General features: G+C 44.0%; 1 protein-coding gene across 5 annotated transcripts; it reads left to right on the top strand.

Moving 5' to 3' along the window:
• The first annotated feature begins 16,642 nt into the window (after positions 1–16,642).
• On the top strand, positions 16,643–97,797 carry LOC134347830 (chloride intracellular channel protein 4). 5 transcript variants are annotated; one of them, XM_063050294.1, is made up of 7 exons: positions 24,169–24,633; positions 62,974–63,037; positions 65,983–66,092; positions 81,763–81,888; positions 84,399–84,505; positions 92,018–92,199; positions 96,002–97,796. In XM_063050294.1, the coding sequence occupies exons 2-7, from the start codon at positions 62,975–62,977 to the stop codon at positions 96,161–96,163; spliced, it is 750 nt and encodes a 249-aa protein (XP_062906364.1). In that variant the 5' UTR covers positions 24,169–24,633; position 62,974; the 3' UTR covers positions 96,164–97,796. The 5 variants fall into 5 exon arrangements, with proteins under 5 accessions (XP_062906362.1, XP_062906364.1, XP_062906365.1 ...); XM_063050292.1 differs by lacking the exons at positions 24,169–24,633; positions 62,974–63,037 and adding an exon at positions 16,643–17,157 and having other exon boundaries at positions 96,002–97,794; XM_063050295.1 differs by lacking the exon at positions 62,974–63,037 and having other exon boundaries at positions 24,170–24,633; positions 96,002–97,795.
• Positions 97,798–138,316: the final 40,519 nt, after the last annotated feature.

The raw sequence follows: 138,316 nt of genomic DNA, 5'->3' as shown, positions 1-138,316 counted from the left end.
CCTGGGTGCTGGAGGACCTTAATACTGCCTTTCTGAGACACCCCTCCCTGAAGATGCCCTGGGTACTTGTAGGCTAATAGCCAAGATAGAGCCGACTACATTTACAGCCCTCCACAGCTTCTTTCGGTCCTGTGCAGAAGCCCTCCCCCTCCTCCATACCAGACAGTGATGCAGCCTGTCAGAATGCTCTCCACGGTACATCTATAGAAGTTTCTGAATATATTTGTTGACATACTAAATCTCTTCAAACTCCTAATGAAGTATTCGCTGTCTTTCCTTCGTTATGACTACATCGATATGTAGGACCTCAAAGATCTTGACACTTGGGAACGAAGTTGCTCACTCTCTCCACTTCCGATCCCTGGAAGAGGATTGGTATGTGTTCCTTTGTCTTACCCTTCCTTAAGTCCACAATAAGCTCTTTCATTTTACTGATGCTGAGTGCCAGATTGTTGCTGTGACAGCACTCCACTAGTTGGCATATCTCTCTCCTGTATGCCCTCTTGTCACCATCTGAGATTCTACCAACAATGGTTGTATCATCTGCAAATTTGTATATGATATTTGAGCTCTGCCTAGTCACACAGTCATGGGTATAGAGAGAGTAGAGCAGTGGGCTAAGCACACACCCCTGAGGTGCGCCAGTGCTGATCGTCGGCGAGGAGGAGATGTTATCACTGATCAGTACAGATTGTGGTCTTCCGGTTAGGTGATAGTACAGTTCTTAGTTTGTTAGACTAGTACTTGAGATTTGAAGACAAAAATGCAGGGAGCTCTCAGCAGGCTGGGCAACCTTCCGGGAAAGAGAAATAGACTTAAGTTTTAGGCCAAAAACCCTTTATTAGAAGTAATAGTAATTCAAAATATTGACATTAATACCTGCAGGTATCAGAACAAATCCCAACCAAGTGGAATTTAAATCATTCAATAAAATAAATTACTTAACTTCAATTTAAGAAGCAATCATCTTAAAAAATTAACATTTTAAAAATCCATCCGGTTTACTCATGTCATTTAAGGAAGGAAGTTTGCCAATGTTATTCATTATGGCATGTATCAGTCCATAAGAATGTGGCTCAGCAACTGGCCCAGTGGGAACTGAAATGCACTCTCGACTAGGAGAAAAGAGTTTCAATTGTTCCTTACTGTGGAACAACACTATAAAAGAAGAAACCTCCAGTAAACAAAAATAGAGCTGCAGTAGCCTTGCACATCACTCTGTTCAAGTGTGGGGCACATTAAGACTGGCCTTGCTGGTGTTTACTTCTGCTGGTGACAGAAAACATTTGCAACTTAAAATCAACAATATTTATTCATCTGAGCAAAACAAAATCCAAAATTCTGTAATCTGAGCTAAAAAAAATTGAAAATGATGTTGGAACTGAGCGGGTCAGTTGACATCTGTAGAAGGAAATAGGCAGTCGACAGTTCAGGTCAAAGCCCTCTGATTCTTTTCCATTATGTTGAGGCACATTTTATTTCCAGAATTAAAAATGAACAACATATGTTCTGTTATTAATATCTTATAAGCAGTATATAACTTCACTCACCTTAACTTTGAACTGATTTCACAACCAACACACTCACTTTTAAGGAACTCTACAATTCATGTTCCCAGTATGTATTTACGTATTTATTGCATAATTTGTCTTCTTTTGCATTGGTTGTTTGTCATTCTTCGTTTATGCATAGTTTTACACAAATTCTATTGTATTTCTTTGTTTTTCTGTGAATGCCAGCTAGTAGATGAATCTCAAGGTTGCATATGGTGTCCTGTACATGTGGCCCTCCATTGGTTGAGATTGACTATGGATGTTGTGTCCCAGCTACGTTGTTGGTGCAGCACTGTCTGCGGCTGATGAGGTCAAGGTGAAAGTGGCAGTCTCTGTTGCAAAGGTCACATCAATTAAGTGGTCTCAACTCTGCTGAACTGTAGCATTCCTTTCTATGGGCCCGTTTGTCTTCTACCGCTACCAGGAATTCTTCCTCACCTGACTGAGGGTCTCAAACCAGTACGCAAGCCAGGGCAGTACAACATGGAGAGCAAGCTGCTGCCCGTGCAGCAGATTCCCCCTCTCCACGCAGCTGATGAATCCAAAGGGATGACATACACACATTATATGTTAATAAATTTACAAACGTTTGTAGTTTGAGTATTATTTTCGTGGTGGTACTCTTTTTTTTATTTCAAAATATACTTTATTCAAAAATAAAATTATACACAATAAACCGTTCAGTAACTTTCCATCCTTTATATACGTTTCCATCATAGTCTGTACATATCCATACTTATGGCCACCCATGTGACCCTCCAGTTGTTCACCTTACCACATCATTGTTGAGGGGTATACTCCCCGCCACCTGACCCCTCCCTCTCCCGCGGGTGAAGAAACCTATACAGCGGTCCTTCCCCACCGGGCCCTTGCGGTGGCTGCACCGAGTTTCAGTGCGTCCCTCAGCACGTATTCCTGCAGCCGAGAATGTGCCAGTCGGCAGCATTCTCCCACAGACATCTCCATGTGCTGGTAGATCATCAAGTTTCGGGCCGACCAAAGAGCGTCTTTCACCGAGTTGATGATCTGCCAGCAGCACCGGATGTTGGTCTCCGTGTGCGTCCCCGGGAACAGCCCATAGATCAGAAAGTCCTCTGTTACGCAGCTGCTGGGGATGAAACGTGACACCAGCCCGTCCATCCTCCTCTGCGAACTGACAGTGTGCAGAGAGGTGGGTCACAGACTCCTCCTCACTGCAGTCCTCCCGTGGGTAGTGGGCTGTGGAGACGACGTTCCGGGCGTACAGGAGGGATCTGACTGGGAGGGCCCCTCTCACCGCCAGCCAGGCAAGGTCCTGGTACCTGTTGGTGGTACTCTTGCACCTAAGCTTGAAGGATCAGAGTGCTGAGTACAAGTACCTCAGCTGGTACTTTGATGCACTGCTAAAGTGCCACCTTTCATATGGAGTGTAAAAATGAGGCCCTTTACCCACCCAGTGGGTGGTTAAAAATACTTTCAACCAGTTCACAGGTGATTTGCTCCCTGATGCCCTGATTAATAAATCAGATTATCTTTCCATTATCACGTTGCAGTTTGAAAATGCTTTACGTGTGTAAATTGGCTGCTACCTTTACTTTACACCAATGTTGTAATTTGAACAAAGTCACTGGAGAGACACTGAGATAGTGGATACAGAAGTGTTTTATTCAACAATATGAGACACTCTTGGAAGATGAAGCCTGTTCTACACGACAGTTTACACGATAAAGATCAAACGTAACAGCATGGCAATTCTAGAGTTACAATGTATCCACAATGCTTCCTTTGAATTGCATATAATTTTCACAACCTTCCTCTCCACACCCACACTCCAGAGAGCCAAAATGAATATTAATGAGCATGGTCTGGTTTTCAATTTTTAATTGGTGTCCACAGTTCCAGGAAAACTATTGTTCTGGGCTGCATATTAAATTTAATCTACAATCTACATTCCTGTCTGAAGAATGGCTGCTGTTGAATTTAGTTATTTGTTATATACCCTAACTTCAGAATATGCCCCAACAACATCAGTAGCATTATTCACTATCAAAAAATGCTCTGGAAATTGCATTTAGAGACGTGAGTCCTTTTTTTTTACTAGAAATTGTTATGCATGCATGTAGCACAAATGATAGCAGAATAAGATTAAACTTCTTTACTGTGTTATGTTAGCCAAGGCAAATGTGGGCAACTTACCTGTTGCGTCTTTGCAACTACATATCAATTCAATAAAAGCATGCTAGTGGGAGATGGCTTTAACTGGTGTTTTCACGGGAGGGAGGGAGGGAGGGAGAGAGGGAGAGAGGGAGGGAGGGAGAGAGGGAGAGAGGGAGTGAGGGAGAGAGGGAGAGAGGGAGAGAGGGAGAGAGGGAGAGAGGGAGAGAGGGAGAGAGGGAGAGAGGGAGAGAGGGAGAGAGGGAGAGAGGGAGAGAGGGAGGTCTCAATGCTCAGGCGTAGACAACAGATCATACGTAGAGCTCGGGGCAGTCATTGCTCTAAAAGCAATAGATCCATGCATTATATTACCCACTGTGGGAGTGATGAACTGCACCCGCCAAGACGAGAGCATGCGCACTCGAAAGCCTGTAGAGAAGAGAAAAGGAGGCCAAGTCAATTCAACGCATGATCTATCGACTACATGCATCCAATGTGGTGCGGAAATCAACAATAACACTAGCACAGTTTATATATCTATTTCCCTCCATAGATGCTGCCTGACTCAGAGAGTTTTTCTAGCTCCTTTGTGTGTTGTACCATTTCTGTCGTACCTTTATTGCAGTAAACCCCTTAAAGCTCTTCCTAGGAGGATTTTAAAAAACTTTTTAAGGAGACTTTAGGGCTGATGACTGCGTACTTGGTCAAGCAAATAGGTTTTTAGGAGCGCTATAAAGAAGGATTGCCAAAGAGGTTTCAGGAGGGAATTCTGAATTTTAGGCCTGACAACAAAAGATATTGCTGCCAAATCAACATTTCAAAGAATTACATTCGTTAAGAGAAGTTTAGATGTGGCATTAACATTAATTTAGCAGGTGTTGTGCAATTTATGGAAAGATACTTTACATAGAGTCCATGACTCAATGGTTATTACTACTTTAAAGTAATTTCAGGAAGGTCTATCAGCAAAGTACACAATAATTTAGTAGAGTTCAGGCTAGAATATTTTATAAGTACTGTTGTTAAGTCATATCACAAATAATTGTGTAGCAGTTAGCGTTAACACTATTATAGCGGCAGTGACCAGGGATTAATTCTTGTCACTGTCTATGAGGAGGTCGTGCATTCTCCCCATGACCGCATGGGTTTCCTCCCGGTGAAAATTACGACTGAGAAGGTGCTCAGGAAGCTTAATGGTCTGAGGGTGGATAAATCTCCTGGACCTGATGGAATGCACCCTAGGGTTCTGAAGGAAGTAGCTGGAGAGATTGTGGAGGCATTAACAATGATCTTTCACGAATTGATAAATTTTGGCATTGTACTGGATGACCAGAAAATTGCAAATGTTACTCCGCTATTTAAGAAGGGTGGGAGGCATCAGAAAGGAAACTATAGGTCTGTCAGCCTGACATCAGTGGTTGGGAAGTTCTTCGAATCAATTGTTAGGGATGAGATTACGAACCACCTGGAGGCACATGACAAGATAGGCCAAAGCCAGCATGGTTTCCTGAAAGGAAAATCCTGCCTGAATAACCTACTACAATTTTTTGAGGAAATTACAAACAGGGTAGACAAAGGAGATGCAGTAGATGTGGTGTACTTGGATTTTCAGAAGGCCTTTGACAAGGTGCCGCACATGAGGCTTCTTAGCAAGATAAGAGCCCATGGAATTACAGGGAAGTTACTAGCATGGGTGGAGCATTGGCTGATCGGCAGAAAACAGAGAGTGGGAATAAGGGACCCTATTCTGGCTGGTTGCCGGTTACCAATCGAGTTCCATAGGGGTCGGTGTTGGGACTGCAGCTTTTTACGATGTATGTCAATGATTTGGACTGTGGGATTAATGGATTTTTGGCTAAATTTGCTGATGATACAAAGAGAGGTGGAGGAGCAGGTAGTGTTGAGGAAACAGAGAACCTGCAGGGAGACTTAGATAGTTTAGGGGAATGGGCAAAGAAGTGGCAAATGAAATACAATGTTGGAAAGTGTATGGTCATGCACTTTGGTGGAAGAAATTAATGGGCAGACTATTATTTAGATGGAAAGAGAACTCAAAATGCAGAAATGCAAAGGGACTTGGGAGTCCTTGTGCAGGATGCCCTAAAGGTTAACTTCCAGGTTGAGTTGGTGGCGAAGAATGCGAAAGCAATGTTGGCATTCATTTCTAGAAGTACAGAATATAAGAGCAAGGATGTGATGTTAAAGCTCTGTAAGGCACTTGTGAGACCATACTTGGAGTATTGTGTGCAGCTTTGGGCTCCTTATTTTAGAAAAGATATACTGACATTGGAGAGGGTTCAGAGAAGATTCACGAGAATGACTCCAGGAATGAAAGGGTTACCGTATGAGGAACGTCTGGCAGCTCTTGAGCTGTATTCCCTGGAGTTCAGGGAATGAGGGGGGACTTCATAGAAACATTCTGAATGTTAAAAGGCCTGAACACATTCGATATGGCAAAGTTATTTCCCATGGTCAGGGAGTCTAGGACATGAGGGCAAGATTTCAGGTTTGAAGGACATCCATTTGGAACAGAGATGCGGAGAAATTACTTTAGTTAGAGGGTGGTAAATCCGTGGAATTTGTTTTCACAAGCGGCTGTGGAGGCCAAGTCATTGGGTGCATTTAAGGCAGAAATAGATAGGTTCTTGATTAGCCAGGGCTTCAAAGGTTATGGGGAGAAGGCAGGGGAGTGGGGATGACTGGAAAAATTGGATCAGCCCATGTTTGAATGTCAGAGCAGACTCAATGGACTGAATGGTCTGCTTCTGCTCCTATATCTTATGGGTACTCTGGTTGTTTCCCAGCTTCCAAAGACATATGGGTTAGTAGGTAAATTGGACACATGGATGTAATTGGGCAGCATGGGCTTGGGCCAGAAGGGCCTATTACTGTGTTGTATCTCTAAATAAATAAATAAGATATTTAACTCCTTTACCAGTGACACTACTTCTTTAGGAGATAGAGAGGACTCGACATGTCACTAAAGACTTGCAAGTTTTATAGACCTCTGGTGCACAGCATTCTGACTGGAAACATCTAAAAATAATTGCAGATATATCTGCCTTGCCTGTAAAACCACCAGGCTTGGCATAATCTGCATTTGAAACAGGTTAGATAAACGTGTGACAATTTCTGCTCTAAGCTCTCGAAAAGAGTACTCATTTGAAATTTAAGGTGATAAACAAAGTTTATTTTGAAATTTGTAGGTCTTAGTGGTTTTCGCCTAACTGAGCATTGACAAGTCAAATTATTCCAAAAATACCTTCCGAATTGCAAGGTGAAGAATTGATGAGAGCCGAGGGGATTGGGTGTGTGTATGTTGGGGAGAGGTGTGGTGAAGGGTAAGGGGAAGACTATTAAAGCTCATCGGAATTTTGCTTCTGAAATTGGGACAAAATTTTAGATACTTTATAATAATAGACTGTTTTGGAATATTTTGATAAGCTGAAGACATGAATGGTCCAGACCCTGTGGTAGTGATTAAACGGTACCGTACTGTCTACATTTGCATTGAAGGTAGTAATTGAGGATATTAAGGGCAGAAATATGCATGTTACACCACAAGCCAGAATTATTGTTCTTGGCAATTGCAGATGCATAATGAAGCTGACCGTAGATATGTAAATGTATCCATGAGTAACACTCAAGTACCTGGGTATAAGCCATCAAAGTAAATCAATTTGGCAGCAAGCAACGTTAGCCGTGGATATCACCTCAGCTGTTATTAACACTTTTGTTTCCAAATTTCTATCAATTTCATTTGATTTTGGATTTTTTTTATTGTTATCAGGACTCACACCACCAGGTTCAGGAACAGTTACTAGCCCTCAACTATCAGGCTCTTGAATAAAAGGGGATACAGTACCTACCCTCATCATTGAAATGTGCCTACAACCAATGATCTCACTTTAAGGACTCCTTATCTCATTATCTCATGTTCTTGTTGTTTATTGCTATTTATTTATAGTTGCATTTGCAGAATTTGTTGTTTTCTGCACACTGGTTGATCTTTCATTGATCCTGTTGTAGTTACTATTCTATAGATTTGCTGAGTATGCCCACTGGAAAATTAATCTCTAGGTCGTATATGGCGACATAAATGTACTTCAATAATAAAATTTACTTTAAACTTTAAAACTGAACCTTGATCTTTCTATACTAATCCACTTCAAAGAAATCAGCTTTATCTGCAACATGTACATTGAAACATACAATGAAATGCACTGTTTGCATCAAACCAAATCAGTGAGGTTGCCATACGTCTTTTGTCAACATAGCATTTTCATAATTCACTAATCCTAACCCTAACCACTCATCCGCAAAAAAAAACAAATTTCATGACATATGTGAGTGATTAAAGGCATCCGCTAGACTTGCGAGACCATGATCTGCACCTGGAAAGTCTTCACTCTCCAGGGTGCAGGCCTGGGCAAGGTTGTATGGAAGACCAGCAGTTGCCCATGCTGCAAGTCTCCCCTCTCCACGACACCAATGTTGTCCAAGGGAAGGGCATTAGGACCCATACAGCTTGGCACCAGTGTCATCACAGAGCAATGTGTGATTAAGTGCCTTGCTCAAGCACACAACACGTTGCCTTGGTTGCCTCGGCTGGGGCTCGAACTCACGACCGTCAGGTGGCTAGTCCAATGCCTTAACCAAATGGCCACGTGCCCACACATGTGGGTGATGATAAACCTGATTCCGATGTGGGTTTCTATTGTGGACTGAGAGTAGGTAGGGGACAGGGTGAGGGGAAAGGGGTAGGGAGGTGGGAGGAAGCACGAAACACCAGAGAAGCATTCTGTAATAATCAATAAACCAATTGTTTGGAATCAGATAACCTTGCCTGGTGTCCCATTGTTGGGTGTGTCTGCACCTGTGTCACCCCTTGGAATTCCTTCTGTGCCATCTGTCTCACACCCCTCCCACAGCTCTCCACCCTCGCCATTCCCAAAATCCTTTGCTCCCACCAGACTTACAAACTCACTCTCCGCTCCACATTGACAAATACAGTACTGTGCATAATCTTAGGCACCCTCGCTACATATATATATGTGCCTAAGACCTTCTCACAGTACAGTACAAACTATACAGGCAGTAGTGGGAAATGAACCCCTATTGGTATTCACTGACACTGTAAAGTAATAGTGTTAAACACTGTGCTACCTGCTGCCCCCATGTTTATCATCCTAGTTCTAGAAAGTTAACCAATCATTGCTGTCATTATGATTGTTATTATTCATAACTTTGACATAAGCTTTTTTTTGGTGCTGTGTATTCTCTCACAGCAGATCAGAACCTTTAAGCCTCTCTGTAATATATGGAGAGTTCACATAATTCTTTAACTCCCATGATGCCCAACAGACATCAACAGACCAAGAATTAGATAATTTGGCAAAGAAATACTTTATTCAAGGAATTGATCCGCAGATCAATACAAATTAATCAAATGAAATGTACCAAGAAGTTCACCAAAGTGTGTGATGAAATGCAGTTGAAGGAAATTTGTAAAGGTGATGTCTGGAGATTTTCTCCTAAGGCCAGGTTGACCACAGACCTAAGGATGGGGATCAGGAAGTTGATCACAGACCTAAAAATGGGGTTCACAGGTTGATCACAGACCTAAGGATGGTGTTTAGGAGGTTGATCACAAACCTAAAATGGGGCTCAGGAAGTTGATCACAGATCTAAGGAGGGTGCTTAGGAGATTGACCACAGGTCTAAGGATGGAGTTCAGGAGGTTGATCACAGACCTAAAACGGTGTTCAGAAAGTTGATCATAGATAAGGATGGTGCTTTGAACATTGATCACAGACCCAAGGATGAAGTTCAAGAGTTGACCACAGGCTTACGGATGGAGTTCAGGAGGTTAACCACAGGCCTAAGGTTGGAGCGCAGAGCTTAACCACTGACCTAAGGGTGGGTGGGATTCAGAATTTGAACACTGACCTAAGGACAGGGTTCAAAAGTTGACCACAGACCTAAGAATAGGGTTCCAGAGATTGAGCACAAACCTAAGGACATGATTCAGGTGTTTTCCATTAGGTGGATACTGTCATCTATTGCTCTCGTCTTTTACTGACAGGCACCATGACATTTGCTCAGCTCCCGGCCTTTGGCACCATCTCCATCTGTAAGGAGGCTGACTCCAGGGCCTCCATAATTTTTGTCCTCACTTTTCTTCAAATGTTTTCCTTTTCCATCTTAAGTGCTTTCAACCTTTCATTTCCTGGGTCTAAAATTTTCAGTGTACTGAAATGATCACTGGCTGATCACGTGATCAAAGGAGGCATGACAATGACCAGATCAATGGGGCAACGTGTTGCGACAAATTTCAAAACCACCAGAGACCTGCTTTGTAATCCTGATGTTTAACGTTGGTTCCGGATGCTCGAGGAGGAGAGAGGGCAGGAGCCATGGGCTGAGGACCTGGGCGAGTGGAGACGGGCCCAGAATGTGGTGTGGTGCACAAAATGCTGGAGGAACTCAGCAGTTCAGGCAGCATCTGTGGAGTGAAACAGACAGTCAACGTTTCAGGTCAGGGTCTATCACCTGGACTGTCTTATTCATGGCAAGGTTGGGAAATGGGGGCCTGAAGATGTAGGCGGGGAGAGAGAAACGGGGCCAGAAGCTATCGATGTATGGAGGAGAGGATAGATTTTGGGAGGTGGAGGGAAAACCATTGGCTGAAGCAGTGAAGGGAGAGTCAATAGCCAGGATCTCAGATGGAAATAAACTGGCAGGCTTGGAAAGGAAGCCAGAAGCCACACAGGGCAGGATGGCAGTGAGAACAAGTATTCAGGGAGGGCATGTGTCTGTGGGAGTGAACTGTGGTCAAAGAGCAAGAGAGGAGCAGAAATTATAGAGGGACAGTAAGAGAGGATCTCACAGAACTCCTTCAAAGTGGACAAACTTTGGAGAGACTTCTCCAGTGGATTAGGCGAACCACTGCAGGTGTTGGAGTCTGGCCAGGTAGAACCTGCGAGGATTATTACAACCAAGGAGGTGGCAGGGCTTAGAAGAGAGCCTATGGAGAACAAAGACTCCACTGTTCTGAGTCTTGTTGGCAGTGTGTTAAGAAGGAGAATGAGGGGAGATCCTATAGAGATATACAAAATTATAAGGGGTATTCATACGGGCTTCCCCCCTCAGGTTGGGTGAGACTAGAACTAGGGTCATAGGTTAAGAGTTAAAGGTTAAACATTTAAGGGGAACCTAAGGGGGAAATCTTCTTCACACAGAGGGCAGTGCAAGTGTGGAACGAGCTGCCAGCAGAAGTTGGAGGAGTAGGTTCAGTTGCAACATTTAAAAGACGTTTTGGATAGGTACAAGAACGGGTGGGGTTTGGATCTGGTCCAGGTGTGGGTCGATGGGAGTAGACAGAAAAATAGGTTGGCACAGACTAGGTGGGACAAGAGGACTGCTTCTGTGCTGTAGTACTCCATGACTCTTAAGGCAGAAGTGAAAGTGAGGATTGGGGCCTGGTTGGGACGCATCTGGTGTTTGTCTTAAACAGGTGTGGTGGGGATCAGAGAGAGACTGAAGGGTCTAGGCCTTATGGGTTTGAATGCAAGTCTGAATGTGGGAAGTGGGCAAAGGATCAAAGATTTATGTACCTTATAGTGGTCCTGACACAGCAGCATATTGTAATAGCTCTGTTGTCCTGCAAGATCCCAATGACAGGTGTCTCCTGGCACGAGGGTTCCCAAACTTTTATATGCCGTGGACCGACATCATTTAGCAAGGGGTCCATGAACCACAAGTTGGGAACCCCTGTCCTAGGACAACTTGGACGATAGAGAAATAGAGGGCTATGTATGAGGGAAAGGTTAGATTGATTTTGGCATAGGTTACAAGGTTAGCACAGCAACGTGGACCAAAGGGCCTGTACTGTACTACAATGTTCTACGTTCTATTAATGAAGGCATCAGTTAGTCTTGCGAGACCATGGATCTGCGCCTGGAAAGTCTTCACTCTCCAGGGCGCAGGCCTGGGCAAGGGTGTATGGAAGACCAGCAGTTGCCCATGCTGCAGGTCTCCCCTCTCCACGATACCAATGTTGTCCAAGGGAAGGGCATTAGGACCCATACAGCTTGGCACCAGTGTCGTCGCAGAGCAATGTGTGATTAAGTGCCTTGCTCAAGCACACAACACGTTCCCTCAGCTGGGGCTCAAACCCACGACCTTCAGGTTGCTAGTCCAATGCCTTAATCACTTGGCCATGTGTTCTATTAACTTGCATGGTAAATGAAACCATCTGACACACAACTGACACGTTACCCACCTCCAACTGGGACTACCTGTCCAAAGTTCCAGAATGAAGCAACCCCACTTGTCATGTTTCACCACAGGGAAATTGATTTACAGTTGTGTAATTTTGATAAATCCCAGCTTGATGCAATTAAATTTCCCAAGTACTTATCATAACTTATTTTTGTCCTTCTCAGCTTATCATTGACAGTTTTTATTTCCTTGAAGCAGATAGCAGCAAAGCACTAATTTCATTCCCAATTTCATGGACTTTTCTTGTTCCCTTATTGACCCCATCCTTCCTTTGGAAACTGCCTATTTTCATATTTATGTTACTAATTATACTGTATAACTATATATTTATAGTTATATAAACATGCTGACATGCTGCGTTCCTCCAGTATTTTGTGTATGTTGTTATTTATAAATAAGTTTCATTTCTATTTCCACTCTTTTTCACTGAATTAATCTGTTCACTTTGTTCCCTATTTCTCGGTATGACTCGCCTTTGTGCTTCATCTGTCAGCTCGGTTTTTAACTTAGTTAAAAACTCTTTCACAAGTGGGATCTGAGGGGGAATCGTCTTCCTTGAGAGGATAGTGGGAGTGTGGAGCGAGCTGCCAGTGGAAGTGTTGGATGAGGGTTCAACTGTGACATTTAAGAGAAGTTTGGATAGGTACATGGATGGGAGGGGTAAGGAGGGCGGTGATCCAGGTGCAGGTATATGGGACTAGGCGGAAAATGAGGCCAGCATGGACTAGATGGGATGAAGGGCCTGCTTTTGTGCTGTATGACTCGAAGCCTCCATTACTCTCACTTCATTTTCCTTGCTACGTTTACCAGTACCAGCAGTAACTTGAGCTTTGGAAACACAGGAGATTCTGCAGAGGCTGGTAATCTACAGCAGCACACACAAAACGATGGAGGAACTCAGCTCGTCAGGCAGCAACTCTGGAAATGAATAAACGGTCGACAGTTCAGGCCGAGACTCTTCCTTAGGACTAGAAAGGAAGGAGGAAGAAGCCAAAAGGCCTCTCTAGCTTTGGAAGCCTTTTCGTCTGCCACCCCTCACCCCATGGGAGAGTTGGGGGGGGGGTGGTGGGAAGTATTTCCCAGTTTCATTCCAAATGAAGTACATTTGCGCAGTCCCCTGATGAAAAAGGATATCGTATCTGTTAAATAGGGGCCGTGGACAATTCTGATGTGATGAAGATGGACGTGAAAGCACAGAGGAACATCTGGAAAAATTTCTGAAACGCTCGTTCGCTGCTGTCGTTACTGCGCGGTCGGGAACCTTTCGGAGGGTAGGCCTCAAAATTCCCGGCTTTGCCTGCTGTTGGCGACCAAGAAGGAGGTCGAATCGTTCGGGTAGCGATGGTGCTCAGTACTCGGTGTCGGAGAGCTGATCAGAGCTTGAAGTTTTCGGATGACTCGGAGTTGGACCGTGGTCGGGTATGGCAGGGAGAGTTTTTCTTCCTTCTCTCCGTCTGCGTGAAATGTGGGACATTTGAATGACTTTGAACTTTTACTGTGCTCATGGACTTCTTCATCAAGTTATGGTACTGTTGCACTGTTGTAACTATATGTTATAATTATGCGGTTTTGTTAGTTTTTATCAGTCTTGGTCTGTCTTGTGTTTTGTGATATCACACTGGAGGAAATATTATATCATTTCTTAATACATGCATTACTAAATGACAATAAAAGAGGACTGCGTGTCTTCATAATCTAATTATGTATGGCACCACACATCTCCAGTATTTTGAAATAACAGTATCCTGAAACAATGGACTCACCACTAGAAGTATCCTGACAGAGTTGTATAGGATTATAAGAGGCATAGATAGAGTGGACAGCCAGCACGTTATCCATGGGCAGCTGTGGCTAATACCAGATGACATCCTTTTGAGGTGAGTGGATGAAAGTTTAGTGGAGATAAACGAGGTAGGTTTTTACACAGAGTGGTAGTGTCTGGAATGCACTGCTGGGAATGGTGATAGAGGCAAATACTTTAGGGAGACTTTAGTGATCCTTCGGTCAGTACATGGGTGAAATAAAAATGGAGGTTTACGGGCTATATAAGATGAAAGGATTTGATTGACTGTGAAGTGGGTAAAAAGGTCAGCACAATACTGTGGGCTGAAGTGCCTGTACTGTACGGCACTGTTGTATGTTCTATGAAGTGGCTGTACTGTACTGCACTGTCCTATCTTCTACATTTGCCCACAGTGTATTGCTTCAGGGAGACTCGTATTACCCTTAAGGATGTCGTCCACCCTGGCCTTTCCCTTTCCTCTCTTCTACCTTCTGGGAAAAGATGCAGGTGAGGGGTGGCGGACGTAAAGTCTTTCAAAGCTAGAGAAGCCTTCTGGCTTTTTCCTCCTTCTTTTCCCGACCTGTTGAAGAGTCTCAGCCCAAGCTGTCTGTGAATGACTGTTGGCACTGTGTTTTGCACCTTGGCTCCAGAGTAACGTTGTTTCGCTTGGCTGTATTCATGGCATTCATGCATGGCTGAATGACAAACTTGAACTTCTGGTGTGTATGACAATAAGCTAACTTAATCTCATCCAACATCATTTCGTAGTAAATTCACCCACCAGTCTATCAGAGGGAAGAGTACTACATGATTAGAAAGAGCCATGAGCACATTTCCAGGCAAGTTTTAAGATGCAAGAACTATATAGAGACAATGAAGAACTAATGAAGACACAACTACGTGTAATGTAAAAGACAAAAAGGACCAGAAATGCTTCAAGTTTATGCCAAACTTACTTACTGAAGTTGCCTTCAGCCTAATGAAGAAGCAATGATCATTTTAGGATTTTGGAAATATTGTTCTAAATTTTTGGCTGGTGGGGTAGAGAAACATTTCTACCAAAGGAGGTGTCAGGCGCCCCTTCCCGCTGCTAGCCTGCAGGTCATCCTTGGGCAGGGTGTAGCACCTGCTTAGCCCCCGATCAGAGTCATGTGAAGCCATGGGAGCTGGTGGTGGATGGTCATATGAGCAGCTGATGCATTTCACAAGTCCTGGTTATGCAACCACCAACACCAGGCAGACAGTCTCTAAAAAGTATTGATAATGGCTAGGTTATCCGTCTTGTAAAGTCACTGCCCAGAAGATAGGCAATTGCAAACCATTCTGTAGAAAAATTTGTACACATCATACATTATGATGATATCCTAAACTTCACTATATATTTTAACAGGCAAACTGTAAAGTTTATGAACATTAAGATGAAGTGCAAACTTTGAAGAGAGCGCAGAGAAGGGTCACCAGGATGTTGCCTGGATTAGAGGGCTTTAGTTATGGGGAGAGATTTAATAGGCTGTACTTGTCTTCCTTGGACTGAAGGAGGCTAAGGGCTGGCCTGATAGAGGCATAGTCAGAATCTTTATCCCATGGTAGTGGGGCATCAACAATAAGTGGACATCGATTCGAAGATGAGAGGAAGGAGTTTTAAAGGGGGTCTGAGGGGCAAGTTTTGTTTTAACACAAAGAGTGGTTGATCATTGAAACGTGCTGCCAGAGGAAGTGGTGGAATCAGACACAGTTACTACATTCAACAGACACATAGACAGGCACTTAAATAGGTAAGGCATAGAAGAATACAGACCCAATGTGAGCAAATAGGATTAATGTAGATGGGAAAAAAGATTGTTCAAAGTTCAATGTTCATTAGGACTTTGAGGAGATTTGGTATGTCACCAAAGGCACTCGCAAATTTCTACAGTACTGTGGAGAGCATTTTAACTGGCTGCATCACCATCTGGCATGAGAGGTGGAGGGTGGGGGGGGGGCTACTGTACAGGATCGAAAGGATCAAATTAAGCTGCAAAAAGCTGCAAGCTCACTCAGCTCCATCATGGGCACCAGCCTCCCCAGCATCCAGGACGTCTTCAAGGGGCGGTGCCTCAAAAAGGTGGCAGCCATCATTAAGGACCCTCGTCACCCAGGTCATGCCCTCTTCCCATTGCTACCATCAGAAAGGAGGTACGGGAGCCTGAAGACACACAACTCAACGATGCAGGGACAGCTTCTTCCCCTCTGCCATCCGATTTCTGTGTGGACGTTGAACCCATGAACACTACCTCACCACTTACTTTTCTCTCTTGTCAGTGATATTAAACCTTGAGATTCGTATTCTTGCAGGCACTCACAAAACAAGTAAGGTAGGTGGGTGGGGGATATCATTCCCTTCTGGTTTATGTTCTGTCAAGCCAATCAGCATGCTTAGTTTAAACAAGATAAGGATCTAAAGGCTTTGAAACTAATGGACGTGTATGACCTTTTGTGGTCCATATATTCCGTGCAAACAAATATGAAAGACAACATCTTCAGCTGATATAGGGGCAGCATACTGCAGCACACTGACCCCCATGCACAGTCTGCAAAATTATTATCCCTTTGAATGGGCATTCGATTTTTCACAAGTCCAAAACCGCACCAAGGTGTTGATATATATTTGATTTCATGTAGAGTGATTTATTGGCTTAAAACTGCAGAACTGCACACTGAACCAAATTCAACAATTTCAGATAACCTACCTTTCTTGCTTAGGTCAAAACCGGCCATTCCTGATGCAGGTTAACTCACCTTTTCCCTCTTCGCAGATGCTGCCCGATCTGCCGACTATTTGCCTCAAACACACCTTCCAAACGTCCAAGCGTCAGACACGCCGGAAATCGATGATCTTAGGAACCCAATCGCATTTTCTGGGAGACAATGCAGGAGGAACTCAGCGGGTCAGGCAGCATCTATGGAGAGGAATAAACTAACGGCGCATCTGGTGGGAAAACACCTCAGATTGGGGGCCCAATTAAATGTTCATGACGTTGACAGCTCAGTGTTCTAATTCCCACTGCTTAGTCTTGCACGCCTATTTTTTTTAATATATAATTCTTCTCTTGCTACTTACCTTAATCCCCTTCCCAGGTATTAAACCCACAGGAGAGGATTTGGGACGCATGCGTGAGTGTCTTTCACGGCTGCTAAGCCCCTCTTCCCCTGCTGTGGTCCGGGGAGCAGTGTTCATACTCTGCGCCGTTTGGGCGAATGGCGGGGAACGGGGGAGAGAGGGAACACAGCCAAGCCTTGCGGGAGGGAAAGGTTAGCCTGCGAACGGCAGACGGAGAAGACCAGGCTCTTCAGGAAGGCACTGCGGTCAAGTTATCCCGAAACCCTTCAGAAGAATCGGAGTATCAAGTCTCTTTGTTTGTTAAGGTACATTTGCAGCTTCCATTCCGCGTCGAGAACTAATTAATTTTAAATCTTAAACCTTCAATTTTGCACAAAAATTCTATTATGTTTAGGAAGCTTTGCAAAGGTTTAAAAGGCACTGGGGAATTACCCTACAGATGTATTTGAATCCACTTTAATTTGAAGTATTTGCATTCTGAACGGAGCATATTCAACCCTGAGTGTTTGTGTATTACATCGAAAACCTAGTCCCCGCGTGTTGGTGTGGTAGGTTATGCATTATTGCATATATCAGTTTGCAAAAGCATCGTTTCGATTCTTCTGTTTGCTGCACCGGTTTGTTGGCACACACCGCCAGCCCCCAATCATTTTTTCGTGACCTTGTTGTAAATTGCAAAGTCGTCTGATTGAAAGACAGCCCGAACACCTACAAGCCCCTCCCCATCGCGAAGGCGGCCCTACAGTATCAATTGGGACAAATTAAAAGGTCACTCGACGACTGGAACAATTTTGTCAATGAAATGGTTTCCTGTAGCGTCTACAAGTCGCAGAAGAAAGAGAAAGTTAACTCTCAACTTCTGTAACTTCTGTTAAACTTGGTAGCATTGTTATAAGTCTATAGCATGGTTTCCTAATCTGACAAAATGGATTCTTGACTTCACAATCTACTTTGTTATGGAATTGCACCTGACTATCTGCAGTGAACTTTATCTGGAAATGTAACACTCTATTCTGCATTTTCTTATTGTCCTTTCCAACCTGGACACACTCTTTTAGTGAAATGACCTGTTTTGATGGCAGTCAAGATAAGTTTTCACTCTGCTGTGGTATATGTGACAACAATCAATTAGGTACGAGTTCAAAGTTAATTGTCATTTAACCATCACTTGAGTGGTGGTGTGTCCGTTATATCCAAAGATGACAGGAAACCTGTGCAGGAGAGTTTTTAATGTAGAAGAGCCATTGAACTGGGGCAGTTCCATTCTCTTGACCGCAGAAGTCCGGGTCCAGAGATACAAATAAGCATCACAAACTGGGGTTGTCCTTGGTTGCAGTAGATGACCATGAAGTCTTCTGTGCTTTGTCAACCCCTTCGCTTTCCACAAAGCATTGTAGTACCGTCTTCCTGGCCATTTGGATCTCTCTGTAGAGCTCATCCACCCAGTCCACCGTAGCTGACTTTGCGTGCTGGGACAGGCATGTCCCTAGCTCACTGGGGCCTGAGGCCGCCAGCTATCCTCACCTGATTTAGCCTGCTGGTCGAAGTTATGTACCAGGGTGTGGCTGCTGTCACAGACAAACAGCTACTTGGAGCCACAGGTGAGAGCTGAGTGTCTGGTGGGGACCAAAGGTGAGTGAGCTGCCCCAGAGTGGACATGATGAGCACCTTCACCAGAACACCCTCATACACGCCATCCACAAGAGTACAGACAAAAGATCACTTTCCTCTGGGGCCAAGGTGCAAAGCACAGTATCAACAGTCCACACAGTACATATAGCACATATAATTATGATAGCAGAAAAATATACAGTTCCAAAAAATATGGGCCAAGTCTGGCCTGTGGATTGATTGTTGGTGTATTGATATTGTCCTGGAGCCATGATTCTGCAAGAACAAGCCTGCAGCAGTTCCTCATCTTGCAATCCAGCCTGTCTTCCACTGAGCGAACACTGGAGGGCAGCACTGATGGGAGGGGCCAGCCCCCAACGTGGTGTGGAATCCAGCAGCACACAGCCAGCTCCGGTGTCTACTTCCTTGCTGGCTGCAACAGACAACTCTGAGGCATGAGGGCCTGGTCTGCACCACAACCAAGGCCACGCAGCTCCCCCACCGTCGGTCTTTCCATTGGACCAGTGAGTCAGACTTGCTGTATTCTACATTACCAACGTCCAACAGGGCCTTGCAGTCGCAACAAAAATGGCCAAGACAATCACTTGTAGTGTCCGTTGGACTGCACACCGCCTCTGAGGCCTTCTGCCTTGGATGAAGCAGATCGCAATACGGTGCGCAATAAGAACATCTCCACAGCTACCAAGCTACCTACTAGTGGGGTAGATGTGCAGTACTTGATGTTATTGATAACTAGCAGCATCTTGTGAATGTGGACAAAGTATAAAGTACAAACAATTACACCATTGGTTGGATCCACCATCTTATCGGAAATCAATTTATCCTTTTACCAAATTAGAAGTTGGGATTGAGACCTTTCTTTAAGAAAAAAAGCAATTCTATAATTTTCATTTTGTGCAGCAATCTCCTGATAATCTGCTATTGCACAGTATATAAATCCTATAGTTTGGCATCTGACTCACCAGTAGTAATTGTTGCATTCCTTTTCCACTCACTGGGGCTCTGATCCCTGCCAGTTTACTTTCTTAGAAGCTTGCATTGATTTGGCGTGTCACAAAAGTATAGAAAAACTTCTATTGATGCACAGTAGAAAGTATCCTAAGTGGTTGAATCACCGCCTGGTAAGGAAACACAAACGCTCAGGAACAGAAAAATCTACAGAATGTGGTGGATACAGCCCAGTCCATCGCAGGCAAAGCTCACTACACCATTGAATACATTTACATGGAACCCAGTGGCAAGAAAGCAGCAAAGACCCTCACCATTTGGGCCTTGCCCTCTACTGACTACTGCCATTGGCTGGAGGTATAGAAGCCTTGGGTTCCACATCACCAGGTTCAGGAACAGTTATTATCCTACAACCATTAGGCTTCTGAAATGATGTGGATAACTTTATTCACCACTGCTCTGACCTGCTTCTATGACCTACGGACTCACTTTCAAAGACTATTTACAACTCATGTTCCCAGTTTTAGCGTAAACCCATCCTCCCTACTACACCATAGGCTACCAACAGCAACTTGTCAGCCCTCTGTCCTGGGCCAATCTTTCAAGCTGGTCCCTGGTGTAGCCCATCAAGGATCCTCCCTCTCCCAGCAATAAAGTCTCTAGAGCTCCTGTTGGTTTTTCCGTAGCTCTGGGTTTGTAACGGGATGGGGTTGCAAACCTCATGCCCAACCCTCTTCCCTTCGCAGCCGGGATTGGGACCGTCCCTGTTCTCAGTATTACTATATTATTTGCACAGTTTGCTTTCTTTTAAACATTTTTTTGTCAGTCCTTGACAGTTTATGTTAAGTTTTTGTAAATGGTGTTCCTTATTTTTTTACCTGTAAATGTTTTTCAAGGAAATGAATTTCAAGGTAAGACATACATACTTCGAGAATAGATTCACTTTGACTTTGACAGTTGCTTGATGATTGGAAAATTTATCTTTATACTGTGTAATATCTTGCGTGTGTATGGAGTGTTGTGATACTAATAGAAACAGCATCCAATTGTGGTAGAGCACTGCAAGCACAGAAACAGGCCCTTCAGCCCATCTACTCTGAAAAACTGTCATTCTGCCTAGTCCTAGCAACTTGCCCTTAGACCATGGCCCAACAAACCCCTCCCATCCATGTTCTTATCCCAACTTGCCTTAAATGTTGCCATCGAATCCACATCCACTATTTCTGCTGGCAAGTCGTTTCTCACTTGTACTACTCTCTGAGCGAAGAAGTTCTCATTAAATATTTCTCCTTTTACCCTAACCTTTGACCTTTAGTTTTAGTTTCACCCAACCTCAGTAGAGAAAGCATACTTACCATATTTATACCCTTCCTAATTTTGTATACCTCTTTCAAATCTCCCCTCGTTCTCCTACACACCGGACAATAACCTACTCAATCTTTTCCTATAATTCATGTACTATTTCAATCTTATTTGCAGCTTTCCTGTATTTAGGTGACCAGAACTGCACACAATACTCCAAATTAGATTTCACCAACATCTTGCACGACTTGAACGTAACAATGATTTATGAAGGCCAATGTGCCAATTGCACTCATACCAGCCTGTGTACCTGTGACACCACTTCCAAGGAATTATTGATCTGTATTCCCAGATCCCTTTGTTCTACCGTACTCCTCAGTGCATACCATGTTCACTGCCTTATCCGGGTTTGGCAAATCTGGTGTGTTCTGCACACCAAGGACCTGGGTATGAAAAATTACCAGAGATTTGCAGGCAGTACTATTCTGCAGGTTTGCATGGAAAGTTTTAAGACCATAAGACATAGGAGCAGAGTTAGGCCATTTGGCCCTTTGCGTCTGCCCTGCCATTTCATCATGGCTGATCCAATTTTCCTCTCAGCCCCAATTTCCTGCGATCTCCCCATATCCCTTCATGCCCTGACCAATCAAGAATCTATCAATCTCTGCCTTAAATATACATAAAGACTTGGCCTGCACAGCTGCCTGTGCCAAAGAATTTCACAGATTCACCACTCTTTGGCTAAAGAAATTCCTCCTCATCTCTGATCCAAAAGAACACCCCTCTATTCTGAAGCTGTGTCCTCTGGCCTCAGACTCTCCCACCATAGGAAACATCCTCTCCACCTCCACTCTATCAAGGCTGTTCACCATTCAATATGTTTCAATGAGGTCACCCCTCTTCTTCAGAATACAGGCCGAAAACTGCTCACAGTAATCCAAGTGAGGCCTCCCAGTGCTCTATAAAGTCTCAACATTACATCCTTGCTTTTATATTCTAGCCCTCTTGAAATGAATGCTAACATTGCATTTGCCTTTCTCACCACAGACTCAACCTGCAAATTAACCTTTGGAGAATCCTGCACAAAGATCCCCAAGCTCCTTTGCACCTCAGTTTTTGGTATTTTCTCTCCATTTAGAAAATAGTCAACCCTTTCATTTCTTCTATCAAAGTGCATGACCATACACTTCCCAGCACTGTATTCCACCTGCTATTTCTTTTCCCATCCTCCCCATCTGTCGAGTCCTTCTGTAGCCTCTCTACTTCCTCAAAGCTACCTGCCCCTCCATCTATTTTTATATCGTCTGCAAACTTTGCAACAAACTTTGCGTCAATTCCATCATCCAAATCATTGACATAGAAGGCAAAAAGAATTAGTCCCAAGAGAGACCCCTGTGGAACACTACTGGCCACTGGCAGCCAGCCAGAAAAGGCTCCATTTATTCCTACTCTTTCCTTCCTGCCAATCGGCCACTGGTTAATCCATGCTAGAATCTTTCCTGTAATACGATGGGCTCATAGCTTCTTAAGCAGCCTCATGTGTGGCACCTTGTCAAAGGCCTTCTGAAAATCCAAATGCACAATATCGGCCAATCCTCCTTTGAATATCCTGCTTATTATTTTTTCAAAGAATTCTGGCAGATTCGTCAGGCAAGATTTTCCCTTGAGGGAACCATGCTGTCTGTGGCCTATTTTATCATGTGCCTCCAAGTACTCTTGAGTCCTCATCCTTAATAATCAACTCCAATATCTTCCCAACCACTAACTGGCCTATAGTTTATTTTCTTCTGCCTCTCTCCCTTCTTGAAGATTGGAGTGACATTAGCAACTTTCCAGTCTTCTGGAACCATTGCCAAGTCTTGTCATTCTTGAAAGATCATAACCAATGTCTCCGCGATCTCTTCAGCCACCACTTTCAGAACTCTGGAGTGTACCCCATCTGGTCCAGGTAACCTGCCTACCTTCAGACCTTTCAGGTTCCCAAGAATCTTCTGCCTAGTTATGGTAACTTCACACACTTCATGCCCCCGACACCTGGAACTTACACCATACTGCTTGTGTTTTCCACAGTGAACACTGATGCAAAATACTTATTCAGTTTGTCTGCCATTTTGTTGTCCCCCATTAATTCTTAGTGTTGGAGCATAAAGCCAGGTTAATCCTTATAATATCTGTGAATGACTTTTTCATCATCTATTATTGTAAAAGTTTTGTTTTATTTCGTAACCTGATGTCAACCTTCCAGTAGCATAGCCTCAGATGTTAGTGCATGGGAAGCAGGCCAGAGACAAATGAAACTGCAAGGATTCGTGCTGGCTTATTATTATTGTTACGTGTCCAGGATACAGTGAAAAGCTTGTCTTGCTTTTTGTTCATACAGGTCAGGTCATTGCACAGGGCATTGACGTAGAACAAGGTAAAACAATCACAGAACGCAGATTAAAGTGTAACAGTTAGCTGTGAAAGTGCAGTGTAAGTAAGCAATAAGGTAAAAGATCATCAGGAGATAGATTGTGAGGGCAAGAGTCCACCTTCTAATATTTGGGAACTCTTTAGTAGTCTTATAACAGCAGGGTAGAAGCTGTCTTTGTGCTTTCAGGCTTTTGAAGAAATTGAAAAATTGAAACTAGATTTTTAAAGTTTTGTAGTCATGTGTTTATTTATGGCGTTCCCCTTTTAAGATCTGCTGGTGTTTATAAAAGCCCGCTTACCATCTGCTCCTTGGTGTTAACTTAATCTGGATTGCGATGGGCATCGCGCTGCAGTCCCTTCCTGGTGACTTATAAAGAGAGACTAGAGATGACCTTTGTTAGACATATTTACATGGAAAAATCGAGACATAAATGCGCATTTTGCTATTTGTTAATTAAAATCGGTCAGGATTGTGCTCCGGACTGTCCACAAATGTCACCACACTTCCAGCACCAATATAACATGCCGACAACTTGCTAACCATAACCCATACATTTTTGGATTGTGGGAGAAAACAGGAGCACGCGGAAGAAACCCATGTGGTCAAGGGGAGAATGTACAAATCTTACAGACAGTGGTAGAATTGAATCGCACACGATGATTGTTAGCAAATGCGCTAACTGCTACTCTCCTGTGCCGTACCTGATACACTTGTTCTGTGATTTCGTTTTAAATTTTATTTTTCCAGAATGAGAAGATGTAACCAGTGGAGTGTCTCAAAAACTATTTCTTGGCTTTCAATTATTTACACTGTATATTAATACCCGGAGGAAGAGGCAGAGTATAAATTATCCAAGTTTGCTGATGATCGGTGAAAAGTTAAACAGTGATGAGGACATTTGGACTCTTATAGATATAGATAGCTTAAGTGAGTGGGTAAAGGTTAGTCAATGGTATTGATTTATTGTTGTAAAGTGCACCCAGATAAGAGTAAAAAGCTGTCTTGCCTACTGCTCACACTGAGCAACACAGGGCATTGCAATATGTCAGTCCATGGCCTTGTCCACTGTTGAGATGAGGCCACACTTAGGTTGGAGTAACAACACCTTATATTCCTTCTGGGTAGCCTCCACCCTCATCACATGAACATCGATTTCTCGAACTTCTGGTAATATCCCCCACCATTCCCTCCTTCACCTGTCCTCTTCCCCTTTTCCTTCTCTCACCTCATCTCTGTGCCTGCCCATTGCCTCCCTCTGGCACACCTGCCCCCTTTTCTTTCTTCCATAGCCTTCTATCCCCAGCTCTCAGACTTCCCCGTCTCTAACCCTGTATCTATTTCACCAATCAACTTCCCAGCTGTTTACTCCGTTTCCTCCCCCCCCCAAGGTTTCACCTATCGCCATATTTCCCTCTAAGCTGTGCGTGTGTGCACATGCACACATTTTCCAACCAGTGCACAAAGGAAATTAATGTGCGCACAAAAGGTTAGTTACCTAAAATAATGTAGTAGTTAATAATTATACTTATTGAAAATAATCTTTTAGCTAACTGTTTCTGTTAACTAGTTAGTCAGTTTTTCAAATACCACAATGTACGTCACTAATTTACGTCACCTCACCTATCCTGTTCCGGATTGTACAGCTGCATTACGGCAGCAGCCATGCTTGGCGGACAGGGTTCGTATCGTAAAGTTTACAAAGATCTGTTTCAAATCCTGTAGATGGCTTACTAAACTTTTATTGGAAAAAATATTGATTCACTATGTCGAATTTAAAAGAAGTGAAGGGCGTGAAGCGCAAAAGAGCTGAAAATTTGTTTAAAGTTGAATGGCTTAACAAAATAGTAGAAACTGTTATACTGAAAGCTCATGAGGTCATGAATGTTCAGCTACGAGAAATATTTATGTATGATTCGGAAACTGGAGTTATCTGTTTGTATTGTCGTGATGAGAAAGTTGCTGGAGAACTTGTTAGTGGAAAGAAGTGGGATGATATTTGGAAACTTGACTTTTTGAAGCGTCATTTGGCAAGTAAATCGCATTTGGATGGTGTACAAAAGCTCAGGCAACAGAACCCGTCATTACCCGTTACAGGAGTGCTACGCATGTTGCGGTTGAGTGCAGATGAGTGAGAGCGAAAACGATCAAACCCAGAGGAGATCAAAGTTGAGGTGCAAGAATGGTCAACTTTTGATTTCTCCGCAATTGCAGATTGTGACTTCACATTTGGCGATGAACAAGCCTTATGTCTAAAATATCATAATTTTCGAGCTGAAAATATTGTAATAGTTAGGCAATTTAATGATTTCAAATTTCCCGTGCAAGAAAAAAATTAAATCCAAACTGATTTCAAACTTTGCTCAAATGGTGGCATTTGTACTTCAAAATGAACGGTTTTGCGACCTTGCACAGCTGATGGACATTGGGGGAACCTTTCTTGCATCTAGTGCGGACTGTGAGTGAGGTTTTAGCCTAATGAATCAACTCAAAAACAAGCTGAGAAACCGTTCAGGTGAATGTCATTTGGATATGTTAATGAGAATCAAAAGCTATCAATGGGATGGAAGTTCTATTAGTTGAGATAGAGTTTACAAAGAATGGGTAAATGCCAAAAACAGGAGAGAGAGAAAATAACTGAGTGACTTAAATATGATAAAAATTAAATGTCTCCAACCTGATGGCATGAACATTGACTTCTCTAACTTCCGTTAATGCCCCTCCTCCCCTTCGTACCCTATCCCTTATTTACTTATTATTATTATGATTTTTTTCTTTCCTTTTTTTTTCCTCTTTTTTTCTTCCTCTGTCTCTGTCCCTCTCACTATAACTCCTTGCCCATCTTCTGGGCTTCCCACCCCTTTCTTTCTCCCCGGGCCTCCTGTCCCATGATCCCCTCATATCCCTTTTGCCAATCACCTGTCCAGCTCTTAGCTCCATCCCTCCCCCTCCTGTCTTCTCCTATCATTTCAGATCTCCCCCTCACCCTCCCACTTTAAAATCTCTTACTATCTCTTCTTTCAGTTAGTCCTGTTGAAGGCTCTTGGCCCGAAATGTCGACTGTAGCTCTTCCTATAGATGCTGCCTGGCTTGCTGTGTTCACCAGCATTTTTTGTGTGTGTGACTTAAATATGTATGTTATTTTGTTGTTATTCTGTGCAGTTTTATGTCAAATATTTTGTAAACCTACATAAACTGTCCCATGTGTGCATTCAGTGTGCACGTACTTTTGTCACAGGGAAAAAATTTGCACAACATAAGATTTTTGTGCACACTGACTACTAAAAATTAGAGGGAACATTGCCTATTGCCTTGTGTTTCTCTCTCCCCAACCCCCATATCTTAAATCTACTCTCATCTTTCTTTTCCTCCAGTCCTGCTGAAGGGTCTCGGCCTGATACGTCGACAGCACATTTTTTCAGTAGATGCTACTTGGCCTGCTGAGTTCCTCCAGCATCTTGGGGGTGTTGCTTGGAATTGTCCAGGATGTTTGTTGAGGCTCCTCTTGGAGTACAGTGCACAGTTTTAGTTCTTGTTTGTAAGCTAATTCCCTTATTTAAGAAAGGATATATCAGCACAGGAGGTACTCTGGAAGAGGTTTGTTACATACGCGCAGAGCAAGATAACGGAGCAGTAGGATTAAACATTTTTACCGAGTTCTGCTAGCCACTGTACACGCTGGGCAATTTACACTGTGGGAGCTATGAACCAGGCCCACCGAGACAGGAACATGTGCACTCGAAATCCTACGTGGAACGGGAGAGCCATCAGTGCGAGGGAGGCCCAGTTGCTTCTCCACGCAATCAATTGGCTGCACGTGCACTTAGCATCTTCTCGCAACTAATCTGATACAGTTCCAGATTCACTTTGCTAAACCCTGAGATTGAAGTGTCCCATCATGATTTACTTAAAATGAAATGTAGACCTGTGCTCTTTGGAGTTTGAAAGAATGAAGGATGATCTGAGAAGACCCTAAGGGTATAACAAGGTGGTTGTTTAGATGTTTCTATTTGAAGTGGACACGTGGCCAAGTGGTTAAGGCATTGGACTAGCGACCTGAAGGTCGTGAGTTCAAGCCCCAGTCGAGGCAACATGTTATGTCCTTGAGCGAGGCACTTAATCACACATTGCTGTGTGATGACACTGGTGCCAAGCTGTATGGGTCCTAATGCCCTGCCCTTGGACAACATTGGTGTCGTGGACAGGGGAGACTTGCAGCATGGGCAACTGCCGGTCTTCCATACAACCTTGCCCAGGCCTGTGCCCTGAGACTTTCCAGGCGCAGATCCATGGTCTCACAAGACTAATGGATGCCTTTATTTTTTATTTTCTATTTGAAGATAGTCTTGAATTTGGAGACATGATTACCAGAGCAGCACGTTACCGTAGCGGTTAGCACAATCACCGTTTGTGTTTATATTCCACCACTGTCTGTAAGGAGTTTGTACATTCTTCCCATGACCTCTGGGTGCTCTGGTTTCGTCCTACATTCCAAGGACCTATGGTTAGGCATAGTGAGTTCCGGGCATGCTATGTTGGCTGTCCAATTCTTGGACTGTGTTGGTCGTTGATGCAAAATGATGCATTTCATCATTGGTTTCAATATATGTAGCTAATCTTTATAAGCAACACACACAAAGTACTGGAGGAACTCAGCAGGCTGGGCAATATGTATGGAAAAGAGGACAGTTGACATCTTGGACTGGAGAAAAATGGTGAGGAGTCAAGAGTAAGGTGGGGGAGGGGAGGAAGGAACAAGGTGATAGATGAATCTGGGAGGGGGGAAGTAAAAAGCTGGGATGCTGAATGGTGAAAGAGATACAGGGCTGGAGAAGGGGGGAATCTAATAGGAGAGGATGGAAGGCCATGGAAGAAAGAAAATGGGAAAGGAGAACCAGAGGGTGGTGATGGGCAGGCAATGAGATAAGATAGGAGAGGGAAAAGGGGATGGGGAGTAGAGAAGGCGGGGGGTCATTACTGGAAGTTCAAGAAATCGATGTTCATGCCATCAGGTTGAAGGCTACCTGGGCAGAATATAAGGTATTGCGCCTCCAGTCTGAGTGTGGCCTCATTTTGGCAGTAGAGGAGGCCATGGACTGACATATGGGAATGGGAAGTGGAATTAAAATGGGTGGCTACTTCGAGATCTTGTTTTATCTTTAAAGAGAAGTAATTGAAGTGTACAGGGAATTTCTTCTTGGTGAATCTATGGAATTCTCTAAGCCAGGGTATTGTAAAGATTAATGGGGGTAATATGGATGTGGGAAATGCAATTCGGAAGTTTGTAGATGACAGAACTGGTGGTGGTGGTATTGTAGAGGAAGGCAGTCTTCGGCTACAGAGTTAAATTTATGAGTTGGTACGAGGGGCAGAGCAGTGGCAGGTGGTGATACATTTGTGGGAGAACAGAGAAGGCTAAAACATACCCAGTGAATGACCGTAATTCAGGAAGCACTGAGGAACAGAGTTCCTGAAGACAGCAGCACTTTTAGATAACAAAGCAATTAAGACATTTGGGGTACTTGCCGCCTGTAGCAAGGTTCAAAGTAAATTTATTATCAAAATATGTATGTCACTGGGTGGAGATATCACTCTACCACAGGGATGCAAGGTGCTCCTTCCCTCCACTAGCCTGCAGGTCACCCTTCGACAAAGTGTAGCACCTTACTTAGCCCCCTCACCCCGATCAGGGTCATGTCAAGCCATGGAAGCAGCTGGTGGATGGTTGTATGAGCAGCTGGTGCATATCACAAGTCCTGGCTATGTGACCACTGACACCAGGCAGACAATCTCTGAGGAGTGTTCATAATACCTGTGTTGCAAAGACACTGTCCAGAAGACAATGGCAAACCATTGCTGTAGAAAAAATTGCCAAGAACAATCATGGTCATGGAGACCACAATCGCCCACGTCAATATGACACGACACATGATGATGATATGTCACCAAATACTACCCTGAGGTTATTTTTCTTGCAGGCATTCAAAGCCATAGGATATAAAGATGGGGAGGCAATGGTAGAACCTCATAGAATATTAGACCACAGTTAGAATGCATCTTCTGGTCACTACACTTTAAGAAGGATGTGATGGTCTGGATAAAGGTACTAGGATGTTATCTGGGATGAAGCATTTCACCCAGCGGGAGAGGCTGGGTTTGTCTTCCTTGTAGAGGAGGAAGCTGGGGTGGGGCGGAGACTGACTGAGGTTTGCAGAATTTTGAGGGACGTAGGTGGTTCAAGATGGTGAGAAAAGTTTTTCTTTAGTGGAGCTGTGTCTGCTGCCTTGGTAGGAGAGCTGTGGATATAGGAGGTGTTCTCAAAACAGCCTAGGTGAGTGACTGCGGTACCTTTTATGCAACACACATCAAAGTTGCTGGTGAACGCAGCAGGCCAGGCAGCATCTCTAGGAAGAGGTACAGTCGGCGTTTTGGGCCGAGACCCTTCGTCAGGACTAACTGAAGGAAGAGTGAGTAAGGGATTTGAAAGTGGGAGGGGGAGGGGGAGATCCAGAATGATAGGAGAAGACAGGAGGGGGAGGGATGGAGCCAAGAGCTGGACAGGTGATTGGCAAAAGGGATATGAGAGGATCATGGGACAGGAGGCCCAGGGAGAAGGAAAAGGGGGAGGGGGGAAAATCCCAGAGGATGGGCAAGGGGTATAGTGAGAGGGACAGAGGGAGAAAAAGGAGAGAGAGAGAAAGAATGTGTGTATATAAATAAATAACAGATGGGGTATGAGGGGGAGCTGGGGCATTAGTGGAAGTTATATTCCGTCTGGGTAGCCTCCAACCTGATGGCTTGAACATTGACTTCTCCCCATCCGTTATTTATTTATATACACACATCCTTTCTCTCTCTCTCTCCCTTTTCTCCCTCTGTCCCTCTGACTATACCCCTTGTCCATCCTCTGGGTTTTTCCTCCCCTTCTCCTTCTCCCTGGGCCTCCTGTCCCATGATCCTCTCATATCCCTTTTGCCAATCACCTGTCCAGCTCTTGGCTCCATCCCTCCCCCTCCTGTCTTCTCCTATCATTTTGGATCTCCCCCTTCCCCCTCCCACTTTCAAATCTCTTACTCACTCTTCCTTCAGTTAGTCCTGATGAAGGGTCTCGGCCTGAAACGTCGAATGTACCTCTTCCTAGAGATGCTGCCTGGCCTGCTGCGTTCACCAGCAACTTTGATGTGTGTTGCTTGAATTTCCAGTGTCTGCAGATTTCCTCGTGTGTGCGGTACCTTTTATCCTCTGTTTTTGCAGCTAATCGGTCTGTTCCTTTGCCTGAGTCAAGGGGCACTGGCAAATGATTAGTGAGGTGGCACGCTGCCCATGTCATCATGACCACTTTTCCATTGTGTACCCACTAATGAAACACAGGCAAGTGCTTCCTGGTAAATACAATAGATTAGCTTATCGACTTTATGTCAAAGAAACCGGCTGTTTGCAAATGATTAATAGGTGCCAACACATACAGGATGAAGTCATGGCACCTGATTTGCCCTGTATTATGAATATTGTTGTCAGCCGTTCACAAAGTGGGAGATAAATTAAGCAACTATTTTGTATCTGCTTCAGGAATAAGACAGAAAACTTTCTCTAAGTAGCGGAAAACAGAAGTCAAAATTGAGTTTGTTGTCATATGTCTACAGTAACAATACACTCACTGGCCACTTCGTTAGGTACAGGAGTGGGACCTGGTGTGATATGCTGCTGCTGTAGGCCACCCAATTCCAGGTTCTAAGCAACACGCACAAATGCTGGAGGAACTCAGCAGGTCAGGCAGCATCTATGGAAATGAATAAACAATCGATGTTTCAGGCCGAGACCCTTCTTCAGAACTGGAAAAGAAGGGGATAGACACCAGAATAAATAGGTGGGGGAGGGGGCAGATGTTAGCAAAATGTGAAAGGTGCTGCCAGGTGGGCAGGAAAGATAAAGGACTAGGGAGGAAGGACTCTGATAGGAGAGGAGAGTCGACCATAGGAGAAAGGGAAGGAGGAGGAGACCTAGGGAGAGGTGATGGGCAGGTGAGAAGAGGTAAGAGGTGAGAATGGGGAAGAGGAGAGGGGGAAGGCATGTTTTTTTTTACTAGAAGGAGAAATTGATACTAATGTTATCACGTTGCAATAGAAGGTGTTGCTCCTCCACCCTGAGGGTGGCTCCATCTTGGCACACGAGGAGGCCATGGACCAGTATCTCGGAATGGGAATTGGAATTAAGATGCTTGGCCACCGGGAAGTTCCGCTTTTCTCGGATGGAGTGGAGGTGCTAGATGAAGCAGTCTCCCAATTTATGCCGGGCCTCACCAATGTAGAGGAAGCTGTGTTGGGAGCACCCAAACACAATAGATGACCCCAGCAGATTCACAGATGAGTATTGCCTCACTTGGAAGGACCGTTTGGGGCCCCTGAATGAAGATGGAGGAGGTGAATTGGCAGGTGTAGAACTTGGGCTGCTTGCAGGGATGAGTGCCAAGGGGGGAGATTAATGGGGAGGGACAAATGGCCAAGGGAATTGCAGAGGGAGGGAGTGCTGTGGAAAGCAGAAAGGAGGGAGGTAAAAATATGTTGAGAGGTAGGATCCCTTTGGAGATGGCGGAAGTTGTGCAGGATGATGTATTGGATGCAGAGGCTGATGGAGTGGTAGGCAAGAACAGGAGGAACTCTATCCCTGTTAAGGTGGTAGGAAGATGACATGAGGGCAGATGTTCAGGAAATGGAGTAGATGCAGTGCCAATAGTAGTGGGAGGGAAACCCCATTTTTTAAAAGAAGGGAGACATCCATATATAACCATATAACAATTACAGCACGGAAACAGGCCATCTTGGCCTTTCTAGTCCGTGCCGAACTCTTACTCTCATCTAGTCCCACCGACCTGCACTAAGCCCGTAACCCTCCTTTCCTGTCCATATAGCTGTCCAATTTAACTTTAAAGGACAACATCGAACCTACCTCAACCACTCCCTGATGTCCCGGAAAAGAAAGCAATGTCCTGGGAGCATATGTGGTGGAGGCAAAGGAACTGAGAAAAGGGAGTAGTATTTTTGTAGGAGATTAAGTTAGGAAAAGGTGTAGTCAAGCTAACCGTGGCAATCGGTAGGTTTATAAAAGAAGCTGGTTGACAGTTTGACTCCAGAGGTGGTGAAAGAGAGGGGGGAAGTGTCAGAAATGGACTAAGTGAATTTATAAGCAGGGTGGAAGTTAGAGGCAACGCTGATGAAATTGAAGAGATTAGCATGGGTATACGATGTAACATTAACGCAGTCGTCAGTGTAGCGGAGGCAGAGTTGGAGAACATTACTGGGAAAGACTTGGACCATGGACTGTTCTACATAGCCAACAAAGTGGCAGGCATAACTGCGGTCCGTATGGGTGTACGTTGCTACCCTTTGAATCTGGAGAAAGTGGGAGGAGCTGAAGGAAAAATTGTTGAGGGTGGGGACCAGTTCTGCCAGACAGAGAGAGTGGTGGTAGAAGAGAAGTGGTCAGTTCTGATATTGAGAAAGAAGTAGAGAGCTTAGAAGTGTATAGGGACTGAACATCCATGGTGAAAATGAGATGGTTAGGACTAGGGAACTGAATGTTACTGAGGAGATTGAGAGCGCGAGAAAGGTCACGGATGGGAAGGGATTGAACCAAGGGGGATAGGATGGAGTCGAGGTATGAGAACATGAGTTCTGTGGGGCAGGAGCAGGCAGCAACAATAGGCTTACCCAGATAGTCAGGTTTTTGGATCTTGGGGAGGAGGCAGAAGTGAGCAGTGCGGGGTAAGGGAACTATGAGCTTGGTGGCAGTGGATGGGTGTTTACCAGAGTTGATGAGGTCAGTGATGGTGTTGGGGGCAGTTTTCTGATGGTCCTGAGTGGGGTCCTCCTCAAGAGATAGGTAGGAGGAGATGTCTGAGAGTTGCCACCTGGCCTCAGTGAGATGGAGATCAGTGTGCCTCAGCACCCCCTTTGCAGGTTTGATGGTAAGGTTGGGGTTGTCGCAGAGTGGAAGGTTGGAGGGAATGGTGAAGACATGGCAAGAATTAGAGCTGGGATCAGAGGGGGGAAGAGAGTTGGTGTTGCCCAAGCAGAGAGGAGGTTTTCAGGAAAGGTGACATAGGAGAAAGATGGAAGCTCCAAGAGGTGAGAGTGGAGCCTGAGAGTCACGGGGTTGGAGAGTAGTGGTGGGTGAAGGAGAGCCTGGGGGCCAGCAGCAGTGAGTAAAGTCCCAGCCCAGAGGTGTTGACTATTGAAGTCCAGGCTGGAGCCGGAGCCAGGTTCGATGTGTTGTGTGTTTGGAGATGCTCTTTTGCCACCATTGCGGTTGCTGTTGCCTTCCTGTCAGCTTGAACCAATCTGGCCATTCTCATCTGACTTCTCTCATTAACATTTTTGTCCACAGAACTGCCACTCACTGGATGTTTTTTACTTCTTTTTCACACCATTCTCAGTAAACTCTACAATGTAGATGTACAAAGTAAATATATTATCGAAGTCCTCAATGGTGGATGCTGCTTTTCTACGATAGCACTTTGTGGGGATGTGCTCAATGGTGGGGAGGGCTTTACCTGTGATGGACTGGGCCATATCCACTACTTTTTGTAGGATTTTCCTTTCAAGGGCATTAGTGTTTCCATACCAGGCTGTGATTTGGCCAATCAATATACTCTCCACCACATATCTATAGAAGTTTGTAAAGTTTTGGATGTCATACCAAACCTTCACAAACTTCTAAGGAAGTAGAGGTGCTGCCATGGTCAGAATCAGATTTAATATCACTGGCGCATGTTGTGATATTTGTTAATTTTATAGCAGCTCTACAATGAAATACATGATTAATAAATATAGAGAAGAAAAAAACTGAGTATATATATTAGTAAAGTTAAAATAATTAGTGCAAAATAACAGAAATAAAAAAAGTAGTGAGGTAGTGTTCATGGGTTCAGTGTCCATTTAGAAAATCAGATGGCAGAGGGGAAGAAGCTGTTCCTGAATTGCTGAGTGTGAGCCTTCAGGCTTCTGTACCTGTTTCCTGATGGTACAGAGTGTTTTAGTTGACAAACCAAATCTCCTCAAACTCCTAATGAAATATTGTTGTTCTTCCATCGTTGACGTCGATGAGGACCTCGACACCATTATTGATGGTGTCGAGACTAGCGCGTGATTTGGATTTAAGTGAGGGAGAGTTGCGCAGCGTCAGCCTCACTCTCTCCTCCCAAATCCCATCTGGATCCAGTGGCAAGACAGAGTCTAGACGGCTGGAGATGGGACTAGGCGCAGTGGATGACCAGGACGTCTTCTGTGTCTTGTCCTGCTCTACACGTTCCACGACGCTTGCAGAGACCACCTTCTTGACCGTTGGACCTTCCATTGGTCTCGTCCGCTCAATCCGCCGGAGTCTGTCTTCACATGCTGGGATAGACAACTCCCTATCTCACCGAGGGTTTGAGACCCGTCGGCTACCCTCACCTGGTTTAGCCGGCTTGTCGAAGCCGTTGCCCAGGGTGTGGCCGCTGTCGCATGCAAACAGCTACGGGGAGCCACAGGTGAGAGCTGAGTGCCAGGTGGGGACCAAAGGTGGACTAACTGCCCTGAAAAGGACGCAACATGTTCCCCCACCAGAGGTGCTACCCCTCCCTGACACCCCATACACCCCAAAATATACCCACTGTCTTGCCTCCTTTATGGCTGCATCAATATGTTGCATCCAGGTTAGCTCCTCGAAGATATTGACTGCCAGGAACTTGAATTTGCTCACTCTCTCCACTTCTAATTCCTCTGAGGATTGGTTTGTGTTGTTACGTACCTCGTAACTGGGTTGCCAAACCAGCAGAAATGGATCTCTCAGTTGGAGTCTGGATTACTAGAACTAAGAAAGTCTTATTAAAGAAACAAGCAACACAGTACTCTAATCAAAAGGATAATGAATGCAACAGTTCACCAATGATAAACATACATCTACACAGAATTCAGATAACAGGATCAATCAAGCTCTATCGTTGTCTAGGGGTAAATGACCAGTTTCAAAGTGACGCAAAGTTCAGTTCAATTTAGTTCAGTTCAGTTCGCAGTAATCACTGCCGTGGGAGATGGACAGTGTGGGGGAAGGAGAGAGAGAGCAAAACGAATGAATATTCAAGGCTTCCACACACAGACCTTCGCAATCAGCTTTCGGGCGAGTCCTTTGTGATGTCATCTGAGGTCACCGACCGTGACCCCTCCGTTTCCAGATACGATCGTTTCTCTGCGGTGAACCCAGCACCCAGGCAAGGGTAGACACACACCAGGTTCCCGCCGATCGTGCCTTTCCACCCTGTGCGACTATGGCCCGGTACTTCCCACCGACTTGTGAGAGATGCACTGCTTCCAGGATCTTGTTACCTTGGGTGTCGTGTGTGTCCTGCCTTAGCGAACCTGTCCCTTTTTATCCCCCTGCTGGGGTATCGCCTGTCCATCACTTCAAACAGTTCAGGGTTCAAAGGGGGAGCCGCTCTTGACAGCTCTCTCTCCCGTCCCTTCATTACACATCTCCAAATGCTGCTCCATGGTTTTCCTTATCTCTCTCTCTCCTGAAGACAGGTGGCAGACCAATTGCTGATTCCACTGGTGCCAGCCCAGGCTAGCTACATCTTAATCTATGTGTATTCTTGTCACAGTGTTCTCTCTTCTTACCCTTTCCACAATCAGCTGTTTGGTCTTGCTGACATTGAGTGCAAGGTTGTTTCTGCGACACCACTCAACTAACTGGCGTATCTCGCTCCTGCACACTCTTTCGGCCAACAATGGTTGCATCATCAGCAAATTTATAGATGGCATTTGCCTAGCCACACAGCCATGGATGCAGAGAGAGTAGAGCTGTGGGCTAAGCACACATCTCTGTGGTGCACAGGGTTGATTATCAGCGAGGTGGAGATGTTATTTCTAATTGTGGTCTTCCGGTTAGGAGGCCCAAGATCTAATTGCAGAGGGAGGTAGCCACACAGTCATGGGTATGGAGAGAGTAGAGCTGTGGGCTAAGCACACATCCCTGTGGTGCACAAGGTTGATTATCAGCGAGGTGGAGATGTTATTTCCAACTGTGGTCTTCTGGTTAGGAGGACAAGGATCCAATTGCAGAGGGAGGTAGAGGCCTATATTCTATAGCTTTTTGATCAGAACTGTAGAAATGATGGTGTTAAATGCTGAGCTATAGTCATAAACAGTATCTTGACATGGGTATTTGCATTGTCCAGATGTTCCAAGGCTGCGTGACCAAAGTTGCTGACCTTCTCCACCTCTGATCCCCTGATGGACCTCCGGGTTCCCCGTCCTGAAATCAATAATCTGCTCCTTGGTCTTACTGACATTCAGTGAGAGGTTGTTGTTGTTGTGGATCCACTCAGCCAGATATTTAGTCTCTCTCCTATATGCTAATTTGTCACCACCTTCGATTCAGCCAAGGTAGTCAGCACACTTAAACATGCCATTGGAGCTATGCTCAACAATGTGATCTGCATAAAAATCCCAGAGATCGTGAGATTCTCAAACTGCCCTGTCTGCCACCAACAATCATTCCACAAAGTGGCTTTGATCACATTTCTTCCTCATTCTGATGTTTGTTGTGAATAAGTACTGAATCTCTTGGCAATGACTGTGTGCTTCTTTGCATTGAGTTACTGTCACATGATTGGCTGATTAGATATTTACATTAACAAGGAGGTGTACCTAATAAATTAATCACTGAGTATATGTTATACTATCACATCAGACCGAGATGTGCTGTCATGCTGAAAATTGTGGGCATGGTATATTGGCTCCAGAATGTGTGGCAACTCTTGTGGGTTGCCCCCAAGACATCCTTGGGTGTGTTGGTGGTTAACACAAACAGTACATTTCACTGTACGTTTTGACGTACATGTGATAAATCGGAATCAGATGAACTCGTGTTACGGTCATGGTTGCAGATTCCGCAGCCTGCCTGGGTCGTAGGTGAGCTGTACAGATGAGTACTGCGCCAGTGGCCTCCCTCTCTCACGGTTGCGGGCGAGAGCTTGGGTTGCGGCAAAGTTTTCTCCGGTCCACTCTGCAATGCTGTCTGCCCCTTTTTCTTTTCCCCTGCATTTTGTTATGTGGCCATACCATCTCAGGTTCCTCCCCTTTACTGTGGACAATAGATGGTCTGTATAGGAGATGCCAAAGAGCTTTCAGAAGTGTCTCATTTCTACTGCCTTGATCTCCTTTTGCAGTTCTACTGTCAAAAGTCCATGATTCGCATACATACAAGAAAGTGGAGAGCGCAAGTGCGTGCACGAGTTCCAACTTGGATCTGAGAGTGAGGTTATTTTCTCTCCAGATTGGTTTTAGTATAGCCAGCATTGCTGTTGTTTGGGCTGTCCTTGCAAGGACTTCAGGCTTTGATCCACCAAGATACTTGAACTGTTTGACAGTTTCTAGTTCTTGTCCATTGACTGTGATTGGCTCCTCACTGTTTATCATCAGCTTGGTTTTCTCTGGGCTGATCTCCATGCCATATCTGGTAGATGTATCATCCAGACGGTTCTCAAGGCAGGCCAACTCATCTTCACTCCCTGCCAGCCTATCAATGTCATTGGTGAACCTGAGGTTGGTTATGATCTGTCCACTGATGCTGACCGTGTCTTCCAGGGCATCTTGCATTATTTGCTGTTGAACAGCATGGGTGAAAGGAGGCAGCCTTGCTGGATTCCAATTGATGTGTGAAACCACTCTCCAACTGTGTCTTGAGCAAGTACCGCACTGCTAGCTTTGGTATAGAGCTGCTTGATGGTTTGGGTCATCTTCTGGCCCAGGTTGTGTCTTCTCATCATGGCCAACCCCATCGAATGCCTTCTTGAAGTCAATGAATACATGGAAGATGTCCTGTTGATGTTGATTGTATTTCTCGCAAAGTACTCGGAGGTTAAATATCTATTCTGTCATACTTCTTCCACTTCTGAATCCAGCCTGCTCTTCGGCGATTATTTGTTCTGCCTGTGGTTTTTGTCTGCTCAAGATGACTTTCAACATCACATTGCTTGCATGGCTGATAAGATATACCAGGGGGTCCCCAACCTCTGGGCCGCGGACCGATACCGATCCGCGAAGCATGCAGGGGTGCAGCAGTAGCCAGGACGCACCCAGCACATCTTTAAGAAAAAAGTGGAAATAAACAAGCTAATTAATTAGGTGCCGCCCGGCCACCGCTGCACCCCTGCATGCTTCGCGGATCGGTATCGGTCCGCGGCCCGGAGGTTGGGGACCATGGAATACGGTTCTATAATTCTGGTACTGCTCTAAGTTGCCTTTCTTGAGGAGAGTGATGATGAGTAATCTTGTCCAGGGTGTTGGTCATTCCCCGGTCTGCCAGATTTTGTTGCAGATATTGGTGAGAATGTCTATCACTGTCTGTCCTCCATGTTTTATTAGCTCAGCCGGGACTTTGTCTATTCCTGCAGCTTTCTCTTTCTTCAGCCATCTTGTGGCTGCTTCTACTTCCCACGGAATTGGAAAGTCATCATCGTTTGATGAGTCCTGGCTTGCGAGGACGCTGGGGTCTCCTTGGTCAGATGGTTGTAAAAGTCACCTCTGTCTAGTGCCCTGTAGTCCACTCTCCTCTCCTGCGAGAGTCCTTCACCTTCAGCCCTTTATTGGACAAGTTGCACAATCCATGTCAGGGCTGCATAAAAAGAGCTATGTTTTAATGGGGGGGGGGGGTGATCGAGATTTCAAAGACAGAGTTTTGCGGCAGTTTCTCTGAGTTGAGGTGCGACCAATCAGCAAGAGGAATTCGTTAGAAAGAGCCATTAAGAATAATTCAAGTGCAAGCAGAGCAGCCATTCTTGTGAGTGTGCCAGTGTTTAGAATAGCTTTGGCTCATCAGGCTTGGGTGAGATCAGGCTTGGGTGAGATAAAGTATCTCGGAAGTTACTCTCTCTCTGTCCTTGTTTGTTCATTCCTCATCTGTAGGTTTTTTTTAGTTTAGTGAGAATGGCCCCAGGGGAAGTGTTTTGCACTCTGCGTGGGATGTGGGAAGCCTGGGAGATCTTTAGTCTTCCAGATAAACACACCTGCCCCAGATGCACCGAGTTGCAGTTCCTGAGAAATTGTATTAGATTAGATTATTTTATGAGGTCACTCAGTCCTCATTTATTGTCATTTAGAAATGCATGTATTAAGAAATGATACAATGTTCCTCCAGAGTGATATCACAAAAATAACAGGACAAACCAAAGACTAACACTGACAAAACCACATAATTATAACATATAGTTACAGCAGTGCAAAACAAATACGATAATTTGATAAAGAGCAGACCATGGGTACGGTAAAAAAAAGAGTCTCAAAGTTCCGATCGACTCCCAATAGTCCCGATAGCAGGCGGCAAAAGGGAGAAACTCCCCCTGCCATTAACCTCCAGGTGCCGACAACTTGCCGATGCATTGGAAGCACCCGACCACAGCGGACTCTGAGTGTGTTCGAAAACTTGGAGCCTCCGACCAGCCTCTCTGATACAGCCTCCCGAGCACCATCCTCTGCTGCGCGCTTCGACCCCGCCCCGGCCGCTGAGCAACAAGCAAAGCCGAGGACTCGGGGCCTTCTCCTCCAGAGATTCTGGATCACACAGTAGCAGCGGCAGGGAAGCAGGCATTAAGGAACTGGAGCTGCAACTTGATGACCATCGACTCATACGGGAGAATGAGCAGGTGATAGACAGGAGCTACAGGGAGGTAGTCACCCCTAGGTTGTAGGAGACGGGTAACTGGGTGACTGCCAGGAGGAGGAGGGGAAATGCACAGACAGTGCAGAGTACACCTGCAGCTGCTCCCCTCAATAATAAGTATATAACTTCAGATACTATTGAGGGGAATGACCTGCTGGGAGGGTGAGTCACTGTGACGGTCTCTGGTATTGAGTCTGGTGCTGTGGCTCAGAGGAGCAGAGAGTTGAAGAGGACTGCAGTGTTGATCGGGGATTCCTTAGAGGAACAGAGACAAGATTCTGTGGGCGCGATTGAGATATCTGGATGGTATGTTGCCTCCCTGCGGCCAGGATCATGAATGTCTAGGATCAGGTCCACGTAGTCCAAAGGGTTAGGGTGAGCAGCCTTGAAGTCTTGGTACATATTGGCACCAATGGCATAGGTAGACGAGGTGAGGAGGTCCTGAAGAGAGATTTTAGGGAGCTGGGTAGAAAGCTAGGAAACAGGACCTCCAGGGTTGTAATCTCTGGATTGCTGCCTGTGCCATGTGCCAGTGAAAGTAAAAATAAAATGATATGGCAGTTGAATGCACAGCTGTGGAACTGGTATATGGGACAGGGGTTCAGATTTATGGATCATTAGGATCTCTTTGGGGGAAGGATTACACCTGCATCCGAGGGGGTCCAATATCCTTGCGGGCAGATTGTTGAAAGTTGTTCGGGTGGGTTTAAACAAATTTGACAGGGGGGTGGGAACTGGAGTGATAATGCTAAAGATGAGGTAGTTGGTTTACAAACAGGGGCAATGTGCAGTGAGACTCCTAGCAAGGAAAGACTGATGACAGCAAAGTTGCTGTCAATAGGATGAGTTGCATTGTAAAAGGTGGACAAAATCGAAAGGAGTGAATACGGGACAAAGGTATTTGTGCTGAGTATATGGAATAAGGTAGGAGAACATGTAGCACAGTTGCGGATTGGCATGCATGATGTTGTAGGCATCACTGAATCATGACTGAAAGAAGATTATAGTTGGGAGGTTAATGTCCAAGGATACAGATTGTATCAAAAGGACAGGCAGGAAAGCAGAAGGGGGTGGTATGGCTCTGTTGGTTTAAAAGAAACTTTGGAAAGAGGTGATTTTGGGATGGAAGGTGCTGAATCATTGTAGATATGGCTAAGGATCTGCAAGGGAGATCCCTGATGAGAGTTGTATACAGACACCCAAACAGTAGTAAGGATGTGGTCTACAAATTACATCAGGAGATAGAAAGTGCAATGGTACAATAGTCATGGGGGATTCCAATATACAGGTAGATTGGAAAAATCAGTCTGGTACTGGATTCCAGGAGGGAGAATTTCTAGAGTGTCTACAAGAAGGCTATTTAGAGCAGCTGGTGATTGAGCCCACTAGGGCATCAGCTATTCTGGATGGATGTTGTGCAATGAACCGGAATTGATTAGTGAGCTTTAGGTAAAAGAACCCTTGGGGAAAGTGATCACAAAATGATCAAATTTACCCTGAAATTTGAGAAGGAGAATCTAAAGTAAGATATATCAGTATTACAGTGGAGTAAAGGGAATTACAGAGGCATGAGAGAGGAGTTGGCTAGAATTGACTGGCAAAGAACACTGGTAGGGGTGACGGCAGATCAGCAATGGCTGGAATTTCTGGAAGCAATATGGAAGGCACAGGATATATACATCCCAAAGAGGAAGAAGCATTTCAAAGGCAAGGTAACACAGCCATGAGAAGTGTTATATAAAAACCAATATAAAAACCAAAGAGAGGGCAAATCATAGAGCAAAAATTAGGGAAGTTCGAGGGTTGGGAAGCTTTCAATACCAACAGAAGGCAATGAGAAAAGTCATTGAGGTAAAGATGGAATATGAAAGTAGGCTAGCCAATAATATTAATGAGGATACCAGAAGTTTCTTCAGATACATAAAGTATAAAAGAGAGGCAATAATGGATATCTGTCCAGTGGAAAACGAAGCTGGAGAGGTAGTAATATGGACAAGTATTACTACCGGACGAACTGAATAAGTATTTTGCATCAGTCTTCATTGTGGAAGACTTGAGCATTATGGTGGAAGTTCCAGGTGTCAAGAGTCATGAAGTGTGAAGTTACCATTACTGGGGAGAAGGTTCTCGGGAAACCGAAAGGTCTGAAGGTAGATAAATCACCTGGACCGGATAGTGTACACCCCAGGGTTCTGAAAGAGGTGGCTGAAGAGATTGAGGAGGTATTAGTAATGATCTTTCAAGAATGACTGGAAATGGTTCCAGAATCCTGGAAAATTGCAAATGTTGCTCCACTCTTTAAGAAGGGAGAGAGGCAGAAGAATGGAAACTACAGGCCAGTTAATTTGACCTCAGTGGTTGGGAAGATGTTGAAGTTGACGGCTAAGGATGTTGTTTTGGGGTACTTGGAGGCACATGATGAAATACACAGTAGTTAGCATGGTTTCTTCAAGGGAAAATCTTGCCTGACAATTACGTTGGAATTCTTTGAAAAAATAACAAGCAGGACAGACAAAGGAAAATCAGTTGATGTGTAATTAGATTTCCAGAAGGCATTTGACAAGGTGCAACACAGGCTACTTAAGCTATGAGCCCATGGTATTACAGGGACGATTCTAGCATGGATAAAGTAGAGGACAGCTAGGAGGAAAGGAGTGGGAATAATGGGAGCCTTTTCAGGCTGGTTACCAGTGACTAGTGGTGTGTTCTACATGGGCCTATGTTGGAACCGATTCTTTTTACTTTAAATGTCAATGATTTGGATGATGGAATTGATTGCTTTGTTGCAAGGTTTGGAGATCATACAAAGATAGGTGGAGGAACAGATAATTTTGAGGAAGTAGAGAGGCTGCAGAAGGACTTCAACAGATTATGAGATTGGGTAAAGAAGTGTCAGATGTGTAACTCTCAGGCTTGGCCAGCCGGTGTTTGTCTCGGGGAAGACAACTGCTGGCCCCGCCAAACTGAGAAATCTCGTTCACGTGGATGCTGCACGATGTGTTGCCCGGTTACAAATCCGCGCCGCAAAATATCAGGCAGTACACCATATGCAATTAACTGATTGAACTTTATAAATCTTAATCTGAATATCGGGTTAGTAAAGAAAATTAAAAGAAAAAAGGCCCATTTTAAGAGAAAAGTCAAAAGTGCACGTTGGAGCTCACAAATATGGCCATTCATCAACCATCGACCTCCTCCGAGCGTCGCCGACCTTCGGACCCTTGCTCCTGGTCCACTCCGTCCAGTGATCTCCCAGCTCTCTCCACACGCGTCTTCCTTCTTCTCCTCTCGCCGACTAAAAGCCCGCGAAAATCTCTCTTCCAGACTCATAAGAAACAACATTTCTCTCATTGGATGGGCCCTCCCCACATTCCAAACCCAGTTAACTCCAGCCGTAACCCAAACATTGCTGCTACAGAGAAACCATTACATTGGCAGTGAAACCTTACAGCGCGTTACAGATGGAGTACAGTGTTGGGAAGTGTATGATCATGCACGTTGATAGGAGAATGAAAAGGTTGACTTTTTTAAATGGAGAGAAAGTACAAAAAACTGATGCGCAAAGGGACTTGGGAATCCTTGTGCAGGATTCCATAACGGATAATTTGCAGGTTGAGTCCGTGGTGAGGAAGGCAAAGGTGAATTTAGCATTCGCTGCAAGAGGACCAGAATGTAAAAACAAGAATGTAATGTTGAGACTTTATAGAACACTGGTGAGTCCTCACTTGGAGTGTTATGAGCAGTTTTGGGCCCTTTTACTTAGGATGTGCTGAAACAGGAGAGGATTCAAAGGAAGTTCACGAAAATGATTCCAGTTTTGAACGACTTGAGCGTTTGATAGCTCTGGCCTTGTACTCACTGGAATTCAGAAGAATGAAGTGTAATCTCTTTGAAACCTATCGAATGGTGAAAGGCCTTGATAAAGGGGATGTGGAGAGGACATTTCCTACGGTGGGAGTGTCTAAGACCAGAGGACACAGCCTCAGAATAGAGAAGTGTCCTTTTAGAACGGAGATGAGGAGGAATTCTTTAGCCAGTGAGTGATGAATCTGAGAATTCATTTCCACAGGCAGCTGTGGAGGTCAAATCTTGATGGTATATTTAAGGCAGAGGTTAATAGATTCTTGATTGGTCAGGGCATGAATGGATACCGGCGTGGGGGTGTGGAAGGCTGGAGATTGGAGCTGAGAGAAAATATGGATCAGCCATGATGAAATGGCGGAGCAGACTTGATGGCCAAATGGCCTAATTCTGTTCCTATGTTTTGTGGTCTTTACCTCTTCGAACTATCACTTCCCAGCTTCTCATTTCATTCCCCCTTTCCCACCCACCACCCAATTACCCCTGGACTGGGTCTCATCAATCACAACCAGTTTGTATTCCTCCCCCTATTCTTACTTTCTTATTCTGAACTTTGCCCCCTTCCTTTCCAGTCCTGATGAAGGATCTCATCCCGAGACATCAACTGTTTATTCCTCTCTATACATGCTGCCTGACCTGCTGAGTTCCTCCAGCATTTTGTGTGTCTTGCTCTGGATTTCCAGAATCTCTTGTGTTTTTAAAAAAAAATTGTATAACATTCTCCTGAGTCAAATATCCAGGGTTAGGTGTTGGCACAGTGACACTTTGCTGAAAGGGTCACAATCTCACTGGGGCTGCATTCTTGAGAGTTTATGTGTCTGTGCACCAGAAGACAGGAAGTATCTAATTCTGTAATTCAGTGTCACTATTTATTAATGTATGGGGGTTTTCCTTGCAACCTCACTGAAGTGAATCGGTTATGAGTTCCTTTCTCAATAGGAAATGTGTAGAACACTGACCCGTATATCTCACTTGGTACAAATTACTCATCGAAACCTTGTCTTTGTTTGCTAAAGATCCCTCAATGCTATTTAGAAGCAGTGTATCAGTAACTGAACACTCATTTCAATGTACACGGGAGAATTGTAATCAAGCTAAGCTCCATATTGGGTCTTAGAGATGAGGGAGCTTCTAAATGAAACATTGGATGTTCTTCAGTCATGGAGAATTACTGCACAGAAACGGGTCTGGGTCCTTCAGCTCATCTAGCCCATGCTGAACCATTTACTGCCCAGTCCCAGAGTGGGATATGAAGGTTAGGGATATCATCTAGTTGTTGTTTGTCCCCAATCCTATAATGCGATATACACTCAGGGGCCACTATATTACGTAGAGGAGTGTACCTAATAACATGGCCATAGGACCACGTTGTCTTCTGCTGCTGTAGCCCATCCTAATCGAGATTCGATGTGTTGTACATTCAGAGATGCTCCTTCTGCACAACACTGCTGTACTCATTATTTGAGTTACTGATCCAATTCTTTCAGTCATCCCCACTCCCCTGCCTTCTCCCCATACCCTTTGATGCCCTGGCTAATCAAGAACCTATCTATCTCTACCTTAAATACACCCAATGACTTGACCTCTGCAGCCGCTTGTGGCAACAAATTCCACAGATTTACCACCCTCTAACTAAAGTAATTTTTTCAGCCTCTCTGTTCTAAATGGACGTCCTTCAATCCTGAAATTGTGCCCTCATGTCCTAGACTCCTCGACCATGGGAAATAACTTTGCCATATCTAATGTGTTCAGGCCTTTTAACATTCAGAATGTTTCTATGAAATCCCCCCTCATTCTCCTGAACGCCAGGGAGTACCGCCCAAGAGCTGCCAGACATTCCTCATACAGTAACCCTTTCATTCCTGGAATCATTCTCGTGAACCTTCTCTGAACCCTCTCCAATGTCAGTGTATCGTTTCTAAGATAAGGAGCCCAAAACTGCACACAATACTCCAAGTATGGTCTCACGAGTGCCTTATAGAGCCTTTCCAACCTTGTATTTCATTTGCCACTTCTTTGTCCCTTCCCCTAAACTATCTAAGTCTCTCTGCAGGCTGTCTGTTTCCTCAACATTACCCACTCCTCCACCTATCTTTGTATCACCGGCAAATTTAGCCACACATCCATTAATACTGTAATCCAAATCATTGACATACATTGTAAAAAGCAGCGGTCCCAACATCGACCCCTGTGGAACTCCACTGGTAACCGGCAGCCAGCCAGAATAGGATCCCTTTATTCCCACTCTCTTTTCTGCCAATCAGCCAATGCTCCACCCATGCTAGTAACTTCCCTGTAATTCCATGGGCTCTCATCTTACTAAGCAGCCTCGTGTGTGGCACCTTGTCAAAGGCTTTACGAAAGTCCAAGTACACCACATCTACTGCATCTCCTTTGTCTACCCTGCTTGTAAATTCCTCAAAAATTTTCTGTAGGTTAGTCAGGCAGGATTTTCCTTTCAGGAAACCATTTTGGCTTTGGCCTATCTTGACATGAGCCTCCAGGTACACCGTAATCTCATCCCTAATATCCATAATTGACCAACAAACATAACATTTGCACTTGGGATGGAGCCTGCTGTGTTTTCAGTTGACTTTGAGAGGTTCAGAGTTGAGGAATAAATCTCAGCTTTGATAAAATATGTTTCTTGATAAATTTGTTTTATTTGTGTTTGATGCTAATCCCACCTACATTGCCTGTTAGCCCCTCTAAACAGACGTAATTGTAAATTGACCAATATATCCAGGGAATTTCTTAATATATGTAATGGGCATGTCTACCCATCGGATCCCAAATCATGAGCAGGAATGATTCAAGATTCAAATACGTTTATTATCAAAGAACGTATAAATTGTGCAACCTTTAGATTTGCTTGCTGACAGGTAGCCACAAGGCAAGAAACCCGAAAGAACACAATTTAAAGAAAAGAAAGAATAAAAATAAAAGACTACTTGATGCGAAAGAGAAAGAAAAAATACATATAATTCTTGCAAACATTTGAAGCAAACAACAACAGCAGCATTCTGAACCAAAACTGATTTTGGATATTCTACAGAAATGTGATTTAATAGTAAATTTCTTGACTATACTTTCAGGACAGGAACCCATTTAAAAAAAAAATCTAATCATTAAATAAATACACCTTCAATTATTTTAGTACATAGAACATAGTACAGGCCCTTCAGCCCACAATGTTGTGCCGACCCTCAAACCCTGCCTCCCATATAAGCCCCCACCTTAGATTCCTCCATATACCTGTCTAGTAGTCTCTTAAACTTCACTAGTGTATCTGCCTCCACCACTGACTCAGGCAGTGCATTCCACGCACCAACCACTCTCTGAGTAAAAAACCTTCCTCTAATATCCCCCTTGAACTTCCCACCCCTTACCTTCAAGCCATGCCCTCTTGTATTGAGCAGTGGTGCCCTGGGGAAGAGGCGCTGGCTATCCACTCTATCTATTCCTCTTATTATCTTGTACACCTCTATCATGTCTCCTCTCATCCTCCTTCTCTCCAAAGAGTAAAGCCCTAGCTCCCTTAATCTCTGATCATAATGCATACTTTCTAAACCATGCAGCATCCTGGTAAATCTCCTCTGTACCCTTTCCAATGCTTCCACATCCTTCCTATAGTGAGGTGACCAGAACTGGACACAATACTCCAAGTGTGGCCTAACCAGAGTGTTATAGAGTTGCATCATTACATCGCGATTATTAAACTCTGTCCCTCGACTTATGAAAGCTAACACCCCATAAGCTTTCTTAACTACCCTATCCACCTGTGAGGCAACTTTCAGGGATCTGTGGACATGTACCCCGAGATCCCTCTGCTCCTCCACACTACCAAGTATCCTGCCATTTACTTTGTACTCTGCCTTGGAGTTTGTTCTTCCAAAGTTTACCACCTCACACTTCTCCGGGTTGAACTCCATCTGCCACTTCTCAGCCCACTTCTGCATCCTATCAATGTCTCTCTGCAAACTTTGACAATCCTCTACACTTTCTACAACACCACCAACCTTTGTATCGTCTGCAAACTTGCCAACCCACACTTCTGCCCCCACATCCAGGTTGTTAATAAAAATCACAAAAAGTAGAGGTCCCAGAACAGATCCTTGTGGGACACCACTAGTTACAACCCTCCAATCCGAATATACTCCCTCCACCACAACCCTCTGCCTTCTGCAGGCAAGCCAATTCTGAATCCACCTGGCCAAACTTTCCTGGATCCCATGCCTTATGACTTTCTGAATAAGCCTACCATGTGGAACCTTGTCAAATGCCTTACTAAAATCCACGTAGATCACATCCACAGCACTACCCTCATCCTTATGCCTGGTCACCTCCTCAAAGAACTCTATCAGGACTGTTAGACACGATCTGCCCTTCACAAAGCCATGCTGACTGTCCCTGATCAGACCATAATCTCTAAATGCCCAGAGATCCCATCTCTAAGAGTCTTTTCCAACAGCTTTCCCACCACAGACGTAAGGCTCACTGGTCTATAATTACCCGGACTATCCCTACTACCTTTTTTGAACAAGGGAACAACATTCGCCTCCCTCCAATCCTCCGGTACCATTCCCGTGGACAACGAGGACATAAAGATCCTAGCCAGAGGCTCAGCAATCTTTTCTCTCGCCTCGTGGAGCAGCCTAGGGAATATTCCGTCAGGCCCTGGGGACTTATCTGTCCTAATGTATTTTAACAACTCCAACACCTCCTCTCCCTTAATATCAACATGCTCCAGAACATCAACCTCACTCATTTTGTCCTCACCATCATCGTTCTCTCTCATTGGTGAATACCGAAGAGAAGTATTCATTGAGGACCTTGCTCACTTCCACAGCCTCCAGGCACATCTTCCCACCTTTATCTCTAATCGGTCCTACCTTCACTCCTGTCATCCTTTTTTTTCTTCACGTAATTGAAGAATGCCTTGGGGTTTTCCTTTACCCTACTCGCCAAGGCCTTCTCATGCCCCCTTCTTGCTCTTCTCAGCCCCTTCTTAAGCTTTCTTGCTTCCCTATATTCCTCAATAGACCCATCTGATCCTTGCTTCCTAAACCTCATGTATGCTGCCTTCTTCCTCCTGACTAGATTTTCCACCTCACTTGTCACCCATGGTTCCTTCACCCTACCATTCTTTATCTTCCTCACCGGGACAAATTTATCCCTTGCATCCCGCAAGAGATCTCTAAACATCGACCATATGTCCATAGTACATTTCCCTGCAAAAACATCATCCCAATTTACACCCGCAGGTTCTAACCTTATAGCCTCATAATTTGCCTTTCCCCAATTAAAAATTTTCCTGTCCTCTTTGATTCTATCCTTTTCCATGATAATTATAAAGGCCAGGGAGCGGTGGTCACTGTCCCCCAGATGCTCACCCACTGAGAGATCTGTGACCTGACCCGGTTCATTACCTAGTACTAGATCTGATATGGCATTTCCCCTGGTCAGCCTGTCCACATACTGTGACAGGAATCCATCCTGGACACACTTAACAAATTCTGCCCCATCTAAACCCTTGGAACTAATCAGGTGCCAATCAATATTAGGGAAGTTAAAGTCCCCCATGATAACAACCCTGTTATTTTTGCACCTTTCCAAAATCTGCCTCCCAATTTGCTCCTCTGTATCTCTGCTGCTACCAGGGGGCCTATAGAATACCCCCAGTAGAGTAACTGCTCCCTTCCTGTTCCTGACTTCCACCCATATTGACTCAAAAGAGGATCCTGCTACATTACCCACCCTTTCTGTAGCTGTAATAGTATCCCTGACCAGTAATGCCACCCCTCCTCCCCTTTTTCCACCCTCTCTATCCCTTTTAAAGCACTGAAATCCAGGAATATTGAGAATCCATTCCTGCCCTGGTGTCAGCCAAGTCTCTGTAATGGCCACTACATCATAATTCCATGTATGTATCCAAGCTCTCAGTTCATCACCTTTGTTCCTGATGCTTCTTGCGTTGAGGTACACACATTTCAGCCCTTCTACCTTACTGTCTTTACACCGTTTATTCTGCTTCTCTTTCCTCAAAGCCTCTCTGTATGTTAGATCTGGCTTTACTCCATGTACTTCTTTCACTGCTCTATCGCTCTGGGTCCCATCCCCCTCGCAAATTAGTTTAAACCCTCCCGAACCATGCTAGCAAACCTACCTGCAAGGATATTGCTCCCCCTCGAGTTCAGGTGCAACCCATCCAATCTGTACAGGTCCCACCCTCCCCAGAAGAGATCCCAATGATCCAAAAATCTAAAACCCTGCTCCCTGCACCAACTCCTCAGCCACGCATTCAACTGCCATCTCCTCCAATTCTTACCATCTCTGTCACGTAGCACTGGCAGCAATCCTGAGTATCCTTTGCCTTCTCTATGATCAGAGGGCCCTTGTGCAAGAACGACAATGAGATGCAGTCCTGTGTAAAAGACTAAGGCACATATATACAGCTAGCAGAGTGAGCTTGTAAATGTGGTGGGAGCAAAGGGTGTTGGGAATGGTGAGAGTGGAGCACCACCGGGGAGGAGTGGGACAGGTGGCAGAGAAGGAGAGTTGGCGACTGGGATAGTGCAAGTGCCACCTGTCCCACTGAGACACCAGGCAAGGTAATTTGATTCCAGACAATTGGTTTATTGATCATTACAAAATGTCTTTCTTGTGCTTTCTGCACCCTCCCCTCTCCCTTCCCCTTTTTCCCCAACCATGATTCTCCTCTCCCTGCCTACTTCCCTCTCTCGGTCCACAATAAAGACCCATATCAGAATCAGGACTATCATCATTCACACATGTCACGAAATGTGTGTTTTTTTTTGTGGCAGCAGTACAGTGCAATATATAAATTTACTACAGTACTCTGCAAAAGTCTTGGGCACCCTAGCTATGTATGGTGTGTCTAAGACTCTTGCACAGTATTGTAGTTCCAATCATTTGCCTGGGGTTTGCCCCATGTTCCTACTTTAATAGTTTACAAAAGATAGTGGGAAGCCATTCGGCCTCTATGGAGAGTTCTTGGGAGGTACACCAAGCTGAAGTCAGTTACGATTGGGAGGGCATTCGCTTGGTCCACCAGAAGCGTACTAATTTTTGCAGCTGGTGGAATCGCCGTCTAACAGCACCAGAGGCCCGGGTTTAATCCTGACCTTATGTTCTTTATGTGGATTTAGTGTACAGCTTTCCTCCGGGCGCTCCAGTTTCCTCCATAATGTAAATATGTGTGGATGGGTAGGTTAATCAGTCACTGTGAACTTCCCCTATTGAGTAGATGAGTGGTAGAATCTATCGGAAGTTTTACGTTTAGTTTATGTTAATCTAAGTTTATGTTAATTTAGCTGGCAGGGTGGAGATGCGTCTCTACCAAATGGGGGTGTAAGGCGCTCCTTCCCTTTGCTAGCCTGCAGGTCACCCTTGGGGCCTTGGGGAAGGTGTAGCACCCATTTGCCACCTCCCCCCCATCAGGGGCATGTGGATGAACAGCTGGTGGATGGTCGTATGAGCAGCTGGTGCATATCACAAGTCCTGGCGATGCGACCACTGATGCCAGGCAGACAGTCTCTGAAGAGTATCGTAATGACTGGGGTCACCCATCTTGTACAGACATTGCCCAGGAGAAGGCAATGGCAAACCACTTCTGAGGAAAAATTTGCCAAGAACAATCATGGTCACTGAAAGACCATGATCACCCGCATCATATGACATGGCATGGCATATAATGGACTAATGATGTTAATGTGTTGCTCCTCAGTGTATGTGGAGTAAGATAATTGACTCTAGTATGGACAAGGAATGAAAATTAAGTAGCTTTTTTAATCTATGTGAGGATTAGCCAGCCTGTGGTATAGTGGCACTAGACTTGGAGGCGAGTGGTCCTGTGTTAGAATTCGGCTGCTCCTTCCACCTGTAGAGGTTTGAGCGTTGTGCTCGCCACACGGCCTCATAAAAAAAACCCAGCAAATGCTGAAGAAATGACAAGGTTGCCACCCGATGTGCCATAAGGTATGGAAAGGAACAACAAACAAGATTAGAAGATGGCAATAGCAGAAGAACATTTAAAGAATGGCATTCATGTAGGATTAGTGTAAATAGGTAGTTAATGGTCAGCATGGACTTGTTTGCTCTAAGGGCCTGTTTCTGTGCTGTATGTCTATGACATTGTAATCAAATCTGCTTGTCAATCATGTATGACTGAATCAGCATAGAGCAGGGAGATTGAAAACTTGGCTGAGTGGTATAATACCTCTCAACCCCCAAAGTCAATAAGACCAAGAAACTGATTGTGGACTTCAGGAGAGGAAAACCAGAGGTTCATGACAATACTCATTGGCGGTTCAGAGGCGGAGTGAGTCAGTAATTTTAAATTCCTGGGTGTCGCTATCTCAGAGGACCTGTCTCGAACCCATCCTCTAAATATAATTGCCAAGAAAGCACAACAGCGCCTCGACTTCCTCAGGAGTCTGCAGAGGTTTGACATGTCATCGAAAACTTTGTCAAACTTCTATTGATGTGTGGTGGGAAGTGTGCTGACAGGCTGCATTATGGCTTGGTATGGGAACACCAATACCTTTGAGCAAATAATCCTATGAAGGGATAAAGCCCTCCCAACGATTGTGCACCTCTACATGAAACGTTGCTGTAGAAAAAGAGCATCCATCATCAAAGATCCTCACCACCCAGGCCATGCTCTTTTCTTGCTGTTGCCATCAGGTAGAAGGTACAGGTGCCTCACTAGGTTCAAGAACAGTTACTACCCCTCAGCCATCAGGCTCTTGAACAAAAGGGGATAACTACACTTATTTAAAGACTCTATTATATGTTTACAGTTACTGTTTTATAGATTTGCGAAGTATGCCTACAGAAAAAGAATCAGAGTTGTATGTGGTGACATCTCCCACCCCGCATCCTCACCACATTCTACAGAGGTTGTATTGAGAGCATCCTGAGCAGCTGCATCACTACCTGGTTCAGAAATTGCACCGTCTCGGATTGCAAGACCCTGCAGCGGATAGTGAGGTCAGCTGAGAAGATCACCGGGGTCTCTCTTCACGCCATTACAGACATTTACACCACACGCTACATCCGTAAAGCAAACAGCATTATGAAGGACCCCACGCACCCCTCATACAAACTCTTCTCCCTCCTGCCATCTGGCAAAAGGCACCGAAGTATTCGGGTTGTCATGACCAGACTATGTAACAGTTTCTTCCCCAAAGTCATCAGACTCCTCAATACCCGGAGCCTGGACTGACACCTCTATTTATTTATAATTATAAACCTACTGCCCTCTACTGTGCCTTTTGTCTTGTTTATTATTTATTGTAATGCCTGCACTGTTTTGTGCTCTTTATGCAGTCCTGGGTAGGTCTGTAGTCTAGTGTAGTTTTGTGTTGTTTTTTACATAGTTCAGTGTAGTTTTTGTGTTTTTTTTTACGTAGTTCAGTGTAGTTTTTGTATTGTTCATGTAGCACCATGGTCCAGAAAAACGTCTTGTTTTTACTGTGTACTGTACCAGCAGTTATGGTCGAAATGACGATAAAAAGTGACTTGAATTGATGTATGTACTCTGATAATAAATTTTACTTTGAATTTGTATGACCTAGAGATGCTGGCAAGAATAATATCTACAGCATTATAATGTCTATTTGCATTTGAATTCATATACTGTATGTGTAGCGCAACTAAGATGATTTGTGTGACATTTAACATTTTGGCTCCTTGGACTACATAACCCACAGGATGTTCAGGCTTGAGTGAGCTGCAGTCCTGTTGCAGCTTGTTTGTTCTGGGTGCTCCATCATTGTTCTGTCGTGTACAACATGAACCTTTCTTTGTTCCTGAAGCAGCACGATGCTTGCTTTTCCTTTGGAATAATGTAATGCTTACAGAGTGCGAATTATGATGACATGCCAGGGTGGGTTCAATGCACTGGTGACAGTAGTTCATTTGTAAGTGTGAGGACTGTGCGATGTGGCAGATCCCCCTGTGTTTTACACAGGACACTTCACCCGAGGGCTAAAAGTTTCCCATTAAAAGCTAGAAACCCCAAAGTCAAGATGACCGGTCTAACTTTCTAGAAATGCAAACTAGGAAGGACCCAAATAAGGTTGCTGCTTGTTCAGTAACTTGACCAATAGTTCAAAGTAAATTTATTATCGAAGTACATTTATGTGACCATATACAACAGTGAGGTTCATTTTCTTACAGGCATTCCACACAGTAGAAACACAGTAGAATCGATGAAAAACTATACACAAAGACTGACAAACAACCAATGTGCAAGAGAAGACAAGTTGTGCAAATACAAAGAAACAAATAATAATAATAAATAAGCCATAAATAATATTGTGAACAAGAGTTGTAGAGACCTTGAAAATGAATCCATAGGTTATGGAACCAGTTTGCTGTTGAGGTGAGTGAAGGTATCCACAGTGGTTCAGGAGCCTGATGGCTGAAGGTAATAACTGATCCTGAACCTGTGGTGTTGGGACCTCAGGATCCTGTGTCGCCTCTCCTTCATTATGCCGTGGTACTGTGATGCACTTGCGATAGTGGTGGCAAAGTTGTGCTAAACTAAATCTAGCAACATACATCAAAGTTGCTGGTGAACGCAGCAGGCCAAGCAGCATCTATAGGAAGAGGTGCAGTCGACGTTTCAGGCCGAGACCCTTCGTCAGAACTAACTGTTGTTTGCGTCTAAACTAAATCTAATCAGAATCAGGTTTATTATCACCGGCGTGTCATGAAATTTGTTAACTTAGCAGCAGCAGTCCAATGCAATACATAATATAGAAGAAAAATATATAAGTAAATCAATTACAGTATACGTATATTGAATAGACAAAAGGTGCAGGAGTAGGCCATTCGGCCCTTCGAGCCAGCACCGCCATTCACTGTGATCATGGCTGATCATCCACAATCAGTATCCAGTTCCTGCCTTATCCCCATAACCTTTGATTCCGCTATCTTTAAGAGCTCTATCCATCTCTTTTTTGAAAGCATCCAGAGACTTGGCCTCCACAGCCTTCTGGGGGAGAGCATTCCATATATCCACCACTCTCTGGGTGAAAAAGTTTTTCCTCAACTTCGTTCTAAATTGCCTACCCCTCATTCTAAAACTGTGGCCTCTGGTTCTGGACTCACCCATCAGCGGGAACATGCTTCCTGCCTCCAGTGTGTCCAATCCCTTAATAATCCGATATGTTTCAATAAGATCCCCTCTCAGCCTTCTAAATTCCAGAGTATACAAGCCCAGTCGCTCCAATCTTTCGAAATATGACAGTCCCACCATCCCGGGAATTAACCTCGTGAACCTACGCTGCACTCCATCAATAGCAAGAATATCCTTCCTCAAATTTGGAGACCAAAACTGCACACAGTACTCCAGGTGTGGTCTCACCAGGGCCCTGTACAGCTGCAGAAGGACCTCTTTGCTCTTATACTCAATTCCCCTTGTTATGAAGGCCAGCATGCCAATAGCTTTCTTCACTGCCTGCTGTACTTGCATGCTTGCTTTCAGTGACTGATGTACAAGAACACCTAGATCTCATTGTACTTCCCCTTTTCCTAACTTGACTTCATTTAGATAATAATCTGCCTTCCCGTTCTGACCACCAAAGTGGATAACCTCACATTTATCCACATTAAACTGCATCTGCCATGCATCTGCCCACTCACCCAGCCTGTCCAAGTCACCCTGCATTCTCATAACATCCTCCTCACATTTCACACTGCCACCCAGCTTTGTGTCATCGGCAAATTTGCTAATGTTACTTTTAATTTCCTCTTCTAAATCATTAATATATATTGTAAACAGCTGTGGTTCCAGCACTGAACCCTGCAGTACTGCACTGGTCACCGCCTGCCATTCTGAGAGGGACCCGTTAATCGCTACTCTTTGTTTTCTGTCAGCCAGCCAATTTTCAATCCATGTCAGTACTCTGCCCCCAATACCATGTGCCCTAAATAGATTAAAAATCATGCAAAGAACAGAAATAATATATATATTAAAATAGTGAGGTAATGTTCATGGGTTCAATGTCCATTCAGGGGAATCAGATGGCAAAAGGGAAGAAGCTGTTCCTGAATCGCTGAGTGTGTGCCTTCAGGCTTCTGTACTTCCTACCTGATGGTAACAGTGAGAAAAGGGCATGCTGTGGGTGCTGGGGGTCCTTAATATTGGCGCTGCCTTTCTGAGACACCGCTCCCTGAAGATGTCCTGGGTACTTTGTAGGCTAGTACCCAAGATGGAGCTGACTAAATTTACGACCCTCTGCAGCTTCTTTTGATCCTGTTCAGTAGCTCCCCTCCCCCCCAATCCAGACAGTGATGCAGCTTGTCAGAATGTTCTCCATGGTACATCTATAGAGGTTTTTTGATGTTTTTGTTGACATACCAAATTTCTTAAAACTCCTAATGAAGTTTTGTTGCTGTCTTGCCTCCTTTATAACTGCATCGATATGTTGGGACCAGGTTAGGTCCTCAGAGATCTTGACACCCAGGAACTTGAAACTGGTCACGCTCTCCACTTTTGATCCCTCTATGAGGATTGGTATGTGTTCCTTCGTCTTACCCTTCCTGAAGTCCACAATCAGCTCTTTCGTCTTACTGACGTTGAGTGCCAGGTTGTTGCTGTGACACCACTCCACTAGTTGGCATATCTCACTCCTATACTCCCTCTCGTCACCATCTGAGATTCTACCAACAATGGTTGTATCGTCAGCAAATTTATAGATGATATTCGAGATATGCCTAGCCACACAGTCATGGGTATAGAGAGAGTAGAGCAGTGGGCTAAACACACACCCCTGAAGTGCGCCAGTGTTGATTGTCAGTGAGGAGTATATGTTATCACCAATCTGCACAGATTACGGTCTTCCAGTTAGGAAGTCAAGAATCCAATTGCAGTGGGAGGTACTGAGGCCCAGGTTCTGTAACTTATCAATCAGGTTGTGGGAATGATGGTATTAAATGCTGAGCTACAGTTGATGAACAGTATCCTGACAGAGGCATTTATATTGTCCAGGTGGACTAAGGCCATATGAAAAGCCATTGAGATTGCGTCTACCATTGACCTATTGTAGCGATAGGCAAATTGCAATGGGTCCAGGTCCTTGCTGAGGCAGGAGTTCAGTCTAGTCATGACCAACCTCTCAAAGCATTTCATCACTGTAGATGTGAGTGCTACTGGGAGATAGTCATTAAGGCAGCTCACGTTATTCTTCTTGGGTACTAATGTTAGTGTAACCCTCAGGGGTAATGGAGTAAAATAATTGACTGGTACAGACAAGAATTTAGAGTTAAATAGCTTTTTAGGTTTATGCCTAGGAAAGGACAGGGCAGCATTTTGACATCTTGGGGTTCTGAGGGAGCAATTCGTGAATAATCATCTGATGATACCTAAAAACAGGAGCTTTTGCAGATGCCGGAAATTCATAGCTACAGGGTTTCCAGTCCTGTATTCTGTCCAATTTCGTCACGTCTTTCCTCTGATGTGCAGAGCAGAGCAGTAAGCGGTGTTGAAGCTACAGCCTAACTAACGTTGCATAATCCCGCCATTCTTAAATTTGCTACTGTAGCTAATAAGTCAAGTATCCATGTTCCTTTTTAATTGCTTTATCTCCTGGTCCTGCCACCTGTAAGGATAAATGGAAGTACACTTCAGCTGCTGCTCCACAGTCCTCCATGGAGTGATACAGCAGGGAAACAGGCCCCCAGGCTGAACCTCTCCCTGCTGAGAAAAGTTTTCGAACTGAGCCTGTTCCAGTCTGCATTTGGCTTCTGTTCCTCTTAACCTCTTCTGTCCATCTACCTGAATTGTCTTTAAAATGCTGTTATTGTACCTGTCTTAACCATTTCCTGTGGCAGATCGTTCTATATACATACTACCCGATGTGTGAAGAGCATGTCCCTCAGGTCCATTTTGAAATCTTTCCCCTCTCACCCTAAACCTATGCCCTCTAGCTCTTGATTCCCGTAAGACTGTGTGCATTCTCCCTATCGATGCCTTTCATTTAATACATCTCTATAAGATCACCCCTTGGCTTCCTACAGTCCAATGAATACATTTCTAGCCTGTCAACCTGCCTTGTAATTCAGGCCCTTGTGTCCTGGCAACTTTCTCGTAAACCTTCCTTGAACTCTTTCCAGCTTAATGACATTTTTTCTGCACCAGGGTAACCAAAACTGTAAGATATTCCAGGTGCAGCCTCATCTGTGTCTGGTAGTGCACCCCCTCTTCTCCCATTTGTTGTGTTGCACCTCCATAGTACATTTGGAGATTGAATTCTGTTGGCATCTTTCTCTCCTGCTCACTGGTCCAAAAGCTTGCCTACTTCCTTGAAGCACCTTGGGCTGATCCATTTCTCTCAGCCCCAGTCTGTTGCCTTCTCCCCATAACCCTTCATGCCCTTACTAATCAAGAATCTATCCACCTTTGCCTTAAATATATTCAGTGACTTAGCCTCCATAGCTGTCTGTGACAATGAATTTCCTAGATTCACCACTCTCAGGATAAAGAAATTCCTCCTCATCTCAGTTCTAAATTGATGCCCCTCTGGTCATAGACTCCCCCACCATAGGAAACATCTACATTTATCAAGAGATTTCAACATTTAATAGGTTTCTATGAAATCCACCCCCCCCCCATTCTTCTGAATTCCAGTGAGTACAGGCCCAGAGCCATCAATTACTGTTCATACGGTAACCCTTTCATTCCCAGAATCATTCTCATGAACCTCCTCAGAATCATTCTCATGAACCTCCTCAGAACCCTCTCCAATGTCAGCACATCTTTCTTATTAGGGGCCAAAAACTGTTGACAATACCTCCACGAGACCTTACCAGTGCCTTATAAAGCCTCAGCATTACATCCTTGCTTTTAAATTCTAGTCTTGCCGAAATGAATGTTAACATCGCATTTGTCTTCCTCACCAGTGACTCAAGCCTGCACATTAAACTTTACAATGCAGAACATTTGTTGTAGGATGAAGGATGAAATGAAATCAAAAAGACTTCCATTAATTCTAAGATGAAAATATTCCTTCACTTTTATGTTTTGTTTTATGCTTAACTTGTTCCCACAAAAAAACTTCGCAATTCTAGTTACTAAAATTTTCTGAGAAAGAAAAACACCCAACAGTTAAAAGTGGAAGAAGGGCATTATTCAGAAAATCATTATTTCACCAGCTAGTTATGTTAACAACATGGCTGTTAAACTTCTGAATACAAAGCATATAATAGCAGTTTCTCATGTTTTTAACCTACACCGTGAGGCTTAAAGTCAGAAACAATCATTGCTCTCATCGTGTGTGTGTGGGAAGAGAGCTTGATAGACATTTAGTTTTGGAGGCATGAAAGAGAAATACAGAATGAGGCACTTTAATTGAGATAAATGAGGCTGGCAGTAAATCACAAGTTCTTCAAAGACATTTTCTTACACAGAAGGAAAAGAGCATGAATATATTCATATTGAAATATTTTTGAACCTGGTTGTTGGAAATCATATTGACAACTTGTGTTTGTTCATTGTTTTGTTTGACCTTTGGATTTTTTTGTTTCAAACCAATTGCATTTTTCATTGTGTGAGAGAATGCCTTGTAGATACACTCAGTGGCCACTTTATTAGGTACCTCCTGAACCTATTAAAGTGGCCATGGAGTGTGCAGTATTGTTCAAAAGTCTTAGGCCTATAATATGACCTGTGTGTGTGTGTGTGTGTGTGTGTGTACACACACATACACAGTTTTAGATGATACAGCCTCCGCAGATCCCTGATCTCAACATTATTGAAGCTGTCTGGGATTACCTGGAAAGTCACAAGCAAGTAATTCAGCCAAAGTCTGAAGAAGAACTGTGGCAAGTTCTACCAGCCGATTTTCTTATAAAACTGCATGACCGTGTACCTAAGACAATTGATGCAGTTTTAAAGGCAAACGTTGGTCACACGAAATATTAATTTGATTTAGTTTTTTAATGTTTACTGCTCTTTATAATAATTTTTTGATACTTAGAAACTTCTTATTTCATTATTTTGAAAGCATCTTTGCTTTACAGATTTTTTTTCTTTACAAGTGCCTGAGACTTTTGTGCAGTACTGTATATCCATTGCCTTCTGCTGCTGTAGCCCATCCACTTCAAGTTTCGATGTGTAGGGTGTTCAGAGATGCTCTTCTGCACACCACTGTTGACGGTTACTTGAGTTACTGTTAGCTTGAACCAGTCTGGCCATTCTCCTTTGACCTCTCTCATTGACAAGGTGTTTTTGCCCACATAACTGCCAGTCACCGGATGCTTTTTTTCCACACCATTCTCTATAAACTCTAGAGGCTGTTCTGCATGAAAATACCAGGAGATTGGTAGTTTCTGAGATATTCAGACCACCCCATCTGGCACCAAAAAAAATCATTCCAAGGTCAAAGTTACTTAGATCACATTTCTTTCCCATTCTGATGTTTGGTTTCAACAACAATTGAACCTCTTGACCATGTCTACAAGCTTTTACGCAGGAAGCATGTTCCCGCTGGTGGGTGAGTCCAGAACCAGAGGCCACAGTTTAAGAATAAGGGGTAGGCCATTTGGAACGGAGTTGAGGAAAAACTTTTTCACCCAGAGAGTGGTGGATATATGGAATGCTCTGCCCCAGAAGGCTGTGGAGGCCAAGTCTGTGAATACTTACAAGAAAGAGATGGATAGAGCTCTTAAAGATAGCGGAATCAAAGGTTATGGGGATAAGGCAGGAACTGGATACTGATTGTGGATGATCAGCTATGATCACAGTGAATGGCGGTGCTGGTTCAAAGGGCCGAATGACCTACTCCTGCACCTATTGTCTATTGAGTTGCTGCTGCATGATTCATTAGAGTCATAGAAAAGTATGGCACAGAACAGGGCCTTCTGCCCATTCAGTCTGTGTAAAGCCATTTAAGCTGCCCAGTCCCATTCGCCTACACCTGGACCATAGCTGTCCCATCTCCCATCCATGCACCTATCCAAACTTTTCTTAAATGTTGCAATTGGGCTTGCATAAGCCATCTGCACTGGCATCTCAACTGATTAGATATTTGTATTAACGAGCAGGTGTACCTAATAAACTATGTGTTAATTAACTAAGTAATAGAAAGCATACACTCATACCATGCTTCACTTCATGGTGTTAGTGCATGCTAATTGTTTAATCATGCATAAAATAATGGGAGCTAGATAGCTTCTTTTCCCTTTGACACTGGGGATCGAAAGCCAGGAAGTATAGATTTAAAATGAGCGGTACATATAAATACTGGCTTGGGAGCAGCAGGAGGAGAGCATTCAGCCTCTTGAGCTTGTCATCAATAAGATTATGGTTAATCAGACTGTAACCTCAGTTCTGCATTGTTGGCTACACTCAGTAACCTTTCACTTCCTTGCCTCTCAATTGTGTATTTAAAATATCCCAAGAATCTGCTTACTCTGTCTTTTGAGTTCCAAAGGCTCTCAATCTTTGAAAGAGTTGGTTTTACAATATCTCAGTCATAGATGCGTGACTCCTTATCTTATAACAAGTGTTCCCTTATTCCAGATTCACAGTAGGAGTTATTCTCTCCACACTCGTCCTGTCAAGACTCTTCCGAATCAGGTTTAGTATCACTGACATATGGCGTGAAATTTAATTTTGTTGCAGCAGCAGTACGGTGTAGTACATAAAAATATTCTAAATTGCAATAAGTATATGCATATAAAAACATTAAATTAAGGAATGCAAAAAAAAAAGCAAAAATAATGACGTAGCCTTCAAGGGTTGGTTCATTGTCAGTTGAGAAATTTGATGGTAGCAATGAGGAGGACACATCCTGGTGATGAGGGGTGGGAGGAGGTGTCAAGTTTAATGACGGATGTTGTCTCTTTGAGGTATCACCTTTTGATGATGTCTTTCTTGCACCCTTCTAAACTTCAGTGGATGCAAGGAGGGGAAAAAGAACAAACTGCTGGAGGAACTTAGTAGGTCAGGCAGGACCTGTAGAGGGAAATGGAAATGGGCGGCACGATAGCGTATTTGCTAGCTTAATACTCTTCAGTGCCAGCTGTAAGTTTGGTGTTCAGTCCCTCTGCTGTCTGTAAGGAGTTTGTACATTCTCCCCATGACTGTGGGTTTCCTCCGGGTGCTCCCGTTTCCTACCACATTCCAAAGGGGTTAGGATTAGTAAGTTGTGAGCGTGCTATGATGGTCGTTGATGCAAACATCACGTTTCGCTGTATGTTTCAATGTAGATGTGATAGATAATGAAGTTGATCTCAGGTCTGGCGGCACTGTGGAGGAAACTGGACAGTCAATGTTTCAAGTTGAGACCATTTATCCATTTGGTCTTTTTTTGGTCCGGATTCCAGCATCTGCAGACTCTTGGTTCTCTAGTGCAGGGGTTCCCAACCTGGGGCCCATGGACCTCTTGCTTAATGGCATTGGTCCATGGCATGAAAGAAGTTGGGAGCCCCTGTTCTGGTGGATGTAAGGCTTACCTGTCCAACCCTTCCTCAAAAGCAAACTGCTATTCCGTGTATTAATCTAGTAAATTTTCTCAGTGTTTTCACATCCTTCCTTACATAAGGAGGTCAATACCATACACAACTACAGACGTGGCTCATAGACATAAGACCATAGACATAGGAGCAGAATTAGGCCATTCAGCCCATCAAGCCTGCTCATCATTCCATCATGGCTGATTTATTATCCCTCTCAACCCCTTTTTTCCCCATAACATTTGATGCCCTTACTAAACAAGAGCCTATCCATCTCCACTTTAAAGATACCCGATGACTTGGCTTCCTCCCCCCGTCAGTGGTCCCAAACGCAGCTCATGGCCAGCTCTGACAGTGGGCTGTGTGCTCTCGGGTTCATCTTCAGGCTGTTGCAATGGCGAGAAATAAGCAATTAAACCTCCGTCAGATTTTGAACCCTCTCCATCTATATTTGCATCCTTTTTCTGGTATCAGATTGGCTGAAGACCAACGATTGACATCATCATCTCCGCCGATTGGGCTGGACACCCACATGCATATTTTAGCAAGTTTGCTTCAGGTCTTGTCCGTTGAATGCTGCACTGTACACCCAGCAACTGTGTCTCTCTTGAAATATACTGGCAATACAAATTCACATGCATATCCATATTCATTTGAGGGGGGAATGAAGGTGATGGAAGTTGCAATGAGTTTTGCTTGATGCTGATCACTACTCGAGCAAAAAGAGATTGAGAGTTACAGTTTGATAAGCCTGTTTGGTTTATTTAGCTGTGCTTTCCCACAGCATGGCCGCATCTAACTCGATGGCAGCTGACTACACCTATCCAGAGATTGAATTGTTTGTCAAGGTAAGTCTTGATAAATAAAAGCAATTTAAAATTGTTTTGATATACGTGAACTATTTTATGGAATTTTGTTTCGGGTAGGTTCAAGAACAGTTACTACTCTCAACCATCAGCTCTTGAACAAAAGGGGATAACTACACTCATCTATTGAGATATTCCCACAAGCTATGATCTCACTTTAAGGACTCTTCCTCTTGTTATTTCATGTTATAGTTATTTGTTGCTATTCATTTATACTTGCATCTGCACAGTTTGTTGTCTTCAGCACTGGTTGATCTGGCATTGAATCTTGTTACTATTCCATAGATTTGCTGAGTATGCCCGCAGGAAAATGAACCTCACGGTTGTATGTAGTGGCATATATGTACCCTGCAAATAAAATTTACTTTGAACTTTTGAACTTTAAATGTCATGCTCTGTTCAAACGTTAGCAATGTCTACCAGTGAATAACATGCTTACAGAAGGACTAGTTGGCTCAGTGCTTTAGTTGCTAAAGATGACGACTTTGGAGAAAGCATAAGGATTAGCTAGAACAGCAGTTCAACGATGGACTCCCTTCTCACCACTTTCCTCCTTGCCTGGCACCTGCCAGCTTGTACTCCTTCCCCTCTCACCCATCTTTTTATTCTGGCTTCTGCCTCTTCCCTTTTCAGTCCTGATGAAAAGTCTCAGCCTGAAATGTCAGCTGCTCATTTCCCTGTATGGATGCTGCCTGACTTGCTGACTTGCTGCAGCCTTTTGTATGCGTTGCTTAGGATTTCCCAGCACCTGCAGACCCTCTTGTGTCTCAGTCTTGCCTTGTTTTATTTCAGAGATGATAGCGTGGGCTATCTTGGTCATTGACACTTGCATTTGATCTCAAATTGCATTGTTGGTAGTGCTTGTGATTCCTTTTAATTTGAAGTCTTAATTAATCTTTTTATTGTGAGACTTCTCTTTGCAAGGAACGCCAACTTATCTTAAGGATTGCTTGTGAGCTTCACAGAGTTCTAAAGCAGAGGAAACTCAAATATCATGCATTTTAAAAAAAAAATCCTGGATATGCTGACTGGAAATCCCTGCCATTGCAACTAAACGACTGTTTCAGTTATAAATAGACCTAATCAAATAAAGGCTGCGGGTTTTATTCCCCAGGAGAGCATTGACAAACCAGATTTTAAATGGTAAACTGGTAATTTAATCATAATTGTTAATATACTAATTAATTAAGACTACTTAACTCCCTGTCACTATCCAGGTCTCATCAAGTATAAAATGCGACTACCTTTATGCAGTTTACTTTTTAACTTGCGTTATAAATGCACCTTATTATCTGTCAATTTATTTATGGTGATATTACTTTGTGTGGTGTGGTGTGAATATGTGCTGTGATTATTTATTTATTGTGATACAGCACAGAATAGGCCATCCGAGCTGTGCTGCCAGCAATTCCCGCCCTCCCCGCCACTTAATCCCGGCCTAATCATGGGAAAATTTACAATGTCCAGTTAACCAACTAACTGGTACGTCTTTGGAATGTGGGAGGAAACAGGAGCACGCGGAGGAAACCCATGGGGTAACGGAGGGAATACAACCTCCTTAGAGACAGTGGTGGGAGTGCCCCTTGGAATGTTGTTTCGTTTGGCAGCATGCGTGTGTATGGTTGAATGACAATAAATTGGACTTGAACTATTTGCTCGAAAAGGATTGGTGCTGCAGGTAGTGCAACTGCGTTACAGCTTTAGTGGCATGGGTTTGATCCTGATCCCGGGTGCTGTCTGTGTGGAGTTTGTCTGCTCCCCTTGTGCCCGTGGATCACACAATGTGCAAAAATTAACTGGAAATTCTGTCTGAAATAATATTTCCAGAAATGACTGGACCGCCAGCAACTTATTCACTAAGCAACATTTTCCATTTTAATGAAGGTTTTCCTAGAACAGCAAGCCTCCATTTTATGATTGGATGAACGTTAAAAATTATTTTTCACAATATAGACCAGTGGTCCCCAACCACCGGGCCGTGAGGACACAATATGATTTGGCGATATGAGTCAGCTGCACCTTTCCTCATTCCCTGCCACGCCCACTGTTGAACTTGAACGCACACGAGGTCATTACGCATGCGTCATCCATGTCAGCGCGGGAAGAAGATCAACTTCTCAAGCTTGCAAATGACGCTAATTTTCAATCCATGTCAGTACTCTGCCCCCAATACCATGTGCCCTAATTTTGCCCACTAATCTCCTATGTGGGACTTTATCAAAGGTACACTACATCCACTGGCTCTCCCTTGTCCATTTTCATAGTTACATCCTCAAAAAATTCCAGAAGATTAGTCAAGCACGATTTCCCCTTCGTAAATCCATGCAGACTTGGACCTATCCTGTTACTGCTGTCCAAATGTGTCGTAATTTCATCTTTTATAATTGACTCCAGCATCTTTCCCACCACTGACGTCAGGCTAACCGGTCTGTAATTCCCTGTTTTCTCTCTTCTTCCTTTCTTGAAAAGTGACCACGGAGTATAGAGCATAGAATATGCAAAGGGTCTTCAGCCTTCGATGTTGCGCTGAACTAATTAAACTAATAATTAAACTCCTAACTAAACTAACCTCTTCTGTTCATCCATTCTCTGCACATTTATATGCCTATCGAAGAACACCTCTTGAATACCTGTTTTGTACCAGCCTACACCAGCTCTACTGGCAGTGCATTATAGTGACCCTCCAAAAAAAAACAACTTGCTTAGATATTTGTATTAATGAGCAGGTGTACAAGTGTGCCTAATAGAATAGCCTCTGACTGTACACGTGTTGCTCGAACAGCTTCTGATTGGTGAAAATATCAAGCATTGAATGTTGATTTGCAGTAGGCTCCTTAATTTTTCTGTTAGTTACCCAGTTGACAGGCGCTCAGAAAATCTCCAGAAAGGAAAGTTCCTGACCCATTTTTTTTTGTTGTGTTGTATAGGCTGGTGGAGACGGTGAAAGCATTGGAAACTGCCCATTCTCCCAGCGGCTCTTTATGATCCTTTGGCTTAAGGGCGTGATATTTAATGTCACCACAGTCGACCTGAAGAGGTAAATGTTTTACAAATATTTGTTCTCCCTGTAAATGCCAGTTAAGTTTTAACAGAGTGGATTCAGTCCTAAATCGACATTTCAACTATAATATATAGGAGCAGAGTTAGGCCATTCAGCCTATCAAGTCTGCTCTGCCATTCCATCATTGCTGATTTGTTGTCCCTGTAAACTCCATTGTCCTGCCTTCTCCCTGTAGCCTTTGACATCCTTACTAATTAAGAAACTATCGAACTCCGCTTTAAATATACCTCTTCCTACAGATGCTGCCTGGCCTGCTGCGTTCACCAGCAACTTTGATGTGTGGTGTTTAAATATACCTAATGACTTAGCAATGAATTGCAGTTTCACCACTCTCTAGTTAAAGAAATTCCTCCTCATCTCTGTTCTAAAGGGATGTCGTATTCTGAGGCTGTGCCCTCTGGTCCTAGACTACGCTACAATAGGAAATATCCTTTCCACAACCACTCTGTCTAGGCCTTTCATTTATTCTTATAGAGATGTATTTCCTTGCGATATCTAAAATGATTTGTGGAAAACTTAACATGATTCAAGTTTATTTACTTTGTGTATGTAGAAGCATACGGTGATATATGTGGATTGCATTAACAATGATCACACTCAAGGGCATGTTGGGGGCAGCTTGCAAATGTCAGCACATATTGCAGCACCAGCAAAGCATAACCAGAAAGCTTAGCTGAACAATACAGAGCACAAAACAGAATACGACAAGTCACAAAAGCAAATGTTGCTTTCTCCTATCCACACCCATACACAGTCCTCTAACTCCGAAACAGTCCATATTCTCCAGCCTTCAGTGTACCGGGATTCGGTGTGGGCATGTAGGCATTGAGCCTTCGACTGCCCCAGCAGACTTGCAGAGATTCACAGTCTCAGGGCTTCCGGTCAATGGGCCTCAATTTCTGGACCTCCGATTCAATCCATGGGCCTCGATTCCTGTTCAAAGATGCTTTTTGCACAGCATGAGTATAGCTGACTGCATGGTGTGGATTGAGCTCCTCCGAACATGCTCTACAGCTTAAACAAGTTCCACTAAATTTGCTAAGTGTTCAGTACAAAATGTATGAAAATTACTTTCGTACTTCTGACTTTCAAGCCTGTTAGAACATAGAACAGTACAGAACAGGAACAGGACCTCAGGCTCACAATATTGCATTGAACCAATTAAATTAGCAATCAAATTGCCAACTAAACTAATCACTTTTGTCTACACAATGTCCATTACCTTCCATTTCCCTCACATCCACGTGCCCATCTAAATATCTTGTAAAAAAAAAAAATCCCTCTGCCTCTATCCCAGGCACCCCCTCTTTGTGTAAAATCTTGCCCCTCACTTCTCCTTTGAAATTACTTCATCTCTTTTTAAATGTATGCCCTCTGGTGTTAGACATTTCAATCCTTGGTAAAAGATATTGTCTACTCTATCTATGCCTCTCTCAATCTAATAAACTTCTATCAGATCTCCACTTGTCCAGAGAAAACAACCCAACTTTGTCCAAACTCTCATTATGGCATATGCCCTCTAATTCAGGCAGCATCACAGTAGACTTCTTCTGCACCCTCCCCAAAGTTTCGACATCCTTCCTATAGTGGGGTGACGAGGACTGTCTGCAATACTCCAGATATGGCCTAACTAGAGTTTTATAAAGCTGTAACATAACTTCCCGACTTTTGAACTCAGTGCCTTGACCAATAAAGACAAGCACGCCATATGCCACCTTAAGCACCCTATCAACCTGTGTAGCCACTTACAGGAAGCTATGAACTTGGACCCCAGAATCAATCTGCTCAGTACGCTGTTAAGGATCTTGCCCTTAGCAGTGTACTGTCTCCTTACATTTGACCTACCAAGCTGCAACGCCTCATCTTTGGCCGGGTTAAACTCCATCTGCTATTTCTCCACCCATACTTGCAACTGATCTGACTGGAGATTGTTTGAGTGATCCAGCGCTTCGCTGTCTTCAAGAAGATTTCAGGAAGCAAGTGCATACTCGGACAGTCTTCAGGTGAAGAAACTTCAAGATGCGGCGCGAGCCAATGTTCGACTCAATTTCGCCGATTGACGCATCCATTATTGGTGATGAAGCCGTTGAGGAATATTTGAGGCAAATGCTGAAGGTGAATGAGAGTACAGCGCCGACTGCCTTCTCTTTGTTCACTGCTGTGAAGGAGTCTTTGAGCGGCCTATCACTGCACGGCATGCTGTGGCAGACGAGTAGACCTCTGTGCTCGTGGTGTCTCTCTCTTTCATCGATGAAGGAAGACTTATTGTGGTTCTGCGTTACGGATTGGACTATTGCGTTTATGGACTGTGGACTCTTTCAGTCTTATTGTTTTTATATACTTTGTTTTTTGCCCATTTCTTTCTGTTTTGTTGTGTGAGGGGAGGTGATTTGGGGTCAGTGTTCTTGTTGCATTTCATGTGGGGGGAAGAGTTTGGGGTGTTGATGATCGGGATGCCACTTTTTTTGTGCGGGGATAGTGGGCTTGATGCTCCTCTCTGAATGACTTTCGTGTTCTATTTGGAGAAGATGAATCTCAGAGCTGTACTTCTGAATACAATCAATCAAGTTAGTAAGACATGACTTGCTCCAAGCAAAATTTCGCTGGCTCTCCCTAATTAGGCTATGTTTATCCTTGGAAGGGCATTCAGGACATCACCAACTACAGGACAACATCACCTGCCTGTGCTGGTGATGCCTCCCTCCCAGATGCATTGAACAACTTCTACATTCGTTTCGAGGCGGAAAATGACATGGTGGCGAGGAAGACCACTCCTCCTCCAAATCACAAGGTGCTGTGTCTTACCATGGCTGATGTGAGGAAAACTCTCTGCAGGGTCAACCCACAGAAGGCTGCTGGACCAGGCAATATTCCTGGCAGAGTGCTCAGAGAATGTGCAGACCAGCTGGCAGATGTTCGCACTGACATCTTCAACATCTCCCTGAGCAGCACTGTTGTCCAATGTGCTTCAAGGCTGCCCCCATCGTCCCCGTGCCGAAGAAGTCTTCAGTGTCCTGCCTCGATGACTATCATCCCATTGCACTCACATCCATCATCATGAAGTGTTTCGAGAGGCTCGTCATGAGGCGCATCAAGGCCCTGCTGCCACCCTCACTGGACCCCCTGCAGTTCGCGTACTGTCCCAACCACTCAACAGATGACGCCATCGCCACCTCCCTCCACCTGGACAAAAAAGACACTTACGTTCGAATGCTGTTCATAGACTTCAGTTCAGCATTCAACACAATCATTCCTCAGCACCTGACTGGAAAGCTGAAACTGCTGGGCCTGAACACCTCCCTCTGCAACTGGATCCTAGACTTCCTGACTGGGAGACCTCAGTCAGTCCGGATTGGAAGCAGCATCTCCAACACCATCACACTGAGCATGGGGGCCCCCCAGGGCTGTGTGCTCAGTCCACTGCTGTTCACTCTGCTTCCCACGACTGTGCAGCGATATACAGCACGAATCACCATGGTGGGTCTCAGCAGCAAGAACGATGAGTCAGCATACAGAGAGGAGGTGCAGCGGCTAACGGACTGGTGCAGAGCCAACAACCTGTCTCTGAATGTGAACCAAACAATAGAGATGATTGTTGACTCAGGAGAGCACGGAGCGACCACTCTCCACTGAACATTGACGGCTCCTCCATTGAGATCATTAAGGGCACCAAATTTCTTGGTGTTCACCTGGCGGAGAATCTCACCTGGTCCATCAACACCAGCTCCATAGCCAAGAAAGCCCAGCAGCGTCTCTACTTTCTGCGATGGCTGAGAAAAATCCATTTCCCACCCCCCATCCTCACCACATTCTACAGAGGTTGTATCAAGAGCATCCTGAGCAGCTGCATCACTGCCTGGTTTGGAAATTGCACCATCTCGGATTGCAAGACCCTGCAGCGGATAGTGAGGTTAGCTGAGAAGATCATCGGGGTCTCTCTTCCCACCATTACAGACATTTACACTACACGTTGTACCCGTAAAACCAACAGCATTGTGAAGGACCCCATGCACCCCTCATACAAACTCTTCTCCCTCCTGCCATCTGGCAAAAGGTACCGAAGCATTTAGGTTCTCACGACCAGACTGTGCAACAGTTTCTTCCCCCAGGCCATCAGACTCCTTAATACCCAGAGTCTACACTGACACCTACATCATTATTATTATATAGTAATTTGTCCTCTACGTGCCTATTGTCTTGTTTATTATTTATTGTACTGCCCTGCACTGTTTTGTGCCCTTTATGTAGTCCTGTGTAGGTCTGTAGTCTAGTGTACCTTTTGTGTTGTTTTACTTAGTCTGGTTTAGCCTTGTGTTGTCTCACTTAATCTAGTGTAGTTTTGTGTTGTTTCATGTAGCACCACGGTCCTGGAGGAATGTTGTTTCGTTTTTACTGTGTATGGTCAAAATGACAATTAAAAAATGACTTGAGTTGACTTGACTTGTCTCTTGTTACCTTGAAACTTCAGGAGTTGTGGTCACTGTTCCCTAACTGCTCAACCACTGGAAGGTCAGTGACCTGGCCAGGCTCATTACTAAACACCCAGTCCAGTACAACCCCTCCTTTTGTTGGACTATCTACAAATTGATTTAAGAAACCTTTGTGAATGGACCTAACAAATTCTGATGCACCTAAACCTCTTGCACCAAAAAGGTCCCAGTTTATATTAGGGAAGTTTATGTTCCCCATGACAACAGCCCTATTGTTTTTACCCCATTCCTTAATCTGCCTGTATATCTGTTCCTCAAGGTCCCAGTGTCTATTGGGGGGTTTGTAGTACAACCCCATCCGTGATTACACCTTTCCTGTCTTTGAGTTCTACCCACAAAGACTCATTATGTCCATTATGTCCCCTCTGAATGCAGTTGTGGTTATTGTCCCTGATTAGTAGGGCAACTCTTTTCCCCCTTCCACTTCACCTCCCTCTCTATCTTTTCTAAAACATCAAAAGCCTGGGACATTAAGCACCCATTCCTGTCCCCCTCTCAACCAAGTCTCTATAATGGCCACACCATCATAGTTTCATGTACTGATCCATACTCTATGTTCATCGTCTTTACCCATAATACCCCTAGTATTAAAATACACATACTTCAAACTAACTATTCCATCGTATCTATTACTTTGCTCCTGCCCATTTTTACTGGGCCTGACATCTATCTTCTTCTCTATCCCTCCACCTTCTGACCTGCTTCTCATCTCCCAGTCAAGCTAATTTAAACCTTTCCATAGAGCACTTACAAACTTCCTGGCCAGGATAGTCAGAGAAAAGTACAGGACAGAACAGAAACAAGACCTTCAGCCCATTTAGTGCGTGCCGAACCATATATACTGCCTGCTCCCATCGACCTGGAGCAGGAGCACAGCCTTCCATACTCCTCCCATCCATGGACCTATCCAAACTTCACTTGCGTGTAGAAATCGAGCTTGCATGCTCCGTGCGAGCTCGGTTTCAACATTGGTTCCCTCCGGTTTAGATGCACCCATCCCTCTTGTACAGGTCACCTCTGCCCCAGAAGAGGTCTCAATGACCCAAGAACCTGGAGCCCTGGCCCCGGCACCAGTTACTCAGCCACTCATTCATCTGTACTGTCATCAGCATTAATTTTTGCCATGCCTGGCTCTGCTGAGGGTTAATGCATTGAGACAGGTGGTTATAACTTGTCAACAACTAGTAGAAGGCAAGATAGATGTATAATGTTGAGTTAAGTATATATCTGTTCTTCTTCGGCCTGAACTTATGAGTTTAATGATTCTAGTTTGTGGAATGTGACAGATCTGCCGACGTGGGTTTGGCTTGTTGACTAGAGCATAGAACACTGAGCAAGTATAGCATGGTACAGGCCCTTTGGACCACAACGTTGTGCCAGCCTTAAAACCTACCCTAAGACCAAGCTAATCCTTCCCTCCTCAATATCCCTCCATTTTTCTTTCTTCCTGCACCCATCTAAGAGTCTCTTAAGACTCTAAAGTACTTGGAGCTATGATGTTGTGGCCATGACAGAGACTTGGATGGCTCAGGGACAGGAATGGTTACTTCAAGTGCCGGGTTTTAGATGTTTCAGAAAGGACAGGGAGGGAGGCAAAAGAGGTGGGGGCGTGGCACTGTTGATCAGAGATAGTGTCAGAAAAGGTGCACGCCATGGAGGGATTGTCTACGGAGTCTCTGTGGGTGGAGGTTAGGAACAGGAAGGGGTCAGTAACTTTACTGGGTGTTTTTTATAGGCTGCCCAATAGTAACAGGGATATTGAGGAGCAGATAGGGAAACAGATCCTGGAAAGATGTAATAATAACAGAGTTGTCGTGATGGGAGATTTTAATTTCCCAAATATCGATTGGCATCTCCCTAGATCAAGGGGTTTAAATGGGGTAGAGTTTGTTAGGTGTGTTCAAGAGGAGAGGCTGTACTTGATTTGGTATTGGGAAATGAACCTGGTCAGGTGTCAGATCTCTCAGTGGGAGAGCATTTTGGAGACAGTGATCACAATTCTATCTCCTTTACAGTAGCATTGGAGAGAGATAGGAACAGACAAGTTAGAAAAGCGTTTAATTGGAGTAAGGGGAATTATGAGGCTATCAGCCAGGAAATTAGAGGCTTAAATTGGAAACAGATGTTCTCAGGAAAAAGTACGGAAGAAATGTGGCAAATATTCAGGGGATATTTGTGTGGAGTTCTGCATAGGTACATTCTAATGAGACAGTGAAGTTATGGTAGGGTAATAAAGGCTGTAATAAATCTAGTCAAGACGAAAAGAAAAGCTTACAAAAGGTTCAGAGAGCTAGGTAATGTTAGAGATTTAGAATATTATAAGGCTAATAGGAAGGAGCTTAAGAAGGAAATTAGGAGAGCCAGAAGGGGCCATGAAAAGGCCTTGGTGAGCAGAATTAAGGAAAACCCCAAGGCATTCTACAAGTATGTGAAGAGCAAGAGGATAAGACGTGAAAGAAAAGGACCTATTAAGTGTGACAGTGGGAAAGTGTGTATGGAACCGGAGGAGATAGCAGAGGTACTTAATGAATACTTTACTTCAGTATTCACTATGGAAAAGGATCTTGGTGATTGTAGTGATGACTTACAGCAGACTGAAAAGCTTGAGCATGTAGATATTAAGAAAGAGGATGTGCTGGAGCTTTTGGAAAGCATCAAGTTGGATAAGTCGCCAGGACCAGATGAGATGTACCCCAGGCTACTGTGGGAGGCAAGGGAGGAGATCACTGAGCCTCTGGCGATGATCTTTGCATCATCAATGGGGACGGGAGAGGTTCCAGAGGATTGGAGGGTTGCAGATGTTGTTCCCTTATTCAAGAAAGGGAGTAGAGGTAATCCAGGAAATTATAGACAAGTGAGTCTTACCTCAGTGGTTGTTAAGTTGACGGAGAAGATCCTGAGAGGCAGGATTTATGAACATTAGGAGAGGTATAATATAATTAGGAGTAGTCAGCATGGCTTTGTCAAGGGCAGGTCGTGCCTTATGAGCCTGATTGAATTTTTTGAGGGTGTGACTAAACACATTGAAGGAAGAGCAGTAGGTGTAGTGTATATGGATTTCAGCAAGGCATTTGATAAGGTACCCCATGCAAGGCTTATTGAGAAAGTAAGGAGGCATGGGATCCAGGGGGACATTGCTTTGTGGATCCACAACTGGCTTGCCCACAGAGGACAAAGAGTGGTTGTAGAGGGGTCATATTCGGCATGGAGATCGGTCACCAGTGGAGCGCCTCGGGGATCTGTTCTGGGACCCTTACTCTTTGTGATTTTTATAAATTACCTGAATGAGGAAGTGGAGGGATGGGTTGGTAAGTTTGCTGATGACACAAAGATTGGAGGTGTTATGGATAGTGTGGAGGACTGTCAGAGGTTACAGTGGGCCATTGTTAGGATGCAAAACTGGGCTAAGAAGTGGCAGATGGAGTTCAACTCAGATAAGTGTGAGGTGCTTCATTTTGGTAGGACAAATATGATGGCAGAATATAGTATTAATGGTAAGACTCTTGGCAGTGTGGAGGATCAGAGGGATCTTGGGGTCTGAGTCCATAGGACACTCAAAGCAACTGCGCAGATTGACTCTGTGGTTAAGAAGGCGTATGGTGTATTAGCCTTCATCAATCGTGGAATTCAATTTAGGAGCCGAGAGGTAATGTTGCAGCTATATCGGACCCTGGTCAGACCCCACTTGGAATACTGTGCTCAGTTCTGGTCACCTCACTACAGGAAGGATGTGGAAGCCGTAGAAAGTGTTCAGAGGAGATTTACAAGGATGTTGCCTGGATTGGGGAGCATGCCTTATGAGAATAGGTTGAGTGAACTCGGCCTTTTCTCCTTGGAGCGACGGAGATTGAGAGGTGACCTGATAGAGGTGTATAAGATGATGAGAGGCATTGATCATGTGGATAGTCAGAGGCTTTTTCCCAGGGCTGAAATGGTTGTCACAAGAGGACACAGTTTTAAGGTGCTGGGGAGTAGGTACAGAGGAGATCTCAGGGGTAAGTTTTTTACTCAGAGGGTGGTGAGTGCGTGGAATGGGCTGCCGGCAACGGTGGTGGAGGTGGATACGATAGGGTCTTTTAAGAGTCCTTTAGATAGGTATATGGAGCTTAGAAAAATAGAGGGCTATAGGTAAGCCTCATACTTTCTAAAGTAGGGACATGTTCGGCAGAACTCTGTCGGCCGAAGGGCCGGTATTGTGCTGTAGGTTTTCTCTGTTTATCTATGTTTTTTTAAAATTTCCCTAATGTATCTGCCTCTACGACTGCCTCTGGTAGTACGTTCAATGCACCCACTACACTCTTTTTAAGAAAAATAAACCTACTTCTCTTCTGAAAGCCCTTCTGTACTTTTTTCCATTCACCTCAACACTATACCTGACAGTATTAGCCAATTCTGCTCTGGGGGGGAAAATCTTCTGCTGTACACTCTATCAGTGTCTCTTATCATCTTGTATACCTCTATCAAAATATCTCTCATCTTCCTTTGCTCCAAAGAGATTCGTCCTAGCTTCTGCTCGTGTGACATGTTCTCTAACCCAGGCAGTATCCTGATAAGTTGCCTCCACACCTGAAATTATGCATTTAATGATTCTGGCTTGCAGAAAGCTTCTCTCTAAAGCTTCCACATCCTTCCTATAATTAGGAGACCAGAACTCCCAAGTGATCTAGCCAGATTTTTATAGAGCTGTGACATTAACTTGCAGCTCTTGAACTCAGTCCTCCAACTAATGAGGCCCATCACTCCATACCCCTCCTTAAGCACCCTATTAACTTGCGTGGTAACCTTGTGAGGGCTCTGTGCGTGTGGACCCTAGATCCTTCTGTTCCTCCACACTGCTCTAAATTCTGCCGTTAACCTTGTACTTTACCTTAAAGTTCGACTTTCCAAAGTGAATCAGTTCACACTTTTCTGGATTAACCTCCATTTTCTACTTTTCAGCCCAGCCCTGTATCCTGTTGTAACCTATGACGATCTTTTACACTGCCCACAACACCACCGACATTTGTACCATCTGCAAACTTACTAACCCGCCCTCCCACTTCCTCATGAAAGTCATTTAGAAAAATCACAAAGAGTCGAGTGGTCCCAGAACAGATCCCTGCAGAACTCTGGGCTCTAGGCAGAATATGCCTCGTGACTAGTTTGTATCAGAACTAAGAATGCAGTCCAATGTGTTTCATGAGCTTGATTTCCAATTTTAAAAGCTGAAGAGCAGCAAGTAAAATAAACATATAGAAAGATGCAAAGCTCCAAGCCATTTCCTCTTGCCTGAAGCGCAAAGGCCCGAAATGTAAAGACACCATATTTGTCTCAGGATCTCTAGATAAGTTCTTGTTCTGTTTGATGACGTGGCTCAGAAAGGGGAGCAATTTTCAACAATATTCAGACAAGTGCAAGCATATATTATCGTGCTCTGTGAAACTGTGTGCAGGAAATATGTTGTGTCTTGAACTTGAATAGTCACAGTAGGGTTGCCAACTGTCCCGTATTAGCCGGAACATCCTTTATATTGGGCTAAATTGGCTTGTCCCATACGGGACCACCCTTGTCCCATATGGGACCACCCTTGTCCCATATTTCCCTCGCTAAGGTGGAGCGTTCCTTTGAAACCGTTTGTAAGCTGAAATGGCGTCAAGTGCAGAGGCAATTCCCATTAATTTATATGGGAAAAATACTTGAGCATTCCCAGACCCAAAAAATAACCTACCAAATCATACCAATAACACATAAAACCTAAAATGACACTAACATATAGTAAAAGCAGGAATGATATAAATGCACAGCCTATATAAAGTAGAGATATAGTGTATCAGAATCGGGAAGATTAAGCCAAAATCAGTTTGTAGAAAAAAATCGGCACGTACACGTATGCGCACGTCACGCATGTGCACACAGGTGCCCGCGCAAGGTTTCATGGTCATGGTAGTCTTTCTCGGGGTAAACACAAGTGTCCGGTATTTGACTGCTACTTTTGTCCCTTATTTGGGAGTAAGAAAGTTGGCAACCCTAAGTCACAGGCAAATTAGAATTCTTACAAGTGTCCCCTACTTTTCAAACTTTCGCTTTACGAAACCTCACTGTTATGAACGTCCTACATTAGTTCCCTGTTAGAAGGTCTTTTCACTGTTATGAAAAAAAACAGCGCGTGATAAAAGCAGCGCACCCACGCGCCCCACGCAGCCGCTCTCCCCCGGATTTGGAACAGCATTCTAGCCGGCATTGCTTAAACACGTGCCTGTGAGCAGCTGTTTGCAAGATGAGTTCTAAGGTATCGGAAAAGCCTAAAAGAACTCATAAGGGCGTTGCACTTAGTGTAAAACTAGACATAATTAAGTGTTTCGATTGTGGTAAACAAAGTGAGGACGAAGTGAGTTTGGCTTGTGGAAGTTGACGAAGATGATGTTGAAGAGGTTTTGGCCTCCCATGACCAAGAACTGATAGATGAAGAGCTGATGCAATTGGAAGAGGAAAGGATAACAATCAAAACCAGATGCAGTAGCGAAAGTGAAGTCGTCCAGGAACTGAACATGAAGCAACTGCGTGAGAATTTTGCTGCAATGATAAGTATGACTTTAATTTTGAAAGGATACGTTAGTTTAGGGCATATTTGCAGGATGGTTTGAGTCCTTACAAAGAACTGTATGATCTAAAAATGCGCAAGGCTAAGCAGTCAAGCAAGCCTTCCACATCAGCCACAGCAGACGGCGAATCTCGACCTTTGACATCGAGGCAGGCAGATGACCTGCCTGCCCTGATGGAAACAGACAACGAGATGACACCTCTGATCGCCTCTGATCTGGGCCGACATTTACATGCTGGGCGGCACCTAATTAATTAGCTTGTTTATTTCAGCTTTTTTCTTAAAGATGTGCTGGGTGCGTTCCAGCCACCGCTGTACCCCTGCATGCTTCGTGGATCGGTATCGGTTCGCTGCCCGGAGGGTGGGGGCCACTGCACCACCCCAGCCTGCGACGACTCAGCCTAACACACCATCATCAATGTGCTCGGCGCTGTCTTCCCGATTCCCATAAGTGATACTACACTGCACATACATTATTTCTACTTTATATAGGCTGTGTATTTTTATGTTTTTTTTTTGGTATGATTTGGCAGCTTCATAGCTTAAAGGTTACTGGAGAGAGTGTTTTATTGCGTGAGATTTTTGCTATGGAGAACAGTGTGGCAATGATTGTGGAAAAGTATTTCTACTTTATATAGGCTGTGTATTCATCATATCATTCCTGCTTTTACTATATGTTACTGTTATTTTAGGTTTTATGTGTTATTTGGCATGATTTGGTAGGTTATTTTTGTGTCTGCAAATGCTCACAAAATTTTTCCATATAAATAAATGGTAATTGCTTCTTCGCTTTATGACATTCCGGCTTACGAACCGTTTCATAGGAACGCTCGACCTTCGGATGGTGGGGGAAACCTGCAATACTTTTTCATTCTGTTGTTTAAATTGACACCTCTTTTGATGCATAATGTATTCCAAGTCACTGGAAGTCACATTTTTTTTTTAAAAGTGTTAGTTAGATTTACCTCTACAAATATGACAACACTACAAGAAACACTTTTATTGGTTGAATCTAACTTGTGCTGTATCCTGGCTTCTTCCCCCTTCCTTTCCAGTTCTGATGAAGGGTCTTGGCCCGAAATAGCAACTGTTTATTCCTCTCCATAGATGCTGCCTGACCTGCTGAGTTCCTCCAGCTGTTCGTGTGGACTCGATTAAGAAAGAAGCTCCATGCTTTTCTGCAGCTTCTCAGTCGCCCTTGCTTTGCTTCTTGTGTCTCGCTCCTCGCGGTTTGGGTTGCAGGTCAGAGCTTTGAGAGCGGTGGTTCTCAAGGGACATGGTAGTTGAACGGAAAACGAGGTGCCTCTTCTTATTACCGCAATCAGGGACGAGGTCACACATCCTCAATGCTTTAGGATCAGTTTCTGTCCCTCCCATCAGATTTTATGTTTCTGAAAGGACAGTGAACCATCCCATGAACACCACCTCACAGTTTTTGCTCTTTTTTTGCACTTATTTAATGTATTTTTAATTTATATTGTTGAAATTTATAGCTCTTAAATGTATGGTACTGTAATGCTGCCACAACACAGCACATTTTACGATATATAGCAATGATATTAAAGCTGATTGGGATTCTGTCGTCAAGAGTAGTTCCCCAGTTCAACTTTCTTACAAAGGAGAATAGTGACACCTAGTGATGGTGTCTGGTAATTGCTCTGGTGAAAGTATTCTGTGTGGTTTCCCAATGCCTGGATATGAATTCTTGCCCCCTCTCTTCAACTATCCTTTAAGCTGTTGTCTATCATTGAGGCCCCTGAGTTAATACAAGTTAAAACTTTAATTTGTATTGAGCAAGAATTCTCCACACTCTATGCACCTTAATGTCATAATGGTTTTCTGTTTATACACTTGAATACGTGGGTGTAGAATTTCATTTTGAAAGGATGTTCAAATATTGTCCAGTGCCTTTCACTCATCATAATAACATTTATGTGTGATTCTTACAGAGACATGGTCTAATGTTTCTCTAAACTGGGATAAATTTGGGCATGGAAATCAATGTTAAGACCAGTGTAAGATTGTATATAGTTTCCAAAAATGAAACTGTTTAAGTGCAATTTGAAAATAATTGGTTAATTATTGATGGTTTTTGGGTTTACTGAGAAATCCTTGTACAGTATGTGCATTGATTGCTGATTGGAGTTACTGGACAGAGACTCCCAGAGTTACACAGCCCCTTGGCACAGTTCATCCATGCCATCCGAGTTGTCTACCTGAGCTGCCTACCTGACTTCCGCCAACATTGTGTGTGTGTGTGTGTGGCTAGTCCCACTTGCTCGTGTTTGGCCCATATCCCTCTACACCTTTCCTATTCAGGTACCCATCCAAATGCAGGAATTGTACCTGCCTCTCCCACTTTCAAATCTCTTACTAACTCTTCCTTCAGTTAGTCCTGACGAAGGGTCTCGGCCTGAAACGTCGATTGTACCTCTTCCTATAGATGCTGCCTGGCCTGCTGCGTTCACCAGCAACTTTGATGTGTGTTGCCTCTCCCACTTGTTCTGGCCGTTCATTCTACATCCTCAGAGTGGAAAAATTTGCTTCTCAGGTCCCTTTTAACCTTTCCCCTCTCACCTTAATTATATACCCTCTAGTTTAGACTCCCCTCCCTGGTGAAAGGTCCCTTAAGGTTGTTATAGCTGGGGGTGATAATGGGGACAAGCTCCCTCTACCTATTAAATGCTCCCAATGGCGTGCGTCTCAAATAGCTGAGGACAACCAAGTCCAGCTCCTGGCCCTCATGTGTGACTTAGCTACTAATCCCGGTAGAAACGTTTCTACTGACAGGAGAAGGGGGCGAAGGCGGGTTACTGGTGCCTTAAAACCAGTTGCTTCGGGCGGATGGGGTTTGTCAGCCCTGGTTAGCAGCCCACATAGGAGAAGGAAAACTCTAATTTCAAACCTCTGCTGCCTTGTGGCTATACTCACTCCTGGGGGAGGCTTCAGGAGTAAACCCCGAGGGGAAAAAATCCAGAGCTGGAGTCTCTAAGGCAGACCTACATTGAGTTCAGTGTTGACTGCCAACTTCTGAGATGCTGCTCTTACCAAACTCTGTCAGTCTCTGCCATTCCTTTGGGTTCATCAGATGCATGGAGAGGGAACTTGCTACATGGGCAACAGCTTGTTCCCCATATCGTACTGCCGTGGCTTGGTAATCTGGACAGCTAGGAACCAACTCTGACCAGTGAGGGCCCTCACCCAGTGAGGAAGATGACCATTCACCCTATCTCTGCCCCTCATTCTTTATAAACTCTGCAAGACACCTCAGCTTCAGCACATCAATGGGTCAATAAAGTTAGGTCAACAACTGATAGATTTGTAAATTCTGAAACTTAAACACTAATAAAATCTTAGTATGTAACTCTAGCAAAGATATCATAACATATGGAGATGCAAGAGACTGCAGATACTGGAACTGGGGCAAAATAAAGTTCTGGAAGAACTCAGCGGGTCAGTCAGCACCTCTGGAGGCAGAAGGATATCTGATGTCACAAGAGAGCCTACAGAGGAGAGGTTTAACACACTGACACAGTGGTGCCAAGAAAACAACCTCTCCCTCAATGTCCAAAAAACAAAAGGGCTGATTGAAGATTACAGGAGGAACGGAGACAGGCTTGGCCCCAGTCAACATCAGTGGGACTGCAGTTGAGAGGGTTTAGTAGTTTCAAGTTCCTCAGTATACACATCATAGAAGATCTCATCTGGACTGTACAGACTGGCTGTGTGGTTAAAATAAAAGCACAACAGCGTCTCTTCCACCTCAGGTGACTGAAGAAGTTTGGCATGAGCCCCCAAATCCTCAAGACCTTCTACAAGGGCACCACGGAGAGCAGCCTGGCTGTCTGTATCACTGCCTGGTACGGGAACTGCACCCTTGATCACAGGGTACTACAGAGAGTGGTATGGACAGCCCAGCGCGCCTGTGGATGTGAACTTCCCTCCACGGAGGACATCTACGGCAGCAGGTACATAAAGAAGGCCTGGAAGATCATCGGGGACACCAGTCACCCCACCTCTTTCAGCTGCTTCCGTCTGCCAAACGCTACCACAGCATTAAAGCCAGGACCAACAGGCTACGGGACAGCGTCTTTCTACCAGCCATTAGACTTCTAAATTCACATGCCTGTACATTGTGACGGAGTCATAACGCAAAGGTTTTTACTCCCTCGGGTTGTGGGACAGATGTAAGATTTCAGTAAGTTCAAGTTCAAATTCAAACATATTAATAATATAGTTCAGGGGTTTCAAACATTTTTATGCCATGGACCTCTACCGTTAACCGAGGGGTCTGTGAAGCCCTGGTTGGGAACTCCTGATATACTCCATCAGGAAATACCTACGTCTTTCAGATGATTTTTGCAGAGAGTTCTATAAGGAGAAGTGAGCTCCTTTTGCTTGGGTTCAATTTCCTTCTGCCTCTTTGAATCGCAAGAGACAATTTTCCATACGAACGAGGTGACATTGGCATTTGTCTTTTTGCTCGTTTTATTGATCACAGTCATACCAGTTATGTAAGTGAGAGTAGGGAGTCTTTGTGCAGCATCGCATTGAGAATCGCATTGTTTCTCTTCAGGAAGCCTGCCGATTTGCAAAATCTGGCTCCTGGCACCAATCCTCCGTTTTTGACCTTCAATGGAGAGGTGAAAACAGATGTTAACAAGATAGAAGAGTTCCTGGAAGAAAAGTTGTTGCCACCAAGGTGAGTCTTCACGCACTTCAGATTCAGGTTCATTTATTTATCAGTACATCGAAACTTGCAGTGAAATGTGTTATTTGTGTTGAAGGCTAACACAAACTAAGGATGTGATGGACAAAGAAAGACCATTGTAGAGAGGCAGGACATTGGCACAGCTGCCGGTGCATAATCCTGACTTCCGAAGCTTCTGGGTTTGTTTATTTATTGAGATACAGACGGAAAAGGCCCTTCCGGCCGTTCGAGCCACGCCACCCAGCAACCACTGACTTAACCCTGGCCTAATCACGGGGCAATTCACAATGACCAATTAACCCACCAACCGGTATGTCTTTGAAAGTGGGAGGAAATTGGAGCACCCAGAGGAAACCCACGTGGTCACGGGGACAACATATAAGCTCCTTACAGGCAGTGGTGGGAATTGAACCTGGGTTACCTGTACTGTAAAGCATTGTGCTAACTGCTACACCACCATATCGTTCTGTGATTGAGTGGGTTTCATGCTCCAGTATACCACCCCCCCCACCCCAAATATGTGATTTATCAGATCAAATATAGAACATGGTATAGCACAGTACAGACCCTTTAACCCATGATGTTTTGCCGACCTTTTAACTTCAAGATCAAAAAAGAAGTGGCCCCAATAGTCCCAGTCAGTGAATCTTCTATCTATGCTATTATCTTTCCTGTAAAACATAGGCTCTTGCCTTGTTATGCAGCCTCATGAGTGGCAGCAACTCAGACTGCAGGTTGACCTTTACGGAATCCTGCACGAGGACTTCCTCACCCCTTTGCGCCTCTGATTTCTGAATTAGCTCCCCATTTGAAAGTAGCCGGTGCTTTTATTCCTTCTTCCAGTGAGCATGGCCCTACAGTGGAAATGCAGGCAGACTGTTACATTGCAAAGGCATAAGGACAAAAGGAATGGGAGCAGAGTGGACGAGCCAGCCCATCGTACCTGCACCTCCACTGAATGAGATAGGCCTTGTCTGTAAGCTGAATGCCACTTTCCTACACCAACACTGTATCTCTTGATTCCCATAGTTCTCATAAGCACCTCTGTTTAACTTTCAATTTTATCTCCTCAATAACTGAGGAAAGTTGCCCATGGATGTAGAATGTTAAAAGCAAAGGAGGAAGAAAGAATAGGTAATTATAAATGCCACCGCATTTCAGAGCAGAATTAGATTATTTGGCCCTTCAAGTTTGCTCTCACAGTGGTGCTGAAGACACAGAGAGAAAGAACAGCTGACATGCCAAGGGAAAATGGTAACTGGTATTTTTTCTGTAAAAACAATTGCTCTTTGCGAAACTCAGAGTCTTTCAATCACTACTGTGTCCAGTGGTTCATGGGAGCTGGAAGGGTAATGTCTCAGTGACTGTTCCTGAGGACAAAGGGAGTTTAGAGAGATGACCCGAAGCATCCTGCTCATGGTGAAACAACCAGCCATGTGACAGCGGCCTAATGGAGATTCTGTTGTCTTTAGTTGCTCCCTTTGCGTTGGAGGGTTAATTTGCTGCCCCTATATTGATGACTACTGATTCACTTGAGGTGCACCTGCACAGTTAAGTGTGCATATTGACTAGGTATGAGTTTAATTGATAATTGTGCAAATCCACAAGATCCTAAAATTCCAAAATCAAAGTGCCACAGATGCTGCAAATCTGAAATAAAATGAAAAATTACTCAGAGGTTGAGCAGGATCTGTGGAGAGAAAAACAAAGTCAGTCTTTCCAGTTGACGGAAATATTATCGACTTGAAAAAGTGAACTCTCTGTAGCTGCTGCCTGATCTGCTGAGTATCTTCAGAATTTTCTGCTTAATACTCCCAAAAATTACCTGGGTGGTTAAGGCATTTGTTAAGAATTCATCCTCATTTCTCCAGGGAGACTTATTCCATGAAATCCTGTAATTCCTCAGTGTAAATTTGATGCTATCATTGTTGAGGCCCTAGTAATAATTCCTGGTTACTGTGCAGAGTTCTCCCCAGTACATACAAATGTAAAGATAAAGATTGGCTTTATTTGTCAAATGTACAGTTCATCAAAACATACAGTGAAATGTGTTGTTTGGTCTATGACCAACTCAATCTGAAATGTGCTGGGGGCAGCGTGCAGGTGTCACCAACCTGCCATGCCCACAAATCACTAACCCTAGCTCGTACATCTTTTGGAATGTGGGAGGAAACTGGAGCACTGGTAGGAAATCCACGTGGTCATGGTGAGAACATGCAACTTCCTTGCAGACGGTGGCGGGAGATGAACCCTGATCCTATAGCTGATGCTGTAAATTGTTATACTACTTTGCCAAGGACTGTCATGGTCATGGAAAGAGCATGATCACCCATGTCAATGACATGGCACGTAGAACAAGCGAACTGTGTCATCGTGATCACTGATGGCAAATCGTACAAATCCATTGAGTGAGTCTTATGTGAATTGGGTTCTCTCAATACCGTGCAGTATCCCTAAAGGTATTCGTACGGCTGAATATATAACATGCGTTTATCTCCTAGGTATCCAAAGCTTTCTGCCAGGCATCCGGAATCTAATTCCGCAGGAGCTGATGTTTTTGCCAAATTCTCAGCCTACATTAAAAACACCAGGAAAGACATAAATGAGAGTAAGTATCATTGCTGCGTTTGGGAGAGATGATAAAATAATGCACAGCAGGTCAGCCAGCATCCATCAAGCCAAAAGGTTATTTTGCTTTTCACTAAAGTTCAGAGTAGAATTTATTATCAAAGTACAGTCGGCCCTCTTTATCCGCGAGGGATTGGTTCCGGGACCCCTCGCGGATACCGAAAAACGCAGATGCTCAAGTCTCTTACTTAACCTGTCTAAATGCGGTGGACCTTAAGACCCAGCGGAACCCCGGACCTCATTTAACCGAGTCAGTGCAGTGGACCTTAGGACCCAGCGGAACCCCGGACCTTATTTAACCTGGCTCAGTGCGGTGGACATTAGGACCTGGCGGCGGAGCTCTGAATCTGCAGAGTTTCTGTTCACAAAAATAATCACAATCGCGATTTAAAATAAAGTGGAAACAATAAAGCGATCGGAAAGAGGTGAAACGCCATCGGTGATTGGAAAAGCGTTAGGCTATAGTCGGGTCAACGATCGGAACAATTTTAAAGGATAAGGTGAGAAAATCCCTGCTCCGATGAAAGCTACAATTATTACTAAGCAATGCAGTGGTTTAATTATTGGATTTTGGGTTTTTGATCCTTCACATAAACCCGGCAGGGATGGAGAGCATGCTCGGGAGCGGTCTGTCACTGGATTGAACTCCGGAACTTCCGTTCCCGAGCCCGGCGCTGAAACATATGTTTCTTAACATAGAACATAGAATAGTACAGCACAGTACAGGCCCTTCGGCCCCCAATGTTGTGCCGACCCTCAAACCCTGCCTCCCATATAAGGCCCCACCTTAAATTCCTCCATATATCTGTCTAGTAGTGTCTTAAACTTCACTAGTGTATCTGCCTCCACCACTGACTCAGGCAGTGCATTCCACGCACCAACCACTCTCTGAGTAAAAAACCTTCCTCTAATATCCCTCTTGAACTTCCCACTCCTTATCTTAAAGCCATGTCCTCTTGTATTGAGCAGTGGTGCCCTGGGGAAGAGGCGCTGGCTATCCACTCTATCTATTCCTCTTATTATCTTGTACACCTCTATCATGTCTCCTCTCATCCTCCTTCTCTCCGAAGAGTTAAGTGTTTTATGTGCATAGAAAGGTAAAATATATACTATATACAAAGACAAACATTTGACTAACTGACGCTAAATAATACCAAATGTACCTGTTTCGACTTACTTAGTAAGAGAACTTCCAGTTTTTTTTCAATCCCGATCCACGATAACCTACGCACATCCTCCCGTATACTTTAAATCATCTCTAGATTACTTATAATACCTAATACGAAGTAAATGCTATGTAAAATAGTTGTTATACTGCATTGCTTAGGGAATAATGACAAGAAAAAATTCTGTACATGTTCGAACAACAAGTGCTGGAAGAGCACTTCTGGGTTTTCTCGATTCGCGGTTGGTTAAATTCGCGCATGCGGAACTCGCGGATAAGGAGGGCCGACTGTATATACATGTCACTACATACAACCCCAAAATTCTTTTACTATGGGCACACCTAGCAAATCTATAGAACAGTAACTGAAAACAGGATTTGTAAACTATGAACAAACTGCAAATGCAGATATAAATAACGAGCATAAAATAACACGATAAAAGAGTCCTTAGATGAGTGTAGTTATCCTGTTTTGTTCGAGAGCCTGATGGTTGAGAGGTAGTAACTGTTCTTGAGACACCTGTACCTTCTACCTGAAGGCGGCAGCGGGAAAGGAGCATGGCCTGGGTGGTGAGGGTCTCTGATGATGGACGCTGCTTCACTGTGGCAACATTTCATGTCAATGTGATCAAAGGATGGCAGGGTTTTACTCGTGATGCACCGGGCTGAATCCACTAACTGTTGTAGGATTTTCTGCTCAAAGGCATTGGTGTTGCCAGGCCACGATGCAGCCAATCAGCACACATCTTAAGAAGTTTTCCAAGGTTTTTGATGACGTGCTGAGTTTCCGCAGACTCCTGAGGAAGTAGAGGTGCTGTCGTGCTTCCTTTTCACCTCGAGAAGCGGGATGCTGATGTGAGAATGCTGTGCTTGGACTACAGTTCAGCATTCAACACCATAATTCCCTCCAGGCTTGACGAGTAGCTCAGAGAACTCGGCCTTCACCCTGCCTTGTGTAGCTGGATCCTGGACTTGCTGTCAGGTGGTAGGAGGGGGCTCCCTCACCTCTACCCCTCTGACCCTCTGACCCTCAACACAGGAGCCCCCAGGCCTGTGTTCTAAGCCCCCTCCTTTACTCTCTGTTCACCCATAACTGTGTCGCCACCTGCTGCTCTAATCTGCTAATTAAATTTGCTAATGATACTACATTGATTGGCCTAATCTCAAATAATAACGACGCAGCCTATGGAAAAGAAGTCATCACCCTGATACAGAAAACAACCTCTCCCCTCAATGTCGCAAAAACAATGGAGCTGATTGTGGACTACAGGAGGAATGGAGACAGGCTAACCCCTATTGACATCAATGGATCTGGGGTTGAGAGGATGAACAGCTTTAAGTTGCTTGGTATAAACATCACTGAGGACCTCACGTGGTCTGTACGTATCGGTTGAGTGGTGAAAAAAGCACAACAGTGCTTCTTTCACCTCAGATGGTTGAAGAAGTTGGGCATGAACCCCAAATCCTGAGGACTTTCTGCAGGGGCACAATTGAGAGCACCCTGACCGGCTGCATCACTGCCTGGTATGGGAACTGTACTTCCCTCGATCGCAGGACTCTGCAGAGAGTGGTGCGGACAGCCCAGCGCACCTGTAGATGTGAACTTCCCACTATTCAGGACATTTACAAAGACAGGTGTGTAAAAGGGGCCTGAAGCATCATTGGGGACTCAAGTCACCCCAACCACAAACTGTTCCAGCTGCTACCATCCGGGAAACGGTACCGCAGCTTAAAAGCCAGGACCAACAAACTCCGGGCCAGCTTCTTCCACCAGGGCATCAGACTGATGAATTCATGCTGACACAATTGTGTACCATACTAAATTGACAGTCCTGTTGTACATACTATTTATCACAAATTACTATATTTTCACATTGCTCATTCAGAAGGAGACGTAACATAAAGATTTTTACTCTTCATGTCTGTGAAGGATGTAAGAAATAAAGTCAATTCAATTATTTTCAATAATATTTATATGATGGGTCTAGGGCAGGTCCTCTGAGATAGTGGCACCCAGGAATTTAAAGTTACTGACCCCCCTCCACCTCTGATTCTCCAGTGATTATTGCCTTATGGACCTCTGGTTTCCCTCTCTTGAAATCTAGAATCATTTCCTTGATCTTATTGATATTGAGTGAAAGGTTTTTCTTATTACACCACTCAGCCACATTTTCAATCTCCCTCTTGTATGTTGATTCATCACCACCTTTAATATGGCCCACAACAGAGGGTGCCATCAGCAAACGTGTATCTGGTGTTGGAGCTGTACTTGGCCACGCAGTCAGGGGTGTAAAGTGAGTAGAGTGGGGGGGCTAAGTACACATCCCTGCAGTGCTCCTGTGCGGATGGAGATTGTGGAGGAGATGCTTTTGCCAAGCAAACTGACTGGGGTCTACAAGTGAGGAAATCCAGGATGCAATTGCACAAGGAGGTTTTGAGGGCCAGGTCTTGGAATTTACCGATTAGTTTCGAGGGGATGATGATGTTAAATGCCGAGCTGTAATTGATAAAGAGCATCCTGATGTACGCATCTTTGCTGTCCAGATGTTCCAGGTTTGTGTGAAGAGCCAAAGAAATAGCATCTGCTGTGACCTGTTGCTTTGGTAGGTGAACTGGAGTGGATCCAAGTCACCATTCAGACAGGAGCTGGTATGCTTTAACACCAGCCTCTCAAAACACTTCATCGCTGTGGATGTAAGTGCCATAGGGTGATGGTCATTGAGACTGGTTACTTCGCTCTTCTTGAGCACCAGTACGATTGAAGCCTGCTTGAAGTAGGTGGGTACTACACACTGGTGAAGCGAAAAGTTGAAGATATCCATGAATACACACAGGTCTTCAGTACATGGCCTGGTACTCCATCCGGACCGGATGCTTTCCTTGGATTCATTCTCTCGAAGGCAGCTTGCACATCATCTTCAGATTCTGAGACCAAAGGATCATTGGGAGACACGGGGGTGCGCGATGGTTCCCTCCTGTTTTGGTGATCAAAGCAAGCATTGAAGGCATTGAGCTCATCCGGATACGAAGCTTTGCTGTCCCCCATCTTGCTTAATTTAACTTTGTAGGAGTTCATGGCATCCAAACGCTGCCACAGTTGCCGAGCATCCCTCATTGATTCCAGTCTAGTCTGACATCTCCACTTTGCCTGAGAGATGGCTTTCCAGAGATTATACCAGAAGATCAAGGAGTTGAATTAATTCAAAGGCACACTCCGTAGGTGATGCTGCGTGGAGCTGTTAGAAGACTGTTAGATACGTGGGTTATGACCGAAGGGAAAAAAATGGCTGGAGTCGTGTAACACTTTCAATCAGGGGTGTTTATTTGGTGCATCAAAAATCAAACTTACAAAGATTAGTGAAAAGAAAGCTGCCAATATTATCCAATAACAGTTTCATACTTTGTCCAATGTGAACTCCCGGCAGCCCTGATCTCTGTCCCCCACTGAGAGCAGTGAGCTGTGTTTATTAGGCACCGGGGCATGCTGTGTTTAATTACCCACAAAGTTAACTTAAGACTACACATGTTTTAGAATATGATGCACCCCACAATGTAGTTACAATCAGATTACAATATAAACCAAAGTATCTATCTTAAATACAGTATGCAAACAACATACACGCGTTTACACATCCCCATTGCAAAAGAAATGGAATACTCCAGGTGTATGGTGGGAAAGGCACCATAAAGCCAACCCGTTATGTAAAATATACCGAGGAAGACAATGACATGGGCACCCTTAGTAGGATGACAAGTCAGTGCTTGTGTGTGTAGTTGTGCATGGGTGAGTGTGTAAATGTGCATGTGTAAGGAGTACATTTACCGAGCGCTCTCTGTCACCGACTATTGAATGTTTCCCTAGTACAGGGTCCCCAACCTTTTTTGTACCGCGGACCGGTTTAATATTGACAATATTCTTGTGGACCGGCTGACCGGGGGTGGGGGGGGGCGGTGTTCAAGTAGGGTTAAACTCACCTCAACATGTCCTTTACAGTTAGAGTTGCCAACTTTCTCACTCCCAAATGAGGGACAAAAGTAGCAGTCAAATACGGGACACTTGTGTTTACCCCGAGAAAGACTACCATGACCATGAAGCCTTGCGCGATCACCTGTGTGTGCATACGTGACGTGCGCGTGTGTGATGTGTGCGTTCATGCCGATTTTTTTTTTTCCCCACAAATCAGTTTTGGCTTAATCTTCCAGACTACACTGTACATACATTATTTTTATTTTATATAGGCTGTGTATTTATCATATCATTCCTGCTTTTACTATATTTTAGTGTTATTTTAGGTTTTATGTGTTATTTGGTATGATTTGGTAGGTTATTGTTTGGGTAAAAATTTTTCCCCATATAAATTAATGGTAATTGCTTCTTCACCTTATGCCATTTCGGCACGAAAAGCTTTATAGGAACACTCTACCTTAGTGGGGGAAAGGGCAGTCCCGTATGGGACAAATCAATTTAGCCCAGTATACAGGATGTCCCGGCAAATACGGGACAGTTGGCAACCCTATGTTCAAGTTCAACAGTGCGTGACAGGGAATGAGGAAAGGTGCAGCTGACTCATATCGTTTCCTCACAGCCCGGTAGCACATGCTTTGTGGCCCGGTACCAGTCCGCGGCCCGGTGGTTGGAGACCGCTGCCCTAGTACAAGAGTGGCTCTTGACCTCACAATCCACCTCATGATCTTGCACCTTACTGTTTTACCCTGTTGTACCTTAATGCATTGTCTGATGATCTGATCAGTATGCAAGACAAGCTTTTCATTGTATCTCAGTACTTGCGATGGTAATAATCCAAATCTATTTCTGACCTGGGAGAAAAGTACTGGCTGTTCACTTTATTTATGCCTTTCGTCATATACACCTCTATCAAGTCACTTCTCATTCTCCTTCAATCCAAAGAGAAAAGCCCAAGCTCACTCAAACTTTCCTCATAAGACATTCTGTCTAATCCAGGCTGTATCCTGGTAAATCTCCTCTGCACCCTCTCTAAGGTTTCCACACCCTTCCTATATTGAGGCAACCAGAGCTGAATACAATACTCCAAGTGTGCTTGAACGACTGACTAAAATAGATTAATTTTTATTGATTGTATTGATTAATAATTTCTGAATTTCAGCAGGTTTTTATACTTTGATTTAGCACAGTGCCACCTAGTGGTTACAGTTGTATGCCGATATTATCCACTATTTGACACTGCAGTCTTCCTTGCCTGTTTGGCGTGATGGTTGATTGACTGTTTTGTCAACCACTCACCCACCCCAGCCAGAATACCATATTGTTCCATTATTTAAAAGCACAAAAGATCGATGGAGTTTGCACTTGCAGCGAAGTAGGATAAGAGGTGACTTGATAGAAGTGCATGGGATGTCAAGAGGTATAGATAGAGTGAATAGCCAACACTTTTTTCCTAGGGTAACAATGGTTAATGCTAGAGGACATCCTCTTAACATGACTGAAGACGAATTTAGGGGAGAAGTCAGAGGTAGGGTTTTTGCACAGTGTCCGGATGTGCTGCCGGGGATCGTGACAGAGCCAGATCCGTTAGGGTCATTAAAAAGATTCTTAGATAAGCACGTGGATAAAAGAAAAATGGTGGTAGGATTATGGACTGTATAGGAGCGGTTTAGATTGATCTTGGAGTAGGTTAAAAGGATGGTAGAACATCATGGGCTGAAGTGTTCTTTGTTGTTGGCTGGTGTGGGCGGAGATGTAATGTGAAGGGATGGAAGCAGACTAAGTAAATTGAAATATCGTTCAAGAAAGGAAGGTGGGAGTGTAGACTGTATAACAGCAAACTAAAGATTAAACAAAAAATCTGAAATTAATTTATTTTCCCCGTCGGAAGCATGCTGAAAAAAATTTACAAGCTTTCCCTCTCCTTACTGTCAAAACAAATTTCACATCAAGATTCAAGTTTATTTGTCCCGTGTGCATTGAAACCTACTGGACAGTGAAATGCATCATTTTTTGTATTAACAACCAACACACCTGCGGGTGTGCTGGGGACTGGACACAAGTGTCGCCACGCATTCCGGCGCCAACATAGCATCCCGCAGACCAACACAGAGCGCGGCGGTGCAGGGAAATGGATCAGCATGGAACAGACTCGATGGGCCAAGTGGCCTAATTCTGCACCAATATTTATTGGTCGTATGGCCTCACAGCAAGCAACAAAACAGCAACAGCAAAACCAAGCCCTGTTCCTGCATCGTTCCCACCGACATGCATTCAACCCCAGGACGGTTCTCCAGTCAATACAGTGATCATATAAGTCAGTGATAATAATTCTGATTCACCTGTCACTTGTGTTTTTGCAGGTTTGGAAAAAGCCTTGCTGAAAGCTCTGAAGAAACTGGACGATTATTTAAACACACCTTTACCTGAAGAGATAGACGCTAACAGCACAGAGGAAGAACTTTGTTCCCGTAGGAAGTTCCTTGATGGAGATGACTTGACCTTGGCAGATTGTAACCTCCTGCCAAAGCTTCACATTATCAAGGTTTGTCTTGTTTCATTTTCAAACTCGGGTGGGGTGGGAGATGGTTTTTGAGAATAATTGATTTGAAGTTTACGTAGCACTGAGAATGCTACAGGAGCTCAGGACCCGTCAGAGGATCTGGACGAATACACCACTGTTGTCAGGGACTTTATAAAAGCAGTTGTAGATGAGTGTATCCCCACAAAATCATTCTGAATTTTCCCCAACCAGAAGCCCTATTTAAACCATGAAATCTGCAATCTGCCGAGGGCCAGGTCAGTCTCATTCAGGTCTGGCAACCAATTTAAATACATGAGGTCTAGGTACAATCTCTGGAAAGTCATCTCATGTGTAAAGTGACAATTTTGGACCAAACTCGAATCACTGAAAAGGAGGCCCCACGGCTGTGACAGGGCTTGAATGCTGTTACCTCTTCTGGTCCAGATGGTGCTTGCATACAACATTCCTTTGGTCGACATCTTCTGGATAGGTCATGAAACCATTTTTTATCACTACTTTTATGTCTTCTACATTTGTTTCTTGTCTTGAATGTGATTCTGGAACTGTTGTCACTGTTTGGAAATTGTTTGGGTGCTTCAACGCTCTGCTGTCTCTGAGATTCCGGGAGGCAGAGACAGTGTGAGCGATCTTCGTGGTGAGAAAGCTGCAGGATAGCGCGCAAGCTGATGTTTGACCCCATTTTCTGATTATATTTTCCATTGTTTGCTTAAAGTGAAAGAGTGATTGAAACATCAAGGCAAGTGCAGAAGTTTGGAGATTGTTTGGGTGTTCCAGCGCTTTGCAGTCTCCTGGTGGATTCCTGGAGGCAACGTCCACGAACTTTGTAGTGGGCAGGCTGCAGGATGGGGTGCAGGCTGACGTTTGGCTCCATTTCACCGATGAAAGTTTCCATTGTTTGCCAACTAATGCAATGAGGGCAATTGAAGCGAGTGTGGAGGGTGAGCGCCAGCTGCCTGTCTATTGATCGGTTGCTCTGTACTGGAGAGGGAATGCTCTGCGTTGGTGTCTGGGCCCAGAAAGTATCGTTCACAGTTTTTCTGCATTTTGCATTTGGACTTTGAACTATAGACTCTATTTTTCAGTCTTATAGTATTTTTATATTCTGTGTTTTCTCACCAGATCTCTTGGGTTATTTTGTTCTGTGCAGGAGGAGGGATTTAGTGATCGATGTGTCTGATCTGATTTGCTTGTTTTTTTGTGTGGGAAGGAGGGATTTGCGGGTTGGTGTGCCTGTTCCATTTTTGTTTGTCTCTTTTTGCTGTGAGGCGGGATTTGAAGGTTGACGATTGTGCTGCCTTTCTTTTCTTTTTCTTCCTTGGTTTCATGGCTACCTGGAGAATTGAAGAATTTCAAAGTTGTATAATTTGATAATAAATGGTCCTTTGAGCCTCCTACAAAGTGAAATCAAGTGATATACAGCAGAGACAGCAAACTTTGTGCCCAGATGAGCTCAGTGCTTTTTTATGCTCACTTTGGCCATCAAAAACAGAGGCACCTTCACAAACTCTCACAATCCTGACGACACAGTGATTTCAGTGTCTGAGACGGACGTGAGACCTTCAGGAGGATGAACCCACGGAAAGTAACCGGCCCAGACACAGTTCTTGGCTGAGTAATAGAGACCTGTGTGGGCCAACTGGCCTGACGTGCCTGATCCGTTTTTTTGATCTTTAACCTCTGACTTTGGCAGTCTTAGATACGCACCTGCTTCAAGCAGGTTTCAGCTATACTGGTATTATACTGAGAGTAATGTGGGAACCTGCCTTACTGACTATTATCCAGTAGCACTTACGTTCACCGTGCTGTAGTGCTTTGAGAGTTGTTGATGAAACATATAAACTCCTGCCTGAGAAGTGACTTGGATTCGCTCCAATTTCCCTGCTGGAGCATCAGCAGATGCCTTTTCATTGGCTCTTCATTCAATCCTGGAACATCTGGACAGCGAATAGTATCAAACCCTCAAAACTAATCAATAAGCTTCAGATCCTAGGCTTTAATACTTCCTTGTGTAACTTGATCCTTGATTTCCTCACTTGCAGATCCTGGCCATTTTGGATTGGCAACCACATCCCCTCCACAATTTCCGTCAGCACTGGTGCTCCACAAGACATTGTGCTTAGCTCCCTGCTCTGCTTGCTTTACACTTCTGACTGTGTGGCTAAGCACAGCTCCAATGCCATATTTAAGTTTGCCAATGACACCACTGTCACTGGCTGAATCAAGGGTGGAGATGGATCAGCATATAGGAGGGATATTGAAATCTGGCTGAGTGGTGTCATAACATCAGAAAGCACGTGGTCATAACGAAAGCACGAAAGTCATAACGAAGAAAGCACGGCAACACCTCTACTCTCTTAGAAGTTTACAAAGTTTTGGCACGTCATCCAAAACTTGGACAGATGTGTGGTGGAGAATATATTGACTGGCTGCATCAGAGCCTGGTACAGAAACACCAATGCCCTTGAATGGAAAAGCCTACAAGAAGTAGTGGATACAGTGCAGTCCATCACGGGTACAGACCTCCCCTCCGCTGAGCACAGCTACGTGAAGGAAAGAAGCATCCGTCATCAGGGACCCCCACCATCCAGAACATGCACAGCTTCTCGCTGCTGCCATCAGGAAGAAGGTACAGGAGCCTCAGGACTCACACCACCAGGTTCAGGAACAGTTATTACCCCTCAACCACCAGGCTCTTGAACCAAAGGGGATAACTTTACTTGCCCCATCACTAAACTGTTCCCACTGAGCTGGACTCACTTCCAATGACTCTTCATCTCATACTCTTGTCCGTCCCTCCGTCCCTCCTTCCCCCCCCTTTTGTTTTGTACTTTCACTGTTTGTGTTCTGCCCCATTGAGTGTGGTCTTCTATTGATTCTGTTGTATTTACTGATTGCCTGCAAGTAAAGGGATCTCAGGGTTGTATATGGTGTCATAGAGGTACGTTGATAATAAATTTACTTTGAACTTTGAACTCAGCAGATCAGGCAAAATCTATGGAGAGGAATAAACAGCCGACAGTTTGGGCAGAGACCCTTTATCAGGACTGGAAGAAGCCAGACTAAGAAGGTGGGAAGAGGGAATGAAGTACAAACTGGCAGGTGATAGGTGAGACCAGGTGGATGGGGGAGGGAGGAAGAAGAGAGAAGCTGGGGGTTGATAGGTGGAAAAGGCAAAGGGCTGAAGAAGAAGGAATCTTTTGCATAGTGGAAGAATTAAGAGTTATGGGGGAAAAAGCAGGTAGGTGGAGATGAGTCCATGGCCAGATCAGCCATGAGCTTATTGAACAGCGGAACAGACTTGACGGGGCAGATGGCCGACTCCTGCTGCTATTTCTTATGTTCTTAAGTAATCTGACAGAAGACAGTGGACCATGGGAAAAAGGGAAGGAGGAGGGGCACCAGAGGGAGGTTACAGACAGGTCAGGAGAAGAAAGGGGTGCGAGATGAGCCAGAAATAGGAGGGGGAGAAATTACTGGAAGTCAGGGAAGTCGATGTTCATGCCGTCAGGTGTAATGTATTCACCTTATGAGAGAGGTCAGGGAATGGCCTGTTTGCCTGAAGCTGACAGGAAGTTGACAATAACTCAAGTAGCGGTGGTCACCTCTGAATGCCCAACATGTCAAACCTTGAAGTGGATGGGCTACAGCAGCAGATGACCACTAGCATGCACTCCGTGCTGACTTTATTGGGTACAGGGGGTACCTGACAAAATAACTGAGTGTTTATTTTGACAGAAAATTGGTCTGTGTTGTTTTCACAGCTATAAGAAATTAATCTTTCTGTTTCTTTCTCTTCACGTAGATTGTAGCAATGAAATATCGAAATTTTGAAATCCCAAAAGAAATGACTGGAATATGGAGATACTTGAAGAATGCTTATGAGAGGGAGGAATTTGTAAATACGTGCCCTGCTAATCGCGAGATACAGGTCGCGTACCTGGATGTTGCAAAGAGAATGAAGTAAATCCGTTTATAAAGCTTGGAATGTACGCTTGAACTGTGTGGTTCACTGCCCAGCAGTGAATCAAAATCCCTCCATTTCAAACAAAATGTATTATAAAGGGTTAATTTTTGTGCTTGTTCAATATCTTCACCACCACTGTGGCCTTGAACATGCGTGAACTGGTCGTGGGAGTTTTGATTGAAACCATGGGATACAATACAACCGTGAGATTGCAAGACTATGGGAATGCGGCTATGAGAACACAAAATCAGGTGAACACAGGGCTGGGGCCGTGAAATGTGGTGACAAGTGATGATTGGTTCCAGATTGCTGGTTTGAGCTGGTGTTAATGTATGGGTTTTGGTTCGGAGATTTGAGCTGGTGTTAATATATTGGTTTTGGTTCGGAGATCTGAGCTGGTGTAATGTATTGGTCCACTTACTGCAGTGATTCATATTGGTGGAATGGGTATAAAATGGCTGGGGGCCTGAGAGTAGTTCTTCAAGGCCTCAGAGACAGGCTGGTCGCGAACAGCGCCGCTGATTGGCAGAACGGGAGTGGTGCTGCAGTAAAAGGGCCCCGTGCATACCTAGTTAAGTATGTTAATGCTTGGTCTGTTCTGTCCTAATAAACATAGTCTTAAGTAGATAATTGGTGTTTGTGTCTATCTGTCCGTCCAAGGAACTTCTGGTGTAACAAAACACAAAGGGGCAAACTTTTCACCTTTTTCACTTTGAGATTTGCACTTAGCTACAGGACTGTGCAAAGGTCTTAGGCACATACAATATACGTAGCTAGAGTGGCTGAGGCTACGTCCACACTAGACCGGATAATTTTGAAAACGCCAGTTTCGATTAAAAACGACAGGCGTCCACACTAAGCGTTTTTCAAAGTATCTCTGTCCACACCAAAACGGATATTTGGGCGAATCTCCTCCTGCTGGGCACGCGCAGGCACATCTACAAAAAACAAGCAAAGAGGAAGCAGTATAACATTTACGTTTCCATGGCGGCGTAATGCTATTTCCATTGGTCAAAAACTAGAGTACCTACAACAACAGCGAAAGAAAGTTTTCAAAAATGTCTTCAAAGAATACAAAGAAAACCTCAGCTGGAAAAATCAGACCGGACTTCTTCATTTAGACAGACAATGAAGTCGAGCTGTTTCTGCGAGTTACAAATGACTACAAAGTCAGCAAAGCAGTGGAGATGTTTAATTCCAAACAAGCTATTAACGTAGACAATAAAGTAAACAACACACGCATGAAGCCGTCCTCTACCCAAGATCAACAAGAGAGTGGAATCTTCTGCCGCCAGACCTGCACAGTATTTCTGACATTAATATTTTTAAAGACAGACTCAATCAAATCAATTTAGGGGATCCAGTCAAAAAAGCTCACTTTACAATTTAACTCTCACGCCGTTCACACCGACTGTGCGTTATAACAGCTGTCTGGCAGTACCAAGCGGAAGCAGAAAAAGCGTTGTTGTGGTGTTGTCATGATAATGTTTTTAAATCTGTCCGTTTGTCCTGTCCACACTACAACATGAAACAATCATTTTCAAACTTACACACTCGGGAGAGTGTTTTCGAAAATTTCCGTTTTCGGGGAATGAAAACACCGTTTCAGTGTGGACGGAGGGTCAAAATGAAGAGAAAAAGTTTCGTTTTCAAAATTATCTGGCATAGTGTGGACATAGCCTAAGACTTAGCACGGTACTGTAGAATTTTTATGTATTGCAGTCTACAGCTGCCACAAAAAAAAACAAATTTCATAACTTATGTGAGTGGTGATAAACCTAATTCTGATATGGGTCTCTATTGTGGACTGAGAGTGGGAAGGGGCAGGGAGAGGGGAATCCTGTTTGGAAAAAGGGGAAGGGAGCAGGGAGGGAGCGGGAAGCACCCGAGAGACATTCTGTAATGATCAAGAAACCAATTGTTTAGAATCAAATGACCTTGCCTGGTGTCTCAGGGCTGGGTGTGTCTGCACCCATGCCACCCTCTGCCCCTGGCACTCCTCTGCCACCTGGCCCACCCACCTCCCGCGGGACTCTACCCTCACCATTCCCAACATCCTTTGCTCCTGCCAGATTTGCAACCTCGCTCTCCATGCCACGTTGCCAAACACAGGCCTGTGCAAAAGTCTTGGGCATATGTATAGCTAGGGCGCCTAAGACTCCTGCTCAGTACTGTAGATTTTAACAGGCAACCTCAACAGTAGTAGACTGCCATAATGTTGATCATTTTAATTCCTAGAGGCCAGATCTGTCCAAAGAAATGAGGGTTTCCCCCTGACCATATAGGTTTCGTCCAGGTGCTCTCGTTTCCTCAAGATCTCAAAATGATGCAGGTTGGGGTCAGTCAGTCGTGGGCGTGTAATGCTGCTGCTGGAAGCATAGCAACACTTGCCGGCCGCCCCCAGCACAATCTTGGGCTGTATTGGTCATTGACCCAAATGACACATTTCACTGCATGTTTAGATGTACATGTGACTGTTACGTACCCCGTAACTGGGTTGCCAAATCAGCAGAAATGGACCGCTTAGTTGGAGTCTGGTTTAACAGAAGCTAATAAAGTTTTATTAAAGAAATAAGTAACACAGTACTCTAATCGTAAGGATATAAATGCAACAGGTTCAGCAACGATAAAACACACATGTACACAGAACTAGGGTAATAGGAATCAACCAAGTTCTATCGCAGTCTAGGGGTAAAATGATCAGTCTCAAGTGACGCAGAGTTCAGTTCAGCTTAGTACAGTTCGCAGTAATCGCTGTTGTGCAGTTGGGGAGAGAGAGAGATAGATATGCAAATCTGATTCAGACAGACCTTTGAGGTTCTTGGCAGTTAGCTTTCGGGCGGACCCTTTGTTATGTCTTCTGTGGTCACCGACTGTGACCCCTCCGCTCCGGATACAACCGTTCTTCCGCGGTGAGCCCAGCACCCAGGCAAGGGCGGACACACACACCAGGTTCCTGCCGATCGTACCCTTTCGCCCTGTGTGTCTATGGTCGGGTCCTGCGACCAGACCTCCCAACTCCCATCAACTTGTGGGGGCACACCGCTCTTCCAGGGTCTCGTTATCTCGTGATCTCGTGGTGTGTGTCGTGCCTTAGTGAACCTGTTCTTTTTATCCCCCTGCTGGGGTATCGCCTGTCCATCAAACTTCAAACAGTTCAGGTTCAAAGCAACCGGTCTGTCAATATTCTGAAATGTGTTTCTTTCTCGTTAATCTCTCTCTTCTCTCTTATTAACATTTTGAATGTTTCTCCATTGTCTCCCTTATCTCTCTCATCAGCATCAATCTTCTGATATCCTTGGTTAGTCGTCACATGACAAATAAAGTTAATCTTTTAGATCTTATTTCTTCCATGTAGAGAGAGTACCTGTTTTGCTCTACACACAGTCAGTGCATTTCAGATTCCAGCACACCCAAAGGTTACGGGGAGAAGGCAGGAGAATGGGGTTGAGGGGGATAATAAATCCGTCATGATGGAATGGCAGATGGCGGAGCAGACTTAATGGTCTGGACGGCCTAATTCTTCCCCTCTGTCTTGTGGTCTTATGGTACTAAGTCCCTTCTCGACCTCCTCTGTTCTAAGGGAAATGAACTCAGCCCAATCTGGTCTCTAAAGCGTGATATGAAAGTTATTTGACATTTGTCATCCAAGCCTGCCGACTCGCAAGCTATCCAATATTCTGATCGATTGCGGAGGTATTCCATCTGTTTTCCCGGCTTCCCCAGTAGCCCTTGGCAGTGTCTTCGACATTATTTACTACTGTGTTCATGCATCATTTTTTTCCTGAAAGTGGTATTGCAAGTTGTTCCGTTGTACAAGGACAGACTGAAGTCGCCCTTGTTAAAAGCCATGCAGTATCCGACATGCAATTGTCCATAGAGATCAACAGGAGTAGAAGAGGCAGCTCAAGATGATGGATGCTTCAAGGTTGGGACTATCACTCACTGTGCCAACCGTGTATGAAATGTTTTGTGCATCAAACAGGAAAACCTGCTGTTTCATGGATACCCGTGGCACGTGATCCCAGTGCAGCCTCTGTTTCCTGCGTCACGGAAAATGCCAATATTCATTGGTTTAATGTTCCTTGCTCTCATTTAGACCAGGGGTTCCCAACGTGAAGTCCATGAACCCCTTGCATAGTGGTATTGGTCTATGGGATAAAAAAAGGTTGGAAACCCCTGATTTTGACCTTTCTATGAACCTTTGCAATGAAATTGCCTGGGAGATCCTGCAAACAGGACAGCTTGGGTTTAATCCTGACCCTCAGTGCTGTCTGTATTGAGCTCGTCCATGTGATTGTATGGGTTTTTGACGGGTCCTCCCATATTACTGAGTGAATCGGTGGGTTAAGTGGCAGTTGTAAATTGATTGGTGAATAGTGGAACTGAGTAGAGTTGATGGGCTTGTGGGGAGAATATGGTGGGATTATTTCAAATAGGTGCTTTCTGTTTGATGAAAACTTGGTGAGGTGACCAGCCTGTTTCTATACTATATTACCGATTCAAATAAAATTTTTAATTCTAAAGCAATCGGTGTGTTACAGTGGCAGCTGCAAGATTAGGGTTCAGTTCCTGCCGCCGTCTAAGTCAGGGGTTCCCAACCTCTTTTTTTTTATGTCATAGACCAATACCATTAAGCAAGGGTCAGTAGACCCCAGATTGGGAACATTCGGTCTATACACAAACAAGAGAAAATCTGCAGATGCTGGAAATCCAAGTAAAGCACATAAGATGCTGGAGGAACTCAGGGTCTTGGCCCAAAATGTTGACTGTACTTTTTTTTCCATAGGTGCTTCCTGGCCTTCTGAGTCCCTCCAGCATTTTGTGTCTGACCCCTGGTCTACAAGGAGTTTGTATGTTCTCCCTGTGACTGCATAGGTTTCCTCCGGGTGCTCCAGTTTCTACCCACATTCCAGAGACGTATGGATGGGGTTAGTAAGTTGTGGGTGCGGGCTGCCCGGGGGGGGGCACAGCCCTCGGTTTATGTTGGTCATTGACGCAAGGCATCTCAATGCACATGTGACAAGGCTAATTTTTAATGGTATCCACCAACTGTGGGGTTCAGAGACTAGGCCAGCACTGATCAACCTAATTTTCTTTGTCCCGCTACTGAGCTGTCTGCTGGGAAAGTCGGCTATGTTGTCCTGGGACTGGAGTCGTGTATAAGTTGGAGCTGGTAAGAATAGCAAGTTTTCTTCCCATTGGTAAAACAGATGGAGTTTTATGATGGTTTCTTGGTCTGTGGTCTGCATGCAAGTTTCTGTGTAAAGTTTCAAAGATCTAATGAATATAAAGAATGCTAAACTAAAGAAAATCTGTGATTCAGAAATGGAGATTGCACTGAGAGCATACACTATAGGTTTATGTGAAATAGCAACTTCCTTGCTCGATGTACAAAGCTTTTATACAGGGCACATAGATGGTGTAACCTTTTTATCTGAAATTTAATTATTTACAGAGCATTCCTGTGGGTTTGCAATGTGTCCCATTGCAAAACGATTTCAACGTGATGCTCAGGATTGCAATGGGCTGGTCTGTAATCCATGAAGGATGAAGAACTAGCAAAGAAGTTGCTATTGGGAATTAGCAGGGAAAGGTCATCAAACTGATTGTTGGGTTGATAGAGCTTTCAGCTGGTTGTATTTCAAACTGCCGAATTACTATGTGCACCATCTGTACAGTTGAAGGCGGCTGCTAGTGTTTGATGTTTAAGTAGTTGCTTTCTTCCTAGCTCAATGAAACTATGACCAGTGGACATGTATTGAACATGAATAAATAATATTTTCCATTTTGTTCTTTGTATTTGTGTTTAATTGCCCATTCTGCTTGAGTTGTGTTATGGTTTTCTCATGCATTAACCATTTCTGCCTTGCGGAAAAGTGACTGGCTGTCCACTCTCTCCATAATTTCTTATCATCTAGTTACTCCGCTATCAAGTCTCCTCTCATCCCCTTTGCTCCAATTACTCTCCAGGAACATTTTGTTTTTACCAGCAATGGGCAGCAGTGTTACACCCACCTATTCACCTCCATTCAGGGCCCCATACAGTCATTCCAAGTTAGGCAAGACTTCACCTGTGAATCTGTTAGGGTGGTCCACTGTATCTGATGCTCCCGATGTGGCTTCCTCTACTTTGTTGAGATCCGACATAGACTGGGGGACTGCTATGTCGAGCACCTTTGCTCCATCTGCAGAAAGCAGGATTTTCCATTTTAATTCCTCTTCCCATTCCCATTCTGACATGTTGGTCCACGGCTGTCTCTTCTGCCATGATGAGGCCACTCTCAGGTTGGAAGATCAACACCTTGTATTCCACCTAGGTAGCCTCCAACCTGATGGTGTGAACATTGATTTCTTCAACTTCTGGTAATTTTTCCCCTTTCCCTCCGATCTTCATCTTCACTCTGGCCCCCCTCTTACTTTTTCTCCTCATCTGCCTATTATCTTCCCTGGTGTCCCTCCAGCTTCCCTTTCTCCCATGGTCCACTCTCTTTTCCTGTTGGGTTCCATTTTCTCCAGCACTTTACCTTTTCCACCTATCACTTCCCAGCTGCTTTCATCATCCTTCCTCCCCCACCTGGCTTCACCTTCTAGCTTGTACTCCTTTCCCTCCGCCCCAAACCACCTTCTTCTGGCATCTTCCCCCTTCCGTTCCAACCCCGATGAAGGGGCTTGGCCTGAAATGTCGACTGTTTACTCCTTTCCATTGATGCTGCCTGACCTGCTGAGTCCCTCCAGCATTTAATATTTGTTGTTCAGGATTTCCAGCATCTGCCGGATCTCTTGTGTTTACATTTTACTTTGTGCTTTTACTTGCCGATGCAGGAATGCAGCAGGGAGTTTAATGGTGCAACACTAGAAGGTCAGGCTGAGTGGAATTTCCTAGAAGGAAAGGGGCCTTTCCTAGGAGGCCAAGATATCTCAATCACCTTACTGATAATTAGCTAAAAACAAATTTCTTACCTGCCTGTTTCTTAATTCAGTATGGTGTTGTGCAAGTGAAAAATAACAAGGGGAATAAAATAGGAGAAACAAATTGAACTAACACAACGGTAAAGACTGTTTCAACTGTTCTTTACCTATCATTAATTGGTTTCTATAGCAATAAATGGATGAAGTAGTGATATATCCCTTAGACATCTCTGGACCATTTCGTTTTACATGGACAGTTTTATGGTTCTTGGAAGATTATATCCTGGTGCTGGGGAGAATTGTCTTCATGATCACTCTCCAGCTTGGTTTCAATGGAGAAGCTGAGATTTCATTGCCTAAGTCAATTTAAGTGTTGTCGGAAGTCTTCACAAAGGAATCTTTTCAGTTTGAAAAGTAAGTGTCAGGATTTGTTACCAAGGAAAGTGCCATGAAATTCTAATGTTACATAAATTAATGTAAGGTGCAAAGTATTGGATAAAGCAAATTAACTAATAAAAAGTAAACGTTTATTTCAATAAGATACTATAAGTACACATTTAACTATATTATTGAAGTAACATTTTTACACAAGACGAGAAGAAATCTTATTAGACTTTTATGCTCTCAGTTGAAGATAGTATTGAAAGCTTGAATGGTGAAACTTTCCGTCAGATATTTTAGTTTGCTAGGTTGCTGTCCAGGTCCATTCCAAATGCAGTGAATCTCAGTTGCAATACTTCCAGAAACAAGCTGCAAAATAAAGAGAATGATTTTTGAGTAATTTGAATTCTGGGTTTTAAATATCTTAATTCCATTATTTTATAAAAAGTAGTGGAATCGGCGCCAGTCCATCATGGGTAAAGCCCTCCCAACCATTGAGCACGTCTACGTGAAGTACTGTCGCAGGAAAGCAGCAACGATCATCAGAGAGCCCCACCAACCAGGGCATGTTCTCGTCTTATTGAAATAAACGTTTACTTTTTATTAGCTGCCATCAGGAAGAATGTACAAGAACCTCAGGAGTCACATCACCAGGTTCAGGAATAGTTATTACCCCTCAACCATCAGGCTCTTGAACCAGAAGGGATAATTTCAGTTGCCACAACATATGGACTCACTTTCAGGGACTCTTCATCTCATGTTCTTGATTACGCAGAAGGACTGAAGTTAATAACTCATTTCCTTCTACCTTAGGCCACGAACCTATCAATCACCCCTGATGAGTTATTAACTTCAAACTTTCTGCATAATCACTCAAAGAGTTGACCTGCATGTGCATGTAACGAGAGCTGTATAACTCATCTCCTTCCACCTTAGGCCACAAACTTATCAATCACCCCTGCTATGGATACTTTCTGGAGGTTCAAGATCCCTATAGTCCACAACCGCTGGACTATGTGTGTAAATGTTGGAGGGGACTATGTTGTAAAATAAATGTGCTAGATTTTCTAAAATTGATTCCTTCTACCTTGGGCCATGAACTTATCAAACACCTCTCGTATGTACTTTGACAATAACATTTACTTTGAACTTTAAAGCTGATACCAATTATTCATAGTATTCCCTGTTTGTTTTTAAATTTTAATATAAATTTGTGAAATACGTCTTGGACAGTACAGTTACAATCTTGAGGAACAAGTTTCACAGGGACCCAGGAACCCACTTCCTTCAGGTTCCTGTGCAAGTTTCACGTCAGCTGGATTTCAGATTTCAAAGTTCAAAACAATTTCATTATCTAAGTATGTATATATCACCATATGTAACCCCGAGGTTAATTTTCTTGCAGTCATTCCCAGCAGAACAGAGAAATAAAAACATAGAAAATAGGTGCAGGAGTAGGCCATTCAGCCCATCGAGCCTGCACCGCCATTCAGTAGGATCATGGCTGATCATCCAACTCAGAACCCTGTACCAGCCTTCCCTCCGTACCCCCGATCCCTTTAGCCACAATGGCCATATCTAACTCCCTTTTAAATATAGCCAATGAACTGGCCTCAACTGTTTCCTGTGGCAGAGAATTCCACAGATTCACCACTCTCTGTGTGGAGTAGTTTTTCCTCATCTAGGTCCTAAAAGGCTTCTCCTTTATCCTCAAACTGTGACCCCTCATTCTGCATACAGAACGATCAACAGGATCAATGAAAAATTATACACAAAGACCGACAAACAGCCAATGTGCAAAAGACTGTTTATTCCTCTCCAAATATGCTGCCTGACCTGCTGAGTTCCTCTGGCATTTTGTATGTGTTGCTGCTAATATGATTTTAACTACTTTATTCAGAAGGCTACAATAACATGTACTTTTTCAACTTTAAAGCTGATACAAATTATAGTATTCCCCATTTGTTTTTAAAATATAATATAAATTTGTGAAATATGTCTTGGACAGTACAGTTACAATCTTGAGGAACAAGTTTCACAGGGACCCAGGAACCCACTTCCTTACAGTTTTTAAAGTAATTTTACAGGAGTTTGAAGATTCAAATTCAGTGATTCAGAAACAGCTCCTTCCCCTCCACTATCAGGTTTCTGAACTGTCCATTATCCCATGAACCACACTTCGTTATGCCTTTTATTTATTTTGTAATTTATATCTTTGAACTGTTCTGCTGCTGTAAGACAAGAAATTTCATGTCGTATAGGTCAGTGGTGATAAAGCTGATTCTGACTTTGATCCTAAATAGTCTGTAAGATAACTTAAACCGTTTTGTGATAAGGTCATATGAAATTGCCTAGCCTGGAAGAGCACCCTTGAAGCAAACTATAAACATTAAAAGGAATTACAGTGTCAAGATATTTAAAAGTAACAGATTGTTATGAATGCCTACAACTGGAGGGAAATGGTCTTTCAACAGGAATTAGCCTCCCCAGCGTGGGACAAGAATCATTGCTCCAGTTACACACCAAGTTCTATCTGTTTTATCAGATGCTGAATTAATTGAGGGACAATTCTGCACTAATTCTGTCTGTTCAGTATGGGCAACAGGGTGTACGAGGTGTCCAGAGAGGAGCAGCACCTCTGGTGAAGGGGCTTGTTGTGTCCATTCTGGGGCATATCACTCACCTTTGGGCCCCACAGGACACTCAGCGCTCACTTGTGGCTCCAAATAACTGTTTGACCTCAACAGCAGCCACACCCAGGTACAACGCTCCCAACAGGCAGGCTAAACCAGGTGAGGCTAGCCGGTGGGCCTGGTATCCCGCTGGGATAGGGACATGCCTGTCCTAGCGTGCTAAGTCGGCTCCAGTGGAGCGGGCAGATGAGATCCACAGTGAGATCCAACATGCATGAAGGTGGTACTACAATGCTGCAGGGAGAGCAAAGGGTGTAATGAGGCACAGAAGGTCATCCACTGCAACCAAGATTGACTCTGGCAGTGCTGACTGCTTGTACCACTAGATCCAGACTTCCGAGGTCCGCAGAGCGGAATTGCCCCAGTGCAATGGCTTTTCCACTTTAAAAACTCTCGGCGTACGTTTCCTGCCGTCACCGAATATGACGAACAAATACCATAGTCAGTTATTTTTTAAGAAGTTACTTCTAAAGATGCAGTATGGTATTAGAGCTGATAAGCCCATGTCACCCAGGTGACCAATTAACTCCCAAACCCATACATCTTCAGAATGTTGGAGGAAACCAGAGCACCCGGAGGAAACCCACGTGGCCACAGGGAGAACGTACAAACTCCTCGCAGACAGCAGCAGAATTGAACCCGGTGCGCTAGCGCTGTAATAGCGTTATGCTACCATGCCAGCCCATTGTTATTTGGTGCTCCAGTACTCCAGTAAATGACGTACTCCGAGAAAGCCGATTATCCATATAACCACCAAAGTGCCTTTACCAAAAGCTCCCTTCCTGAAAACAGTATATTGCTATTAAAACAAAAAAAAACTTCACACAATATTAAAAGTTTCTTCTCCTAGGCAGTTAAACTGATCAACGATTCTAATCAGCTTCCCCCCTCCCCCGTCTATTACCTCAGTCACTACGTATTACTGCACTGCACTGTAAACACTTCAAACCACTTTTTATAATGCTGTTTACATTTTAAATACATACTGGTATTTATGTATTCATGCTCATCTTATTCCATATCTGTACTTCCAACACTTTTAGTATAATCTTCATAATTGTTAACTTTTTTTTGTGCCCTGCCCAAAGCAAAACAGCAAATTCCAAAAAATGTGTAAATGTATATGGGGATTAAAGTTGATCCATAATCTTTGATCCCTGAAGCACATCAGTCTCCTTTACCCTGACACCCTGATGAATAACTTTAGCTGAAAAATGCTTCTGAAATGGCCAGTGGGGAGATGTTAAGGTGATAGACCGGCTGGTAGCAATAAATGGCATCCTAAAGGATACAAATTTCCAAAGATTAAGATATCCTAAGAGGGAACTGAAGGTTTTATGATTCAGCAAAATGCCATTACCAAGCCAAGATGTGAGAGGTGAGAGCGAGGAAACAAATGAGTGCCTATAGAAGACAGAAGGTAGTGGTTGAAGGGACTTATTCTGGCTGGAGGTCTTTGCTAAGTAGTTCTGCAGGGATCAGTACTGGGACGTCTGCTCAACAACCTTGTCAGTAACACCTAAGAACTGATAGTGGACTTCAGAAAAGGTAAGATGAGGGGACACACACCCGTCCTGAAGGGGATCAGAAGTGGAAACGTAGAAACATAGAAAACCTACAGCACAATACAGGCTCTTCAGCCCACAAAGCTGTGCCAAACATGCCCTTACCTTAGAAATTACCTAGGGTTACCCATAGCCCTCTATTTTTCTAAGTCCCTAAAAGACCCTTTAATTTCCTCCTCCACCACCGTCGCTGGCAGCCTGTTCTACGCATTTACCAATCTCTGCGTAAAAAACTTACCCCTGATATATCCTCTGTACGTACTTCCAAGCAGCTTAAAACTGTGCCCTCTCGTGCTAGCCATTTCAGCCCTGGGAAAAAGCCTCTGATTATCCACACCATCAATGCCTCTCATCATCTTATACACCTCTATCAGGTCAACTCTCATCCTCCATAGCTCCAAGGAGAAAAGGCTGAGTTCACTCAACCTATTCTCATAAGGCATGCTCCCCAAACCAGACAACATCCTTGTAAATCTCCTCTGCATCCTTCCTATGGTTCTCACATCCTTCCTGCAGTGAAACAACCAGAATTGAGCACAGTTCTCCAAGTGGGGTCTGACCAGGGTTCTATATAGCTGCAGCATTACTTCTTGGCTCTTAAACTCATTGTTGTTGTTGTTCGTCCATCGTTAACGTCGATGAGGACCTCGATACCATAATGATGATGTCGAGACTAGCGCGTGATTTGGATTTGAGTGAGGGAGAGTTGCGCAGCGTCAGCCTCACTCTCTCTTCCCAAATCCCATCTGGATCCAGTGGCAAGACAGAGTCTAGACGGCTGGAGATGGGACTAGGCGCAGTGGATGACCAGGACGTCTTCTGTGTCTTGTCCTGCTGTACACGTTCCACGACGCTTGCAGAGACCGCCGCCTTGACCGTTGGACCTTCCATCGGTCTCGTCCACTCAATCCGCCAGAGTCTGTCTTCACATGCTGGGATAGACAACTCCCTATCTCACCGAGGGTTTGAGACCCGTCAGCTACCCTCACCTGGTTTAGCCGGCTTGTCGAAGCCGTTGCCCGGGGTGTGGCCGCTGTCGCATGCAAGCAGCTACGGGGAGCCACAGGTGAGAGCTGAGTGCCAGGTGGGGACCAAAGGTGGACTAACCGCCCTGAAGAGGACGCCACATGGCTCTTGGCTCTTAAACTCAATCCCATGATTGATGAAAGCCAATACACCGTATACCTTCTTAACCACAGAGTCAACCTGCACAGCTGCTTTGAGTGTCCTATGGACTCGGACCCCAAGATTCCTCTGATCCTCCACACTGCCAAGAGTCTGACTATATATTCTGCCATCATATTTGACCTACCAAAATGAACCTCCTCACGCTTATCTGGGTTGAACTCCAGCTGCCACTTCTCAGCCCAGTTTTGCATCCTATCAATGTCCCGCTGTAACCTGTGACAGCCCTCCACAAGATCCTTAACAGTGTTGATCAGCAGAGGGATCTCGGAGGTCCATGTTTATAGTTCCCTAAAAGTAGCTACACAGATTGATAGGGTGTTTAAGAAGGTATAAGTCATGCTTGCCTTTATTAATTGAGGCATAGAGTTTAAAAGTCAGGAAGTTATGTTGAAGCTTTACAAAATCTAATTAGGCCAAATCAGGAGGATTGCATACAGTTTTGGTCAACCTAAAGTAGGAAAGATGTCAAGGCTTTGGAGAGAGTGCAGAAAAGGCTTACCAGGATGCTGCTTGGATTGAAGGGCATGTGCTTCAGTGGGAGGTTGAACAAACTTGGGTTGTATTTTCTGGAGCAGCAGAGATGGGGCGGGGGGGGGGCGGTGTGAAGATCTGAGAGAGGTTTTTAAGATTATGAGAGATAGAGTAGACAGACAGAATCTTCTTTCCTAGGGTTGAAATGTCTGCTACCAGAGGGTATGCATTTAAGGTGAGAGGGGGAATTTCAAAGGAGATGAAAGGGACAGGATTTTTACATAGAGAATGGTGGGTACCTGGGGTATGCTACCTGGGGCACTGGTAGAGTCAGAAATGTTAGGGACTTGTAAGAGATGTTTTGATTGGCACATGAATGTGAGAAAAAAGGAAGGATATAGACATTGTGTAAGCAAAGTTTATTTGGCCTTTGATAATTAATTTATTTGGTTTGACACAACATTGTGGGCTGAAAGGCCTGTTCCTGTGCTGTAGTGTTTTATGTTTTATATACATGACAAATATGTATGATCTCAGCAGTTACCACCGGTTACACGCTTCCAGTCAGAACCATCCTCCACCTCCTACCACCAAACCAATTTTGGATCCAGTTCGTCAACAAACCCTGGCTCCCATATGCTCTAACCTTCTGTTTAGGATGTTGTCAAAAGGCTTGAGAAAAGTCCATATAAGCCACATCTACCACCCTACCTATATCAATTTTCATCGATATGTCTGAAATTCTTTACCATGGTCAACAGGGAACAGTGAGTATAAAGTATGTTTTACATACAGAATAGAAAGCAAGGATGTAAAGTTGACGCTTTCGAAAGCACTGGTGGGGCCTCACTTGGGGTATTGTGAGCAGTTTTGGGCGCCCTTTTTAAGAAAGGATCACAAAAAAGAGGAAATCTGCAGATGCAGGAAATCGAAGTAACACACACAAAATGCTGGAGGAACTCGGCAGGACAGGCAGCAGTCTTGCTGAAAAGTCTCGGCCTCAAACGTCGACTGTGCTCTTTTCCATAGATGCTGGCTGGCCCGATAAGTTCCTTCAGCATTTTGGGAGTGTTATTTTAAGAAAGGATGTGCTGACATTGGAGAGTGTTCAAAGGAGGTTCACGAAAATGATTCCAGGATTGTAAGGCTTGTCAAATGAAGAGTGTTTAATGCCTCTGGGCCTATACCCACTGGAATTCAGAAGAAACCTATCAAATGTTAAAGGACCTCGATAGAGTGGATGTTTCCTATGTTGTGTGAGTCTAAGACTAGAGGTTGCAGACTTAGAATAGAGAGGTGTCCTTTTAGAATGGAGGTGAGTAATTTCTTTAGCCAGAGAGTGGTGAATCTGTGGAATTCGTTGCCACAAGTGGCTATGGAGGCCAAGTTATTGGGTATACTTAAGACAGAGGTTGATAGATTCTTGACTAGTGAGGGCATGAAGAGGCATGGGGAGAGGGTAGGAGATTGGGGCAGAACTGTTTACTGATATCCGTTTGAAGGGTATGCATATTGAACACATCTAGTTTGTGCTGTTTGATCATCTGCACACACAGCTTTAGGAAATTATGCTGCTTTACTGTGATGTAGTATGGAGACTACAAAACCTTATCTCAGTAGGAGGTTATCGATATGAGAAGGGGTATGAAAGGTTGCTCTGAAGGCCTGCTGGTTTCACAAACCTCTCCTGTTTGTCTTCCTCAAAGTTTGCTTCCTCGTTTTCTTGGATTCTTTTTCTTTCAAAGGACTTGGAGCAAGTAATTCATCTTTCGTTTCTTTTTCACTGATAGCAGGAGAAGTACCTTCTAGAAATTCTTCTGCAAATCCCTGTGGAACAAGCAAGCCAAAGAAACCTCGTAAGATTGTAAGGGAAGATATGATATACAACATTATGAGGGGTATCAATAGGGTTTTATCAATGTAGCAAGGTGAGACTAGAGCTAGAGGTCATAGGTTAAGAGTGAAAGGTGAAATATTAAAGGGAAACCTGAGGGGGAACTCCTTCACTCAGAGGGCAGTGAGAGTGTGGAACAAGCTGCCAGCGAAAGTGGTGGATGCAGGTTTGATTTCAGAATTTAAGAGAAATTTGGATAGGTACATGGATGTGAGGGGTATGGAGGGCTATGGTCCAGGTGTGGGTTGATGGCACTAGGCAGAATTACAGTTCACAGACCAGATGGCTGGAAAGCCTGCTTCTAGATGTACAGAGGGCTTAGGATTGGGTACTTAATTTTAGAAAGGTGAGGGGTGATCCATTTGTGAAATAGAAGGGCAAAACTAGACAGCAAGGAATTTAGGACAGTTGTAGCGAGCTAGATGAAGAAGAATGAGGCCTCCTCAGGTGGGAACCGGCCTGTGTTTGTGAGTGGGTGGAAAGGGACTAGCTGTTGTACTTGTGTTGTTCTGTAGCCCACTGGACATTGTGGACATGCTTGTTGGCATCGGAATGTGGGGCGACACTTGCGGACTGCCCCCAGCACATCTTTAGGTTGCGTTAGTTGTTAATGCAAATGATGCAGTTCACTCCTTTGCTGTACATTACGGACTAGAGGGCATGTCTTATGAAGGTGAGTTGAGTGAGCTGGAGCTTTTGACTTGGAATGAAAGAGGATGAGAGGCATAGATCGAGGGGATAGGTTGTTCAGAAATAGCTATTATCGGGACTAAGTTTTAAGGTGATTGGAGGAAATTATAGGATTGATTAATTATTTACACAGACAGTGGTGGGTGCATGGAACACCTGTTTGGTGGGGTGATACAGGCAGATGCATTAGGGGCATTGAAGAAACTCATAGGTAAGCACATGGACAAAAGCAGAACGGAGGATCGTGTTGGAGGAAAGGTTAGATTGATCTTAGAGTAAGTCAACATGTTAGCACAACATCGTGGGCCAAAAGGCCTGTATTGAGCTGTAATATTTTATGTTTTACAGTATGTTTGAGGTACCGTACGTGTGATAAGTAAATGAATCTGAAAAAAGAATTGATGATTGTAGGTGGTAGCACAAACTCCTGTGGAAACTAGCTAAACCTGCCGTAAACACAGCTTGGGTGGTGGTGGTCTCATTTTCCCATACTGGGCCAATGAATGAGGAAGTCCATTAAGGAATGCAGCAAATACATTCTGGGTTTTACCAGTTAAATACGCACAACTGACTAGAATTGGAAACTCTAAATCTATGGTACACTTAACCATAATTTAGTTAGTGATTTTAGTTTTGACCACATGGTTTATCGACTCAGTTGGCATTTGTTGCTCCACTCTGTCTGGTGACTCCACAATATTCTTTCGCTTTAATGTTGAAAAGCACTGGTCAGACCATTACAGAAGGACTTAGACAGATTAGGAGAATGGGCAAAGAAATGTCAGATGGAATACAGTATCAGGAAGTGTATGGTCATGCACTTTGGTAGAAGAAATGAAAGGGTTGATTATTTTCAAAATGGAGAGAAAACACAAAAAAAACGAGGAGCAAAGGGACTTGGGAGTCCTTGTGCAGGATTCCTTAAAGGTTAATTTGCAGGTTGAGTCTGTGGTGAGGAAGGTAAGTGCAATATTAGCGTTCATTTCAAGAGCACTAGAAAATAAAAGCAAGGATGTGTAAGGGGGTTTCGTCTTTATATTACTGCGTTGGCTAATTAAAATGGCTTCTTTGTTATGTTATACTTGGGAATGCTTCTTTGTTATGTTAAACGCTGAGAAAGTTTTGCACTAGCAGCTTGTTTTGGGTTAGGCGGTAATAAATATGTTACGAACCAATTGGGATAGTTGTTATGATTTTGGTGCATCTGGAAGATTTGTATGCGCGGGGTTTTGGGGGCAGAAGGCGGGAGAGAGAGACAGAGGATGGACCAGGTGCTGTGATGTCCGCTAACGGGGTCAGACCCCGAGGAGGATGTTCGGCGAGGAGACGGAGACGGACTCGTGTGGAGCGTCTGGTCAACCACCGTTGTTGGTCCCAGGCGGCCGGCCAAGGTGGTTCGAGGGGTTGCAGGGTGAAGAAGAAGGGTCCTGAGCTCCAACTGTTTGTGCATGAAGAGATTGAACTTTGATAAGTGTGGCACCTTTTATTTTTCTTTTATATTTTATTCTCTATTAATTATATAGTTCCAGTAATATCTATAAACTGTAAATCATTTAATCGTATCTGGTGTATTGTCTGTTATTTGGGCGGGGTGGGGTACATCACACAGCATCCACACAAACTATTACCCAGTCTGGCGGGGCCGAGGGCTGTTTCCCTAGATGACAGCAAGCCAAGCGACCCTGAGGGTGGCCAGAGGGGCTACAGATGTAATAGTGAGACCTTACAAAGCACTAGTAAGGCCTCACTTGGAGTATTGTGAGCAGTTTTCAGCCACTTATCTAGGAAAGGATGTGCTGGCATTCGAGAAAGTCCAGAGGAGGTTCTCGAGAATTATCCCGGGAATGAAAGTGTTAATGTATGAGAAGCAATTAATGGCTCTGACACTGTACTCCCTGGAGTGATGGAGGGACAAGTTACATCTTCTCATTTCAGATATGAATGTCTTAATTAGCTAATTAGTTCCATGGAATCTGTTAATCTGTTAATGTGATGAACGGTTTAGGGCCCCATATCTAAGAAAGCATCTGCTGGCTCTGGAGAGGGTCCAGGGAAGGTTCACAAAAATTACCTGGGGAATGAAAGGGTTAATGTATGGGAAGAATTTCATGGTTCTGCACCTGTTAGCGGTGAAGTTTAGAAGAATAAGAGGTGGAGGGTGGGGAATCTCATTGAAACCTATTGAATGTTGAATGGCCTAAATAGAGTGAATATGGAAAGGATTTTTCCAATAGCAGAAGAGTCTAAGATCAGAGGACACAGCCTCAGAATCCCTTTAAAACAGAGATGAGGAGGAATTTCTTTAGTGAGAGGGCATTGAATCTGTCATTGCCACAGGCGGCTGTGGAGGCTAAGTTATTGGGTATACTTAAAGTGGTGGTTGACAGGTTCTTGATTAGTCAGGGCATCAAAAGTTACAGGGAGAAAGTTGGAGAACAGGGTTGAAAGAGATAATAAATCAGCCATGAACAAATGGCAGAGCAGACTTGATGGGCTGAATATCTCCTAAAAGCTCCTATGTCTTATGTCTGATAGTCATCATTATGAGCACACTCTGTGACTTTATGTGTGCATCCCATATTATTTTCCATTGCATTTTAATCTAATTGATAAATGCATCTGAATGAGCCCCAACACACAAAGTGCAGTTACAATCTTCTGTGGTGAACTTGACCACGTCCATTTAGGATTATACTTGTCTCAGCATTCATAAGAAAGTGCCAGCACCGTTCATCACTGAACGTTGCACTCCAGTCCATTGTCCTTCAAGGATTAATCTCACTTATTCTTAAAGCACTTCTAAGACACAGAAAGGATAAACCACCAGAAACTAGGAATCCCAGGAGTGCAGTTCTGTGCAAAAGTCTTTGGCACATATATATAGCTAGGGTGCCCATGACAATTTTCACAGTTCTGCGGGAGAGAGATTGAAAATTTGGCTGACTGATGTAATAACAACAACCTCTCACTCTATGTCAGTAAGACCGAGGGACTGATTGTAGACTTCAGGAGAGGGAAACCAGAGGTCCATGAGCCAGTAATCATCAGAGGGTCAGAGGTGGAGAGGGTCAGTAACTTTCAATTCTTGGGTGTCACTATCTCAGAGGACCTGTCCTGGACCCATCATATAAATATAAATGTGAAGAAAGCACAACAGTGCCTCTGCTTCCTCAGGAGTCTGTGGAGGTTTGGTATGTCGTCAAAAATCTTGGCAAACATCTACGGATGTGTGGTGGAAAGCGTGCTGACTGGCTGCATTACGGCCTGGTATGGGAACACCAATGCCTTTGAACAGAAAATCCTACATAGGGGAGTGGATTTGGCCCAGTACATCACAGGTAAACCCTCCCACTCATTGAGTACATCTATATGAAATGTTGCCATGGGAATTCAGCATCCATCATTAAAGTTCCTCACCACCTGGACCATGCTCTTTTTCACTACTGCCATCAGGCTCTTGAACTGCACTCATTTAAGGACTCTTTTATCTTGTTCTTTATGTGTGTTATTTATTACTATTTATTTATATTTGCATTTCCAGTTTGTTGTCCATTGATCCTGTTTACAGTTACTTTTCTATAGATTTGCTAAGTATGTCTGCAGCAAAAGGAATCTCAGGGTTGTATGTGTTGACATGTATGTACTCTGATAATAAGCTTTACTTTGACTGTAGTAATTTTATGCATTGCACTGTACTGCTGCTGCAGAAAAAAAGAACAAATTTCATGACATATGCGAGTGATGATAAACCCAAGTCTGATATGAGTCTCTGTTGTGGTCTCAGAGTCAGAATGAAGCAGGGAGAGGAGAATGAAGTTTGGGAAAAGGGAAGGGAGAGGGGAGGAAGCAGGAAGCACCAGAGAGACATTCCATAATGGTCAGTAAACCAATTGTTTGGAATTAAATGACCTTGCCTCATGTCTTAGGGCTGGATGCACTTACATTTGTGCCACCCCCACCCCCGGCGTTCCTTCTCTGCCACTTGCCCCACACCCCTCCCATGGCGCTCCACCCTCGTCATTCCCAACAACCTTAGCTCCCGCCAGATTTATAAACTGGCTCTCCACTCCACGTTGACACATACAGCATCGTGCAAAAGTCTTAGACACTCTCCCTATATATACGTGCCTAAATCTTTTGCACAGTACTGTACACTGTGAATTGTTTCTGTACACTATATGATATTAACCTACAGAGCAGATACTCTGTGACTTGGCTTGTAGTTTTTACTTCAAATTAATACTATATAGTGAATATGTTAAAATGAAATAGAAAATAACATTTGATACAAGTGGAATGTCATCAACGGTTTCTTGAATAGTGTGGTGACAATTAATGTGAAGCTGAACGGTAAAGAGGACAGGTGTCATGGCAACGGAGCAGTTAGTGTGATGCTATTACAGCTTGGGGCACTGGGGTTTAGAGTTCAGTTCCAGCACTGTCTGTAAGGAGTTTGTACATTCTCCTCAGGACCACATGAGTTTCCTCAGGGTGTTCCGGTTTCCTCCCGCAGTCCAAAGACGTATTGGTTAGTAGGTTATTTAGTCCTTGTGAATTGTCCTGTGATTAGGCTTGGGATAAATAGGTGGGTTGCTGGGTGAGGTGACTCATTGGGCTGGAAGATCCTGTTGTGCATTGTTTCTCCAAATAAAAAATAAGTATTGTGAAGTGGATTCTCAAAATTGGCAGACACAGTGGAGCAGTAAATAACACCTGAGTGGATAAGCCAGGTGCAAGCTTCAGTGTGACAGGACTCTGGTCAACAGTCTGCACACATTCATCCAAAATGGCTGCTTAATGTCTTACCGTGTCATCTTTATTGTCAGCTCTCTTCCCACTGGCTGCAATAAATCAGAAAGAGAAAAATTTACACTGAGTAATGCTGTTCGCACAAACATACCCTTTAATTGCCTTCTTTGCCGAGAGTGGTGTCACCTCTGACTATTACTGAACTTTCTTTCAACTATCTTCCCCGTTGGAGTTTTAACATCATTCATCTCCTTACACCCATTTCTTGCTGGATAATTTTTCAGTTATCTGTTCTGAGAAAAGCCAATCGCACAGAACGCTATATGCTGGCAAGGGGCAAACTATTTAAATGTATTTCTGGTGTGAGGGTATAGCTACCACTTCTGATTTAAACCATTTCTGCTTGTCACTTCTTGCCATGCAAGTCCATCCCATCTCATATTCACCTCCGCTGGTGCTTGACCTGCACAGTACTTTCAGGATTTTTCGATTTGTCTATTTCTGGATCATTTAATCCCATTTCATGCCTAGTGTTGGACTTCTATGCAATGGTATGATTGTTTTTCATTTCTGTGCAATTTCTAAAAAAGGTATGGTGTAATAATGATCAGTCAGCATAAATACTATAAGGGAAATTTTTACTTAACCAAATGGATTGAATTTTCCAATGAGCAAACTAAGTGTAGATACTGAAAATGTGGTAGATGTAGACTTTCCAAAGGCCTTCAATAAAGTACCTACATATTAATGTTAGATGATTTTGAATCTGGAGACACACAAGTTGTAAAATGGATTACCTGTTGACTACAAGATAGAAATCAGAGATTGGAAGTAAAGGGTATCTACTCATAGCGGAGAAACCTGTGTAATGGTGTTCCAGAGGGACTGGTAATAGTACCAGTTTACAATTTACATTGATGATTCAGAGAGATAAGAAATGAGTAATTAGCTTTATTTGTTGCATTAAAATACTGTACGTCATTGGTGTCAAATCAGATCAGCGATGATGGTGCCGGGCAGCTTACAATTGTTATCATGCTTCTGGTGCCAACATAGTGTGCCCACAGCTCACTAATCCTAACCCCGTATGTCGTTGGAATGTGAGAGAAAACTGGGGCACCTGGAGTCACGGGAAGAACGTACAAACTCCTTACAGGCAACAGTGACAATCAATAGTCATTGGTGCCATAACAGCATTATGTTAACCACTGTGCTACCGTTCCAGGCAGAGGCCAAACACAAACCAAAGGGAAAACACCTCATGCACCCAGAATGGCTAATCTACAACCCAACTGTATGGGCACTGAATTCTTTTAATTTCACGTAACCTGCAGCCTCTGTGCTCCTTGCTCTTTCCTTCTGATATTCTGACATTGCATGTGCTGGCGCTGGACAGTGTTCGAAGGGGGTTCACAGAGATTATCCTGGGATTCAAAGTCTTGCCATATGAGGAGCATTTGATGGCTCTGGGCCTGTACTCACTAGAATTCAGAATGAGGGGTGACCTCATTGAAACCCATTGAATGTTGAAAGGCCTCGATAGAGTGGATGTGGAGAGGATGTTTCTGAAGGTGAGGGAGTCTAAGAACAGAGGACACGGCCTCAGAACATGGGGACGTCCTTTTAGAATGGAGATGAGGAGGAATTTCTTTGGTCAGAGAGTGGTGGATCTGTGGAATTCCTTGCCACAAGTGGCTGGGGAAGCAAGTCTTTATGTATATTTAAGGCCGAGGTTGATGGATTCTTGATTGGTCAGGGCATGAAGGGATACAGGGAGAAGGCTGAGAGGAAAATTGGATCAGCCTTGATGAAATGGCGGAACAGACTTGATGGGGCAAATGGCCTAATTTTGCTCCTATATCTTGTGGCCTTATGGCCTTATTATTCCCAGATCCTCTCACCTCCATTTTTACCAGATCATTCCCCCCGCCACGAGTTTCATTCCCCTCCCCTGGGGTCTCTGGAACGTGCTCACGGGAAGACTTCCCTGTAGGTGCTCTGCTTCCCTCACGTGTGGTAGATGGAGAGAACTGAGGATTGGAAAAGTTATGCTAAACCTGCATCAAACATAGAGTACCCCATCCAGTGCTCTTTGCCATGTTATAAAAAGGATATGGACACACTAGAGAACTCCATTTCAAGTCAACTGCTGTGATATAGAGGGTGAAGAGCAGATGCACAAGGATGATAGTAGAAATGTGCGATGTATACATCAGGATGGGATAAACAGGCTGGAGACCTGAGCTGAGGTAATAGAAGTCTGCAAAATTACAGAAGGTTTTGCTGAAGTGAATGCAGAGAGAATGTTTCCACTTCTAACCCGAAGCCGTCAAAATGATCAAAGAATCCAATAGTGAATTCAGAATAAGACACACAAAATGCTGGAGGAAATCATCATGTCAGGAAGGGGGAAGGTGCCAGAATAAAAAGATGAGGCGAGGGGAAGGAGGCTCGTTGGAAGGTGAGAGGTGAAGCCAGGTGGGTGGGCAAGATCAAGGGCTTAAGAAAAAGAATCTGATAGGAGAGGAGAGTGGACCAGAGGAGAAAAGGAAGGAGGAGGGGACCCAGGCGGAAGTGTTAGGCAGATGAGAAGAGGTAAGAGTTCAGTGTGGGCAACAGAGGAAGATGGAGGGTGTGAAATTTTTACCGGAAGGAGAAATCGATATTCATGTCATCAGGTTGGAGGCTACCCAGGCGGAATACATGGTGCTGCTCCTCCACCCTGAGGGTGGTCTCATTTTGGCACAAGAGGAGGCCATGGACTGACATGTCAGAATGGGAATGGGAATTTTGGAATTAAAATGTATGGCCACTGAGAAGTTTCGCTTGTGGTGGATGGAACAGAGGTATTTAACGAAATGGTCCCCGATTTATGGCAGGTCACCCCATTATAGAAGAGGCTGCATTGAGAGCTCTGATTCAGATGAAATGTCTTTTAGAGTACATGCAGTTAAGGGGAGACTGGATGCATTGGGGGTGGAGGTGGGATAGAGGGTCACACTGATAGATTTGAGGCTGGAATGCTCGGGAGGAGGGTCAAGTGGAGCATAAATGCCAATGGATTTCTTAGGCCCAAGCGGCTTGTCGTTCTGTTGCTAATTTCTCTATGCAGTCCATCTAGGTCTATACTTCTCGATCTCTCAGTAAAGCAACTAGCATAATCAACAACCCCACCCACCCAGGACGTTCCCTCTTCTTCCGTCTCCCATCAAGCAGAAGGTAAAAAAACCCTGAAGGCATATTCCACCTGGTTCAAGGATAATTTGCTGTAATCCAATTTTCAAACAGACCTTTTGTGCTATAAAATGGATTGTTGGCCTCCCAACCTGCCTCGTTGTGAACTTGCACTTTATTATTTACCTGCACTGCCCCTTTTTTTGGCAACTTTTAGATTTTCTTCTGCATTGTTATTGTTTTACCTTATTCTAGCTCAATGCACTGTGTAATGATTTGATCTGTATGAAAGATTTGCAAGACAACTTTTTCATTGTATCTCAGTAGACGTGACAATAATAAACCAATACTAGTACAAATTCATAGAGTCATACAGTGCTACAGCACAGAGCTTGGCCCTTTGGCCCATCTAGTCTGTGCTTAACTGTTATTCTGCCTGGTTACATCAACCCATACCTGGACCCATAGCCTCCCATCTATGTGCTTTTCCAAATGTACACTGTGTATGTTCGTGGTCTTCTGCTGCTGTAGCCCATCTACTTGAAGGTTTGATGTGTTGTGCATTCAGAGATACTTGTCTGTATACCAACATTGTAATGTGTGGTTATTTGAGTTACTGCAGCCTTCCTGTCTGCTAGAACAAATCTGACCATTCTCCTCTGACCTCTCTCATTAACCAGGTGCTTCTGCTCACAGATCTGCCCCACACTGGGTGTTTTTTTGTTTATTGCAAAATTCTCTGTTAACTCTAGAGTCTGTTGTGTATGAAAATCCCAGGAGATCAGCAATTTCTGAGATACTCATACCACCTGGTCTGGCACCAACCATCTTTCCACAGTCAAAATCACTTAGATCACATTTCTTCCCCATTCTGATGTTTCGTCTGAATAATGACTGAACCTCTTGACCATGTCTACATGCTTTTATGCATTGAGTTGCTGCCACATGATTAGCTGATTAGATGTTTGCATTAATGTGCAGGTGTATATGTGTACCTAATAAAGTGGCCACTGAGTGAAGCCCTCTTATTGAGTGTCCCTGAAACATTATGATGTGCCTCACATGAAAGTGAAGAGCAGCAGTTGTTATGTATATGGATCTATGTAGTTAGGATGTGATTTGATGTGCATGTGATGAGAACAAACCACATTCCAGTTGTCATGCAGTACATCGCTGAATGTTCTAACCCTTGTGAAATGGTGCACTGGACTACACGCCCCCTTCAATTTCCACTGTGGATCTTTTCAAATTCCTTCCTTTACGTGGTTCTGTATCACAGCAATGGGCTTGAAATGGAACTCTTACAAGAACTCAAAACAAATTTTCTTCAGTATTTACTTATTCTTAAATCTTCAAGTGAATTAAAATTCGAGACTGTTTCCAATGTCTTGCTTGCTCCCTGAGTGACATCTTAAGTGTCTCTGAATTTGATATTTTGAACACCTTTATAAGATTCATCTCTGAATTTTTCAAGCTGCTCAAGAGATCATAGAATTGTACAGCATTGAAATAGGCCATTTGGCCCACCATGTCACACTAACCCTTCCTTACTAATCCCATTGCACAGTACTTTGTCTGCAGCTTTCTATGCCCAAGTGATTCAAATGCTTACCTGGACACTTTTGTCAGTGATGCAGGTTCAGTCACTCTATCAAGGCAGTTGCATTTCAGACACTCTTGAGGGTAACGAAGGCCCCTCTCAGTTCCTCTCCAAATATCTTCCCTCTTACATGAACTTTATGCCCTCCTGTTTTATCTCCCTCTACCATGGAGAAAAGTTTCCTGTAATCCACTCTATTTATGCTGGTAGCATGAAGTTTAACATAACACTATTCCAGCGCCAGTGATCGGGGTTCAACTCCTGCTGCTGTTTGTAAGGAGTTTGTACTTTCTTCCCGTAACCACATGGGTTTCCCCCAGGTGCTCCCACCTTCCAAAGTCGTGTGGATTTGTAGGTTAATTGGTCTCATGGGGTAAATTGGATGGCCTGTTACTGTGCTGTATTTATGTCAAATATGATCTATGTTAATTAAATTAAGTGACTATACCACTCATAATTTTTATATACCGGTACCCTAGCCGTGTCCCTTCTTAACCTCCTCCGCCCCTGGGAGAACAAATTGCCTCTAATTGCTCCTCGTAACTGAACTGCTTCATCCAGGTGTATCACCTCCACACCTTTCCAGGGTCTATCACATCCTTCCTGAACATCACTGTCCAGAATTGCATATAGATCTCCAGCAGAGGTTTGTCCAAGCTGGAGCTGGCCCTGTTGTATTCAATGCACCAACCAATGCAAGCCAGTGTCCCATCTGCATTCTAACCACATTATCTACCCTGCAGTGCCTATTTCTAAAACCTATGGACTTGCATTTCAAGGTCCTTCTGTTCCTCAGCACTCCCAAAGACTCCACCATTCATAGTGTGCACTCTAAGCTTATTAGTGCTTTCAAAATGCATCACTTCATATTTGTCTGGATTAAACGTCATTTGCCACTTTTCAACCCATCCCACCAACATTTTGCAGCCTAAGACTATTAAGCCTAAGAGACAGATGGAATATAGTGTGGGGAAGTGTATGGTCATGCACTTTGGTAGAAGGAATGAAGGCATAGACTAGTTTCTAAACAGGGAGCAAATTCAGAAATGGAAGGTGCAAACAGATTTTGGAATCCTTGTGCAGGATTCCCTAAAGGTTAACTTGCAAGTTTTTGTGAGGAGTAAGGAAGACAAATGCAATGTTAGCATTCATTTTGAGAGGACTAGAATATAAAAGCAAGGATGTGATGCTGAGGCTTTATAAGGAATGGTCAGACCTCATTTGGAGCATTGTGAGGAATTTTGGGCCCCTTATCTAAGAAAGGATGTGCTGGCATTGGAGAGGGTCCAGAGGAGATTTATGAGAATGATCCTGGGATTGAAAAGGGTAAGAGATGGGGAGCATTTGATGTCTCAGGACCTGTACTCTCTGGAGTTCAGAAGAATAAGGGGAATCTCATTGAAACCTATCAAATATTAAATGTCCAGAAAGAGTGTACTTACAGAGGATGTTTCCTATAGTAGGAGAATCTCGAACTAGTGAGAACTTCAGGTTGTAGATTGTATATATACTCTGATATTAAATGGAACTATTGAACCAAAGGGCACAGCCTCAGAATAGAAGGACATCCCTTTAGAACAGAGATGAGGAGGAATTTCTTCAGCCAGAGGGTAGGAAATTGGTGCAATTCACTACCACAGATGGCTGTGGAAGCAAAGTCATTGGGTATACTTGAAGCAGAGGTTGATAGATTCTTGACTAGTAAGGACATAAAAGATTACAGGGAGAAGGCAGCTGAATGGCGCTGAGAGGGATAGTAAGTCAGCCAAGATGGCAAGGAGGAGCAGACTCAATGGGCTGAATGGCCCACTTCTGCTCCCATGTCTAATGATTTTATGGCCTTATGGTCACTCACTTATTGGACTTCACTGAATTCTCCATCTAAGAACAGTTTGGGCAGTAGCACTTTATCACCTTTTCAAGATACTTGGGTTTCTCCTTCCACACTGTCACATACTGATCACCCTTTCCGGTCACCCGGAGCTCTCCCTTCCACTCCAGCCCCTACTTCCCATTTCCTTCCCTAAATTCCACCCATCCCCTCTATTTTGATTCCTCTTAAGGTTGAGGGTTGGTACCAACAACATCATTCTGCTGGTTTTGCGCTTCGCGCGTTAATTATTATTGTCCTGTGTACTGTTCACTTTGTGCGCTTCATGCGACCGAGCAATTTCATTGCAGCCTGCTGTGTATGACAATAAACTAATTTAATCTAGGATAGACTGGCTGTAGTTTAAAGTAAACGTACGCAGGCTCATCAAACTCAGGGAGACAAGCGATATTGGATTGTTCTGCAGCTTCAGAGAGACATCCAAGATCTCTCTGGAACACTAAACAAGCAAATCTATTCATATCATCTCTGATGCTGACAGATCTCGTTACGCCATCTCTCTCTCTCTCTCTCTCTCTCTCTCTCTCTCCCCCTTCCTCCCTCCCTCCTCCATACGCACCTCTGCTTCGTGCTAGCTGGGGTAGAAATCTACCGCTGGCGTCCCTCCGCAGTTGATCGACAGCAGTGAAGAAACTCATAACATTCCCTCGTCCTTCAGAGCTGGCTTCATCCCTCGAATCGTGTCCCACAATTTCTGTCAAACACAAGCGCACACAACAAAGTTAGCTATTTAGACTTTGATTGAGGGCGCTCACTCCTATCGTTATTCATTTCCTTACCACTGAGGAAATTATAACTGTGTATCTCTGTATCCATTCAGAGTGAGAACCAAAACGCGTTAATTATCACTACCATAGTTTCGTGGCAGAAGTGCAGTGCAGGACATAAAGAAAACTACTATAAGTTGCAATAAATGGAAAGCTAGATAGACAGGGAGATAGATGGATAGATAGATAGACAGACAGACAGCTAGATGGATAGATGCAGATAGATAAACAGATAGACGAATAGCTAGACAGATAGTGCAAAAGATGATGGACCGTTCAGAAATTTGATGGCTGGAGGGAAGAAGCTGTAAAGTTCTAAATATATAAAAGTTAATTCCCCGTTGTAAGAGATGCATTTTAAATCGCTTCTGATTCCAAAGGCAGTGAACCGGGACTTACCCTGGCGGCGCTCAGTTTGGTGAACTGGCAGCGGTAATGATTTACAATGAGCCACTGTCCCAGCGATGATGATGAGGCTCATTAAAGCAGCCGCGTTCATTGTACCTAGAGCCTTGTTTAGCCTCTAACTCACTGTTCGCCCCTCGTCAAGGGTTGTCAATGCTTCGGTCTCCCTCAACTCACCATATTTAAACCCCTGGCAGGGCGAGAGAGAGAGAGAGAGAGAGAGAGATGGAACATCTCAATCAAATCTCACTCTATAATTCTGCACCTTGACATTTGGCGAGTTTTTTTTTTACCATTTCTGTGGTTGGCATTGTTACATGTTGGAAGTCCGGCTTCCAGCGTCACACCTCTCGTCTGTAAGCAAAGCAAACACATTAAATTTCCGTTATCGCTGCTTGGACAGGGCGAGCTCACAAATACTTGGGCGAGCTCACAAATACTTAGGCGAGGTTTCTTTCATGCGCGGGAGAAGGATCGCCGAATCTCTTCCGATTGACATCGTTAATGTTCACATTAATTGCAAATCCTTTTTTCCCTACCCCAAAACTTTTGGGTGACGTTAGCGGTTGGCATAGCAAGCGTGGAGGGCAAACAGAGTAAAGAGCAAATCTCAACAGGGGCATTCCAGTCACCACACCAAAATTAAACTGGAATTGGAGGCGAGAGTAGAAAGGACACTAAATATCAGACATTACCAGAGTTCACAGTCAATCGCCTTCAGGTGCAATTCCCCGAGTATTATCTTTAAAATTAATTTTGGTGGAAAAACGGGACACCAAAAAAGATTTATGGTAGGACAAACGAGATTTGGAATAACTAAAGACTGAATTCTTTTCCCACAAGAGGGAGAAACATTAATTTAAGCTGAAAATTTATTTGATTATGATGTGCAACGTCCAGTGCAGGATACTGGTCAGGATATGCAGGTGAAATGCTATTGATGGACAAACTTAGAAGGTTGTTATTCTAGTCACAGGCTTCCTAATTTTTTTTTTAAATTTAGAGATATGGCACGGTGACAGGCTCTTCTTACCCTGGAATAGACTGTGTGTTTCTCCATATCTAAGTTATTCTTTGTTTTATATACCTCTCTAATATTACTTGGGTGGTAGGGTGGAGATACATCTCTACCAATGATGGTGTAGAGCGCACCTTCCCTCCGCTAGCTTGCAGGTCACCCTTGGGCAAGGTGTAGCATCTACTTAGCCCCCCCCCACCTCTACCACATCCCCTCCACCCAGTCAGGGTCATGTGAACCCACGGGAACAGATGATGGATGGTTGTATGAGCAGCTGATGCATATCTCAAGTCCTGGTTAGGCAACCACTGATGCCAGGCAGACAATCTCTGAAGGGTATTGATAAAGGCTGAGGGTCACGTGTCTTGTAAAGACACTGCCCAGAAGAAGGCAATGGCAAACCACTTCTGTAGAAAAAATTGCCAAAAACAATCTTGGCCATGGGAAGTCCATAATCGCCCAACATCATATAACTCCACACATAATGGATGAATGATAATATTACTCCTCATTTTCCTATGCTCTAATGAATAATGTCCTAGCCTGGTCAACTTAGTCCTCAAATCCTGTAATAGCTCTATAAAACCCTGGTTAGACCACACTTTGAATATTCTGTTCATTTCTGGCCACTTTAGAGAGGATACAGAGGAGATTCCCCAGGATGCTGTCTGGTCTAGAGGGCATATAGGTTGATTTAACCAGGGTTTTTCTCTTGGGAGAGAAGGAGAATGAGAGGTGACTTGATAGAGGTGTATAAGCTGACAAGAGGCATAGGAAGAGTGGACAGCCAGAGACTATTCCCAGAGAGGGCATGACTAATAGAAGGATGCATAATTTTAAGGTGATTGGAGGAAAGTATGGGGGGGGGCATCAGAGGTAAAATCTTTATACAGGGAGTTCTGGATGTATGGAATGTCTTGGTAGGATTGGTGGTAGAGGCAAATACATTAGGGTCATTTAAGAAACACATGGAAGATAGAAAAGTGAAGAGTTATGTAGGAGGGAAGGGTTAGATTGACCTTAGTGTAGAATAGAGGGTCAGCACAACATCATGGGCTGAAGGGCCTGAAGAGTGCTGTAATGTTCTATGTCCTGGCAACATCATCATGCACTCTTTCCAGTTTAATGGTAGCTTTCCTAGAGCAGGGTGACCAAAACTAAACACAATATTCTAAACGTGACCTCGACAACATTTTGTACAACTGTAACATAACATCCAAAAATTCAGTACTAAATGCCTTGACTGATGAAAACAAGCATGCCAAAATCCTTCTTCCCCACCCTGTCTACCTGTAGTGCCACTTCCAAGGGACCATGTAGTTGCTTGCTGCCTGACCAAGTGCTAATACTTATAATAAGGTGTCTCCCGTACTGAAACAGTCTTCCAATAAAGATGAATGCAGCCATGTGGCGGTGGTGCGGTGGTGGGGTGGAGATAAGTCTCTATGATAGGAGGTGTAAGGTGCTCCTTCCCTCTGTGTAGGTCACCTTGCGTAAGGTGTATGACCTGCTTCGCCCCCTGATCGTTGTCATGTGAGGCTGTGGGAGCAGGTGGTGGATGGTCGTATGAGCAACTGTTGCATACCACAAGTCCTGGTTGGGCACCACTGATGCCAGGCAGACAATCTCTGAAGAGTATTGATAATGGCTGGGATCACCTGCCTTGGAAACACAAGGTCCAGAAGAAGGCAATGACAAACCAGTTCTGTAGAAAAATTTGCCAAGAGCAATCATGATCATGGAAAGACCATGATCACCCATGTCATATGACACGGCACATAATGAATGAATACCCATGTGCCATCTTAATTCCTAGTTTTGCATGCATGAAATTTTTCAGAGACTTTTGCACAAGGACATCAAGCTCACCGGAACACCACACTTTTCACCATTTAAAATTTTCCACATTTTTTCCTGTTACAGTTGCTACTCTCCCTTTCCTGTTGTGCAGTTAATTTTCCTTTCAGGCTGTGATGCTTCCTTTTATTCCAGTAGCTTCAGTTTTGAAGACAGACTTTCAAATGCATTGTGACAATCCACATATAGCACATCAAGAACAGATTTCTCGTCATCCCTCTCTCTTACTTCATCAGAAATGCTCTCTCAAGCGAGATACAATATGCCTTTTCCAAATGCATGCTGACTTTCATTGCTCAGTTCATTGTTAATTCTGCTCCTTTTTACTGTCTTATGCTTATGAAAACACTAATGAAGGCCACTTAGCCTATTTATCTGTGCTACACACACAAGGGAGTGGTGGCGTGAAGATACGTCTTTACCAAAGGACATGTAAGAGACTCCTTCCCTCCGCTAGCCTGCAGGTCACCCTTGGGCAAGGTGTAGCACCTGCTTGGTCTCCTGATCAGGGTCACATGAAGCCATGTGAGCAGGTGGTGGATGGTCATATGAGCAGCCGGTGCATATGACAAGTCCTGGTTATACCACCACTGACATCAAACAATCTCTGAAGAGTGTTAATAATGGCTGGGATCACATTGCCCGGAAGAAGGCAATGGCAAACGACCACTGGACGAACACTTGTCAAGAACAATCATGGTCATTGAAAGACCATGATTGCCCAAGTCATGTGATATGGCTTATTACGAATGAACAAACACACACAAGGTTCTGCGTGTTGCTCAAGGTTTCCAGTATTTGCACAAGCCCTTGTGTTCATCTGTGCTCGCCAGACTCTAAGGGAACAATTTAATGAATCCCATTCCCTGTTCTTCATGACCTGTATCTTACCTGTTCGCATACATACATATCACCACACTTTTGATTCTTTCTGTTTCTTTCCCAAGGGAAAATTCTATTCATTAATTCCTGGATGCCACAGTAGCGTAGCAGTTAGTGTGACATCATTACAGCTCAGGGCGGATCCCGAGTTCGGAGTTCATGGTGCCGTCTGTAAGGAGTCTCTGTCCGTCCTCCCCGTGGAAGGTGTGGGTCTTCCATCGGTGCTCTGGTTTGGTCCCACAGCCCAAAGGTGTACCGGGTTGGCTAACTGGTCACTGTAAATTGTCCCGCGATCAGGTTAGGGTTAAATTGGACTTGTTGGCAGTTCCTGGAGCGCTGCAGCTTGGAGGGCCAAAAGGGCCTACTCTGTGCTGTGTCGCGAAATAAATTCACTTATTCATCCACTTATATATCTGTTTATCTGTTTGTTTGTTTGCTTATTTATATTTCAAGATACTGCATGGTAACAGGCCCTTCTCACCTGACATGCCCATGCCACTCAATAACTCCCAAATGATAATTGAACCTACCAACCTGTATTTCTTTAGAATGTGGAAGGAAATGGTAGCACCCAGAGGAAACCCACGCAGTCTTGGGGAGAATGCACAAACTCCCCGCGGACAATGTGGAATCGTCCACATTGGACAGTTGATGATGTAGTAGTATATTACGCTAACAACTACACTACCACACCCCCTCTTCCACCTTACAACTAATTAATTCACTAACGCGTCATTTGGAACATAGGAAACAGTCACAGCACTGAGGAGAACTACAGCACAGAAAGAGGCCCTTCAGCCCATCTAGTCCTTGCTGAAATATTAATCTCATCGTCCCATCCTCTTATACCTGCATCATAACCCTTCTTACCATTCCCATCCATGTACCTATCTGAATTTCTCCTAAATGTTGAAATCGAACCTGAATCCACCACTTCCACTGGAAGCTCATTCCACACTGTCAACACCCTCTGAGTGAAGACGTTCCCCCTCATGTACCCCTTAAACATTTCACCTTTCCCTCTTAATCACTGTCTGGTATGGGGGAGGGGGGTTACAGCACAGGACCGAAAGAAGCTGCGGAGGATTGTAAATTTAGTCAGCTCCATCTTGGGTACTAGCCTACAAAGTACCTAGGACATCTTCAAGGGGTGGTGTCTCAGAAAGGCAGCATCCAATATTAAGGACCTCCAGCACCCAGGGCATGCCCTTTTCTCGCTGTTGCCATCGGGTAGGGGATACAGAAGCCTGAAGGCACATATTCATCGATTCAGGAACAGCTTCTTCCCCTCTGCTATCTGATTCCTAAGTGGACATTTCCTTGGATACTACCTTACTTTTCAAATATATAGCGTTTCTAGTTTTTTTTGCACAATTTTTAATCTATTCAATATACATACTGCAACTTATTTATTTATTTATTCGTCATTTTATTTTGTTTTTTTCTTATTATTATGTATTTCATTGTACTGCTGCTAATAAGTTAACAAATTTCACATCACATACTGGTGATAATAAACCTGATTCTGACTCTGATTCTAATCCATGACCTCTGGTTTCCGTCCCATACAATCTCAGTGGAAAAGCCTGCTTGTATTTACCCTATCTATACCCCTCATAATTTGGATACCTCTATTGAATCTCCCCTTATTTTCCTATGCTCTAAGGAATAAAGTCCTACCCTATTCAACCTTTTGCTCTGACTCGGATGCTCCAGTACCAGCAACATCCTTGTAAATTTCTCTGCACGCTTTCAATCTTATTAGTATCTTTCCTGTAGGTAGGTGACCGGAACTACACACATTACTCCAAATTAGGCCTCACCATCTTAAACAACTCAACATAACACCCCAACTTTTGTACTCAGCACTTTGATTTATGAAGGCGAATGTGCCAAAAGCTTTCTTTATGCCCCTGTCTACACATGTTACTTTCAAGAAGTTATGGGTCTGTATTCCCAGATCCCCCTGCTTTACCACATTTGTTAGTGCCCTACCATTCAGCATTGTAAATCCTATGCTGGTTTGTCCTTCGAAGTGTAAAACCTCACACTTGTCTATCTGCCATTTTTCAGCCCATTTTTCCAGCTGGTCAGATTCTGCTGCAAGCTTTGATAGACTTCTTCACTATTACACCCCCGGTCTTGGTATCATCTGCAGATTTGCTGATCTACTTGACTACATTATCGTCTAGATCAGTGATGCAGATGACAAACAACAATGGCCCCACACTCATTCCTACAGCCCATCACTTGTCACAAGTCTCCAGTCAGCAAGGCAAACATCTATTACCACTCTCTGGTTTCTCCCACAAAGCCAATGTCTAATCCAATTCACTACCCCATCCTGAATACCAAGCGCCTGAACTTTCTTCACCAGTTTCTCATGTGGGACCTTGCCAAAGGCCATTGCCTTGTTTTCTTTAACTTTCCTGTCAACTTCCTGGAAAAACTCTAAAAGATTGGTTAGACATGACCTACCATGCACAAAGCCAATTTGACCATCCCTAAACAGTCCCTGTATATCTGGTCCCTTAGAATACCTTCCAATAACTTACACACTACTGATGTCAGACTCACCGGCCTAAAATGTCACAGCTTATTTTTAGAGCCGTTCTTAAGCAACGAATAACATTATCTATCCTCCGGCACTTCATCAGTTGCTAAGGACGTTTTAAATATCTCTTTTGGGGGCCCTGAAATATTGGCACTCGCCTCCTACAAGGCCGGAGGGAACACCTTCAGGCCCTGGGATTTATCCACCGTAATTTGCCTCAAAAGCACAAACACCTCCTCCTCTGTAATCTGCATATGGTCCATGACTTCATTGCTGTTTTGCCTCACTTTTCTAGACACTGTGTCCATCTGCTGAGTAAATACAGATATTAAAAAATCCATTTTAGATCTCCCCTATCTCTTTCAGTTCCACACATAGATGATCTCTCTGATCTTCAAGAGGACCAATTCTTTCCCTTGGAATACTTTTGCTCTTAATATATCTTTAGAAGCTCTTGGGATTCTCCTTCACCTTGTCTGCTCAAGCACCCTCATGCCTTCTTTAAGCTCTCCTGATTTCCTTATTGCATGTTCTCTTGCATTTCTTATACAGTACCGTGTAATAATCCTAGGCAGATTATATGGTAACACAGTACTGTATTTGCCCACGTAGAATGGAGAGTGAATTTGTAAATCTGGCGGGAGGGAAGAATGTTGGGTGAAGCACCGTGGGCGGGTTCTGGAACAGGTGGCAGAGGAGTGCCAGTGACGGTGGGTGGTGCGGATGCAGACACACCCATCCCTGAGACACCGGACCAGGTCATTTGATTCCAGACAATTGGTTTATTGATCATTACAGAATGTCTCTCTGGTGCTTCTTGCTTCCTCCTCTCTCGCTGCCCCTTTTCCCAACTGTGATTCTCCTCTCCCTGCTCTCTTCCCACTCTCAATCCAAAATTGAGACCTGCATCAGAATCAGGTTTATCATCACTCACACATGTCATGAAATTTGTTTTTTTTTATGGCAGCAGAAGAGTGCAATGCGTAAAATTACTCCAATACTGTGCAAAGGTCTTAGGCACCCTAGCTATATATATGTGCCTAATACTTTCCCATATTACTGTATGGGGCAAGCAGCTGATTTGTTCCTTCCTGCTACATACCTTCTTCTTCCTCTTAACCAGGTCCTCACTATCTCTCAAAAACCAACATTCCCTAAACCTGTTATCCTTGCCTTTTATTCTAACAGGAACATACGAGCTTTGTACTCTCAGAATTTCACTTTAGAAGGGCTCCCACTTACCAAGAACACCTTTGCCTTCAAACAATCTATTCCAATCCACACTTGCCAGATCCTTTCTGATACCATCAAAATTGGCCTTTCTCCAATTTAGGATTACCTTTCCCATAATTATCTTGAAATTTATGGTATTATAATCACTAACTGCAAAGTGTTCCCCTACACAAACTTATGTCACCTGCCCTGTCTCATTCCCTAATAGCAGATCAAGTATTGCACTCTCTCCGGTTAGAAATTTTATGTACTGATTAGGGAAAGTTTCCTAAACACATTGGACAAACTCTTTCCCATCGAGTCCTTTTACAGTATGGAAATCCCAATCAAAACAAGGAAAGTTAAAATTACCTTCTATAAATACCTTATGTTTCCTGCAACAGTCTATGATCTCCGTATAGATTTGTGTCTTCTAAATCCCACAGACTGTTGGGGAGCCTATAACATAATACCATTAGTGTGGTCATACCTTTCTTATTCCTCCATTCTACCTATAAAGCTTCATTAGATGAGCTCTCCAGTCTGCCTTGACTGAGCAGTTCTGTGACATTTTCCCTGACTAGTAACGTCATCCTTCCCCCTTTAATCCCTCCCGCTCTGTCACGTCTAAAATAACAGAACCCTTGTGTATTGAGTTGCTGGTCCTGCCTCTCCTGCAACCAAGTTTCACTAATAGCTATAATGTCATAATTCCATGTGCTGATCCATGCCTTAAGCTCATTCACCTCTCCTATAATACTCCTTCCACTGAAACACACAGAACTCAGAACACCACTCCCACCATGCTCAACCTTTCAAATCCTGACCTTGTATGTAGGTTTGACAACATCTTTCCACACAACCAGAAAAACTGCACCATCTTCTCTGCCTCTCTGGTTTTCCCACCCCCTGCAAATCTAGCTTAACGCACCCCCACAACCCTCCCCCCCAACTCATCATGCAACACTAGCAAACCTTCTTACAAAGATATTAGTTCCTCCTCCAGTTGAGGTAGAAACCGTCCCACCTGTACAAGTCTCAGCTTTCCTATAAGGGAACCTATTGATCCAAAAATCTGAAACCCTCCCTCCTTCTTAGCCGCATGTTGAACTGGGTGATCCTCCCGTTTCTAGCGTCACTAGTATGTGGCATGGGTAGCAATCCTGAGATCAGAGCCAGCGGACCTGTCCTTTAACTTAGGACCTAATTCCCTGAACTCACTTGGCAGGACCTCCTCACCCATGTCATCAGTACTGACATGAGCTATGGCCTCCGACTACTCACTCTTCCACTTCAGAATGCTGTGGACACAATCTGGGATGTCTCTGATGCTGGTACCTAGGAGGCAACATATCCTCCAGGAATCTTGTTCTCATCCATAGTACTTTCTCTCTGTTCCCCCAAGCAATAAATCTCCTATCACTACAGCTCACCTCTTTCCCCCACTTCCCTTCTGAGCAACAGTGTCAGGTTCGGTGCCAAAGTCCCGACCTCTATGGCCTTCCTCTGCTAGGTCATTCCCCCAAACAGAATCTGAAGAGGTATATCTATAATTGAGTGGAATGGTACTCTGTATTGGCCTCCTATCCCTTTCCTTCTCCTGACGGTCACCCAGTTACCTGTGTCCTGCTTCTTGGGTATACTTAACTCCCTGTATGTCCTGTCCATCAACTCTTCAACCTCCCGAATGATCCAGATTTCACCCAGCTCCAATTGTTTAACATGGTCTGAAAGAAGCTGTAGTTGGATGCACTTTTCTCACAGTCGTAGTCATCAGGGCCACAGGAGGTCTCGCTGCCTTCCCATATCCTGCAAGAGGAGCATTCAACTAACCTTCTGGCATTCCCACCGCTCTAAATGTGTACTAAGAAAGAAAGAAAGAAAGGAGTAAACAAAAACGAAAATCTACTTACAGGCTCTGCCTCTCTCACTGAATCCTCTATGAGCCAAAGCCTGAACTGCGCACTCTAACACTACTCCACTCGCACAAAGGCTGCACAGCTTCAAACTAGCTTCCTTTTATTGGACCTTGCCAAGCGCCTAATTACACACACTCCAACATCTCCTAGTGATGTGCGGCGCGCAGAAAAATCCGGCTGAGTGATGCCACAACAACAACCTCTCACTCAATGTCAGCAAGACCAAGGAGCTGATTATTGACTTCAGAAGAAGGAACCCAGGGGTTCATGAGCCAGTCCTCACTGGAGAATCAGAGGTGGAGAGGGTCAGCAGCTTTAAATTGCTCGCTGTTATTGTTTTGGAGGGCCTGTCCTCGGGCCAGCACATAACTGTAATTACAAAGAAAGCACGACAGCACCTCTGCTTTCTTAAGAGTTTGTGGAGATTCATGATATCATTTAAAATTCTGACTGACCTCTATAGATGCACAGTGGAGACTATCCTGACTGATTGCATCGCAAGCTAGTACAGGAAACACAAATGTCCATGAATGGAAAGCCCACAAAAAATAATGAATACAGGTCAGTCTATCACAGGCAAAGCCCTCCCTATCATTGAGCACACCTACAAAAAGCATTGCGACAGGAAAGCAGCATCCATCCTGAAGGTCCCCCACCATGCGGGCCAGGCTCTCCTCTCACTGCTACTGTCAGGATGAAAGTACAGGAGCCTTAGGTTCCATGCCACCCGGTTCAGGAATAGTTATTACTCCTCAACCATTAGACTCCTGAACCAGCGTGGATAACTTCACTGACCACAACGCTGAACTGATCACTGAACACAACCTTTCAAGGATTCTACAGCACAAGTTCTCAGCATTTTTTGGGTATTGGGTATTGTTACTCGTTTCTTTTTGTATTTGCACAATTTGTCTGTCTTTGTTTTGAAGTTCCAAGTTCAAAGTTCAAAGTACATTTATAATCAAAGTATGTATGCTATATGCAACCTTGCAATTCGTCTCTTTACCAAGAAACCCAGTAGAACTCATTAAAAAAAAATTGTCAGACACCCATTGTGCAGCAAAAAACAAATATTGCAAACAATAAACGTAAGTAATGTGTGTAATAATAATCATGACATGAGTTGGCAACAGCACATGACGAACGTCGAGGTCTATGACGACCTACCGATGCTCACCACTAAAATCGAGGTGAGAAGACTGCAACTAGCGGGGCACTGTCTACGCCACCCCAAGCTACCTGCCAGCCTAGTCATCATATGGGAGCCCAAGCATGGGAGGATGAAACCTGGGCGCCCTCCCAAGACTATGGTCAACATGCTCCTAGAAGACAGCGGCGCGGCTAATGTAGATGAACTGAACACACTGATGAGGGAGAGAGAGAAGTGGAGAGTCCATCATCGTGCCTGACGCCGGCCCCTAGGCCTGAGTCGACGTAGTAGTAGTAATGTGTGTAGATTTTCTTTGATTCTATTCTACTTCTTTGTTCCACTGTGAATACCGGCAAGAAAATGAATATCAGGGTAGAACTGGTAACGTATTTGCACTTTGATAATAACTTTATTTTCCACTTTTGAACTTTGTTTCATATTTCCAACGTTTGCAATCTTGCTAGATAGAGGGGAGGCTTAAAATAGTTTGCAAGTTCATAACGTTTGATTTGAAACCATATAGATCATGGTGACCAGACGTTGGACTGACCAAAAAAGGTGAAGGGACTGGGTGATAAAATATTTTTTCCTTCTGAAGCATCATACACATTCAGCTTCAGCTAAACTATCACCAATTCTGAAACGTAAGTTATAGAGCAAAGTCAGTTTCTAGAAAACGGAAAGACTGTATTTGTGAACTTGTTCCATGATGTCAGATTATATAGCAGTACTAACAGAAGGAAATAAAGAAGAGGTTTGTACTTCGTAGCAAATTTTATACTTCACATTAAACTTAAGAATCTTTTAACCAAAGAGAAACCCTACAACATCTGCATGAACGTAGTTTTATTTTGCAGCGTAACCATGGAACAGCTGGACTTGCAATGACGTCAATGTGATGTCACTACCTTTGTCAATCCATTCTTAAGTTAATAGATGGTAAATAGACATCTAGAAGGGAGACCACTATGTCTGAAAAGCCATCAATATTTAAAACAATGAAACAGTTTGCAAACAGTTGAAATGAACGTAAGAGACACAACTGAGGCCAGGGAAAGCGGATGCTTAAACAAGATTATGGGTGAAGCAGAGACTGTGTGATTCAACAGTGAATCTCTTTGGACAGCTTTGTGTTTTATATTCCCAGTGAATGTGTCTGGCATTGAACAGGACAAAATCTCAATGGTTCAAAGCAATCTGTAAATCAGAAATGAATCTGGAGGGATTAAATGACAAATGAACAAGAATGCAAGTTGGAAGACGTATTAAGGAGGTTAGGGAACCGGTTACTTTTCCTCGTTTCAGATATGAACGTCTTAATTAGCAAGTTAGCTCCATGGAATCCATTAATCTGTTAATTTGATGAGCAGCTTTGAGCCCCTTATCTAGAAAAGGAAATGCTGGCACTGGAGAGGATCCGGAGAAGATTCACAAAAATGACCCAGGGAGTGAAAGAGTTTGCATATGAAGAGCACTTATGGCCCTGCACCTGTATGTGCTGGAGTTTGGAAGAATGAGGGGGAATCTCATTGAAACATCTAATATTGAAAGGCCTAGATAGAGTGAACTGGATGTTTCCTATAGTAGTCTGGAACCAGAGGGCTCAGCCTCAGAATACAAGTATGTCCTTTTAGAACAAAGGAGGAATTTCTTTGCCACCGATGGTTGTGGAGGTCAAGTCACTGGGTATATCTAAAATGGAGATTGTTAGGTTCTTGATTAGTTGGGTTGTCAAAGGTTATGGGGGGAAGGCAGAAGAATGTGTTTGAGACATAATAAATCAGCCATGATAGAATGGTGGAGCAGATGTGATGGGCCGAATGCCCTAATTCTGCTCCTATATCTTAGGTTCTTATGGTTTATTGGTCTAACTGAAAACCCTTTATTCACAAATACAAAAGCAAGAAGGCCAGATTAGACACAGGTTAAGTCACCAACAGAGCACTGGATCTGGGCTAGACATTTTACTATATAATGTATGTACTTACATCTTACTACTATGATAAGATCAGAAGAAATTTACAAGGCTATTCTGGGACTAGATGATTCTAGTTATGAGGAGAAGCTGACTAGGCAGGTGAAATCTTCTTTGGTACTAGAAAGAATAATGAGAGATTTAACTTATGCAGGTATCAGAACAAAAATGACCTATTTCGCCTGGCAAAGCATTCTGTAGCCAAGAGGCATAGAATAAGGAGAAAGATTAGAGACATTGTGATTCAAGATCAAGACTCAAGATTCAAGTTTATTTATCATGTGTACATTGAAACATACTGTGAAATGCATTATTTGTGTTAACAACCAACACACCCGAGGATGTGCTGGGGGCAGTACGCCCACCACACTCGGCAGTGCGACACAAAACATAATGAAACACAATGCAACACGCAGCAAAACAGCCCCATTCTTCTGTCCCAGCCAGCCACATCCACAGTCCTCTAACGCCAAGGTAGTCTGAAATCTTCGACCTCCAGCTCTATCACACTTGGATTCCGATTCAGACTTTGGGGTTTCGACTGCCTCAGTAGATTCACAGAGATGATATTTTACTCAGTCGGTGGGCACCACCTGAAGATGAGGTGGAACAACATCTGGAAGACTCGATCTGTAACCTACAGAGCTCTGGACCAAGAAATAGTGAAAAGGGATCGACCTGAAGTCCAGTTTTGGCCACCATTGATAGGATAGTTTGAGTGACTTCCTCCTTGCAATCAAGTTCCATTATTCATCAGGACAATGGCACTGTTGGCAAGACCAGTGTGTATTTTCTGTCCCTAACAGCCTTTGAGGGGTGGAAGCTATCCTTTTGAACAGCTGTGTTAATTATCAAAGTAAACATTTACTCTTCGAAGTTCAAAGTAAGTTTATTATCAAAATACATATATGTTACTATACACTACACAGATTCATTTTCTTGCAGGTGTTCACTGTAGAATAAAGAAATGAAGAACTACGCACAAAGACTGACAAACAATGAATACGCGAAAGAGGACAAACCGTACAAAGACAAAAAAAATACAAATAATAAAAATAATAAAGAAAGAAAGAAAGTATACTGAGAAAATGAGTTGTAGAGTCCTTGAAAGTGAGTCAATAGGTTGCGGAGTCATTTCTGCATTGAGATGAGTGAAGTTATTGACGCTGGTTCAGGAGCCCAATGGTTGAAGGGTAGTCACCATTC

This window comes from Mobula hypostoma, chromosome 6 (assembly GCF_963921235.1).
Source record: "Mobula hypostoma chromosome 6, sMobHyp1.1, whole genome shotgun sequence".
Taxonomy (NCBI): Eukaryota; Metazoa; Chordata; class Chondrichthyes; order Myliobatiformes; family Myliobatidae; genus Mobula; species Mobula hypostoma.
This window is presented reverse-complemented; position numbering and strand designations above follow the sequence as displayed.

Excerpts from the sequence above, each read along its gene's own strand:
- LOC134347830 (XM_063050292.1), top strand. The coding sequence starts at position 16,990 with ATGGCGGGGAACGGGGGAGAGAGGGAACACAGCCAAGCCTTGCGGGAG. Across the intron at positions 17,158-65,982 it reads AAGTCTCTTTGTTTGTTAAG|GCTGGTGGAGACGGTGAAAG; the intron begins GTACATTTGCAG and ends TGTGTTGTATAG. Across the intron at positions 66,093-81,762 it reads ACCACAGTCGACCTGAAGAG|GAAGCCTGCCGATTTGCAAA; the intron begins GTAAATGTTTTA and ends GTTTCTCTTCAG.